General features: G+C 46.3%; 2 protein-coding genes and 1 pseudogene across 3 annotated transcripts; 1 reads left to right on the plus strand and 2 right to left on the minus strand.

Moving 5' to 3' along the window:
• Positions 1–10,064: 10,064 nt before the first annotated feature.
• LOC124962057 (ATP-binding cassette sub-family F member 2-like) lies at positions 10,065–12,124 on the minus strand (annotated as a pseudogene).
• Positions 12,125–13,735: 1,611 nt separating this feature from the next.
• Positions 13,736–39,360, minus strand: Mael (maelstrom spermatogenic transposon silencer). Of its 2 annotated transcripts, XM_047521548.1 has the most exons (12): positions 39,229–39,360; positions 38,895–38,987; positions 37,783–37,882; positions 36,480–36,635; positions 35,660–35,701; positions 28,518–28,642; positions 27,744–27,798; positions 27,494–27,635; positions 17,049–17,111; positions 16,202–16,334; positions 14,441–14,516; positions 13,736–13,923 (listed from the first exon to the last, which is right to left on the minus strand). In XM_047521548.1, the coding sequence occupies exons 1-12, from the start codon at positions 39,358–39,360 to the stop codon at positions 13,736–13,738; spliced, it is 1,305 nt and encodes a 434-aa protein (XP_047377504.1). The 2 variants fall into 2 exon arrangements, with proteins under 2 accessions (XP_047377504.1, XP_047377505.1); XM_047521549.1 differs by lacking the exon at positions 38,895–38,987.
• Positions 39,361–48,864: 9,504 nt separating this feature from the next.
• Positions 48,865–105,822, plus strand: Ildr2 (immunoglobulin like domain containing receptor 2). The gene is made up of 11 exons (XM_047519996.1): positions 48,865–48,936; positions 51,504–51,942; positions 64,311–64,643; positions 65,443–65,562; positions 82,082–82,138; positions 84,666–84,812; positions 85,820–85,996; positions 93,981–94,094; positions 97,734–97,950; positions 98,783–99,392; positions 100,437–105,822. The coding sequence occupies exons 1-11, from the start codon at positions 48,865–48,867 to the stop codon at positions 100,470–100,472; spliced, it is 2,322 nt and encodes a 773-aa protein (XP_047375952.1). The 3' UTR covers positions 100,473–105,822.
• The last annotated feature ends 16,090 nt before the right edge of the window (positions 105,823–121,912 follow it).

A 121,912-nucleotide genomic window follows, 5' to 3' on the forward strand; every position in this document is an offset into this window, starting at 1 on the left:
GCAGGCAGAAAAGATGGAGCAAGAGAGTGGGGTCGGGAGTGAGTCCAAAAAGTCTGCGCTCCTGAACCGGCCGTCGCTGTGGGCAAGGAGGGCCCAAGCCCACTCTGGGAAGCTGAGGAGACAGTCCTCAGGTTGTCCCACTGGAGGGTGAGCAGCTGGAGTGTTTGCCTACCAACGACGTCCGTGCAGATTCTACTGGTTAAGGGCCGTTAAGCTAAACGTGGCCTATTCTTCATGAGGAGCTTCAGCCTCAGTCAGAAGTGAACACACTGCAAGCCTAGCAACTCGGAATCTGCCGGTCTCGGCCAATCAGAACGGCCAGCGTTGGCCGGTTGAGCGCAGGTGTCCTCTGTCCAGGCCACATTCAAATAAGGCAAAGGCGTCTGCCTGGTACTTCTGTTTGCTGTGGATAGCTTCCTCTCTCTGGCTATAAATACAGCCTGCACCCGTGGTAGAGTGGAATCTTCTGAGTTGCTGCCAGATTCTAGAACTGCCAGCAAAAGCCAATTAAGATCTGCAAAACTGGGTTCCTTGTAACTGCCTTTTACAGGGTTGTTTCTGGGCTCCACTTCCCTGTGCTTCCCGGTGCCCCTGATGGGTGGGTGGCATCCTCCAGAGGCAAAAGAGAAGAGACTGCAGCGCGTGCTTGCACAGTGCACAGGCTGAGCGCTGACCGGCGCTTCCTGGCTGCACTGAAGTCAGGTCCCAGTGAAGGAGGCCTAGGTACCACATGTATTGGCCCAGGCTCTGGTCTCAGGCCAAGCCTCCAAGTGGCCCCGACTCAAGGAGCCCAGGCCTCAGGGGCCTCCTTAGGACTCCTGGTCAGTCAGGTCTCCAGGGTACAGCAGCAGCCCAGTCTGACCTCTCTGGTTGTTTTCTCTGCTGAGGCTTCAGTGCTGCAGCCAGTTCCAGAGGCCGTGGGCCTCCACAGCCCCTCGTTTCTCATGGTGGCTGAACGGACACGACTTGGCCGGGGCAACTGGGGAAGGGCTAAGGGCCCCGCTGCACTTCCCAGCTGGAGTCCTCCAGGTCAACCAGGGGCCAGGGCTGAGGATGCCCCTCTCTATCTCCTCTGGGAGTCCTCTGGCCCTCCACCCAGAGACTCCACCTGCTGCCGCGTCCCCTCCTCGGGTGGTTTCTTCTCACTGGTGGCCCTCCGGCCAGCTCCATGCATAACCAGACCGGGTGGCCTCTGCACAGGCAAGTGTTTACAAGAGGCGTTGCAGCCTCAGATAGGAAGCCAGTGGGGCCTCCCCTCAGCTGGCCTGCGAAGCCAGCGCATCTGACCTTGAACTCAAGGGAGAGTATCTGCACCCCAGAAGCCTCGACAGGTTCTAACTTTGGATTCACTGCTGAACAATATATTCCAAGACACCAACCGAAAGAAACAATACAGAGGATTGTACAAAGGTGGTGCCCCGGTTACCTCAGCCCGTCTCAGGCCACCCCTGCAGAGCCGTACACTTGGTTCGAGCCGTCTTGACACTGGGATTCTTTTATTCCACTGGATGCTGTTGTACGAAGTTGTTAAAAACAGTACTGTCCCTTTTGTGTTTATTGTCAGGATGTTGTTGAGGACACAGCTCACATTTGTTGAATCCACCAGAGAATTTTCTCAAGTCCTCCTACTAGGAAGGTCATGGTTACTCATGAACAACAAATTCGTTATGTGCATAGTTTCTGTTTAAGGACACCACGAAGCACGCGTGACTTGTGTTTTCCTCTTAAAATGGTTGCTAGGAAGCTCCAGGTCAAACTCACACACACCCAGGCCCTGGACAGGATGTTCCTAGGTGGAGCTGGTGAACGAGGGTCTCCGGGCAGCGTCTTCCCCTCGTTCTCATCTTCACACGGACCTCGCGTTACCTAGTTCTCATCTTCCCTGCGTTTGTGGAACTCACCTGAAGTCTTTCAAAAAGCAGATGGGAGTGGAGAGTGGGGAATGAGGACCCAGACGGCGGGGAGCAGCCCTGGAGCTCCGGGGGCTGTGGCTGTGGCTGTGGGAGGCCAGGAAGTGGCCGGGCCTTCTGAGGACACCTCGAGGGTCCCAACGGCAGGCTTACCCAGCAGGTGGCCTTCCACGCCCCTCTTCCCCAGTCCCTCGGGCTCCCACGGTCACGAGCTTTCCTGCTTGCACGTGGAAGTCGCTCCTCAGGTTCCCAGCAGCCTGGACAGACTCTGGCAGCCTGGCCTGCAGCCAGGGCGAGCACCCACTCCGAGGCGGGCCTCCGTGGGGGCCTCCAGGACGGGCAGTGCCCTCGCAGCGCATCCATCCGCACCTCCAGGGCGGCGAGGCAGAAGGGCTGTCTGCAGGAAGACACCTGGACAGCGCCCAGGCTGTTCCTCCCCTCCCCCACCCAGCAATCGGAGCCCAGGCAGCTTCCAATTTCTCCGTGCCGCCCGCCAGGATGGGCAGGGCCTCACTGTGCCAGCAGGGATTATCCCAAGTCGCTGGGAGGCGGGAGGCAGCAGCTGTCTGGAGGAGGCACTTTGCAAGGCATAAGCAGGTGTCCAGGAAGAGGCTTCAAACCTCTGAAACACTCACCACCAACTTTCCAGAAAAATCAGACTCAGCAAATCCCAATTAGCTGGTCTCCCTACCTAAATATCTTGTGGTATGTGAATGCATGCTGACAGTTGTCAAGGGGGGAGACCGTCCTTCAGAGGCTCAGGAAGCCGCTCAGGGGATGAAAGAAGTACTGGGCTTTATAAAGCAAAGTCACAGGCCCACCCCATTTTCATCTTCATGCCACTATCAGCCAGGCATTATTAATCTCAATTTATAGATGAAGAAACTGGGCCGGGGTTGTGGCTCAGTGGCGGAGTGCTTGCCTAGCCTGTATGAGGACCTGGGTTCCATCCTCAGCATCACATACAAATAAACAAACAAAATAAAGGTATCGTGCCCATCTACAAAAATATTTTTAAAAATAAAATAAAGGAAACTGAGGCTTGGAACATTGAAAAGGCACTTGTCAAGCTTGGATCGCGAAGCTGGTTATTGACAGAGACAGGACCCAGTCTCAGGTCTAACTACTCAAGTTCTAGGCTTCATTACTGAACTGTTTCTTTCAGAGAGTATGTTTGTCAGCTTTGTGTCACTGTAACAAAATACCTGAGAAAATTTTCTTAGAGGAGGAAAAGTTTATTTTGGCTCAGACTCAGTGGGCGAGCATCTCAGTGGGTTCAACCCTTGATGCCAAAACAAACCAAAACCAAAAGAACCATTGATACGTGTGACTACACTAAATTTAATAAACTCTATTCACTAAAACTAATCCCCCCCGCAAAAAAAAAAAAAAAAAAAAAAAAAACCTAGCTGGGTGCAGTGGCACATGCCTGTAATTCCAGTGACTGGGGAGGCTGAGGCAGGAGGATGGCAAGTTCAAGGCCAGCCTCATCAACTCAGGTCCTGTCTCAAAAAATAAAAAGTGCTGGGGATGTGGCTCAGTGGTCTGGCACTCCTGGGTTCAAGCCAGAGTAGAAACTGCAAGCCCTGAATTCATGACAGCACCGCTGCTGGAGGAGGGACCAGAAAGCAGAGGAATGAGCGCTGCCGGTGGCAGTGTGGTCACCAAAGAGGGTTGTCCCAGGCACGATCATTGCTGATTGGACACTTCCAATACCCCACCTGATAACCTGAAATGTAGTCAGCATGGGCAATTTTTGAGTCTCTACCAAGGCTGAATTAAGAAAGAAAAAGAGAGAGAGAGAGAGAAGGAAGGAGGGAGGGGAGGGAGGGAGGGAGGAGGCAAAGGAATTGAGGCAAAGAAATCGAGTTAAATAGTACATTTAAAGGACAGCAGAGAAAAGTTTTAATAGAAGCTTTTTGGTGATTCAGGCAATAAAAAAGAAAAATGCAGTTTTTTTCCCTCATATTATGGTGTCTTCATGGTTGTTTAAGGCAGTTTCTGCTAACTGATGTGGAAGAGGCTGGAGGTAGTGACTTACCTGAGACTTCCATTCCACTTGAGAAAATGAAGGTAGAGGGTCCTGTGTGCTCATCCAGTAAATTGTGAAATTTTATGTCCTTAACTTTTTGCAAGGGAAAAATTATTTTTAAAAAGCCCTGAAACATTCAATGCAGCCCCAGTTGGATGCCACCTTATGATTTTATTCACCCACCACCAGTTTGAAGAATCTAAAACGTCCATTTCACCATTTAAGATGACAGACAAGGATGACAATTTAAATAAATTTGGTTTCTGGAGAGCTGAGAGGCAAATCTCCCAGCAGAGTCCAAGGAGAAGCTATCATTTGTACTAGAACTTGCTAAAAATAGCGAGCATTTTCTGCATCCTGCTGGCCCACCGTGGTGTTCAGCACAGCTACTCAGATGTTGGAACAGGTCACAGAGGAGGCTGGCAAGCACGTAAGAGGCCTCTGACTAGTGACCTCAGACCCTGACTTCTACCAGGTGCTGTCTGACAGGTTGGTACACACCCTGGTTTCAGTTTTATCCCTTTGAACCTCACAAATGGCATAACAACTTTGGCACATATTTGGATTTAGGTGTTTGCTGTTTTACATCCCTGCCACATCACCTCACGTTCAACTGTCTTGGAATAATTTTCTCTTGAAAGTCCTTTACTGTAAAAGTCTAATGATGGCAAACTTCTGTTAAACCTACAAATGCATTTAGTTTATCACTCTTCTTCAAAGATATTATACTGGGTTCAAAAGTTTGGTTTGGTAATTATTCTCTCACAAGTTTTGAAGTACTTCTCCACATACCGAGGCTGCCGCAGCTGCTCTCCAGGTCTACTATGGTGTTCAAGTTTTCCCTTCATTTTCTCTAGGTTTATTTATTCACTTCTTAAAAATTTCAGTCATTATTTTTGCATAATACTGCTACGTATCCATTCTCCCTATTGTTTCTCAGCAAGGATCCCAATTAGACTTCATTTTTTCCCCTCTCTTTTGCTACATTCTAGGTAATTTCTTTAGAATCATCTTCCAATGCAGTAATTTTCTTCTCAGATATAATTTTTTATTGAGGGTCCTGTTTCTTCATTCTTGCTCATTTAAGTAGACACTGCTTCTCTTTTGCGCACATGAACTGTTTAGACACTTCACACCTGCCTGTCCCCCTCATCAACAGTCTCTTCGACGCACCTGCTGTCCCCCCTTCTGACAGTCCCAGCGTCTGCAGTCCTCATGGGAACTATTCTGGACACTGCTCTGGGAACCTCCACCTTCCTACACTTCACATGCTTAACGAGCTTACGGTTTCCATGTTGATTTATAGACATCCTGGAGACCAAAGGGGGAAATGTTCCTTGAGAGGACTGCCGCCTGTTCTGACCCTCCGAGCCGGCCCCCTCTGCAGTCCCTGAGTGGTCAGACGCAGGCTGCGGCTCCCCATTCTTGGTATGTCATATTTATCATTTAGATTAAATTCTTGGTATGTCATATTTCTCATTTAGATTTCTTTTTCGAGTTCTGGGGACTGGGTTCAGGGCTGTTGTACCACTGAGCAACATACACAGGCCCTTTTACATTTGAGATGGGGTTGCCCAGGCTGGCCTGGAACTTGCGACCCTCCTGACGCATCCTCCAGTCACTGGGATTACGGGCATGCACCAGTGTGCTCAACTTCTGTTCTTGTTTTGGGGTTCGGTGGGGTGGGTACTGGGGATTGAACCTAGGGCCTCGTACAGGCTGGGCAAATGATCTACCCCCGAGTTACCTCCCTGGCCCTAGAATGTTATTTTTAAATACACCTCAACACTACTCATTTAGACCAGGAGTTGAACGGGTCTAAACAGTAAAGGTCTAGATAGTAAATATTTCATTTCACAAGACATACAATCGTCATTACTAAAATCTGCTGTTATAGTGTAAAATGAATCATGGATTATAACTAGACAAATAGTGTGACTGTACCTCCATAAAACCATTGACAAAAAACAGGGCAGGCGAGCTTTGGCCAGAGGGTCATGGCTTGCCAATCTGTGATTTAGACAGCATGTTTTAACACTTTACTTGCTAAACAGAGCTTCTTGTATTTGTTTTATTCAACGTCATCTTTCTTCTTACTGGAGAACACCCTCTAGTCATTCTTTGAGAAAAGAGCCTGTAAGTGGTAAGCTTTGAATGTTCTAATGGTCATGTGCTGCGATATGGCATTCTGATCAGTGATGGACCATGCATATATATGAGATACGATGGTGGCCCCAGACTGTCTAGTGACACCATAGACAACTTTGTGTAAGTATACTCTACGATGTTTACACAGGCACAAAACTGCTGACACTTTTAAGTGAAAAGACAAGTCCCAAATGACAGGAAATATTCACAAATCATTTATCTGTCAAGAGTCATTACATACAGAAATCTCAACGTTTAAAGGAAACAGCAAGTACTGATCCACGTGGAAGTGGCACTGAGTTATCCATTAGGTCTAGCTACACTAACAACGGATTTTTAACAGATAGGAGCGCCATGTTTTAGAAGATGGCATATAGGATTTTCTTAGCTGGAGAGGGAGAATTCAAGGCCTGGTTTCAAAGTTTCAAAGAACAGACTGACTCTTTTGTTGGGAGATAATGTAGCTGGTGATGTGAAGTGGAAGCCAGTGCTCACTGAAAATCCCAGGGCCCTTAAGAATTGTACTAATCCTCCTTGGACTGTGCCCTATAAATGGGACAAAACGTGGGATGACCACACATCTGTTTACAACATGGTTTCACTGAATACTTTAAGATATGCTGGTGGGAGTGGATTCCTTTCAAAATTCCTGACAATGCACCTGGTCAGGCAAGACTTCTGAGAGGTGGCAAGATGAATGCTTCACACCTACTAACACTGCATCTGCTCTGTTGCCCATGATCAGAGAAGTGTTTACTCTCAAGTCTTAGGAATTCCCTTTTATAAGGTTATTGCTGCCATACCAAGTTATTCCTCTGATAGATCTGGGTGAAGTAAACCAAAAACTTTCTGGGAAGGATTCACCATTCTAGATGCCACAAAGAACATTTGTGACTCATGATAGGAAGTTAAAATACCAACATCCATGGAAGTTTGGAAGAAGGTGATTCCATCCCTCATGGTTGACTCTGAGGGTCTTAAGACTTCAGTGAGGAAGTAACCTGATGTGGCGGGAACAGCAAAAGAACTAGAATCAGAAGTGGAGCCTGAATATGTGACATAATTGCTACAATTTCAAGATAAAACTTCAATGAATGAGGAGGAGGGGATGCCTTTTATGGGCAAAGAAAGTGTTTTCTTGAGATGGAATCTACTCCCGAAGACACCGGGAAACACTGCTGAAACAACCACCAAAGACTAAGACCATTATATCAACTTAGTGATAAGGCAGTGGCAGTGTTTCAGAGGACCAACTGCAATTATGAAAGGAGTTCTACTGTTATGATTTGAATCTAAATGTCCCCCAAAAGCTGATGTGTTGAAGCCTTGATCCTCCAATGCAGCAGTGTTCAGAGGTGGGGTCTCTGGAGGTGACTTGATCACGAAGGCTCTGGCCTCATGAATACATTATTTCTACCTATAGCTTGATGGGCCACTGGGAGGTGCTATGAACCACAGGCGGGGCCTAGTTGGAGGCAAATCATTTGGGGCAGGCCTGTGAATGGTATATTCTGTCTCTGGCCCCCTTTTGCTCTCTTTTTGCTTCCTGGCTGCCATAAGATAAGCAGCTTTGCTCCAACACATGCTCCCTGCCACAATGTTCTTCCTCATCAGTCCCCAGAGAAAAATGGAGCCCAGCTGCTAGGGAATGAAATCTCTGAAACTATGATCCACAATAAATATTTCCTTCTTGAAGTTTATTTTATCAGATATTGTCACAGTAACAGAAAGCTAACACAGTGGGTAAAGGGGTATCATGGTAAGAGATCTATCATGTGGCAAAAACTGAAGAAACTGCCATATCCTTCAGCAGCCATCAGACTGATCACTCAGCAGCATCAATATCAAGGCAAGACCCTCCCCTAGCAAAAAAGACCGACTCCCTGAAGGCTCAGGTGATATTGGCATTTTTGAGTCATCAAGTACTTTTTAATTAAGGCGTGTAGTTTTCTTCACACCTAATGCTATTGCACATTTAGTAGAGTAAGCATAATATTTTTAAGTTTAAGTTTATATGGACTGGGACAAACCAAAAACTTCATGTGATTTGCAATATGGCCATATTTACTTTATGCAGTGATTTGGAATCAAACATACATCTCTAAGGTTTGCCTGTAGGCTTCTAAATTCCTTAGACATTTTGAAGATATTACTGCATTGTCTTCTTGCACCTGGCGTGGCTGACAAGAAAGAATCCCAAGGTCAATCTGATTTTCAGTTGTATTTTGTGGGTACCTTGCTCCTGTCTCTAACAATTTTCAAGGATCTTCTCCTGAAGATCTTTATCCTGAATAAGACAAAGCTACAGACAGCAATGCCACATGGCTCTCAGCAGGCCCTTTCTCCTGTAATTTCTCAATGTCTGATTTGCTTTGTTCCTCAGTGTGGGCTGTACTGTCATCTGTATTATTTTTAGTCATTTTGGGGGATAAAAGTAGACAGTGCGTGTGACTTTTTTCATTTTTAGAGGGTGGGGTGGGAAGGTTACTGGGAATTAAGCCCAGGGATGCTCCACCACTGAGCTTCGTCTCCAAACCTTTTTAAAATTTTTAAATTTTGAGACAATTCTCACTATGCTGCCCAGGTTGGACTGGAACTTGTGCCCCTCCTTCCTCAGTTTGCTGAAGTGCTGGGATTACAGGTGTGCACTGTAGCATCCAGCTTTAGTACTCTACCTTGAAACCTGTTTCTGGCTTTGTTTTGTCAGCACAAAAGCAAGCAGTTTGGCTTGATGGGCTATTTTCTTTCACCTCTCCTTCACAAGCATCCAGGTTTCAATCAGGGAAAAATTCTTAAAATCCCTCAAATGTACCCACTTCATTTCAAATATAAACTTTACAAAGTGCTATTCTTTAAATTCCCTTTCTCACATTATCTATTCTGAAATTTTCTCACTCTTTAGTTTCAGTATCTCAATAAAAGGGTTCCAGACTGTCCTGAGAACCTGCTCATCACAAAAAAATGAAGCATTCTCTATCCTACTACTCTAACTTGGATATAGCACCTTTTCTGAGAATTCACATACTTTAAAACTCACTAAGTATACAATTTAGTGGTTTTAGTATAATCACAAGGTTTTAAAACCATCACCATTAATTCCAGAATATTTCCATTAAACCCCAAAGAAACCTTGTATCCAGTCACTCCTTGTCACCCTCTGGCAACCATTAACCTAGTCTTTATGGATTTGTCCTTTCTGGAAAATCCACATGCAAACAGAATCATATAAATGTGGTCATTTGTGTCTGGCTTCTTTCATTGAGCATAATGTCTTCAAGGTTCACCTATGTTGTATATGTAGCACTCCATTTTTACAGTCGAATAATGATTCCACTTTATGACTATACCACCTTTTCCTTACCAATCTATCAGTTAATGGGCACTGGAGTCATACCCATTTTGGGGCCACGATGTCTAAGCTTCCGCAGGAAAACATTTTCAGTTCTCCTGGGTATAAACATAGAATGAACTTGCTGAATGATATGGTAACTGCAGGCTTAACTTTTTGAGGAACTGCCAAATTGGTTTCCATAGCAATAGTACCATTTTTTACGTTCCTATCAGCAATATTTGAGAATTCCAATTTCTCCACATTCTCGCTTATTTTCCTTTTTTGGGGGGGGAAGGAAGAGAGGGACCATGGGTTCCTCTTTCTTTATTGGACGCTTTGTAGATGTCACGCAGGTCTAAAAGTTACACTGTTAAATAGTTATTTAAAAATGGACCAGGACCAAAGCCCTGGTCCAGAGCTCCAAACCAGAAGCAAAAGGAACAGGGGCGGTGGGCTGGGGGTAATCCTCCAACATCACCAAAACCCAGAAAATGAGGCTCTTAAAACTCCTTCACACGCCAAACCCAGGGCGTGGTCCTTGGGCTAACCCTGGGGTACCCCTGGCTGCATATCTCTTAGGGCAATATTAACCAGCAACAGGCTGGAGGGAAGAGCCAGCGAAGTCCAGACACCGACAGATGTAACTGGAAGGAGGATGGGAAACGGACAGGTACTGTCCAGCTGTAGTAAGGTAACAGTGCAGCGAAGGCAGGCTGAGATGGGAAGAGGCTGGGGGCAGTATTGCAGCAATGCGGGAGTGCAGCCCCAGGGTCCTGTCCTGAGTGGCGGTCAGGTGACAGCTGGCAGTCCCCAAGTGGCGCTCCTGACCCAAGTGGGCCAAGGGCTCACACATTGTGGGTCCTCTTGGTGAGCTGGGGCTCCTTGTCTACCAGCTTGGACTTGAGGTGCTCCTTGTAGGCCAGGATGTCTCCAGGCCACTTGGTTATTGCCTAATTCTCACAGACCCAGATTTCCTGTGCGACCTGCTGAATGAGTCTGAAGTCATGGCTGACTAGCATCATACCACCCTCAAACTCGTTGATGGCATCTGCCAGGGCGTCAATGGTCTCAATGTCCAGGTGATTGGTGGGCTCGTCCAGGAAAAGCATGTGGGGGTTCTGCCAGGCCAGCCAAACTAGACACACTCGGCACTTTTGCCCATCTGACAGGTTCCAGATCGGGCTCACCTGCTGTTTTCCATATCACCCAATGATCTTCCTCATTTCCTCCTTGTCTTTGATCTCTGGGAAGCACTTCATCATATACTCCAAAGGGGAGAGATCTAAATCCAGTTGCTCCTGTAAATGCTGATGGTATCGCCCTATCTTGACATGAGAATGCTTCCGGATCATCCCATCTGTGGGTAGTAGCTCTCCAGTTAGCAGCTTCAAAAGAGTTGACTTCCCAGCTCCGTTGGGCCCTACCAGAGCCACTCGTGTGTCAAGGTCAATACCAAATTCTAGATTATTGTAGATGCAAGGCCCATCTTTTGTATACTTGAAGCTCACGTTCTGCACCATAATGACTGGTGGAGGGATCTTGCCACAGGGTGGGAAATAAAATGACAGTGTCTTATCGCTCACAATCCTTTCTGTCAGTCCTGATGCCATCATTTTCTGTAGTGTCTTCTCCTTGCTCTGGGCCTGTCGGGCCAGCTTGGCACTGCCATGACCAAACCTAGCAATGTAGTTCTTCATGTGTGCAATCTGATCTTGCTCCCAGTGAAACCTCTTCATCTGGTTCTCCTCCAGCTCCAGTCGTGTCTTCACATACTGATCATAATTACCCGTATAGTACTTCAGTTTCTTGTGCATATGGATGATATTGGTACAGACACCATTCAGGAAATCTTGGGAATGGGACACCAGGACCAGGATGCGCTTAAAAGTCTTCAGTTCTTCTTCCAACCAAACACAGGCGTCTAGGTCCAAGTGACTGGTGGGCTCATCCAGGAGTAGCATAAAGGGCCGAATATAGAGGGCTCTGGCAAGGGCAACCCTCATCCTCCAGCCCCCACTGAAGTCTTAGCTTCTTGCGCTGCATGGCAGGTGTAAAACCCAGTCCGTGCAAGATCCGTGAGGCCCGCATCTCTGCCTTGTCAGCATCCAGCTCCTCCAGGCGCTCATAGAGTTCCATGAGCTTCTCGCACTCCGCATCCTCATGAGCCAGTCGTTCAGCCTCCCTCTCCAGCATGGCCCGCTATGTGTTCACTTCCATCACACACTGCAAGGCTGTCTTATCACTAGGGGGCATCTCTCGAGTCAGATGGTAGATATCGATATGCTCAGGGATGGGCACTTCACGTTTCCCAATAGCAGAGAGCAGCATGGACTTTCCTATTCCATTTAAGCCGATGAGGCCATAACAACAGCCTGAGTTTAATTCCAGTTTGGTGTCACTGAGCAGCTCTTGACCATGAAAGGTAAGTGAGAGGTTGATAATGTGGACATCAGTACTATTGGGGTGAGAGGCCAGGACACCAGTGACGGCTCGAGCAGCAGCTTTCTTCATTTCAAAGTCCTCTAGCTCCTTGGTCAGTAAATCCACTTCTGTGGTCTCTGCCATTGGCCCCATTTTTCTCCTCTGCTGCCTGTGGTTCTGTCACAGCATCTCCATTTTCTTCATGTCCTTTCTGGGCCGCTGTTGAGCTTTGGCAGCTTCCTTCTTTTTGGCAGCCTTCTTCTTGGCCAGGTCAGAGGGCATGGTGCTGAACCAGAGGGGTAGGTTACTGTTCTTTCAGGGAGTTGGGCCTCGCCGCTCGGCCTATTTTCCATTTTTTGATGATACCATCCCAGTAGTACGTTTGTGACTTGTGTTAAGCGTATTTTAAAATTTTTTATTGGTACATAGTAACAACACATAATTGTGGGATTTGCAGATGTGCATATGGTTTGGTCAGTTTCACTCCCTAGTTCCTCCCCTCCTCACTCTTCAGAGCCCTTCCTCTACCCAACTGGTCTCCTTTCTGCTTTCATGAGACCCCTTTTATCCTTCTCTCTCTCCAAGTTCCACAAATGAGGAAACATACGCCAGAGGCTTGAATTATAATTTTAGACCTTCCCTCCTCTTCCTCAGGAAACCCAATTATTATTATTATGCTGATTTTTAAGATAGATAAAATAGTTCCAAAGCTTGAATATGAAGTTTTTAGAGAGAAAAAATCTATTATTAGAAAATACATTATCTAAACTTCCAGTCTACTGTTTCTTATTCAAACCTCTGGTATTGGGCACAGGAAAAAAAAAAAAAAAAAATGAAGCACAGGACAGTACGTCAGCAATGAGAACGCCGGGCCGGGAGTACCACTTTGCTACCTCAACGAGGGCTGGTTACAGTGCTCTGGTTTTGTGTCTCCTTCAGAGTGGTGGGTAAGGACTTCACAGGATGCTGTACACAAAATGTCCACTAAGCAGGTATTCAACAGTTAGTGAAGGAGAATAAGCTATAAAGAAAAACCTTTTCCCTTCAGAGTACCATGACAGACCTTAAGTGATTCTGTGTAATCAAAGGGACCAAGGTCAGGGGTTGGACTAAGAAAGAATGCTGTTTTTTGCCTCTGTCATGTATTATGGTCTTGGCTCTGGTTCCAAAGAAAAAATATCTGTTCCTCTCCTGGGATTACCTACTATTTCACACTAGGTTAAGAACATCAGTCAGTGCGGTCAGTCACCAACAGGGTAGACACCTGATGCAGTATGACATCTGTTTGAGTTCTGTGGCCCCAGGGACCTGGAATTCAGTCATTATCCACCCACGGGATTTGGGGTAACTTACATAATATCTTTTTCCTTTTGGATTCTCATCCTTCAAATGACTCCTTTTGCCAGAGTAAACTTATTTCAAAAACTTTTTAAAGTAGCAAAACTTTATTTTTTGTTAAAGGCTTAACTTTCTTATCTGCAATGCAAATAGCTGTGAGTTCTCTAGTATAAGGTTCTTATTTCATAATAGGAAGAAAAAGATTAATACTATTTTAGAAATTTTCACAATGGATACTCAATACCTTTATTATAGGGGAAAGAATTGCTAATTTATAACATTCCCTAAAGCACAGTTCTTAAAGAACACCAAACTTTAATGGCATGCCCATCATACCATCAGAAAACAGAATAAGCTTCAAAAGAAAAAAAGCAGGAATGCCAAGATCTTCTCCAACCACAATTATTTTTAATCTATGAAACAGTTTCCTTACAAATTACGTAGTATCTAGAGTAGTGACATTTATCATTGATGTGATCTGTTTGTTTAATACGACTGTAGTCAGAAGGGAAGTTGGGCCTGTTATTTTTCCAGAAATTGAAAAAAGTACCATCATTAAGAAAAAGAAGAGAAAGATTTGTACCCGTCTTTTTGGGACATGTAAGGTGAGAGTGAGGTCTCACAGTTGGAGAATTTGTGGATATTGCTGGAGGAATTGGAGATGCTTTCTAGTAAGCGGGTAATCCCTCTTCCTCGAACATTGCTGTTTTGGCCTGAAATTTTCACCCCAGATGGGTAATCACCTAGGATATTGAAAATAAAATAAAATAAATGTAGTGATTTTACTCTAAAGAGGTTCTTTAATTAGCTGACTCTCATTGTACTGTAAGCCTCTAAGCTTTGTTTAAATGGATCAGAAATAGGAGACATTCTTAAGTAAAGGCAAAAGTGGAACAAAAATTTTCCTTTTGTTTTTAGAGCAGGAAACCCTAATTGAAGTACTTCAGGCACTACTTGAAATTTCATGTTACTAGCTTTTTAAAGTTTCCTATCTCCCAAAAGATATATTACCACATCAAAATTATACAACTACAGAGGCTACAAAATTTTTTTTCTAATACCCTGAACAAAAGTCTGAGGAATAAGACTCCATCAAAATGACACAAAAATGTACACATCTAAATTATCTAAGGTGCTAATGCCAAATAAAACACCCAATTCAACAAACTTCCTATATCTTAAAGTTTATCTAGAAGCACATGATGCTTAGTAAGCTGGGGCCTCAATAAGGTACATTATTATAAAATTTAAGATGCTTACCAGTGGCTGTGTTTGACCTTTGTTCCTGATTAGAAGAGTTGAAATGAGAGAATCCTGGACTCTCAACCCTTAGCTTCTGTAAAATAACGGAAAAATACCCAGGTTGGGGGGAAATGTTTATTTCTTACCAAATATTGGATGGTCTACTTCAAATTACTCTTTACAAATACAAACTAAGACCCAAACAATTTTCCAGTGTCTATCAGCTTTTGCTGTAAAGGGGAGGAGAGAAATAGGGTACTCTGGAGGGAAATTAGGAATTACAAGGTCAATTCTTTTTTCATTGTTGTTTTTTTTTGTTACTGGGGATTGAACCCAGGGGTGCTTAACTACTGAGCCACATCGCCAACATCCCCACAGTGCCCCTGGTTTTTTTTTTTTTTTTTTGTAGTATTTTAATCTAGAGACAGGGTCTCACTAAGTTGCAGAGGCTGACTTTAACTTGCTGGATTACAGATGTGTACCATCGCACCTGGACTTTTTTTGTTTTTTAAAGATGAGGCTGTTGGCTGATAAGATTCAGAACAGAGGGAAACCCTCATGACACAAGAAAGAGGGATATGTTACTGTAGCTATGTCCTTGACTAGTAAAATAAAGAGATCTAATGTATAAATAGATCAGTTTTAGATAGGAACAGAGTCAATTCACTCAATACAGGAATAAAAGAGAGGACATGGCACATGCAGCTAAGAGGGGTGGTAGGAACAGGTGGAAAATCTCTCTGATTGCTTCTATTTTCTCAGAATTTAAGAGGAGGTATCAGGGTCAGCTAGAGAAGGGGTGAGGGAAGAGGTGATGGAAGGTGGAAGAGTGTCGAGGAGAGTGAGAGAGTTAATCAGACTAGAGACACAGATAACAGCCAGACAACATCAATGGCTCTTGAGGCTGGTGGTAATGGAAATGAAGAAAGACCAATCAGCAGGGTGGTTTATTTCCAGTATCAAGTATAGGGTGGTTTATTTCCAGTATCATCCATAAGGTAGGTGAAGAGTTAATCAGGGTTTGTATTTGTCAACCAAGAATGAAAAAGAAAAGAGGGTTAATGGAGATGACCATGTGTGCAAGGAAGAAGTGACAGACCAAAGAATCTAAGCTGGGATGGAAAGAGGTAACATGAGGCTGCACCTTCCCATGTGTGAGAGGTACCCTGGGGTTGTGCAATGCATGGTCCACAGGAGTGTAAAACAGTGGAGATAAAAATAAGCGTGTGGCCTACAGACATCAAAGAATCACTGGCGCCAGGTTACCAGAGGAAGATGGTCACAAAGAAGGATGTCTGAAATGGAGATAACGAAGACGGTACCTTTGGGGTCTAGAGTATGATCACAGCAATGAAAACTTCCATGGTGGAAGACAATGGAGGAGGGCAAGTCAAGAAATTGAGAGGTCAGGTAGCTGGAAAGATTACCTATGGGGAAACTGCAGAATTTTGACAGGAAAACAACTTCCAAGCCAGTATTGCTCTAAGAATGAGGACCAACTTAAGTGCGTACTGACTCCAAAAAGGGATGTCAGGTACTACTGCCTAGAGAGCATGAGAATCAAGCCTACAGGTTTTAGGGAGAAGGAATAACCTGGAGCTGAAGTCAAGGACAACTACTTCAAATGCAAGCCCAAGATGAAGGAAGAGGAGGAGGAGGTCATCGTTTGAGAAACAGTGTCCTGAGAGGAGAGCCAAAGTCTAGTTAGAACAAAAAGGCAAACAGACTCCCCCAGAAGCAGCTGGGGATCCAGGTTTTGCTGGTGCCAAGGCTCCTCACCTGGTAGCGCCCTGCGTCCAGCACGACCATCTTGGGTGTCACACTACTGCTGGCCTCATAATCCTGCAGTGGTACGTGAGCGCCTGTGAGCCGGATTCCAAAGAGAGTAGCCAGGGAATTGCTGATGCAGTACCTGTGAAAAGAAGGAAGACGAAGTCCACTATATTCCTCTCGTCCATTTCACTCTGAAAACATTCACATTTTAAAATTCTTAAAGCATCTGAGAGATACTGCTCTTAAATGAAGGGGAAAAAAAGAAAATTTAGAGATTTAGAAATAAGATGGGAATAGGCAGTAAAATTCGTATCATAAAAGTTCATTAATAGTAAGCAAACTCCTGATTGCCAGGTTATATTTTAGGTTTGTTTTAAAGAACAGGTGTGAGGGTAAAGATCCTCTAATGCTTAAGGATCCTCTAATGCTTAAGGAAATGAGAGGGCTGAAGCAGAAATAAAGCTACAAACATGAATAGTTAGTCCTCAGAATGCACCATTGCCTGTGAAGTGAAGAGACTACCAGAGCCCCCAGAGATCTGGGACTCCGGTGCTTTCACTAAAAGACAAAAAGCAAAGTCTATGCTTTTGGAGCACCTTCACAAAAAGTGTTGTCCTTTAGCCCTCGGGACTCCAAGGAGGAAAAGTTTCAGTGAAGATTTACTGAAACGTGTAGGTGAGTGGTAGCATGGACAAAAGTACAGAAGAACATGAACAACCACCTTTGCTTTTTAGCAGAATTACAGTAAGGTGGGTGAACAGACCCACCTCACCTGCCCAAGAGCAAGCAAAACAGGCACAGAAGAACTCAGTGTGAAGAGCAGCATTATGAAGAAACTCCTTCCCCAACTTACGCCATCCTCTTGCAAACAGCTAAAGCACAGAAGAGAATGTCATTTTCTTCATGCCACTTGCACCTGTACAAAAAAATGGACCTTAATATCCTCACTGAAGCAGCACTGCTGAAGGGTCTTCACATGCCAGACTTCTAGCTTGCCTAGCTGAAATAATTTAAGAAAAACTCACACTATTACTCAAAGATTAAGGTTTCTAAATTTAATACACACAAGATTTTTTTTTTAAACCCAGATTTTATGTTATCTCATTTGATGCAGTCATGATACTAAACAAAGTACACATAAACCTAACAGTTAAACTTTACTTGGAAATAAAATGGGTGTTCTAGAGGCACAGCCATGACTAAAGGTAACATGTAAACATTTAACATTTATTGAGTGCATACTGTTTGTCAGGCATTGTTCTAGGCACTAGGGATATAGTGTTGAAAGAATGAGATGATAACACAGTAAAACTGACTTTCTAGTGGGGAGACTGACCAAAATATGTGAGCATAATACATAGTAAATTAGACAATAAGTTATAATGACACATTCTAGGAAGAAAAAAATAAGGAATGATATAAATGTTAGGAAGGGGCTCACTGAGGTGGTGGTGTTTGAGTGGAGTTCTCAGGAGGTGATGCTGGAGAAGAACTGGCCAAAATGAGTTGTGTGATTCAACACAATGCTATACGACGAGTACCACTATAAACCTGTGGGTCTTTTCATTTGAGTTCACAGCCTATTAAGATTCAGAACGGCATTATTTGCATAATGCAAAGCTGGCATAAATGTAGCAAGAATCTTCATCTCAAATTGCAAACATGCTCTGCAGTAAGTATAAAAAGTCAGTGATGTGCATTCACACTAATGACAGTTATTTAACAGAATGGAAGACTATCTAAAGTTAAAACTCTCCCACTGTTTCCAAAGAAAAGTGATCCAGTAAATGTTCTTCATAAACCTTCAAAATGAAGCCTAAACTTAAGTTAAAAAAACTAAACCTAAGTTTGTACACAACCAAGCAACTGTTAGTTTCCACTTGGTTTTGCTCCTTGTCTAGAACTTGAGGCCCAAAGGTACCTACCTCATACACAAACTTTCCATTGGAGATCAAACTGAAGTGAAATTGAAAAACTGACAATATACTCAAGGATTAAAATCAATCAACCAAACTTACAAAATACTGATCCCAGGGAAAAACGACTTCAATCTACAATTATACTACTATTGAAAATAGTACCGATGTGATGTTTTCAATGATAGTTCTTGATTTCCTACTTCCAAATCATACCTATTTCCTAAAAATGAGTGCTCTTCTAATAAAGTTCATTCTGTAAATCTGTTGAAAATCAGATATTCTATGTACTTTGTTGAGCTATTAATATTCACTCTGCAGCCTCAAATCTAGTTCCAACTGTAACCTGTCTCAGATGTGTGTTTTTTATGAAAATCCACTCCAAAATTCTAACATCAGGTCGCAGAGTGTTACATTTTCTGGAGTTAAGTTCACAGCTTCTTCCCAAAGCTCCCAACACTGTTTCACTCCTCCAGAGCTGTGCAATATGAAGTCCCAGTGGTCTACCGCCCTCCTGTTTCAGGGTTATGATTCCTTCCTCTTTTCAAGGCTAACCCTGACTTTAGAACCACCCAACTACAGCTATGTAATGCTCTAGTCAAATGGATGCACTAGTTTTTCTTAAACAATGTCTGTGCTTCACTCTGAAGTCTGTCATTTCTGAACCTTGTAGAAAAATTCTCCTTTCAACTGAAATCTCTGCTCAAAGAAATTTTTATCCATCTTTCCATAAGAACCAAATCAAACATTAATTCCATAAAGCATTTCATAGTTTTTAAACTCTTACACTGATTTCTCTCTCATTTCTATCATCACCTTTTGATTCTCTCCTTACTAGAAATTAGTGCATTAGACTGGTTCTCACATGCCCAACTGCTCCTATGAGGCAGAGGGCAGAGGGCAAGGATGGTCATGTCACTTCTCCATACTTCACTCAGAACCTAGTTTAATGCCTTAAGTACAAGAGCTACCCAAATTTTTGTTAAGTATAAGAAGTTCAGTCTCTCTCTTCTCCTCACTCTCATGCATCTCTCTCTCCTCCTCGCTTTCATGCTATCTCCTCCATTTCACTCTCCTGCACACGCGCCCTTTCTCCTTTCCTCTCATTTTTCTCTCTTACCCTGCAGGGAGACACTGTTTGCTTAATAAACTCCCTTTTGTGAAAAAAAAAGTTCATTAAACTGGACTAAGAAAAAAATGTCAAAATATAAAACTACATCTCTGAATACTACTATTCCTGGGGCTTCTAGTTTAAAGTGGTGAATTAAATATATGTACAAAATCATTTCCTATTGTTCCTGAGACCCTCTGAAAATGACAAAAAAAAATACAAATAGTAAGCCAGGTGCAGTGGTACATGTCTGTAATCCCAGCTACTTGGAAGATTGAGGCAGGAGGATCACAAGTTCAAGGGTAGCTTGAACCATGTCTCAACATAAAAAGAACTGGGAATGTGGCTAAGTGGTAGAGCACTCCTAGGTTTAATCCCCAGCACCTACCTACCTAAATAAGGTAAAAAATAAATAAGACAAATAGAAACATAAATATATAAATATAATTTTAAAATAAGGGCTGGGAGTGTAGTTCAGCTGTAGAGCAGCCCTAGGTTCAAAAAAAAAAAAAAAAAGGTTCATGTCTACGAAAGAGATAAAGGTCTCCATGGAAGAGATGAAGAGATTTAACACATTCATGGAAAAAGAACAATAACTGATATGCTTCAGGGTTAACAGAAGTAGCAAGAGAAGATCTGCCTATCAGAACTCAAAAGAGGCACTGAACTCTCAAGAGGATGTGTCTCTACCCAGACAGAGAAGTGAGACCTGAGGCTAAACCTCTGTACAAAGAACAGTGGGCCTCTTCGACTCCATGCAAAGGAGTGAACTAACTATACTTGGAGAACCAGACAGCAAAACTGGTTGCTGGAACCCTGAAGCAAAGTCTCTATATTCTGGGAACTAGGATTCTGCTTCTAACTTATTATCAAGATCGCTTGTCTTATTTCCCTACAGCCAAATCTATTCAGTTGATAACCCCACTGAACAAGATGGATACTTATTTGGCTTTGAAGCCTCATTTCTAATATGAAAATAACTAAGAACATTCAGACTTGAAGGAAAGCCTGCAACATGAAAAAGTCCAGAACAGACCACAACTAAACACCAAAGGAAGAAATAATCCAGGGAATGAAAACAGAGGGCTCAGAGAGTAACTCAAGGAAATTTGCAGTCATTGTATCCAGGATCCCAGGTTTTCCCTCGTTAACACTGACAGTGGCTATGACAACTTCTTAATATCATAACTGTACATTGAGGGGTACTGAAGTCTCAGAAGTTCAGCCTCTGTCCACATTAGTATGTCAAAGCTTGTTAGGGATGTGCTGAGTTGTCTTCTCTTTCTGCCTAAGTGATCTTGTCTGCATACTGCAGGGTCCATCTTTACCAGTGTCTCTGAACATGTTAAATGTGCTCCTCTCTACCTAGTCGTCATCTTTCTATTCTTCTCCCCTGTGCCCAGTCTACCAGTAAGGCCTACTGATTTTTAAAACGTGAAATCGACCTATTCCTCCCCACCTCTGACTTCACTACCTAAGCCAAGTCACTGCTTGCCTGGTTATCTATCATAGGCTCCATACTTCATTTGTCTCCTTCCAATACAACCATTAAATACTCACATCTTTTAGAAACCTAACCTACCACACTTCACTACTTGACAAAATTCCTTCCTATGGCTAACAAGGCCTTGAGCCCCTCCTCATTTCATCTTTCTCCTGCTTCAGTTATTAGTTTTAATGTTATAACCCTCAAAAAAAAAGTTTTTTGACCATTTTATAAAGCCGTCTACCTTTCTTAACATCAAGGGTATCTTGTTCATTTCTTTCTTAGCACTTATCACAAGCTAAAATTCCTATTTTAAAACCACTAACCCATGTCCTTCCTCCCTCTTAACTGGTCGCTTCACAGAGGCAAGGATCACATTACTTTTTGTCTACACCTTTAGCACAGTGCTTAGCACAACTGCCTGGCACTGAGGAGATGCTCAATATGGTTAAATAAAGGCTGTACCTGTTTTCATCAGCAGGTGAGACTGAATTTAATCCAACGGGAATTACTATAGGAAGCATCAAGATAATGTGAGATCTATAAAAATTTTAAATATTCTACCTTTTGAAATAGCATAACAGTTAATAACAGTCAGCTTACTTATAAAATTTAATACTCTGGTTGCAATTATTTCACCAATATAAACTTACCATTTAGTCCTAGAATTGAGACACTTTATCAAAATTTTATTACAAACTTAAGTCTTAATAGATGTCTGAGAGAAGAGTTTGAAATGAGTCCTCTTACTTGTATTAGCATGTTTGAACCAGTTTGAGTTCAGGACAGCCCACACTCCCTTGTAAAATACTATGTGTCAGAATCTGACTGCACTGTGAAGCTCAGTGACAGGCAGCGCTTCCTAGCCAAAGCACTGCCTTACTAATGTGCCTGAAATACCACAGGAATAGTTTTCTCTTAACAAAACCCCAGCACAGGCCTTGAAGAATGCATCACACCAAAGCTAACCCCTGCTCTTGTTCCACCGTGTGCTTACTTTACTGAATTCTACTTCTTCAATTATGAATCATGTTTTTTTCACATCTTAACTGAATATGGAATCCACTGTGCACATAAAAATATTCTACAACTGCTGTTGGACAGTCAAGATAGTTACTATGGCCTAAGCAAACAAATTTGATGATTACTTTTTATGATAACCAGAAAACTGCAGTCCTTCAACATTTTTATCAATAAATTATTGAAAGATTATTGGAGGAAATGTTAATTTATTTCTGAAAAGTTTCTACTGACCTCTTCTGACAAAGTCAAGAAAGACCAGTATCAATACTTGCAGAAAGGGTGTCAGTAGCTAGGAAAAACATTCCAGAGACAATAGTGGGGTTCTCTTAAGCAATGTTGCCTTACCAGCACTCTTGACGCAGAGAATAACATATGAAAACATGGACACCACTTAATAATGAATGTGAAATCTTTTTTAAAAATATTTTGTTCAGTTGTGATGAACACAATCCTTCATTTTTATGCAGTGCTGAGGAGTGAATGCTGTGCCTCACACATGCTAGGCAAGCACTTCACCACTGAGCTACAAACCCAGCCCTGAATGTGAAGTCTTAGAAATAAGTGTGAAAGCTTAGAAATAATTTAGCCCATGGTTGCAGGAATGTACACAAATCCAAACATCTTAACAGATTACCTATAAACTTCAATGATTAATAAGAAAAAAAAAACAAAACAGTAGACAAAATCAATACCTACAACATAACAAGAAATCAGAACACTATAAAGCTCAATTTCCTATAAACAGAAAAAAAGAAAACTTTAAATTCCAATGGAACAATTCCTCAATCTCTCATTCCAAGCCTTTATGTGAAGAGCTGAATCCAGAAGAAAACTGGGGAAAGAGAGAAAGGAAACGGAGAGCCCGAGATTAAATTAAAATCACCCCATAAAGAGAAAATTCAATTTTTACATAACATTGAGACAGTCCTGGTAGACAGAGCACTGACTACAAGAAAGGGCCTGTGCTAAACGAAGAGGGGAAGAAGAACCCCTCACGAACTGGGTACAGAAAGCAAAGATTTAAGATCTTGTAGGACAAAACAAAACAAAATGAAGGACCCATAATCCCACCATCCTGGAAACCACTCATTAAGGAATGTGTATACTTCTACACTGACAGAAGAGGGAGCTCTTGAAGTCTCAAACCTCTCCAAATCACAGCACCTGCCACCTGGAAACCCTAAGGAACAGCACATCTTTTTCTACAGAAGGAAAGAAATACAAAGAAAACCAAAAATGAAAATCGAAACATTTCTCAGTGATAGCATCTCAACTACCATCCCCCCAAAACCCATGAGGGAGAAGAGAACATTCCACACTGAAGTATGTGCCCTCAAATGAGAATGTGAGGACATAGAAACAGTCTGAATAAGAAACCAAAACTACAACCAGTAATGAATAAAAATAAGTAAGTGCTGACTAAACTCAGAAAACAGGAAAACTTCAAAATCATAAGGGAAAAAAAGCACCTGACCAAGGAAGAACAGATTCATTTGCAAAGTTAATAAACTGAAAAAAGCAGAAAACTAGCATGAGAATAAACTATTAAAAAGAGTAAAAAGTGTCGAAGAAAGAAACCAAAATGTAAAAAGATTGAATCTACATACACTAGGCTCCCTTAAGAAGAAAAATTAAACAGTGGAAAAGAACTTACTAATAAACTACAATTTAAGAAAAGTCTTCAGAAATAGAGCCTGGCAGACGGAAATAGCTCAGCAGCAATGAACTCAGAGACATCCTAGCAAACTGACTCTACAGAAGAAAAACATTAAGGTCTCCAGGAAAAAAAACATCAGATAACTAAGACCAAGAGAATTAACAGACCAAATGTCACAAAAGGAAAACACAAAGTAATAGAGTAGTATGTAAGAATATAAAGTGTGAAACATTAGAAAAAGGCTTAAACTTGCATGAAAACAGGAAATACTATTCCTGTAAGCCTTTCATCAATCCGCTACACCAAAGTTGAACAAACTTTTTTTTTATGTACAGGCACCAAAAAACACAGCAACCAGCCAAAACTAGAAAAGATATAAGGAGATACAGAAACACAGTTGTTAGGTAAGACTAAAACACCACTCTCAATACAAGATAGAACAATAGGGTAAGTCAAACTAAAATAATAAGAAAATCCAAACAACATAATTGCTATAGTTTGGATCTGGACTATGCCCACAAAGGTCTATGTACTAATAAAACCTTGGTCCCCAGCTTGGTGCTATTGAGAGGTGGTAGACACTTTAAGAGGTGGGGTCTAGAGGGAGGTCAACAAGTCACTGGGGGTGTGACCTCCAAAGGGATTGAGGGCCAAGTTTCTTCGCCTTTTACTTCTCAGAGAAGTCAACAGTTCTGCTCCACTACATACTCCCACCATGATTCACTGTATCAACAGAGGCCCAAAAGCCATCATGGACTGGAGCCCCCAAAACTGTGAGCCAAAATGAAGTTTCAGGCATTTGTCACAGTAACAGAAAGCCAATAATCAATGCAGAACTTATGAACATACAGCCAAGTGCTACACCCTGAAAAATAACACATATTCTCATATTACAGAGCAGTCACAAAAACTGATTATATACTAAGCAAAAGCAAAACAAAACAAACCCCTACAACCTAAGGCCCAGTAATTCCATAAAGTTAATAATGTAACAGATAATACTCTTTGGTCACAATGCAAAAGTAACATAATTTGCTAGCAGAAACAAAAACCAGAATGGCCCATCTGGACATTTATAAGCTTTGTCAAGAAAATGAGAGAACTTGTTAAAAATGACCCATGAAAATATGGGATCCACAGAAAACAATGATGAAAAACCAAACAAGATGAGTGAATTAAATTTTGGCCCCCAAACTAGAAAAAGAACCACAAAGCACAGAGAATAAAAGCTGAAATGAGGAACAAAAACAAAACACAAAACAGATCTAGACAACACACATTGAATTGTTTAAGTAAAAACAGGACAGCACAGAAATACAAGAAATGAGATAACCACTTAAAACAGAAGAAATTTTTCAAATTTCAAAAGAATACCTTCTTTGCAGACCTGTAAACAAATACTGGAAATCTACATAAAATGCCAATTTCCTACAAAAACACAATTTATCAAAATTTATTCCATTAGAATTAGAAAGTCTAAACAAACCCATTTTCAGAGAAGAAATAAAGTCATCAAGAAACTGCCCCCCAAAATTTTCCAATTCCAAATATATGCAAACTGTGTGGGAAAAATTTTAAATGTATTTATAAGACACAAAAGTAGATTTGATCAATGGGAAGACATCCCTCGTCCTTGGATAGAACTCAACATTATAAGGGGTTCAGTTTTAAGTTATGGAGTGACGTGTCTGAATATACTTTGTCAGAACAATGGTAATACTTCACAATTTCAAACAATAACTAAATCAACAAATTTGGAAAAAAAACTGAATACAAACAAGAAAATGAACTTTACTGTTTTGAACACATAATTTAACTACACTGAAGGTGAAAAAGAAGAAATAATTCAAGTAACTTCTGAACAAATTACTTTGACTCCATAATCCTGATAAAAACAACTATAAACAAATCATAACTGCCATTTCCTTTGTTTTGTAACAGTAACTCTGAACCTACTTTCAAATGCACTTGAGAGGGGCTGGGGAGATAGCTCAGTCAGTAGAGTGCTTGCCTTGCAAGCACAAGGCCCTGGGTTCAATCCCCAGCACCAAAAAAAAAAAAAAAAAAAAAAAAAAAAAAATGCACTTGAGGATTGAACAAAGAAGTAAAAATTATTAAAATCCAAGTTTCTTACTCTCAAGAGAAAGGAAGCACAAAAGAAAATGCAAGACAACTCTATGGTACTGGATTGGAACTTAGGTTCAGTACAAATTCATGGCAAGATACAGAGATAAATAAGAGATACAGCTACATAAGAATATATATGGAGGGTGTGTATAAACACACATGTATTTCCTGGCTTTCTTCACTAAGACCTAGAATCCATGACACTCTAGTAAGGGATCAGCACACCTAGTGCAGATCCTATCTCCAAAACACCCTCCTCCACTATATGGAGCCAGAGGTGGTTGGAAACATAGCTAATTCAGGGTGGAGCAGAAAAAAGTACAAGGTGAGTCTGAAAAATAATGTGCCAGAAATCAAAGAAGCACCTGAAGAATGAGGAGCCAATGTCAGAAGGACACAGAAACCACTGCTTGAAGCTAGGCACAGTGGCACATGCCTGTAATTCCCAGTGGCAGGGGAGGCTGAGGGCAGGAGAATCCCAAAGACAGCTTCAGCAACTCAGTGAGACCTTGTCTCCAAAAAGAAAAACAGGGTAGTTGGGGATGTGACTTGGTGGTTAAGTGCCTCTGGGTTCAATCAAACAAAAACAACAAAAAAACCCACTGCTTGAAGGGACTTCCACTGGCCATATATATGGAACAATCTGAGTATACAAATAATCACTGTAGTAGTAACAGATTACACTGAATAAAATAGGAATCCATGAGTTATACTAACGTCAACAAATGAAAAAGAAATGGGTAAAAAGGAAAAGCTCTTTCTTACAAAATTCCAAAAATGCAAAAGAAACAATCAAATTAGAAAACCCACTATTTTACAAACATAGTAGTAAATGATTTAGACTAAATCAATGAATTCTAAAACTAGTGTATGAAAATTGGAGCAACAGAATAGAGATCCAATCTCACAGCATTTCCCCACAAGATATTTAAAAGGTATGAAAAAGTAACTTTTCAAAGAACTCTAACAGACACTGTCTTAAGCAAATAACTGTTAAGATCATCAGGAATGGGACAAACTGACATCATACCTCCAGATAATGGCACACTGAGAATACAGCACCATTTTTGTAGTATTCCTGGCTGAAATGCATAACCTTAAGCTAACAATGAGGAAAAACAAACCAACTCAAACTGAGAGACATACTATAAAACAACTGGACTAAACTCTCCAAAAAAAATGTCAAGATCATGTAAGTCAAAGACAAGACTGAGGAACTGTTACAGATTAAAGGAGCTGTTAAAGAGGCATAAATACAAAGTACAATTTGAGATCTTAGACTGGACTCTGGACTCGATTTTTTTTTTTTTTTTTTTTTGCTCTAGACAGTGCTGAAACCTAACACTCTGAAAACCGCTGAGAATATGAATATGGTCTTCAGATTAGGCAGCAGTATTGTGTAAATGGCAATATCCTGATTTTGTAACTGTATTATGGTAATATAAGAGAAATGTCCTTATTCTTAGGAAACACAAGGAAGTATTTAGATGAAAAGAGTCACAATGACAGCAACTTACTCTCAAGTGGTTAAGTGTGTAGAGACAAAATTATAAATAAAATGTACAAAAATGTTAACAACTAGGAAATCTGAAAGAATGGGGTACTATTCTTGCAACTTCTCAGTGAATCTGAGATTTCAAAATAAAAAATGCTTCAATGTATTCATTTTATATGTTCCTTTATCAGTAAGTATAAAAATGTTTCATGTAATAAATCTGTAACGAATCTAAAAACATTCTTTTCTTTATACAGAAATTCTAAGTTGATAAGAGAGAACAGTCAGTTTATTTGGCAGTTCCATTTGTTTTCAGTGGTACACAAAGTTGCAATCTTCTAACCAATGGAATCTTACATTCAAAGAAATGCTCAAAAAGGCAAAAACAACAGCCTACCACATTAAAAAAAAAAATCAATTCTAAGAAAATATAATTCAGTAAAGAAGTCAAAGTAATTATGTTATTAAAATCACTATTAATACCTTGTGTTGCTAGAATAATCCCACATGGCCACATCTAGGAGGCTTCGAACCCACGTCTTAGAGGGCTCCTTGAGAAATTTTTGCTGATAGATCCCCACTACAAGGTCCTCTACGGTGAGAAGTTCTAGATCTTGCCTGAATTCTTTCATAAGTAAACAGACAAAACACATACAATTAGTGAATGTGTGTATCAAAATGGAAACAGACAGGTATTATAACACATTTCTGCACTGACCCAGGTTTTACTTACCTAATGTCCGTGCCATTCGTTTCAAACACCAGTTGACTCTGGCTCTATCATCAGACTGGAGGGGAAAAAAAAAATTACTTGTATTGTATGCCTACCTTGAGTTGCTTTTAATTAATTAATGGGTTGTGGGGGTATAGGGAAAAGAGCCTGAAGAATCTGACAACTAAATGAGAACTATTTTAAAAAAGTGACATACATTAGAAAAAGCTAATGTTATTACTAACCTGTTACATTTAGCAATGTTAACAAAGTGAGACTTAGGATAGGCAAGTGAATAAAACTGTTAAGAAGAAAAATATATAACCTGCTCATGATTACACTACTAAGTATAAAAATTAAAACCCAATTTCTCTAACTCCTAGCTCAGAATAATTTAGAGAAAATAAATGTAGTTTTCTCTCAATATTACAAAAAAGGAGGTGAATGCTATGGAGAGTTTTCAATAAAAGGTAATCTTGTGTGGAATGACAGGTGTTCAGAATAGAGCATCCATTCTTCAGGGGGTAAAACAACACTGCAAATATTTCAGAAGGAAAACCTCAGAAAATATGTTATATATCCAAGTAAAAATACATTCGGCTTTGTAGTCTTCAAAATCCCTCCCAAATCAGAGGAATTTAAAAGAAAGGGAATTATATTAATCACTCTGAAAACCATTCAGAATTAATTTAACACACACAGTTAATACCCAGGCAAGAATTCTCTCTCTAGGTGCTTTCTGTGGATCCTCTGGTATCTAAATGGATACCTTAAGAGCTTTTAACTGGAAATTACCTTGCAGTAGATAGGTGGCCAGTTCCCTGGGTTTGGATGAATAAATCTATAAAGGTTTTGTAATACAGTTGCTTGGTCATGCCCCAATTCAAAGTTTGAAATAGGAATCTTGTGACTAGAATCACCTGAAGAAAATAAAAAGGAGGCAGAAGTTCAAACTTTGTGCAATATAAATATTACAGAGTAATCTAGAAGTAGGAGTATAAGAAGAGAGTAGTGGGCAGCTCATATTTAGGCACTTGTACCATGTGTGGGTATGGTTAGGTACTTAACATATTTTAACTCACAATCTTGTAGCCACTTTAGAAGACTGATGATACATACAAAAATAAAGACTACTAAGAATCCCAGAAATGAGTAGAGAAAGTTAACAGTTGGTGAACAGTAGGGTCAGGGTCCAAACACAGGGTTAGGTGAGCAAGCTGCAGTGTTTTCACTATTCCCATGCTGCCTCTCATGAATGTTTTGTTAATAGGACTGGGGAACAGAACAGTAATGACTACTTTTTAAGAGGCTGTATGATGAAGACTCTCCGGAAAAAAAAACAGACCAAATAATTTAAACCAACTTTCCAGGAAAAAGCAAAAGACCCTGAGGATATCAACAGCACACAACAGTAAGGAATAGGAATTACTAAGTCAAGGTACAGAAGAATATAGAAATCCAGAGGGGTAAGGCTAGTTCTTGGGGAATTTTCCCCTGGGTCATTTGCTGGTTCCACAAGAGGAAGCAATGGCTGAGTAATGTGCTTCTGCCATTTTGGAGGTCTGGGTTTCTAGATCTTCTAAGTGTCACAAAGAAGCACAGCTAACTCTTCTCTGGAGGAAGATAACAATATTACAGGTCCTCAATTACTCTGAAGTCTTTATTTTTTTCAAATACTCTATAATCAGGTACAAAAAGACAAGAATAACAAAGCTGATAATATCTACAGGTACTCCTGATAAATAATTATGTTTACATTTGACAAGTTCAAATTATGAATTTCAATATAAAATTAAGAACTGTAAGAGAATGCACGATGAATTCAGTCTGAAAATATAAACAAGATTGATAATCCCTTAGCCAAAGCAACCAAAAGAAAAAGATCCAAATTAATAAAATTAGAGATGAAAAAGGAGGAATCACCACAAACATTGCAGAAATCCTAAGGAGCTTTAGGGACTATTTTGAAGACTTATACTTCAATAAACTGGGAAGCCTAGAATAATTGGATATATTTATAGACATACAACCTGCCAAAATTGAATCAAGAAGACAGAAAACCTAAACAGACCAATAACTAACAAGAGATAGAAACAGTAGTAAAAGCCTTCCAACAAAGAAAGGTCCAAGACCAGATGGATTCTCAGCTGAATTCTACAAAATTTTGAAAAACTAAGGCCAATGAACCTCAAATCATTCCAGGAAACAGAAAGAGATGAACACTTTTGAGAGTCATTCCATGAAACTAGTATCACACTCATACCAAAACCAGGTAAGGACACATCAAGGAAAGAAAACTTCAGACCAGTATCCATGATGAAGTTAGATGCAAAAATCCTTAATAAAATATTAGCAAATCATTTTCAACAACATAGTAAGAAGAATGTACATCACAACCAACTTGGTTTTATCCCAGAGATGTTAAGTGTGGTTTAACATATGTGAATAATAAATGAATATAGACAAAATAATGAATAATGAATATGAACAAAAATCACTTATTCATCTTGACAGATGCATAGAAAGCCTTCAGTACCCATTCATAATTAAAAAAAAAAAACACTTAAACTAGGGATAGAAAGAAACTACCTCAATATCATAAAGGCTATACACAAAAAACCCAAAGCCAACACCACAATGAGTTGGGGAAAACTGAAAACATTTCCTTTAAAATCTGGAACACTACTGACGAGGATGTCCACTCTCACCACTCCTATTTAATACAGGACTATAAATTCTAGTCAGAGTAATTAAACAAGAAAATAAAAGGGATATAAATAGGAAAGGAAGAAGTTAAATTACTGCCGTCTGCAGATAATATAATCCTATATTCAGAAGATACAAAAAGCTCCAAGACTGTGAGAGTTAATAAATTCACCAAAAGAGCAGGTTACAGAATCAACATACAAAAGTGAATACCTTTCCTATATACCAATTTTGAATTTGGTGAAAGAAATCAGGAAAAAAATCCCATTCATAACAGCCTAAAAGAAAAAAGAAAAAGTATCTAGGAATAAATACTCAAGAACGTGAAAGACCTCTGATAAAAACTATAGAACACTGAAGAAAGAAATGGAAGACACAGAAGAAAGACTTCTCATGCTCACAGATAGGCAGAATATTGTTCAGAAAGGCCATATTACCAAAAGCAATATACAGATTCAATGCAATCTCCTCAAAATACCAATGACATTCTTCACAAAACTCAATAGTTCTAAAATCCATTCTGAAGAATAAAAGACCCAGCCGGGCACAGTGGCAAACGCCTTTAATCCCAGGGGCTTGGGAAGCTGAGACAGGCGGATTCCAAGTTCAAGATCAGCCTCAGCAACTTAGTGAGACCCTATCTCAAAATAAATAAAAAGGGTTGGGGATGTAGCTCAACGGTAAAGTACCCTGGGTTTAATCCCCCATTCTAAAAAAAAAAAAAAAAAAAAAAAAAAAAAAAAAAAAAAAAAAGGATTAAGAGACTCAGAATAGCTAAAACAATTCTAAGCCAAAAAAGCGATGCTGGAGGCATCCTAGTTGACTTCAAGTTATACTACAGAGCTACAGTAACAAGAGTTAATGGGGTCAGGCACAGTGGCACATGCCTGCAATCCCAGCAGCTCGGAAGACTTAGGAGAATGGCGAGTTCAAAGCCAGGCTCAGCAAAAGTAAGGCACTAAGGAACTCAGTGAGACCCTATTCCTAAATAAAATGCAAAACAGGGTTGGGGATGTGGCTCAGTGGTTGAGTGGCCCAGAGTTCAATCCCTGGCACACCCTTCCCTCCCCAAAATATAAAAAGTGTTAATGGGATGGCACCAAATTAAAAATTTAAAAACTTCTGCATAGCAAAGGAAACAATTAAGAATGTGACCTACGGAATGGAGAAAAATCTTTGCTAGCTACTTTTCTGACAGGATTAATATCCAGAATACACAACTCAAAAAAACTTAGAAACAACCCAATTAATAAGTGGGCAAATGAACTAAACAAACAATTCTCAAACAAAGAAATACAAATGGTCAATGTGGAAAAAATGTTCAACATCATTAGCAATTAGGGAAGTGCAAATCAAAACTACCCTGAGAGTTCATTTCACTCCAGTCACAGCACAGAGCTATCAAGAATACAAACAATATAAAGTGCTAGAGATGATGTGGATTAACTTTTTACACTGTTGGTGTAAATTAGTACAACTACTATCCAAATCAGCATGGAGGTTCCTCAAAACACTAGGAATGAATCCACCAAATGATCCAGAAGTAACACACTGTTTCTTTCAAAGTAAAACTTGTAGAAAGAAAGCCATTAACCAGTAAAATGAACAGAGGCAGCTAAAGTGAAGAGCAAAGATATGACTTAAGGAATTCACAAAAACCCAAAAGTTTAATGGTGGGTGGGGGAAAAAAATATAAACAATTAGAAAATGTAATTTCAAAAGATATCACTTAAAATACAACAAAAAAGGTAAGACAAAATATAAATTTAACAGAGGTATTAAGATAAGACTACCATAATTATAAAATTGAAAGATATTACAGATCTGAAAACGAAGAAGTGTCACATATGTTTAGATACTCAATATTATAAGGATAGCATTTTCCTCTAAAATGAACTAAAGATTTAAAGGTGATTCCAATTTGAATCCCAACAAGGCTTTTTGGTAAACACAAAAACCTGATTGTAAAGTTGTATGTGGAAGACTAAAGAGTCAAAAATAGCCATAATATTCCAGAAGAACAAGGTTGGGGACTGATCTAAGTATTATCAAACTATTATGTTTAAGAATATGACACTGGCACCAAAAACAAGCAGAACAATAGAACAAACAGAAGACACGTGTCAACAGAAGCCTGACAGTACACAGGCAGCACTGCCTACTGGTGAACTAACTGATTACTCAATAAATGATCCTGAAACTACTGATGATCCACATGGAGAAAAATGAAACAATCTGTACCTTAAACCATAAACAAGTCAATACAAATGGAATAAGGACTTGAATACAAAAACCAAAACTTTTTAATTTTTAGAGTAAGATGGAAACTGACTCTATAACTTCAGGTACAGAGAAATTATTAAATAGAACATAAAACTCACAATTGATAAGATCAGTACATTTGGTAAACTGAAAACAAAGACTTCTGTTTATTAGCAGACACCAAAGAGCATGAAATACACAAGGCATGAACTGAAAATAGGTATCTACACACAATCAAAAATCAGTAAGCAGGTAAAATACACACTAAACCTTAAAAATAAAGAAAAATAGTTCAATAGAAAAATGGGTAAAAGACAACATGTAATTAAACACAAGTACAGTTATATGCACATAATCTGTTCTACCTCTAAACTATACCCCAGCCAGTTTTAAAAATGTTATTCTGAGTCAGGGTTTTATTAAGTTGCCCAGGTTGGCCTGCAACTTGCAATCCTCCTGCCTCAGCCTCCTGAGGAGCTGGGATTACAGGCATCACCCACCATGCCTGGCTGCCCATTAATAATCTTTACCTTTTAAAAAGAGTGTTATATTTTTTGTGTGTGTTATGAAGCTTCATTTGAAAAGTAGATGGATTTTTAGTGTAGAAAGCTAACATCAGTATTCAAATTCAAGGCTCTACTTCTTTCAAAGTAAAACTTCTCAAAAGAAAGCCATTAACCAGTAAAATGAAAAGAAGCTGAGCTGGTCTGGCTGAAGAACCAAGACCCCACACTCATACAGACCCTGCAATACCTCTTCAGAGGAAAACAGCAGTGGGCAGTGAAGGGTTATGGAAAACATAGCCTCCAAAGAAAAAATGGAGAGGTGCGGTTTGGGAAGAGGAAGGAAAAACTGGCCAAGGAACAATGGGCGCTGGGGGAAATGGGCGGATACTGAATGCTGGGCCCTAAACCATGATCTTCCCCCACAGTTAATTAGTCCTAAATGGAAGCACAGCAAATACCAATGGGCAAGATTTGAGTACTCATCCCTGGGATCTGGACTCTTATCTCCCCAGACAATGATTTTTCAACCTTTTTACAACTACTTTCCTAAATTAAAGTTTTAACCCATTCAACAAGCCCGACTGTCAAAACTGCACCTACACAGCTCCCAATGATTACATCATCGTGCCCTATAAAACCAAAATCCCCTCTGTAACTGATGGCCATTTTCACCATTCGGAAAATGGGCCCCCATGGCGCCCAAGTCCACCAAGGAATAAAGGCTTCTCTGAATCCATAGAGGTCTGCCTCCTGTCCTTTTACCCTTACAGGTAAGGGAACTGGACTTCACATCAAAATCCCTCCAATCCTGAAATTCTTTGATTCTAAAGCCCAGGTAGCATTCACTTGCTGTTACTTACATATACTTCACAAAAGAGCTAGATGCATGGTATTTAGCTATTTGTAAATGGTCCACATACACATGTAAATTTGCTCCTGTGTGTCCTGTAGGAAACATGGTGGTCTCCCAATCAGCTCAATTACATTAACACAGGCATTTTAGTTATTATGTCGACATAGCTGTCACTCTAATAAGTCATTTATGGTATTTAATTGGCACATTTCCCAGGGTTATCAAATTCAAAATTTAAGACATGCTTAAATTGGTGAGCTCCAAACATTTTAAGATTCCCTCAATGAGAAACATTGTGCTCAGTTTCAACTGGATTGAATAATAAATTAAGAAAACATTCCTAGTCTTTAAAAGACTTTTTTTTTGAAAGTACACTTTGTTAACTTGGTTAAATTGAAAATGTTGTAAAAGTGGTCTTAAAATGGATTTTTTAAAAAGGGCTTATCAGAATCAAGATAGCACAGAACAGTAAACCAGTGACACTCTCAACAGCTGATTGGTACACAGTAGGGATTCCAATGTATTGAAGAGATGAACAAACCAGAAACAAAGCCTAAGTAAAAATGTAAATTAGTTTACTGGCTGAGTTTCTGTTTATTTATCTTTTTAACTACCATCTTCTTTGTTCAATAACCTCAGATGATATAACACTTGGGGAGATTAGCCATGTTTAAACTTCAAAGCAATTGCTGAATTTTTCTTCTATATTACAAACTATTTATCCATTAAAAACTATATAAGGGGACCTACTAAAAAACAATCTTAAATATATTCCACAACTTACAATACCGGTTCGAAGACAAATAAAAAATGAGTTAGTACATATTCTTCACAAGACCAGGAAAAAAAAAAAATCAAATACAGAAGTAAAAATGAGTCTAAAATATTGTCATTTATAGAAAAGACACCATTATAAGAATTACAATATAGCTGCTTTTATGGTAGACTTGAAAAATGTATTTTTAATTACAAACACTTCTACAGGTTACATTTGTAAGTTAAAAAAAACTTTAAATACAGAAATCTTTCAATGGGCCTTAACCAACCAATGATACTTTTTAATTAATCTAAATTTAAAAATACACATATTATGACTTTCAATCTAATTCAACTGGAAACTGCTTAAAACATGGTTTCTAGGAAAGAGCTTAGTTCGAAAGATTTGGTATATACAGTCATACCTTTGATTGCAAAATATTTAAAAACTTGCTTTCCTCATCTAAAAACTCAAACTATTTTCTTTTTTCAACTCCATTATTTTTGAAGCACAAACTTAGTTTTTTTTTTTTTTTTTTTTTTTTTCATATGGACTTTCCTTGTAAATGGCCCTAAATCTTGATAATGAGACCTTCTCAAAAGACTTTTCCAAGTATCTGGCCACTAAAAGCAGATCTTGAAATGCAAGAATAGAGAGCATATAATAAATAAAACCACCCTCTGAAAAGATAACATACTACAAGTTTATAAAAGTTTTAAAGTTTCCAAAGACTGTAGACACCATCTTCCAGTTCCATGAAGCTCACCTCCCCAGCTTGTCTTACGTGCTAAAGGAACAATCTAACCAGGCAGCACATATTAGCTCCTATATTCTCCCACTCCTCAATACTCACTTGCAGCCTGACAATGAAATCGAAATCCTCGTGGAATTTCTCCTGTAATACAAAATATTTTGAGAGAAGCAGAAATTTGGAAGTTCTTTACTTGTGCTACAGTGATACTGCAAGTGATAGCATGTGCAGGTTAATTTTTATTATGTGAAAATACAAAAAACAAACCTTCAGTATTTGTTTTTTAACCGAAGGCAATGATGACTATCCAAGAATTTGCCCACAAGTATGAGCAGGATGATTAGTTTTTTCATATAATAAAAAAATGAGATGTCCTAATTAATTTTAAAGCAATTGACAAAACTAAAGTCAAAGTTCTTTTCCCAAATTTCTCTTCTTACCTTCAAGGAGATGATGCTCTCTTAACTTCCACCTACCCTCCTGGGAACTGGTCCAAATCCTGTGTCTTCAGAACCACCTTGCTATTACTGGGGGTGGAGCCAGGGATATGGGAGACACTAATAAAATCTGAGTGCTAGCCTATTTCCTCGCTCTCATCTGCTTCCCCACCCAAAGAGCTAATGGTTTGGTAGTTTCCTCAAGGTTACAAACAGCAACTTATAAAACTAGTGATCCAAATGTAAGACTACAGAAAAGCATGTGGCAGGTTCCACCAATGCTGACTTACTTAAGTTTAAAAGCCTACACCAACAACCCCATGTTGATTGACATCTAATTCCTAACAGTTTTTCTTGTTACATTTTAAGAACTCAGTTGTATTGGAGCTTTTAAGAAAACAAATACCATTAATAAATGAAATTAAAAAAAATTTTTTTTAAAGTATGCTCTAGTGATCTAGCATCTACGCTCACTGGCCACTTACCAGGATTTATGAAACTGTGGAAATCAGCCATGATACCCTCCTGGAGGGAGTACTTAACACAGCCAATTTCACAGGGGAGGAAGCGCTGTTCACAATGAGGTGGCAGCTCGCCGTGGCTAAAAATGTTCAAAAAGTAGAAAATGCCTCCAAGGAGAGCTACAAGAAAAAAAATTGTAAGACAAAAAGAACAAATCAGTGTCTTAAATTTACCCTCCCAAAAAAGTCTCTTTAGTTCAAGGAGAAGAAAGTTCTGGAACCAATTTCCTTGTGTTCCTAAATTCCTGAGTGAGCTTGAAATGAGAAAATCATGTACTATACCAAATAAACAAGTCAAAAATTTTATAATTACATTTATCAAGAATTACTGTAGTAACCACTGTTTAAAGTGACAAAATTATTAAAACTACATAAATCAGCTACACATAGTCTAGACTCTCAGGACCCATATTCAACAAATAAAAAGGAAATAAAGTCAAGCAGAATGGATGTAGAAAAACTCTGTAAACTATGCAATATTTAGTTCATTCCTTCTAAGTTTTTTATCAATATATGTAAGACCGACTGTAAATGAGAAAGAAAAAAAATGAATGAATGTGTGAAGTTTTCTATTTACCAGGACTGACCACATTTAAGACAAATGTTAAACATTCATTAGGTGTTAAAGACAGACCACAATAAATAAAAAGTCAGAAGGAATAACAACAACCCTTTATTAGCGATTTCTCTGCTGTTAGTTCACCTTTACCCTTATACTCCTGCAGGATATTATTTAACTTTATTTTTAGTTGAAAAATAATAATTGTATGTCTTTATGGAATACAATGCATTTTGATATATGTATACACTGTAGATTAAATCAAGCTGATTAACATACCTGTATCCATCAACTCACATATTTTGTCATGCGAACATTTAAATTCTACTCTTAGCAACTTTGAAATACAAATTTTTATTAATTATAGTCATTAACGTGGTATAATAGATCTCAAAAATTTACTCCTCCTGTCCATCTTTATAACTTAAGTGTATTTAAGTATTTAGTTATAAACAAATATAAGTATCTTCGTCTAACCATGTTTGGAATGGCAGAAATCAAGAGACCATATTTGTTCAAAAAGCTCTCCAGTATATTTCAACAAATACAAATTATCTTTTATTAAAAGTTATATAAAGTTATAATATCTAAACATTTGTAGTCAATTACTTTTAAGTGGAGGGTCAAAGTAAAATATTTTTACTGATCAACACATCATTAGTGTTTTGGGTATTTAAATTCAAGCAAAATATTTTGGAAATACTTTACCTTGATCACTTTTTAGAGACAAACTTGACATATCTGGGGGTGAAACACTCTGCTTTGGTACAAGCATGCCTGGCCTCCTTAGTGGTGTGGAAATGAGTTTCTAAAGAGGAAGAGAATCACCATTCACACACTTCAAAATTTGATGGATGCTCTAGATCAAATATTTTAATTTAGCAAAATAATTTCAAAATAATCCATACATTATATCAGAAATTTCTCAGAACCAATAAAACCAATGAAAAATTATATACATTTGTCACTAACACCAACATTCAAAGGCAGCCAACAGTGCAAATCTATAAATATGCTAAATCAGAAGGTGAATGGTAAATAACAAACTCAACTTTTACTGAAGGACATTTGTCCACTAATGATTAAGCTCTTCTTCCTGAGCCACCTATTCCAGGCCAGTGGCCAACAGAACACCATTCCCCAAAGAATTCTAATACTTAAAAACCAGATTGTGCTGACTCCAAGTCCCATAAGAGGTATATATGCAACACACCTGAAGTTTTAAAGGGAAATAGAAGAAATTAGTTTAAAAAAAAAAATCAAAGGTCACAAATGTAAGTACAAATTCAACTGATTAGAGTTTCTACTCAAAACTAACAATAAAATTCCTCAAACCTAAAACATGCAAAACTCTCTTGAATTTTATTCAATAGCAGTTTAAGAATGGAAAGAACAGAGGGAAAGGGAAAAAAACCTTTATAATTACCTAGTACTTTCCTGATACAAATAAGCAAGACAAATTTTTAGTACTTCAACATTCAACTACTCAGAAATTTACCCTAACAAGCTCCATTAACAGCTAAGATAACAGTCACCAAAATATCCAAGTCCTGTTATTCCAAAATTTAAAACACAGCACCTGGCTTGGTTCTAGGTGATATTTTAAAATAATCCTCCAAACTACCTTTAAGCATCCAAAAATTAAAAAGCTTTTGTCACAAAAGAAATGAGAGGGAAATTTAGAGATCATCCAGTGCGACTCCTGAATACCAAAGCACTCCCAGTGCTGATCAAGGCTTAAGCCTGCAAGTTGCAGGCAGGGATTCCCCAGGCCTTTCACCACCACCATTATCCTTAATAAGGAGCCTTCCTTCCTTCACCTGCTTCTCTGAAGGCCCGGAGTCCTTTCCCTGGGCGGCTCTCCATTCCCGAGCCATTTCTGTGTATTTCTCCTTTTCTTCCTCCCTCAGAAGCTGAGAAGATTGGAGGGGGGACAAGAAGAGGCAGCGTGAGGACCTGGCCCAGCCCTCGCCCTCCCGTCCCCTTGCAGGCCCAGGTGGAGCCCTAACCCTCCTGTCCCCTCCCTGGCCTGGCCCGGCCTCGCCCGGCCTCGCCCTCCAGCCCCTTGCAGGCCCTGGCCTCGCCCTCCCGTCCTCACGTCCTCCCGCAGGCCCAAGCGCGGCCCAACTGCCCGGCCGCCGCCCTCGGCCTCACCGCCCAGTCCGCCGAGCAGTAGGGGATGGCGTCTGCCACACGGGCCACAGGCAGGCCTCGTCGGCGCAGTTCAGGAATCTTCTCCTGCACAAAGAAGTAGTAGGCATTGCGGCTGGCCCTGCGGTTCGGCATGGCGAGCGCCCAGGCGTCGTCGCGGGCCTGAGACGGAGAAAGCCGCCGGCGCCCTCGCTGGGCTCCCGCCCTTAGTAACCGAGCAGCGACTGCGCGCGCAGCCCACCAGCTCTTGGCCAATCAGAGCGCAGCGCGCAGCCGCACTGGCCCGCGGAGGGAAGAAAACCAGCCTGAAGCCGGAAGGTACCACCACGTGCGGCCTGGGATGGGAGGATAACGTCACACATGCGAACCGTTCTAATTGGCCAGGAGGGGTCGTGGGCGGAGCATTGTCTCGTGGAGGCGTTGGAGCATTTTCTGTACATTGTTGCGTCCGTGCATCAAGTAAATAGAGAAAACGCGCTAGCGGGCGTTTTAGGTTCCTCGGTGCTTTACGACTACAAGTGGACCTCGTGTGCTGAGCGTGGTGGGGGCATTAGGTGGGGAGAGTGAGCAATGCCACAAATAAGGACCTGCCCCTCGAGAAGTGTACAGGGAGACAAAACGGGAAGCAACAAAGAAACATTTTAACTGCTCTTAAAAACGGGAGGAGGAGGAAGCAGAAAGACACCGAGATTTAAAATTATGTCTTTGAATAAAGTTTTATAGATTCCCCATAAAGGTATGGCTCAATTTTTGTCAGTTTTATAATAGGTGACAATATTTTTGGAGCTGTTATGAAGGATTTCTTTTTTCTCTTAGTTTGACTGGTTACTGCTGAGTGTAGAGAAGGTATTGGGTTTCAGTGTTGGAACCGTGTACTTAGTCATACCGACCTGTCCGCATTGGTTCAAATACTGCCTGTTGGTGCTCTTGGATTTCCTAGTTAGAAATGTTCCCCAGGGTAAAAGCCTCTTTTATTCAGCTTGTGTGTGTATGTATGTGTGTGTATGGGTGGGTTTAATCTATGTGTATTTTAAAATAAACAATGGCAGCTGAAATTCATTAAGTGCTTTCTCTGCATTTTTAGATAAAGGTACCATTTTATCTTCTAGTTTGTTAATATAATGAATGGTATTGCTAGGTTTTTCTACTGTTGAAGCATCCTATCATTGTTAGCGTGAACTCTTCTCAAATATGAGACTTTGCTAAATTTTTACTTCCTTGACTGTAGAGTTACCAAATTACAGATTTTGTGATGTTGACCTTGACAAATATTGGTGATCAGGGTTGTGATGACCTCACAAAATGAACTGCCATTTGTTTCTCCTTTCAAATTTGAACAATGGATAATTACCTATCTCTTGACAATTTGGTAGAACTTCTTAGTAAAACTCTAATTGTGGAGCGTCTTTGGAGGGTGGGTTGGGGCTGCCCTTTGACTACCATCGCAGTATCTTATATAGGCTTAGTTTTTTCTAGTTTTTCTCATCCAGTTTTTGTAATTTTCTTAGAAAACTGTTGTGATAAATCAGCTTTTCATCACTGTGACCAAAATATCTGACAAGAAAAACTTAAAAGAAGAAAAGTTTATTTTGGGCTTAGGGTTTCACAGGGTCAACTGACCCCATTCCTCTGGGCCTGAGGAGAGGCAGAGTATAATGGCAGAAGGGCAGTTACAGAAAAGCTGCTCAGCTTATGGGAGCCATGAAGATGGGGTGGAGAGAGTTAGGAACAAGGTAAGAGTTCCCACAGAAAAGATCCCAGTGACCTACTTCCTCCAGCAATGCCCCATCGACCTATAGTTATTACCTGGTAGTCTATTCAAATTATTAACCCATAAAATGAATTAATCCACTGATGAGGTTATAATTCTCAAAATCTAACCATTTCCTAAAAACCCCATCTCTGAACCTGGCTGCATTGGGGATCATGTTTGGAATATGAGTTTTTGGAAAATATTCCAGATCCAACTGTAATAATTCTCTATTACATTTGGGTTTTCAAGTATTGATGTGAAATTTGGAGAGGGGGTGAAGCAACTGAAACTTCCATACAATATTGCTGGGACAGGTGCTCGATAGTTTCTTACATTTATCAGAGGAACCAGCAATTCCACTTTTTTTAGAAGGAATGAAACCATATCCATACAAAGCTTGTAGATGAATTTTCATAGCTGATGTACTCATAAGAACCCTAAGATGGAAAATCCAAATGTTCATCAACAGATGAATTATAATCAGTTACAGTATATCCATATAGTAGATGACTACTCGGGAATGAAAAGGGATGAACTAGTACTGATACTAATCAGCATGGATGAATTTTGAAATTTTGCTGAGTGAAATAAGGTATACATAAAAGTGTTCATACTATGTGATATAAAAACTTGAAAAAAGCCAGGTGGGGTGGCTCACACTTGTAATCCCAGCAACTGGAGAGGCCCAGGCAGAAGGATCCGAAGTTTAAGACCAGACTGGACAACTTACTGAGACCCTGTCTCAAGATAAAAAAATTAAGAAGGCTGGGGACATAGTTCAGTAGTAGATCCCTCCTGGATTCAATCCCCAGAATCATCATCACCACCATCATCATGCTCAAGAAAAGCTGAAACCATAATTATAGATATCATATTAGCAACAACCTGGATCCAGGAGGCCAGGAAAGAGATTGATTTGGAACTAACACTGGAAACCTAGGTTGGCAGAAATATCTCATGCTTTGTCATTGTAAGTAGTAATGTCAAAATTCATCCAACCATACACTGAAATGTGTGAATTTTATTGTATGTAAATTGTAGCTAGGTGAAGGTGATATTAAAAATGAGAAATATTGGCTTAAAATGAATGTAACCTTGCTTATAATTTAAAAAATGTCTATACTACTATTGTTCCTTTCCTTCTCATTCCTAATATTATTTATATCTTTCAAGTTTTTTCTTTTTACTGCCCAAACTTTATTTTTTAGAAAAAAAAATTTATACCTTTGTTTTATATTTATTTATTTTTATGTGGTGCTGAGGATCAAACCCAGGGCTTCACATGTGTCAGGCAAGTGCTCTACCACTGAGTTACAACCCTAACCCCCAATCTTTATTTTACCAATTATTTTAAAAATCTACATTTTTGGTTTTATTACTCAGCTTCACAGTTTTTCTTTCCACTTGTTTCTACTTTAAGTTTATTGCTCTCTCCTATCTGCTTACCTCAGGCTGTTTTCTAATTCTTTTTCTAGTTTCTTGAATAAAAAATATATCCCATTCTTTTCATTGTCTGTACTATGTTTGTGGGCTTATTTTCTCTCTTCTGCACTAGTTGGATCGATCAGTACTTTTTCTCTACTTTCCGTTCCACAGGTTTTGAAATTACACATCTTATTGTTCTTCATTCCATACTTACCCATAAAGTTTTAAGGTTCTTGTTGTAAAACATAAGTTTCTATCATACCTTCTCCAGGAATCCATACTCCCCCTTCCCAAGCAGGCAAGAAGTTTAGAAGGTTCATACTCCTCCCTCTCCACCTCCTGTGCCACCTCTCCACCATCCTGCTGTCCCTTTCATCTGAGAGTTTAGTTTCAGGGTTTATTTTATTTTATTTTTTTTAAATAATGCCAATATTGAGACATAATTGAAGTACAACAGACTGAGTGTATCGAAAGTGCACAGTTTGGCGAGTTCTGACACGTCTATACCTGTAACTGTGTCTGCCATCAAGATAATGAACGTATCCATTCCCCAAGTTTCCTCACCACCCCTGCGTTGCTGAGGCTGCCTACAGTCCCCGTACTGTTCATTTTCCTTTTTTTTTCTTGTTTATATACTTTCCTCATACTTTCTTCTATGTCTAATCTGCTGCGAACCCCAGCCAGTGTATTTGCTCATCAGATTGTTTAGTTTTCATCATAAGAAGTTAATGGGACCACATATATACATCTATACATACAATTATCATATCATACATTACAACTATGTTCCCTGTTAAAGAGGAAAGAGGAGAGATAGGCCATATTGAGTGTCGAGATGGAAGGTAGGTATAATAACTGTTAATTATCTTTACTCATTCTGGCATCTGAGTCATTTCTGGGCCTGTTTATTTCTACTGATTGACTTATTATGGGCTGCATTGTCTTGCTTCTTTGCGTGCTTGGTAGAATCTGATGGGATGCAACTCTTGTAAATTTTACCCTGTTGAATGCTGCATACTTCTGTATTCTTATATTCTTGTGCTTTGTTCTGGGACACAATTTGGTACTTGGAAACTGCTTAAGACTGTTTTGCTCTTTTTGAAACTTGCTTTTGTGGTCTGTTGTGTGGGGTCCGAGCAACCGCTAGGACTTATTTCTTCCTCTATTGCTACAGCACCCTTCTGAGGACGCCACCTGCCATCTCAGGAGTTTGGAGGTCTCTATTTTGGCTGATGGGAAACAAACTATTTCCAGCCCTGTGTGAATTCCAGAGACTGTTCCCCCTAATCCTTTCTCTTTGTACTTTCCCTGGCCCTGTGTGTTTCCTGCCCACGTGGGCGATGATCAGCATTCAGCTAAAGCTTCAAGGGATCCTCACCAGAACTCGTGTCTCCCTTTCTGCTGCTCCTTCTTTCTGATAGTCTGCCCATATACTCTTGCTACTGTGACCAACCAGGACACCTGAGCCCATTCCCTCAGCCCCAGAAGCCCCCTGGCTCTGCTCAGCCTGCCCTTCCTCATATCACATCCTAGAAGCTCTCTCCTGGCAGCAACCTGGGACAGTCACAGGGATCACCTTGTTTTCTTGTCTATCCCCTGATGTACCCCATCTGAAAATATTGTTTCCTATGTATTCAACCAGTCTTTTTAGTTTCAGACTGCTAGATAAACCTGTTCCCTGTTACTCCATCTTGATTAAGATGACTTTTTTCTTACTTTAACATTTTAAAACAGTATTTAGACTAAACTACTAAATTTTAGATAGGTGGGCAAGATAGACTTCCCTGCAGAGCAGGTGACTTTTAGAACAAGATAAGATGGAAAGGGGTTGAGAGGAGCATTCTGGACAGGGGAACAGTGTAGGTAAAGGCTCATATGACATAGCTGGGTGTGTCCTCCAAAGGTAGAAGACTGGTTGGTGTTCCTTTGGGTACCCACTCAGGTGGGGACTGGTGCATGCTGAGATTGGAGAAATCAACAGAGATTCAGGGTGGCTAATAAAAGTGGCTCGACTACAACTCTTAAATAAAATGGATGCCATGTAAGTGTTTTAGTTATCATTTATTGTTGATTGAGAAATAACCATATTTTTTTGTGTACACCATAGTTTGAAATATGTGTACACTGGAGAATGGCTAAATTGAGCTAATACATGCATTACATCATACACTTATTTTTTATGCTGAGAACACTTAAAATCTACTGTAAGGTTTTAAAAGACATGTCATAATGTGGCTTATAGTAAAGTTATCAGTGTTGTTATTGGGGAATGACTCACAGAGGAAGGATCTGCACAGTGAGACCCTTCAAGAGTCCACGTGGCAGACAATGGGACCTAGGATAGAGAGGCAGTGGCAGGTGTGGAGAGGCTAGGGAGGGCTCAAAGGGCATCTCAGGGAGAGAGAGAACTAGCTCATATGCTGGTGTGGAAGAGAGAGAAAGGCGGGATCCAGAGGTTTGGATTTCAGTAACTCAATGGTAAGTGATGCTTTTTATAAGACAGGACTCAGGGACAGAGGGGACAGCTAATGCCAAGGAGGATCCAAAGCTCCTCCATAATTTCTGATGTCTGCTTCTCTCCCTCTTTAATACAATTGATTATTTTTAATTTACTTAAGTAAAATTCTGCATAAACAGAACAGATTTCCCCACTTTCCAACAAATCCGTTTTCCTATTCAGAAATTGCTGGGTTGTGTGTGGGAGGCTGGGGATTCAGAATTCCCTGTGGTCATGTTGACTTCTAGATGCCTACTATGTATTCAAGTGGAGATGTCAAGTAGGCAGTCAGCCATGTAAGCTGAAGTTCTGGGCTTGAGATGGAGTTTGGAAGTAAGCCACATAAAGTTGGTATTTAAATTCATGGAAATGGATGAGATCACCTAAGGAGAGAGTGGAGAGGAGAAAAAAGATCCAGGATGGAGTCCTAAGGAACACTAGCATTTAAAAGTCAGAGAAGGAAGACCAGTAAAAGTGAGTAAGAAAGAACATTTTAACAAGTAAGAAGTGCAGGAAAACCAAGAAAAGAGAGTGATTCCAGCAGGAAGCAGCTCATTTTTTCATTATCTATTTAGTAGGAACCTACTGAGTACCAGGCTATTTTAGGCACAATAATAGTTTGGATAGAAGAAAGCTTCTAATGAGGAAAACAGGCAATAAAGAAAGAAACAGTTAGACATCTACCAAGATTTCAGGACATCTTACTGCACAAGTCCAGTAAGGAAAACGAATGCAGGATAAGAGAATAGCAACTGATGGAGTATGCGACTTTAGGGGGTCAGAAAAGATGCTCTGTGAAGAAAGTGAAATCTGAGCAAAGGCTGGCGGTGAGGAGGCAAGCTGTGAAGATATGGGAGGAAGCGCATTCTGGGCAGAGGGAACAGTAAGTCCTAAGCTTGAGGTGGAGCTCCCCAGGCATGTCCAGCAAGGCGAGTGACCGGGGTAAATGGGCAGGGGGAAGGTAGAGAGGACATTAGGGCGGGAGTTGGGGCCAAGTCCTGTAGTGTTTACATGGCCACCATGAGGGGTTAGAGTTCAGCCGACGTGGGGTGAAGCCACTGGGGACTTGGATGGTTCCCACCTTTTTTTTAGCATGAAGTGTAAGGTGTAATTTTTAGCTAAGTGTTATGAAAACACCAGTGTGTTCATGGGAAATATGTCTTGAGTTTTTTCCTGATGCTGGTTTAAGTTAAGGCCCTGACATTGTTCACTGTGGGTCCTCCATCCTGTGATGATGTGATGATAATGATGGGATACATTCATTAAAAGCTACTGTGTTGGACTCCACTATAAGCTCCTGGAGGGTCATTTCATTTCTCCTTCATGCAACCCTATGAAACAGATTCTGTGGATTTCCCAGTTTGCAAAGGGGAAACTGAGGCCACACCACCCATGAGTGACCTTGAGCTCTGAGCAATCCCATCTTCTCCTTACTGGTGCTCTGTTTTACCACTGGAGGATGTACCAAAGCAGAGAGAGATCTCCAACTACCTTCTAGACACCTCCTGAATGTATTGCTGTGCTCTTGAGTAGCTCAGTATCTTGGTGGATTCCTCTTGCTTGCTCAGGCTGTATACATGCACCTCTTGCCAGGCCATGTGGATTCTGCCTCCTGTGTCTCCCTGTAATGTCTCTTGATTCTTCTTTGTGCTGCTCCATAGTGTAGTTCCAATGCTTGGCCTTACTGGGAATCTGGTAATAACTTTCCCATGGGAATGACCTCTGCTTGTTTCTCTTTCAACTCATGCTACGCTCCGTGGCCAGAATAACTTTGTCAAAACAGGTCTGCTGTTCTGCTTAGAAGTTCTCATGGGGGTGTTCTTTGCCTGCCAGGTTAAGTCCAGACCTGGTGGCCTGATCTCCCCTGTCTGTCCAGCTCATTGCCTGGAGGGCTTGTTCTCAGGTGCCTGTTCCTTGCCTTCTGCAGGACCTCTTGGTCCATTTCTGCATTAGAGATTTGGTTAAGAACCAACTCAGGGTCACCTTTTCATAAAGATATGTCTGACCAGCACTATTAATAGATAATTGATCCTTTTCTACCTCCTTTGTTCCCACATCATATCTGGTACATGTCCTAACGTAAACCCTGCCACACATCATGTTTCAAGATCTCATGTTTGTCCCTCCTCATGCATATGGCCACAACTCGATTATAAACTCTTTGATGTAAGAGGCTGGAACTCATTCATCTTTGAATTCCTATCTTGAATTCCCATCTTGGATGAGCACTCAATAAATGTGTGTAGAAAATGGACGAACTTAGGCAAGAGAAAAAAATGAGGCAAAGGAAGAAGAACACCTGGAATAGTTTGTAAGGAATTCAGCTCATGAGGATTCTCTCCATGAGTAAGGCACCCAGAACTGGGGAGGGGTACTGCACCAACGGTGCGAGTGCCCCACTCCCAGTGCCGCACGGTCCCCGTTGGAGCTAGAGCCCTGCTGGCCCATTGTGGGGGCTGTTGATGCTTCTCAGGTCTCCAAAGGATGCTCGCATTGAAACAGAAACAGAAACAAAGGCAAAAACCAGAGATGGGGCTCATAAAAGAAGCAGCCTTACTTCATCTTGGGTTCAAATTACAAAGAAATTATGGTTTGAACTGTAAGTCATGAGGGCTCCCAGGGCTTCCACTGCTCCTAATTAACGTGATTAACTGAGCACAATTGAAACATCATGAGAGCAGGTGTACGTTGGGGGGCTTTTTTGCTGGCTGAAAATACAGACCTGACAAAACACCTGTCACCCCTTCTCCCTGCTTCTCTTCTTCCTCCCGGGATGGCCTAGAGATTGAATAAATTTTGGCAGGGGCATGTCTTCTGACCTGCAACTTTTTCTACATTGTAGAAATACTAGAGTACATAGAAATTATAAGAAAGAAAATGTAAATCAATGACAGTCTTACCCAGAGAGAGCTGTTGCGACTCTTTTGTCGTGTCCTCTGTCTCTTTTAAATGCATTTTCAACATTGGAGTCCACACTGTAAATATCCTATTATAGTCCACTCTTTTCTTCACTCTGTCCTTGGGTAGACCCCTTTTGGGGAAAGCACTGAGGGAGAATTGAGGCAGAAGAAGGCTGCTCCACTGCTGGGGGCTGGCTTGGGATGGAGCCCAGGAGCATCTAACCTAGCACCCAGCACCACTGCAGTTGGATTGCAGCCTGCGGCAGCCGGCTCTTGCATTAGAAATGCCGCAAGCAGACTTTTCAGCATGTTCTCTAGTCTTTTACTTATTATATACTCACCACTGTTCTTGCCAGTTCATATTTTGGGGATGGGGTGTCATCACGTGCTTTATGTTTGCTTTTTTAAAAATGAAACAATTTATTCCTCAATATAAAAGGGCTTCCAGATTAAAAATGTTTCCATTTTTAGCATAGAGTCTCCATTTTTTTAGCTCCTTTGTTTAATTTAGATTTTTTTTAAGCTTATAATTCATTGAGGACGGTTTTGAAAGTTTGGGGGATGGGGAAGATAGCAAACCTAATAGATAGTACAAGGAAGGAAAGAGGAACCCAACTTAGGTGGGAAACAGGGCGTCTGTTCTTCAGGCACGGCGCCTGTATTCCTCCTGGAACACAAGATCAGAGTGGAGCGGCAGAAATGCGGTGCTCTCTGTGTGCTTTATAAAGACCGCGATAGCGGGATTCGTGTGCATGCAGCCTGTGTGTCTGCGAAGAGACCGTGCTTTAAAGAGGGTTCAGCCACATTGTATTTATAACTGTGTGGTTGCTACCAGCTACCAGCATGTCTCCTTGCACTGGTTCACTTCTCCTTTCCTGTGTCCTAATTCTGTTCTAAAGTGTGCTGCTTCGATGGAATGGCCTGTTCGTCCACCGGCCTCCCCACCAAACACAACCCCAGCTTCCTGGGAATTCTGCCCTGGTTCCACATAGGACTTGTTCTGATGTGTTGTTTTCCAGTTGCAGGAGAAAGTGTGACATCCTGGAGGCCAGGACTTGGTCAAGATGAACCAATCTCTGCTTCGGGTCCTATCCTACTTGGCATGGACAAATGGACAACTGGAGCTTAATCAGAGAGTAGGTACATTTGCAAACATTAATGCCATGGCTTCCCAAGAGATCAAAAAGATGGTTAGGTATTGCTTCTTAAACATTAATGTGCATCAAAAGCACTTGGGGAAGGCTGTTAAAATGCAGATTTCCAGGCCCTGCCTGGCATATCAGATCTCATCAGTTTTAGTAAAGCCTGGGAATTTTATTTCTAAGCACACATGGTAATGTGATTCTGCAGTCGGAAATACAAAAACCATACTTGGAAGACTATTGGGATTCTGGGTGTCACACCCTGTCACCCTCCACCAATATGCAAAATATCATTGCCTCCCTCCTTCCAACTTCCTCCCTTAGGCTGCCTGCTTTAAATCAGTAGATGTACCCTTAAATACCTAAAGCTTCTGTTAACCCTCCATCACCCTGGTAATGTGCATTTGGCACACACTAATTTAGGGGATGAGCTGTGGCCCCAATCATGCAGGAAGTTCAGGAGAGACCTCCTGCACCTCCTTGGGTATGAAGTAGACTGCAGGGTGCTACGCAGACTCCCAGCTCCCTTGATGGTAGACAAGGTGCCCGCCTTCTGTCACTCCCTCTAGCTCAGCTCTTGGGCATGCCTCCTGACTACCCTGGAAGTGTGCAATGGCACATACTCTGAGCACACATGCAAAGCTCACTTCTGTGGGCATTCACTTTCCATTTCACAGGCACATCCTGGGTCTCTTCACTCAGTCCATCTCCCGTTTTCACCTGTAGAAACTTGGTTTTGTGTTCAAATTGTGTATAAAATGCCATTGTTAAGTGTCCTTGGATACTAAACATTATTCAAACTCCCTTGCACACTGAGTATGCCACACGTATAGCAGTAAATGGCAGAACCTAATACAAACACAGCATCATCTCGGCCCTCTGGTGTTGATACTCCCTTTTATGGTGCAGACTCAATCACTTTGGAGTTAGACAACCTGAGTTCAAATGCAAGTGTTGTCATTTACTAGCTACCTGACCTCAGAGGAGTTAGTGATACTCACTGGGTCTACATGTCCTTATTGGGATTAAATGAGAAAGCTTGTAGAACATGGAGAGCTATGCCTAGAATCTAACAAGAAACTCACAAATGTTAGGTGCCTCCTTTGTTTCGATATACTCTTTTTCATATATGAAAGGAAATTGTTCTCAAATTTCTCTCACACAGAATGTTATTCAGGTTTCTTAAAGGTGTACATCAAAAATTATCCTGGCAAAAATAAAGCAGAGAGGGAGAGAGTTCATGAAAGATATTGGGTGGCACCAGTCAAGAAAGTTGGAGATCCAGATGGAGAAGATAGGCCAGAACCCAGAGAGGCTAGCAGGACAGATGGTCACGTTGTCCTACCTCTTGATGACTCACTCCTGATTCAAAAAACTGTGACCCAGAGGGCCAGGCTTGCCATGTCTGGGGTCAGGGATCTGCACTTGACTAGAGTAGTCGGGAGCTGCTCTGGACTTTCAGCTCCTGGAGTTGGAATTGCTCAAAAATATGAAGGGAGCTCAAAAGCCAGGCAGCCATGGAAGACCCCCATCCAGGGTCTCCTCTTGGTTTCCCATGTGCTTAAATCACCCCTGCTTTCAGGTGTGATCATCCTCAGACATGGAGTTAGGAACTCTTCTCAAGCCTAGGGCCACTATTTCAGACCTTTCTGCATTCTCTCCTTCCTCTGCCCATAATGCCCCTGGCCTGATGTCTTCCCACTAGCAATCCCTGAACGTCCGCCGTCTTGCCCATACTGCACATGCCAATCCAGGTGTTTCCCTTACCCCTCCCAAGACCAACTAGCTCCTCCCTCCGTGTTCCCCAGGCAGTTTCCCTGTGTCTCTGACCATATTTGCTGGATTTTACAATGAGTATGTATTATGCCCCTAATGGTCTGAGTTTCTCCTCTCTTGGACCCAAGATGAGGTTCCCTAAGTGCAGAAGTCTGCCTTATCCTCGGATCGATCGTTGGTTCTCAGCACCTAGAAGAGACTTCACACATCTGTTAAGCCAAGCATACATTCCTCAACACCCTGTGCTCTCTCTCAACATCCTCTGCGGACAAAAGACAGATCCATTTTAGAGATGGGAATAATCCAAGTGAACATGGCCTGCAAAAACCGCTAGACAGATGCAAGTCATAAATGTTTATTTCATTCTAGTTTTGCGTATTTTCTGTTAAAAGGCCTATGCCCTTATTCTACCACATACCGTTTTAATAGGGAAAAGTTGTGAAGCGGGATTCCCGCCTACCATTTTCAATTCTGCGGAGAGCTAGACGCAGGGGCAGGGGGCCCAGCAAAAGCAAACCCCCTGCCTACCCGACTTCCAGTCTACTTTCTGTAAGTTCTACCAAGTCCTCACAGGTCCTCCACCCTCGTTGCCCACGCACTGACCCCCCACTGCTCGGGTCCCCAGCCCACGTTCCTGCGAGGGTTCCCGCTCGCTGTCTCAGCTGGGGAAAACCCGGGCGGCCCCTGCTTCCCAGCGCCTCCCCTTAGCGGGCTCTCTGGTGCGCTCTGCTGCTCGGCGCTGACCCCGGGCCGCGGGGGCGGCACGTGATCGGGAACTTTGGCAGCCGGGCGGCGGGCGCGGAGGCGCGGGCGGCGGCCGAGCTCCCCCACGCGGCAGCTCTGGCGGGCGGCGCCCCCGCGCTCGCGGCTGGGCTTGCAGGTCGCCGCGGCTGCAGGGAAGGCGCCGCCGAGCGCCGCGCACAGCCCGCCCGCGGCAGCGCCGTGTCCGCCGGGCTCTCCTGCGCCGCCAGCCCCACGGTGCGGCCGGCCCGGCTCTCCTGCGCGCCCAGCCGGCTCTCCGGCGCTCTCAGCCCCGCTCTCCTGCGCCGCCCGTTCTTCGGCGCGAACAGCCCAGCAGTCCAGGGACGCCCCCGCCGCCTGTGCCGCAGGTCGTCGGAACCCTCATTTGGCCGCTCCCTACTCTCCCCGCGCCTGATCTGCATGGGAAGTTGGGGGAAATGGACAGGGTCGTGCTGGGGTGGCTCGCTCTCTTCTGGTTAACAGGTAAGTGTCGTTTTCCGCGGAGACGGAACTTTACGCATATTCCACAGTGGTGCTGTTCTCACCCACCCTCGAGTCCCTCCTTAGTGACCGTGTCAAAGCTGCTTGGCGAGCTGGGGTTGGTGGGGGAGGGGGCCGTGTGTGTGTGTGTGTGTGTGTGTGTGTGTGTGTGTGTGAGAGAGAGAGAGAGAGAGAGAGAGAGAGAGAGAGAGAGAGAGAGAGAGATGGGGGAGGCGGGAGAGAAGCCCGACGTTTGACTCATTGGCTCTGGGCGACTGTTCTTTCTGCCTTTCCCCATCCATACCGCAGTTCTTCCTGGTCTTAGCCTGAGTTTGTAATGCCGAATCCTAGGGAAACCCTGGCTGAAAAAAGGAAAGCTCCTCGAGGGGGCTGATTCTTTAAGGGACTGGGTTTTTTTTTTTTTTTTTTTTTTTTTTTTTTTTTTTTTTGGTTTTTTGGTGGACTGGGGAGGTGGAGGCGAAGAGCCACCAATTCCTTCCTTAGAGAAGGAGGGAGACTCAGGGCATTCTTTGCGACTCCCTGGGCTTCAGGGTTCAGGTGAGGAGGATTGGGAAGGACGTGGGGACAGAGGCTTGATTGGTTGTGGAGTTTCGGGCCTGCCTCTGTGTCACTAGCATCATTTGGGAAGTGGTTGCATGGTAAAAGGAAAAGACCCTTTCTAATAGATGAACGCCCCTGGCCAGACACATGCATCCAGTGAAGACACTTTGCAGAGCCGTCCAGAAGTGGTAGGCTTCTCCCCATCGCAGGAGTCTGGTCTATCTGGGCCCTTGTGTCCTCTTCTCCTTTTTCTGAACTTTCTTCCCATTCTCCTGGGGCTAGGAAAGGCTTTTGTTGCCAGCTAACAGTATGTCCTGCCTCCACAAGTAGCCTTGGGGGTGACCGGCACTGAGAGATTGCCAAAACAGCCCTGCCCAGGGAGTGGGGCAGGTGAGGAAGGTTTGGGTGGCTTGGGCTGGGACAGAGGAACCCACTTCAAACCAGGTGGGGACAGAGTGATGGAGGAAACAGCAAGGTGTCAGAAGGGTAGTGAAGACAGGATGGGGCAAATGATGGGCAGAGAGGAAAGGACAAACAGAAAGAAGTTTTGCCTCTCTGGGGGTGCCCACTAGATCTGGAAAAAATCATGTCACTTGCAAAGGGGAACCAGGTTAAGATATGCCAGGTGAGGCTGAAAGAGGGTTAAATACATTCAAGAAGAAAGGCAAATGCTCATTTCCCTGCTGCAGAATAAGATTATTGGTTGCCTACATTTTTTTTCCCTATTTCAAATGAAAACCCCCTAACACTGCTCTTGTCCCCCTGCTGGGTTTCGGCTGGAGGGGCACCCTCAGCAGAGCTAGCATCTTATCTTGGCTGCTTGAGTTCGTCCCTCCCACGTTATTCAAATATGAACCATCTCTAATTTCAGGGTTTGGCTGATCCATGCCCCCCTCCCCCAGCCTCCCAGCATTCCCACTGCCACCCTCACGGATTCCGCTTCCTTAATTTGTCTCCTCTCAGTTATCTGTCATCTTCCAGGTGCACTTAGACCTGCAGCCTGTACAGCCAACTGCCTGAAGTCAGCCGGCATCTGGGGAAGGGTCCTGAACCAGAGGTGCTTTTCCAGACCCACCTACTAGACACACTCTGGGACTGAGCAGGGGATGGGAGCACATCTGGCCTCTAGATGGCTAGCTGGTTCTTGGGGAATGGAATCCTATCAGTGGAGGGGCCCCAGGAGATCTCGTTCAGCCCTCTTGGCTGGAGAAAAGGAGGCCCAGGGAAGCAGCTTGCACTCAGCACAGTGGTGATCAGAACCAGACCCCAGTTTTCCCAGCTGGAACCACGGCCAGTCCTGTTAGCACTCGCCCCTTGGGCCTCCCTGGGTTGCCGGAGGGTATTTCGTTTTATTTCTGCCTGAGGGAGGGGATGTCTGTGCCTTCCGCCCTCCACACGCACCTGGAGAGGCTGCTTCTACCTGAAGTAGGCCACAGGTTCCTCCCGGTCCACCTCAACTGTCGATGGCTGGAGCTGCCCTGCAGGGAGGGTTGCCTCTGCTCGGCCAGTGGTCACCCTGGGCATCCTCTCCTCCCAGCCCTGGTGTCAGAGGTGCCCAAGGACAAGCTGTCTCTCTGACAGCTCCTTGGCCTGAGCCAAGGAGAGGAGCTGACAATGGCAGCTGGGGAGGGGGTTGAGGAGAGAGGAGCAGTGGAGGATGAGATGGAGTCAGACTCATTCCTTACAGAGAAACCATGTGAGCAAAGGTAAAGAATCTTAGTCTAGCCCAATCAATGAATTCTCTCTTGAGGGGGTGGGAGAAAGGAGGGAGAAAGGGAAAGACAGATTAAAATAAGAGAGAGCCAAGAAAAGGCCACCTCGCTCTGGCTCTCCCTCCCTTTCCCACCCGCCCCTCTCCCTCCTCTCCCTCTCTATCTCGGCCCTCTCCCCTTGTTTCTCTTTCAATGCAGGCTGAGCAATTTCTAATCAACACTTCAGGTTTTCCCCTCAGGCTCTAGCAGCTCCTTCCTTCTCTGTCTTTGCTAAAATTCTGAATTTCTTCCTGCTACATATTTAGGCTCATGATTTCTTATTGTCATTGTGATACTGCTTCCTGCAGTAGATTGATTTTGTTGTTGTTGTTGTTTTGAAAAAACAGAATGCTTACCAGCTGCTATTTTAGCAACAGGTGCCATCTAGCAACCGGGCTTGAAGGCGGGCTCATTGGTCTTTGTTCCTGAAGATGGGTGGCAGGGGCTGGGGAAGAGCTGGGCTGTGCTCTGGGGGCCCACTCCACGTGTTTCCTGGAGACACTTCCGGTGTCTCTGAGATGAAGACTGCTTGCTCTGTCAGCATTTCTTTTGGCAGCCTGCGTCATTCATTCATGTATCCATCCACTCTGCAAGCTTGTATTAAATTCCTGTGGCTTCTAAGCACCGTGGTAGGTGCTGAGAATGAAGCACCAGAGGATATAGTCTGTGACCTCAAGGGTTGTAGCCTAGCGTTCAGGCTTTTTGTTATGGTGGTCCATGGTCCCTGAGGAGCACCACCTCAGTGCTGCAGAGCCAGCAAGGGGAGGCACAACCAGTCTGCACCAGGGGTTCCCACCTAGACCAGCTCTGATGTGAACTCCCAGAAGAGGTGAGGGCGAATGAGGACTTTTACTCGGTAGTTAGAGGGTTATTCCCACTTCCTGGGCATTGTGCTGGGGTTAATAAGATGGACAGGATACCGCCACTGACTTCCAGGAGCCCAGTGTGGTGCTGGAGACACAGGTTAGAGAATTGTGGACACACACTTATGGAGCGATAGTGTTGTACAAAAGCAGCAATAGAGACCTGCACTAAGGATTGTGGGCGCCTCAAAGGGGCTCCTAGCCAGCTGCAGGGGAAGGAGGTACTAGCTAATGGTTGTTTCCTGGTCCAGTTGTACTAGGCAGCCTGGAGACGGTGTGAGGACTGGTTTGGGCATGGAGACAGAGTGCCACGGAGTCGGAAGATTCGCTGTTGGAGACTGCGGACCCCAACTTCCGTGCTGTCCTCTCCTGTCTGCTTTCTTCCATGGAAGCAACCTGTGCATACCAGAACATCTTCCTGTGTTGCTCTTACCACAGCTGTCCTTATGCCCGCCGTCCCCCAGCTGATGTGACTCTCTGGGCTAGGAGGCAGTCACCTCATTGTCACACCCTGCAGTTTGGACACGTGCTTTTGAAGGGTGGCAACCTCATCCAGCTAGAGGACTACACTAGCAGTCTAGTGGGAGACTGCCGGACTGTGCTCAGAGTCTTAGTAGGTGCTCCACGCCTGGTTAGTGGGAAGATCCCTTGCCTGGGAGGTGCAGTGTAGATTCTAGTCCCAGCTCCTCCACAAGCCACGGCAGGTCTGTTTCTTGGTCTTGAAATCTGCAGAATGAGGGGTTTTTGAGATTACTTTTACCTCTAGGATTCTAGATTCTGAACTTTCCTCTGTTTAACTTTGATGAGCTGGAAATCAAAGCTTGAGTGGCAGGCCCACTCTTCCTTTCCAGTGCAGAGCCATGGGGGGGGGGGCTCGGCTTTCTTCCGCCTTTTCGGTCCAGTGAACAGCTGGAATGAAAACAGCAGCCAGGAAGGGAGCTGCTCGTTAGGCTTTTCAGAACGAGTGGAGAAGCTCCCGGTGCTTGGTGCTTGGGAGAGCGTCCTTGGAACAGTGGCACGTGGTCCTGTGGGGGCTAGTGAACTAAGACAGGTTCTTCGGCCCAGATAGAATGACTCCTCCCCTTGCCAGCACGGGCCTAGAATGTCCCATCTTGTTTCTTTGAGAAGGGTCTTGCTGTGTTGTCCTGGCTGGTTTTGAACTCGTGTGCTCAAGCAGTGCTCCTGCCTTGGCTTCCCAGGTGACTGCGACTATAGGTGTGCACCAGCAGGCCCAGCTCCAGTCTCAAATTTTTGCTCCAGGACTCACTTACCTCTTCACTCCCTCCGACTACTTTAGCTCCTTTCCTCGGAGCAGGAATATGAAGGAAGATGACGGGTGGTGGCGTTGTTCTTATTTGCCAGCTATGATGTGTCTCCGTGTCAGGTGGTGTTCTTGTGCATTATCCTATTTGAGCCTTCAGTGAGGCCGACCCTACCTACCAACACTATGAAGACACAGGCTCAGAGGAAATAAGTGACTCGTCCAATCCCATGGTGTCTTGTTGATTAAAAGGATAAGACATTGTCGCAGACTTAATATGACCTGGTGGTTTTTAGTGTTTGAATCCAAGAGAAAACTTGTTTTCTGGTGGAGGTCGATCAGACTAGAACTCTTGATTTAAGTGAACATATGTGACATCTATTATGGGACATGGGGTCCTGAGGCCTGAAGTTTGTAGAAACCAGGGTTGGGGTTAGAGTGAGGCAGAACGCCTGGCAGTTTCCCCCAGATGAGTGCTGAGTGCACGGGGAAGGAGTCGTGAACGTGCGGCGCTCCGGCAAGACACAGGAGGGCAGAGGCTATGCTCCCGCCACAGAGCAGGTGCTGCTGACCACCTGGGACCAGGGCTGGTGCCATGCACCCAGGAGCCACACCAGATGTGGCTGCCGCATATGTGCGCTTGAAATCATGGTCCCTGAGATAATTTTTGGCTCTCTGAAAATGAAAGAAGGTATTTTGGATGACAAGAGTTCTTTATGGGCCAAGAAACAAGGAAGAGCTCAGAAGAACATGCTGCTTCCTCTGTTCCCCTCCAGCGTCTGGAGCCCTGCAGGAAGCAGACTCTGATTTGGGGGCAGGACCCTCTTCCATGCCCCTGGTGCACCAGACAGCAGACTCAGAGGCAGGGAAGGGAGTCTAACTGACTTGGATTGAATGATACCTTCATATAATTTTCTTAGACATTAAAATAGAAAACTAACCTACTTCATTATGTTGTGGTAATTAAAATGAGATTGTGTAAAACTCATAGCACGATGTTTGGCACATAATAGGCCCTCAGTACTTATGAACCTAGATGAGGTGCATTAATCACCATTTTGATGCAGGATCTAGCAACTCCAAAATCTCAAAAGCTCTTGCTCATGTTACAGGAGAGCTGTAGTCCACTGTAGGCTGCTGTGGATTGGCGAGACTTGGTGGAGTTGGCTCAGTTCCAGTTGTCTTCTTGTTCTAAGACCCAGGATGAAGGAACAGCCACTACCTGGGCATGTCCCTCTCATGGTGGAGGGCAAATGCTTGGGGGTACCGGCAGGTGCAGAGCCAACCCACACAAGTGCCTTTAAAGCATCTGCCTGGGTGGATCTTATGGCTCTTCTGCTCCCATTCCACTGGGCAAAGCAAGTCATGTGACTGAGCACAGTCTGCGGAGTTGCAAGTGTATTCTGCCTCTGGAGACGGCACAAGCAAGGGAAGGGGACAGATAATACAGTCTGTCAACGGAGGTAATCGTTCAACAAACAGTCCAATACTTACTTTGCAGCAGTCTCTAGAAGCCTGCAGAACGGAGCTTGTTATTAATGGAGGACATAGGTGACTAAATAGAACAATCTCAGGCAATGGGACATGATTCTGTGGGGGTGCTGTGGTTTCAGTAAGAGCAACTCCTGAAGAGTAAGTAGGAGCAAGCTGGGAATGACCGGGATGGGGAAGGGAGATTTGTAGAGGGAACAGAATGCGCAGGAGCTGAGAGTAAAGCAAGGACTTGATGTCTTCTGAAAACTGCAAGTATTGAAGTAGGGTTGGAGCAGTCAGTGTGGCAGAGGAAAAGGCAGAGGCAGCCCCTTCGTGTCCTGAAGGCTAGAGGGTGACTTTTCAAAGAGTCAGAGCGAGGGAGTGCCAGGGGGCAGAGGTGCATTTCAGCAATGTCAGTGACCCTGGTGTAGAGAGTGGATGGCATGTGGGCAGGACTTGCAGCAGAAGCCAAGTAAGAGGCCCTTGCAGAACGCAAGGCAGGGCATGGTAGAATCCTGAGCCCCAGCAGTGCAGCGGGAAGAGAGGCGTGGATGGTGAAGAGATGGAGCAGGCAGGACTGACTGGTTATGTGGTGGCTGAAGGGGAAGGACAGTAGAAGATGCCTCCAGCTTCTGGCTGGGGATTTCTGGGGCAACCACTTATGGTCATGAGTTAACACAAGAGAACACCCCAGGGGGAGATGAAGGCCCTCCTCCCTGCTCATCTCCCACCCTCCTTTCCCGCCTTCTCTCTTCCTTTGTTTCCTTTCCTCTTCATTAGAGTAGATGTAGTCCAACCTGCTGGAGCAAAGAGACCCCACAGTATACAAATCACACCCAGGGCTGGATTTCCCTCTGGACTCAGATCCCGGGCTGAGCCCTGCGTTTCCACCGTGTGGTGCTCAGGGCCCCTCTGCTCAGGGACCCTTCCCAGCAGGACATGCCGGGGGGGGGGGGCACAGCTCGGGCAGCAGCTTGCCTTTGGAGAGGTGACCCGGAATTGGCACCCATCACTTCTACTCACAAACCTTTGTCCTAAACCTAGTCACATGGCCACGGTGAGCTTCAGGAGAGGCCAGGAAATGCAGTACTTGCTGGCAAGATTAAAACCTGGAATGTTCTGTGACTGACAGGGGGCAGGAGTTGGTTGTCTCCACTTTAAGTGGGATGAGTTTGAGGTACATCCGTGACAACCAGGTGGTCAGTGAATTTGTGTTATTTGGGTCTAGAGCTCAGAGGAGAGATCTAGTCAGGAAATACAGAGAAGCTGATAAAGGTTGATAGAAACCTTAGATGAGGTTGTTTTTTTTTTTTTTTTTTTTTTCCTGTTCAAATGACTGGTCCATCCCAAAAATCTGATCCACTGAATGAACCAGGACAGTTTTCCAAGTGCCTCTGCCCTTCAGGGTAAGGACTGCCCTCCTTTAGCACTGTGTTGGTAAAGCAAGGGAGACATCCCAGGAGCTCACTTCAGATCTGTGGTGGGCAGGGCAAACCACAGAGAGGATATGTTTCTGACTCACCTGCACAGTGGTGTCAGAGAATGAGGTGGCCTGGCTCAGCACCTGGATGAAGGTGCACACACACCAGAATTGTTGGCAGCACATGATAACCAGGCCGTGAGCAAAGCCCACCTGGGCCAGGGCAGCACTGGCACTTACCACGCCTTATGGGAAAGGGGGGCATGCAGCTGCCTCTCGGAGCTCGTCTGGGAATGGCCCATCCATCTGGTTACCCTGACCCTCACAGAGATCAAGGTTCAGGCACCGTGGCGGCAAACAAGAGAAACTGATTCTGGCCAGGGAAGGATGTCACTGGAAGGAAGATGATTAACTCAGAGAATCGATGCTGGAGAACTAGGCTCAAAAAATAGGCAGACATTAAGGCAGTACCCGCTATTCTTATTAAACCTTTTATTTTTTAACCCAAGTTTATGAAGAACATGGATGGTTCCTATTTCTGGAAGAAAACAAGATTCAAGCTTCACGTTCTTTGTCTTTACACCTTTAGCCTGTAGGTCAGCACTTGCCAGCATGCTTTGCCCGCATCTGGACAGGCATCGCCACTAAGGGATGCTCAGACCTTCTTCCTTTTCGGGACAGTGTCCTAGTCCTAGCAGAGATGCCGGCACACCCCATTCATTTCTTACACTTGGAAAAGCTGCCCATTAGTCGTTTCTAAAAGATGCTTTAGGAAATTGGGATAACATGTTAAAAGTGCAAAAACAAAAGATGAATTTCTTAAAGAAGTCTTAAAGGCAGGAAAGGAGGGATTGTATTGTCATACTGCATAAAGAAATGTCTTGGTCGTCTGAAGGTCAAGATATGCTGGGGAATGAGCAATTCTCAAATTCTGCTTTGGAAACTTGAGTTAAGGGATGGGCGAGCTTTATACAAAATTTCCAGAGATGCCTGTCTCTAACAATAATTTTCCATGACCTTTAGCAGCAGCCTTTGTTTCTCTAAAATGGGGCTGTGGTTATAGATCTGCCTCTCAAAGATGCTGGCAGGAATAGCTTACAACTAGTGGGAAAAGGAACTTGCTTTGAAAAAAATGAAAGTGCTAAAATAAGAACAGCCTTGCCTTCATGTCTGCTTTTGTTATTCCTGTGAGAACACAGTGCGTCATATATAGAATCCTCTGGAGAACTGGGGCAGGGAGCATTGTCTGCCCTTGGGGCCGACCTCCCCAGCCTGTTGATCGGCCACGCCTGGTGACTGGCAGCTCTCACTCCCCACTTTGCCTTCAGGCAGCTTCCTAGGGGTGGCCAGAAGCCCTCTCTGCCACTGGGTCCTCGGCTAAGAAAGGCCTCCCCGGTTCCTTTGTTCCTTCATTGAGTCATTCCAGTTTTTGAGCATCAGCTGTATTCTGTGGCTTCGCTACACACTGGGGATGGAGTCAGCCAAATCCTGGTCCCTGCACTCAGGGACTTTGTAGTTCAAAACCTAGTTCCTATTAAATTTCTCAAGATCAGGGACTGCTCTTATGTCTGTGTTGCCAGAACTTAGGATAATGTTTACAAATATGTTATCGATTGAACCAAAATTAGTCAAAGTCTTCCTGGGGATCAGTGCACAAGAAAAAAAATTTTTTTTTGAATGAGGACTCCTTCCTCACAAGCACAGAAAACCACTCATGCTCCTCAGGATGCCATTCAGGGCTGCCTTTGGTCAGGAATTCATTTAAAAAAAAAAAACAACTTAGTTTCGGAGGTCTAATTTTTACAGATGAGCTCTGTACACTATAATCCTGTACTTCACCTCTTCTGTCTTCTGCTCTCTAAACTGCCTCTGGTTTTCTGGAACTGCTGTGGTTTGCAGGATGAAGGACAGATTCTTTCTTCACCTCTGCAGATTTTGTAAGAGCTTTAAGACTCAAGTTCCTAGGCCGTTCAGTGGTGGGCCTCAGGGGGGCCGCCTTCCTGCTGTGTGGCCTGTGGGCCTGGGGGCCAGACCCCCGCCAGTGCCTCGCACCCACTCGCTCCCAGGAGCGTCTTCAGTCGCACCCTGACATTTCCCCAGGTGGAGGCATTAACATACCGACACACCTGCAGTCAGAGGACAGAGGTGTTTCAGCATGGCCGGAATCGCTGCCCATCCCGTCCTGCTCACAGGCCCCATCTCACCCCGGGCAGCCTGCTTGCCTAGCTCTGGGTTCACAGCTTCCTGGGAGTCAGGTTGTTCTTGACAGCCACAGCAACAACAGCAGCAACTAGATTTAATGAGTACTTAGGGTACACCAGGCCTCATTCTAAGTATTTAAGATAAAATGTCATTTAACCTCAGACAACTCCACAAGGCCATTGCTGTCATTCTGGTTTCACTTGTGAGCAAACGAACTCATGAGTTCACCAGTCTGCCTGAGGTTGATACTGGGAAGTGGTAAGGCCTGGGTTCTCGTCCAGGCGACTCCTGACTGTGGCTGTAGAAAGGCAGATGTTTCTGAGAAAGCAGTCCTTCTTGGGAGCGCAGGTTTGTCCAGCCATGAAGCTGAGGACTGACTAACCACTGTTAATAATTGGTGAAGAGAGTCCAGTGGCTTGCTTGCTCGAATGCCTGACCTCATTAACAGAGAACACAGCTAGGGAGGAGGCAGTTCTTCATGATCATCTAATGAACAAAATCCCAACTTCACTCTCGCTCTCAATATAAACAAAGGAATAATAAATAACATTTAAACCCTCCACGATGCTGTCGTGTGGCACCTGTCTCCCTTGCTGGTTTTATTTGTCCTGGGAAGCCTGAGAACTGTGCTTTACCCGTGGAACCTGGGTAGCCAGCAGAGCAGACGGGAGGTGTCCAAGTACAGTGTGTCCCGGGGACAGTGCCTGGGACTGGTCATCCAGCCCCAGCTGCTCTGACTGAAGTCACTTCACCTCCCTGTTCCTTTTTTATCATCTGAAAAATTGGGCTGTGGATAAAGATTTGAAGAAGAATCATGAGGTTAAGATCAGTATAAAATCAGTGCAATAGAATTGAAGGAGAGACTGTGAAGACATACGTTTTCCCAGCGCAGCCATGTGAGTCAGGGAGAGCAGAATCAGCCACCTCAACATCTGGGGGCGTGAGGGGAGTGTGGGCACTAGTTTCCAGGTGGAACCATCTGTTTAATGTGGCTGTGATCTAAGCTGGTGGAGGCGGGTGGTCCTTGGGATGCAGGAGCTTCGAATGGGACAGGGGCAGGGGGCTGGAAGGCAGAGTAGCACTCTGTCTCTGTCCCAGTGCCCCTCCATGGAGTCCCCTCTCTGAAGCCGCCCGATGAGGGGACATCTGCTATTGCTTGGGGTGGGCATTATGATGCCTTCGAGTCTCAGATTGCTCTGTGGACTTCACCAGGGCCTCAGAACCAGCACCCAGCCGGGAGACGCAAGCCCCGCCTCTGCCACCTGCGCTCCTCACTGTACTACGAGGTGACTCATTAACCAGTTTCCTGCAGTCCTGGATGTTCTCCTCTTAGGATCATCCATTTGCTCATCCGTCCCCCACGTAATCAGAGGTAGTTGTTGAGCACATGAGTGAGTGGTTTGGCAGGATGTCATCACGGGCAAGGACAGGAGGCACCCAGAGAAAGCAGACCTTGCTCCGTGCCCCAAGTCCATGCTGGAGGTCTAGGGCGAGGCTCTGCCCAGCTCCAGAAGCGCCCACGTTCACCTCCGAACCTCATCCCTCTGTCTTCAGACCCCTTTGTTCTGTCTCTCGTCATATTCCGATTTCTGCTTCTAACAGATGTTTCCAAGCTGGGAACTCCCCCATTCCACTGGGCACGTTCTGATCTTGTTGCTTGGGATGTCTGAATCTTACGGCCGAGTCCGTACTGGCCCTTCATCTCTCAGACACTTTGCTGGTTTCTCATTCACCGTCTTTCTTGGTCACCGAGCCTCAGGTTGAATCTTTTTGCCACTTAACTTCTCATCTGCTTTGTAGTTCTTCTTTTGGTTACCCTTCAAAGCTTTTGAACTTAGTCTACTGCTTTTGATCTGAAATAAAGACTTCTCTTCTCCTTTATCACTGTTCCCTTTACTTGGCCACCAGCAGGAAGGGAAGTCACTTCCTCTTCAAGTCATACTTCCTGGCTTCCTTGTCACTATTTATGGAATATATGTTGCGTACCTGTGGACTTCGTAAGCTGGGGCAGCAAGGTAATACACACTTCTTACCTGAAAAGGCGTGAAAGTAAATTCATAAATAAATAAAATAATAAATAAATAAATAATTGCAGAACCATCATGATAAATGTCTAGAAGAGAACGCTGGGTCTTCTGATGGCACAAAGGAGGATGTGACGTGAGCTGGTTAGTCAAGAAGCTTTGAGCTGGGTTTTGAAGGATGGAGAAGAGTTTCCCTAGGAAGTGGGGAGAGCATTCCAGAAGTGTGCAAAGCCCGGAGGTGTGAAATGGGAAATAGTGCAACCCATCTGGGGAAACTGTTAGGCTTCGATGGTTTTGGAGCCTGGTGCTGAAATAGAGGTGCTTCAAAGAACAGAGGCTGAAGGGGAAGAGGAAGCAGGTGGTGAGCACCTTAGCTGCTTTGCTGAGGGTCCTCAAGGTCATGGAGGATAGGCGAGGCATTTCTTAAAAAGAGAACCTAAACAATCAGATTCAGAGAGGTTACCTGAATTTTAGCATGGAGGATGGACTGAATGTCCACAGGTGGGATGCAGGGAGATCAGACAGGAGGTTATCATCTTTTAAGCAAGAAACAGAGGCCTACACAAAGGCACTGGGAGTGAGGTTAAAGAGGAGAGGGAGAATCTTAACAGTGTTAAAGAGATCACACTGGCGAGACTCAGCGACCCACTGGATATAGAGAGGGAAGCAGGTGTCTGGAAAAGACAACCGGGTGGACCTGGAAGCTGTCAGTTCCAACTGGGAAGACAGGCAGGAAAGGCTGGGGAAGCAAGGTGGGAAGGCGGTGGTGGGTGGCTGGAATGGGCCCTGCATCGACCTGTGTGTTCTGTTTTGCAGCCGGGGTCGAAGGCCTCCAGGTCACGGTGCCCGACAAGAGGAAGGTGGCCATGCTCTTCCAGCCGGCCTTGCTCCGCTGCCACTTCTCCACCTCCTCCCATCGGCCTGCTGTCGTGCAGTGGAAGTTCAAGTCCTACTGCCAGGATCGCATGGGGGAGTCCTTGGGCATGTCCTCCCCCCGGGCCCAGTCGCTCAGCAAGAGAAACCTGGAGTGGGACCCCTACTTGGACTGTTTAGACAGCAGGAGGACTGTCCGAGTGGTGGCTTCGAAACAGGGCTCAACCGTTACCCTGGGGGATTTCTACAGGGGCAGAGAGATCACCATCGTCCACGGTACGCATGCCCTTGTCCAGAATGTGGGGAGCGGAGGGGGGCAGTTCCGTTCTTCACTGACCCTAGGGGACGACAACGTCTCACTTTGTCCCTGAGACCCATTTTGTGGGATTGGGAGCATGAGGAGACCCGGCAAATGGCTCTAATGGAGTGTGGAAGGGAGGAAGCAGCGCATGTAGCATCCAGAGAGCGCAGAGTGGAGCTGTGGACAGAGCTGTGTTCAGAGCTCAGTCAGAGTGGGTCGCAGTGAAAGAACTTCAGGCAGACACCTAAGCCGTGACCTCACCTTCATGGCCCTTCCCAGCCTGCGAAGCAGCCTCTGCTAAGCACTTCCTCCTCAGGGAGAAGGGAGGTAGCATTCAAGCTGCAGAGTCAGGCAGACGGGTGGCCTGAGCACCCCTGGGGTCTGTGTGGATTCCGCCCTGTCTCCTGCTCCCTACATTTTTAGATAAGGAAAGACCCCAGGAGTCTGATATGACCTATTTGATTATTCAAATTGGGAAGAATTCCTGTAAAATCAGCTTGTTTCTAGGAGTGCAGAGTTATTCGGGAACCCGTCTGGCTCTCGGGGCCTCGCCTTCTAAGGCTGGAGCTAGAGGGTCCGTGCGGGGCTCAGTTCCCTCCTGAGGGAGGCCCGCTTCTGTTATGGTTTCCTTGGTTTTGTTTTAAATAAAGCGAGCATTTTCATTACCGTCCAGGCAGAGAAAGAGGACAGTGCAGGTGCCCCTTCCGACCCGGGGGTCAGTGCTTTCCCTTCTGAGGACAGTGTGAGAACGGGTCCTTCTTTCCGTGGTGACAGATGCAGACCTTCACATCGGAAAGCTGGTGTGGGGCGACAGCGGGCTTTACTACTGTGTCATCACCACCCCGGATGACCTGGAGGGCAAGAGCGAGGGCTCGGTGGAGCTGCTGGTGCTGGGTAAGTGACAGCCGGGGCACCAGGCTCCCTGTGCTCACACCCGCCCTGCGCTGGGGGTGCCGTGGCCTTTGGCATCTGCTCTAGGCTGCCTACGTTGGTCGCGCAGCCTGGAGCAGCAGCGTTGCGTGCTGCGCTTCCTGGAGGCCACAGCCCCGCTTAGTCTGGTCCCAGTGTTTCTGCTTCCTTACATCCCCCTCCTTTCCCTTCTGCCTTTAACCTGGACTTCTCCATTCTCTTCACTCGACCTTTTACATGTGAGTTGTTGAAGCAGGGTAGAGACCAAGGAGAGAGAAGGACTCCTCCATGTGTGAGTGTCTCTGGCGACCTCAGGATCTTGTCCCACTCACTCGCTCTCCTGAAGGCAATCACAGGCACGGTGGCTGTAAACCAGACAGTCCCCTAGCAGAGGGTGCACCTGCAAAGAGCTGTTTGGGAAATGTCCTAGCGTTTAAATGGAAGGCAAATTCTGGAAACCTAAAGATGTCTGAGTGACTCTAAAGCACATACATTAAATCCATAAATCCTAACGTCACTTTCTTCTTAACAGAAAGTGCCTCACATTTGGCTGTTCCTTTTCTTATGGGAGGAGGAATGCGCATGTTCCAGAAATGACCTCCTCTTTGAGATTGAAAATTGAGTGCATATTTTGTGTTGTATACACATTGGCTGAATAAGAAAATTAGAAGAAAACATACAGAAACTGCATCAAGTGCAGGAGAAAGCATAAGTGAGTAATTCAAGATATTCACTTGCAGCCATTTTTCAGAAGAAATTACATTTTTTTATAGCTTCCAAAATATCAAGTGAGAACAATTTGGAGACTGGGTAAGGGTGCTTTGTTTTAAAGGCAGACAAGGTTGAAGATTGATTTTTGCCCTGTGTGGGAAACTAAATTGCCAGGGATAAAGTGGCATCTTCTACTTAGAATGTCTAACTTTAGTTTTAAATTGCAAGACTTTAGCAAAATGATTGTCCTGATACCTTGTATTTAGTAAAATACATACTAAATGTAACATTGGTCACCTTGTTGAAGGCTGACTTAATCTTGGGGTCCAAAATATAAAGCATCGCTGCTGAGACTTGCAGAAGAATGGAAATATGACAGCTATTCAAAAGGAAATAAAACAGCGAAAGCTTTATATTAATGTTGCAAAAGAACACAGGGGGCTGAATTGAGATCTGCTCTGGCTCCATAAATCAGAAGGGAATAAAGAAGATTAATTTTTGCTTAATCACACAACTCTAATAGCCAAGTTTGGAGGAACAAGTGGCTCATTGAGCCTGCAATTAGCTAATTGTGAGCACAGTTATTTGGCCGGGCGGCCATTTGCAGAGAAGTAATGGTCTGTGAAGGAGAACGAGACCACAGGTGAAAACCACTTCAACGCAGTGGTCCCAGTTGTCCTGCACACAGGGGAAACAGAGGGAAAGCTCTCATCTGAGGTCATGCTGAAGGGTGTGGGGCATTCCTCTGGATCACAACCATGAAGCAACTGGGGTCAAGGACGCTGTTCTTAGGGCCAAAGGATCCAGCCACTCGTGGGTGAAAGGAAGGCTCAGATGACCGTGGTCACCAATGGCAGGAGGAAAGACAAAGGACAGAAACCTGTGCTACTCTAACCAGAATCGTGAGGGGAAATGAGGAAGCTGCCAGTCAAAGCTCACGGCAGGAAGAGCAGCACGTCTGGGCAGACCCTGGCGGGGGTTCCGAAGAAGGAGCCCCATGGGAAAGGCCGCGGTGGGATCCACTGGCCGCAGAAACTGGGGCAGCACCACTCGCGTTACTTATTTAGAGGGGTTAGTTGGAAATCTGTGAACATTTTCTGGGTGCAGGAAGTACTGAATGTGAAATTCTGAACCTCTTGGTCTTGATACTCCTTTGTAGAAATTTTCAAAACACTGTCCCAGTTTAAGCATCCTAGTTGTTTGGTCATTGTACCTGCAGGCCTCTTTGATAGGTGTTCTTTTGAGACTTGGAGAGTGACCTGATTTCTGAGGCCAGCCCCGAAGGAAATGGAAACATCAGTGGGAAGATAACTGGGATCCGTGGTTCACCGATGACCACGTCCCTCAGCCACTGTGTTTTGTGAGGAATGCTTGGAGGACCACAGTTTCTAACTCCCTGAGCCACCCTGGCTACCAGCTGAGAAGAAGACAGGTGGAAACGCAGGCTAAGGGGCAGGAGGATGGGCGGGGTTTGGGACACGTTGGCTGTAAGAAGCCATGGGACACTGTGGCGGAGGTGTCTCGCTGACACTTGGAAGGGTAGGTCTGGACCTCAGTGGAAAGGTAGAGATTAGAGTAACCAATTTGAGGACACGAGCAATGGGTGGGCAGAGCCTTGGAAGAAGAGACGAGTGAGCCAGACAGCTGACAGAGTGACCAGGCCCAGGACAGGACCTGCGGGTCTCCCTCCATGTGAGCGGGCCTTGGTTCTGTGTGTGTCTTGCCTGGGTTTCCCCCACGGAGCTGGGACTGTGGCTGCTTCCTGCCAGTACCGGTCCCTGAGTTTCCCCTGACCACAGTACCTAGCAAGGTGTCCAGGATGAAGACGCTGTGGGCCTGTGTCCGACATGGTGAATGGCAGGCTCCAGCGCTGGTGCTCACTTTAGCCTCCTATGGCACTGAGCATGTGTTTGAGGCTGGTGAAGTGACCGCACCCCAAACATCAGCAGTCTCAGGGAAGTTCTGTGGTTTGACCTCATTGGTCACAGTTCTTTGGTTGTTTGGGATGGTTTGTTCCCTGCTTTTCATATTGGGTGTGTGTCTCTCAATCTATCAGCACAGTTCTGACTTCTTCTTTGAAGTGAAGAACTATTTCCTGAGCTTCTTGAGGGCCCTAGGTTGGTGGATATCCAGATAATGATATTTTAATTCCGTGTGTACCTCTGCTGATCCCAATATCAGCACCACTTTAAGAGATACCACTGAGCCCTATTTACCGTAATCACTTCTGAGCCAAGCCTCTGTCCATCCAACCCTGTAAAAACAAAAACTTGTTACAGTTATTCTCTGTGGTCCCGCAAATTCAGGTATAAGCCTATAATAAAGGTCTAATTCTGCTTTTATTTGCTGCCTCCTTTCCTAGTTGTGAGCAGGCCGGGATTCACTGCCTAGCTCACTTCCACCATCTTCCTCCTGGCCCCCCATTTTGGAATTCTTTATTTGGAATTGGTTATTTAAATTTATTACTAGTGACATTTCATCAGGGCTATGCTTCAAAGCAGCAGAAATAGGCACTGACTAACTTAAGTAGGAAAGGAACTTGCTGGAAGGCTATTAGAGGCGAAGGAGAGCAGAGACTCCATCTCAGAAGTCAGACTGGTGCTCCTTGGCCTCTGCCTGAGACACCACGCCTCAGTGACTTGCCAGGTTCAGGGTCACTGCTTCTTCTTAGCCAGATGTGGACTAGGGGGGCCTGAGCAGCTTCCTTCCAAGTGGTGTGCAGGCTTCTAGACTTCCTCACTGTTTGGCTCTGCTGTGTTGGAGACCTTTGTCCCCAGCTGCGCACACACACACACACACACACACACACACACACTCAGGAAGGGAAAGAGAGGAAGGTCACGTGAAACTCTTTTGGGGCCAGACCTGGGAGTGCCAGGAATCCCACCTGCTGTCATTTTGATGTGCCCAGGAAGAAAATAAAATGGTTTGAACACAGCACAGGTTCTGCCCGGCTAGAGATGCTCCAGGATTCATGTAATAGGAATTTGTGGGTGATATCTTCAGGGCTCTGTGGCCAGAGCAGAACAGATTGAGATGTCATTTTCTGTTCTTGCATTTCCCACTGCAGAGTCAGTCTTAGGAGAGACAGCCCAGTCGTCCCACTTTGGTTAGTTGTCGACTACTCAGCCTTGGGAGATCAGGGGCTTTGGTGGTCGAGATACAGAGAAGTGAAACCCCAAAGTGAACTGGGGCACCGTTGCAAAGAAAGGAGGAATAGATGTGGGACCCAAGAAGCTGCAAAGGTTCACCAGTGGTGCCGCTGAGATAGGTGTCCACGGAGGGCAACTTGGAGTTTGCAAACTGCTCTGCAATAATTGTGCAAGAGAGGAGGGCAGACATTATTTTGCCATTTTCCAAATAAAGAAATTAATGTCCAGGTTTTATGACATTAAAAAAATACTATTGATAATCAAACCCATGTGTTCTGATTCCTAGCCTCATCTCCTTGCACAATGCCAGGCAACCTGTGTGTATGAAGAAGCCACAGAATGAGCTGTGTTTTAAAAATGTGGTTGCTGCTTGGGTCATGGGTCAGTTTCTACTTGCCCCAGGTTTGCTTCAGCATTTCACTTTGTTTCTTAGTGAAACTGCCTACAACCATTGACCTCGGCCCTCCCTTCACAGGCATGGCTGTTCCTGTCTAGATTGAATACCTTCCCACTGAGTGTGACTCACCCCTCTTTCCACCCCGTGCATCTGAACCATCTACAAACCACTGTGGATGCTTCTTTCAGAGATTTTAGAAATAGCCAAAGATATGAGTTTCACAGAAATGGGAGGACAACCACCGATTCAACATTAAACAGGAACACGATGCTGAACACCCTTCAATGTCTTTTTGATGATTCAGAAGGTAAAGTCATTCTGAAGCTGGAAATGCACACAGTGTTTTGGGTGCTTTGAGATGACAGTGACAGATACCTTAGAAATATTTAGACAGCCGTTTGGGATCCTAGGGTCAGACCAGTCACAGGAGGGAGGGGGAGCATCCAGAAACCTGCCACCTGAAACGAGAGGTCCAGGATCAGTGGCAAGGGCAGGCCGTTTATAATCAGGAACCATGCCACCGTTTGGATAGGAATCAAATTCCCTGGGGTAGCTCCAGCTGGCAGGAAAAGGATTCACCATTTCAGGAAGGCTCCTGCAGAGAAGTTATTATTGTAAAATTTAAAAGTATCCTGCTCTTACTTCTTTCCATGCGTAGTCTGAGGGCCTGACCACATCTTTCTGATGTCTCATCTGGTAGCTTGTTTAAGACCTTTAATCAGAAAAAGGGGGAATGGGTCCCTGCAGAACAGGGGCTGGATGGACATTCCTGTCTCTGGTTTGAGAATAGACTAAGAGGTCATTGGCAGTCGGTGTTTAGATTCAAGCTAAGAAAAACATTCCTAAGGACAAACAACACATTTTGGAAATGATGGATGGTTGAGGGAAATGATAGAAACTCCTTCTCTGAGGAGCTTTGACATGGAACAGGTTCTCTTGTCTGGGATATGTGGATAAGTGAACTGGCTTTTCAGAATCTGCAAAATAATTTTGACACCATTTTAAAGATTCACAGATTGCAGGGTTCATTCTCCTTAGAGAATGCCTCAGTATTGCCTTAAATACTGAGGCTTGGTTTTATTTTAATATTATTTCTGCTTCAGAAAAAAATGATACACGCTCATTATCGGTATTTCAAACAAAACACAAAAGAACAAAAGAAGAAAGCATCTCCTAAAATTTTGCTATCTATGGTCACCTGTTGTATTTTCTGGAACTAGTTTAGTTGCAAAGGATAGAGGCTCCCCCTGCTTAGGGCAAGTCTGTGATTTAGCTAACCAATGAGCCCAGGAGCTCTTGGCTGCAGGCCTGGCCAAGTATTGGATTAGGGGAATACATGTCGGGATCCCTGCCTCCACATCCCCATCTCCCCTCTGCTCCTTGGGACCAGGCAGGGCTTCCTCCAAGTGGGGCAGGATACCTCCATGGCCTTAGCACCTCCCGTCTCTCTTCCTCTTTCTCTGTGGTTTCTGTTGTGGGGTGCCTTATGCTGGGGAGGAGGCAGCACACGAGCAGCCCCAGACGAGCCCTAAGAACTGAAGGGATGAGGGAAAGGAGTCGCTTCCTAAAGGAAAGCAGGCAGTTGTTTCCAAATGAAGAAGCAGCATGTGCCAGGCAGGCAAAAACGCACACTGGTAACACGTTGTGGAATGCATCACCAGTTTCTGCTGCTTTAGGGCCAAATGCAGCACTAATCCCAGAGGCCAGAAATAGGTATGTTCTCAGCAGGTCCCCCTGAGTAGGCAGCGACTTGGGATTGATTCTGCCCTTCAAATGTGATGCTGCAGAATTACCTTTGCACTCCTGCCTCAGAAAAAATGATACATGCTTATTGTCAGTATGTCAAACGAAACAGGAAAGAACAAACAAAGAAAGTATCTCCTAAAATTTTGCTACCTATAGTCAACATGCTCCTATTTTTTTCTTCCACCTCCTCCTGAGACTTATTCAGGAGTACAGCGTGTATTACCTAGACAAGCAGTAAAGGAATGGGCGGGCATGGGGTTTTCTTTTTTTAATCAAGCTGTTCACAATTCTGTGCCTGAAATTGTTATTGTGGTAGAGTATAAACTTTTCTGCCCATTAGTGTAAAAAAGCTATTAAGAACCTAATGAGAAGTCAGTGAATTCTTGGGAGAGGGCATCTCTCAAGAGGTGACTGCAGGGGTGTCTGATGGGAGTGTTTGTGCGGCGTGCCGAGATGCCCTAGCACCCACCCCTGGACTACCACTGGCTGCCTCTTTTGAATCCTGTCCATTCCTCTCCGGTGACTAGTTCAGGCTGTTCAGAAAGGCTACTTGTTGCCAAGCTCCCACCCCCTCCCTCTTTGCCAGCCCAGCCCCGCGCTGCTAACCAGGGAGATTTGCCCATTAGAAGGGCCTCAGCTCCCAGAGTTCCCATGGCAACAGCCTCCTTGGAGGTCTTTGTTGCTTGCTAAAACTTTGATCTCCGAGAGTGGCTGCTGCTGTTTCTCTGGAAGATTTACAAACAGAGGAAGAGGGGGAAAGGATTGGGGAAGAAGAAAGAAAAAGTTTACTCCTGGCAGAAGGGAGAGAAAGAATTAATTACAGAGCCACACTCTAGCCATAAATCTGGAGACGGCTCCTTTGGAACATCTTGTGATTTGGGCTGTGCCACATTTTCATTTGTAGCCCTGCATAGAGGATTTCAGTGGGGCCGCTTCTCCTAGTAGGGCAGAACATCCTACTTCAGCAGACACCTGTTCCCTCTGTTTCCAGAGGAGCTGAGATAATCCCAGAGGCTCCATGGGAGGAGGGAGAAACAGCAGCTTTTCAAGCTCTGTCCTACCGCCCCCATGCCCTGCCTTGGCTTCTTCTGCCCTAAGCTTACCCAGGCACCTCTGTCAGTGTCATTTTTAGAAAGAACCAGAAAAAAATGTGTTGAAAGGATAGAGAAGGAGAAGCCAGAAACCAGGCATCAACTAGAATCTGATTCTGATTCATGACTGTGGTTAACAGCATTTTATTGAGGACTGGGGACAGGTGGTCATGGTGCCTCCAAAGTCAGGACCATGCCCTTTGCTCTTTTAAAATTTTTTGTATATATATTTTGTTGTCAATGGACCTTTATTTTACTCATTTATTTATATACAGTGCTGAGAATCGAACCCAGTGCCTCACACATGCTAGGCAAGTGCTCCATCACTGAACCACCACCCCAGCCCCTACTCTTTACTCTTCAGACTGCTCACCTACATAGTCTCAAGCTTGCTTTGATTTATATTTAAATTATACTTGAAATTTAATGAGTATTTTTGCATTCTATCTCCCTAGCACAGTCCAGCACAGTGAGGATAAGAAATAAATGAATAACATTGTCTTGTCCTTACAAAAATTTCTTTGTGAAGATTAAAGTTATAGTTTCGAAGTAGAAAACAATGCATGAAAAGACTACAATTGTGTTTGGTTATTAAATATCTAGGCCATCGATTCTCAAAAGGGGGCACTTTTGCCCACCAGGAGCTTTTGGCAATGTTTGAGGACATGTTTCAGTTGCCACAATTGTAGGATGCTGTGGCACCTACTGGGTAGGCCAGGGAACCTGCAATACGCAGGACAGCCCTCTCCACTCAGCAAATAATCATCTGGGCTCCAGATGTCAACAGTGCCAGGTGGTGAAAGTCTGTCTGCATGCTGGATAAGGTCTGCTGTGAACAGCAGAGGTTTGGGGTCAGGCAGCTTTGGACTTAGTGTAATACTGTGACCACAAACAAGTCAATATCTATGAGCCTCAGTTTCCTTATCTCTAAAAATAGGAGACGGGTCATAAAAGACACATGGAGGACCTACTCTGAAGATTCTATGGCACGTGGTAAGCACTCAGTGAAAGTGTCCTTCCCCACCCTTCCCATTCCACCATCCCTGGTCTAAGAGAGCAGTCCTTAGGGAAGTCTACATTGAGGGATTTCTGCTAAAGAGCAGATTTTCTTTCAGCGTGTTCCATAGGCAGAGGCTTTAATGGGCCATATGTGAATTGGCAATCCTATTACTAATAGATTCACATTTTCTCCGTGACATCTGCCCAGTGCTTTGCAGGTGGGACCCTGATCAGCCCTGCAGTATCTTCCTGCTAGTGGATTGGCGTTCATTCTGTCCAGCATGCTGATTTTGGTTGCTATTGGAAGCCTCCATGTTCTCAGTGCACAGCCCTTAATTAATTACAGGGTGTTTTCTGCCTAAGCTAAAAACAAGGATTAGGGCGCATGGGCCATTCCATGAAGCCTGGAGGAGTTTGGGGAAGACCTAGGACTTGGGTTAGGATCTAGGTGGGCCTGCGAAGACTTTAGATAGAATGCCTTTAGAATCTATCTTTCAAACTAGGATACCCTTAGAGGAAAAGGGGAGGAGAATTTTTAAATAACTTATGGCAAAACCACAGACATAAACTGGGACTGTCCAGACAAACTGGTATGATGGCCGCCCATCTTTAGAGGCTGGCCACCTCCCCGAGGATCGACAGACCATCCAGAGGACTGAGGTCGCATCCCGCCAGCCCGGGGCACCTGCCCAGCCAGCCCTGCTGCGGGCGGCGTTTTATTTCTGGCGACCTGCGAGGTGCACCCGCATCTCCATTTGTCTGCTTGCACAAGCTCGGGGCCAGGGAGAGGGTGATCTGACACGACTGGGCCCCGAGGCTGGAGGAAGGCGAGAGGCCCGGCCGCCGCCCGCGGTTCGCGCTCCGCCGGTTGCGGCCGCGCGGGGCGGGCCCGGCTGTCAATCAGCGCGCATTCCCGGGCCGTTGCCTGGCGACCCGGCGGCGGCGGCCGGGTCAGCCGCGCGCTCTTTGTGGTCGCGAGGCCGCGCGGGGGCGGGGACGGGCCGCCCGGGTGGGTGGCACCGAGAAATCGGCTCAGCCGGGGACAAGGCGGCAGCGCAGAGAGCCCCAGGAGACAGTTGATCCATTTTCCTCCCGAGCAGCTGCCGCTATTCAGCGCGGGGTCGCGTTCACACGGGGCTGTGCCTCCGACTTGGCCGAATTGCTTCTGGGGGAGGGCTCTGGGAAAGGCCCGCCTGCCCCAGGCCGCCGAAGTGAGGGGCTGGCCCCGAGGGAGGGTAGGGCCAGAACTCTGACCGTCCAGGTCCCGCGTACCCGCCTGCATGGGGCCAGACCCAGGGCCCTTTTGAGTAGCCATCCTGTCCTGCCTAGGAAGGAATCAGTGAGTGCAAGAACGCACACAGGCCCAGGAAACTTGACGTCCAGCTTCCGTTCCATCCCACCTTCCTGCATATCATATTTTAGTCAGGTCTGCCTTCTGCATTGCACCTCAGGCCAAGTAGAGCATGGCATATTACTAATAATATTTGCATCTGTTCACTCTTTGGGGGTAGGGGGCTGGATCACTATAGTGCTTTGCAAAGGCAGAGTACTTTGCCATCATTTTTACCCTTGTTTATTCGTTTCGTAGCAGTGCGGTGAATGCCTTTTAATTAGATCATACTGTGTTATGATATATTCAGTAATCATTTTCCAGTCGCAGCTTGAAAAGGTGCTGAGAATTTCAACAATCTCCAACATTTTCTATATCCAAAAATTATACTTTAATTATATAAGTAGAACAATAATGTCACGAACACAAATTTCACAGTCACTCCCTGCAAATTCTAGGAGACTAGAAAACATTGCTGCGCATTGCTAGAAGAAGGATAAGCAAAAGCTGAGGACATTGGGATATTGGAGGAAAAAATAGTGGAATGGGAATGGGTAGACCCAGGTTCTGTTGCCAGTGGATCCTTAGTCAACTCTGCCGCTTGGGGTGGGAGTCTAAACCTCTCCGAACTTCAGGTTCCTGCAAACATGGGATGGGGTATGGACTAGACCTCGGTGATCCTTTTTGGCTGTGAAATCTGATTCTAGAACTCTGTGTGAATAGAAGAAGTTAGTTCTTTAGGCTAACCTCATAAACACTGCCAAAAAGCCGGAAGCATTTATTAACAGTTAATTGCAGATGGTCCAGTACCTGTCATTTAATGGAGAGGATTCAGTCAGAATTATTCTCCTTTAAGACTGTAATTTACAGCGAACTAAAATATACAAGACACAAAAAGAAAAAGTAAACACATGAAATGCTTAAATACATATATAAGAGAAAGGAGGCTATACCCACATTTGTGATGGATAGTCATAAACTATATTTATTGAATGCATGGTTGCCATGGGAATATAGAATAAAATTGAGGATGTGTGTGCCCTTGGGAAATTTCCAATCTATTTGGGATTTTGAATAGCCATGGAAACAACACTTAAAGCATAGCCATAGAAACATCTTCACACTTAAAAGGGCCAGAGAAAGCATCTGCTCCCCTCAGAGACACAGGAGAGAAACATTTTGGAGGGCTCGAAGCTGAGAGAAGAGGGGGTGGATACAGTACATCCCTGAAGATGGATCCAGAGGAAAGCTTGGGAATGGATGCAGCTGAGATGTATGTTGAATAGAAGAGGTATTCCTCATCATCCTCATCTTTGAAACAGAAGGTTCACTTACAGTGTGTATTGGCAAACACTAGGAGGTCCTTAAGTTAATACTTCCAAAGAAATGAATGGAAACCAGGATGGTGTAGATACCTGAGGATGGGGAGGGGTGGTTATCCCACCTTTTTCATGAGTTCCAATGCATTGACAGCTTGTCTGCTATCAAGTGACTAAGTAGCCAGATTGAGGTTCTAAAAACAAGTTTGTCCCCAATCCAGAATTTCTGCACCATCCATTGCATTTTGAAGGTTTCAACTAAAAATCAGAAGTTGGATTGAAGTATTAAGAGAAAAGAAAAATCTTTTTATCTGAAATCTGTATGTATATCATATCTCTGTAATGACTTCTTTAGAAATACCCTACCCTGGTTGTCCTCAAATCTCAGGACGAGGGTTAGGCTGATTCCATTCTCTTAAATGGCAAGATAGCATGTACATGGTCCAGTATCTGGAAGGTGTGCTGGCATCAGACTCCTCTGGGAGTGCTGAGTGTCTGCAGTGCCCAAAATAGTGTGGAATGAGCGAACTGATGAATGAACGGTTGCTTCAACATTTTTAATCAAGAGCCTACTCCCTTCTGGAGTGGAGAGAGGGGACTGGGTCAGGGTCTTGCCATGAGCCAGTCTACCGAACAGTTGGGATTTGCTACTGAAAACTCTTGCAGGCCCCCAGAGGTGGCCGATGTGCCTCCTTATGCTGGGCTGCTGGGGATGTATGGTTAGGGCATAGCCCCTACCCTAAAGGGTTTCCTTGCTGCCACTGGAGGCACAGGTGGGGGACCACTGTAACTGAGAGATAAGTCTCTAAGGAAGGCATGTACAGCCCCTAGGGAGAATGGAGGGTAGCAGCTTCTCAAAGCAGCATTCTTACAGAGTCTTGTCAGAACACATTTCAGTCTTGAGAAATGCTTATCTTAGTAAAGAAGGAAAGTAAATTCTGACTTGGGGGCCCGGCCTACCATGATGTGAGTGTTAGGGGTTTGGAGGAAATGTCCCCAGGACATGGTTGTCATGAAAGGTGCAAAGATAACACTCTGAAGAGTAGGAAGCTAGGCAAGGACTGAGTCTCTGGGGAAAAGCCCTTGACCAGATGTGGTATCCAAAAGGCAGAGGAAGACAGATTTGCAGGAAGAAAATCCTTTGACTTTAGTGAGTCTTGTGACACAGAAGCAGGTAACTAAACCGAGTTCTGCTCATGCTGCTGGATGCCTTGTGGGTGTGGGCAAGACTGAGGCTCTTGGGCATTGCATGGGGCCACGTCCTGTTACTGTTTCTGTCTGCACCTGCTTTATAGTAAACACTTCTTTGTTGAATGAATGAGTGAGTGAAGGGGTTGGAGACATCAGAGAAGCAAGCTGGCTCCCAGGAATATGTACAAGCATGTCAGTTGGGATGACTTCAAGGTGGCAATAGCAGAAAACAGCTCAAGTAGGCAGTGCTATAGACAAGATATTAGGTGTTTTTACAGTGCCTGTTTCTACTGTGAACATTCAACCCCGGGTACCTGGACATGCTTGGTGGTGGAGTCTGTGACAGTACGGCCTGAGCTTGGCACCTGTGTGTGCTTGCAAGGCTATTAGCAGGCCTCATTCATTGCGTGTATTCATGTGGAAATTTCTTTCAAGTAATGGATTTTGCAAGGTTTGGAGAAAACTGAGTGCTTACATGAAAATTGTATTTTCTAGGGATAGTTTGAGCTTTGGTTTGAAAAGAGTAAATGTGGCCTTCTGTCTGCAGGGTGTGCTTTCCGTCCTCTCCTCAGACATCAAAGTGACTTGTAATTGCCACTCCTAAGCGAAGTCCTGGAAGTGGCTTATAAGAACCGGTGGAGTGCTGCTGAACTTGGGATGTGTTGGCTGCCCGGGAGGCAGATGCCCGTTGCACACGGAGAGGAGAGGGCACGACTGCACAGTAGCATTGCTCGGGGTGTCGGGCGGGGCGGGAGCTGAAATCAAAATGATCATCATACGTGGAATTCCAGCACAAATCCGAGTTTCAGAAGCCTTTCACTCCAGTAAAATGCAAGCCATGGTGTAAAAGCCAGAGCTTTGCACTCGCTCGGCTGTGGATACAGTGATGGCCTCTGCTCTCCCCAGCTCCCCTGTGCTCTGGACTCTGAAGACATTGACTGTCACCCCTTCACTGAAGAGTCCGTCACCACACCACCCAGGACCAGGGGTACTCAAGAGCTCTGTGGGAGGCCTCCACCTTCTGAAGCGCTGGCTGTGGACTGTGGCTTCATGGGGCTGCTGGATGTAGCAACAGCCTTTGGAAATTTCTGATTCATATTTCTAATGTACTCTCTGCTTCTTTTAATTTTTTTTTTTCTGTTTAAAAAGTAAAATGGCTTAGAGTAACAATGGAAAGCCCCTTCCTTGTTCTCCAGGATGCCCTTTCTGGCGCCCGGAAATAAGACAGACTAACATTTGGTGTGTAATATTATTTGAAGTTTTAATTTGAACCCAGATGCTAGAGCTTACGTGCCTGTCCTTCCAGTGGGGGAGCAGAGCTAGTACACCGTTACGGTGGCCTGCAGAGCCTGTGGGGAGAGCCTGCTTTTGGTTTTCGTGCTGTGACCCTTCGGAGGCAAGTCTGTGTTCTTGGGCTCTGGAGAGTCCACAGGCATACTCTCTTTGGCTTGTCTGATGTTTAAAAGTGTATTAATTCATTGTCCAATGCTTGAAAATCATGATATTTCACATAAAATCTGGGGAATCTTGAATAATATGTTTGCCTCCAACTCTCGGGACAACTTCTGGGGTGGGGGCAACAGTGGCCTTTGGTGAGACCTGCCGTCCTTCTGTGCTTCACACCCACGAGTCTTCCCTGGTGTCTTACATCTGGCTGGCTGCACTCACTTACTTCGCATTGCCTGCTGGTCCCTGTATACATTTCAGTTTGCAACTCCAATCCCTGAGTATTGAGTTTGAGATATAGATAGGGTGAGTAGGTAATCAATTGCCCACACTAGAATTCTGAGAGTAAAAAGGGGTTGAGTTAATAAATAAACCAGGGTCATAGGCATAAGCCAGACAAACCCAGACATAGGGTATCCTCATTTTTATACTGCTACATTCAACTCCTTCTTCTTACCAAGGAGGAAACCCAGACCTAGGAAGGAGAAGTAATTTGCCTCTAGTAGTTACCAAGTAAACTCATGACAAATCTGCCCTATCTTGACTCCCATTCACTGCTTTTTCTAACATAACACACTGAATATAATCCATCTCCTCCTGGAATGTAGGGGTTTTATTATTAATAATTAACACATAACTAATGTCCTGCCAGCACCTATAAAGTGAAGCTTGCATTACCAATGGCATTTCTTTTGTGAATCTAACTAATGATTTGGACCACAGCATCTGCAGAGGTGTTCAAAGCACTGGTAGGTCAGAGAACAAGAGAGTCCACACATTTAAGTAGGTACGACAAGAGATATACTTAGACATGCCAACTGTCCAGACTGGAAAGAAAAAAAAAAAACCCACAGCAAACGTCCCCCACTAAGTCAGTCTGTGTTGATTGATCTGCTAACAAACCCTGCCTATGGATGGCTTGATTGACTTTGCCTGACAGTGAGTGTGAATGTGTCTACAAGACTGTCTGAGATCCCAATTTCCCACGTCTCTGACCAGCTGACTATTGCCCCCTTGAGTTTCCCAGAGATTCCTGTGTAGAGAACACTCCAGACGAGACCATATTTGCTTTCATCCCCTGCTCAGACTTTGGTCCCAAGCCCGTTTCATCTCCTACCGTGGGAACCGCACAGACCTCTCTTTATGTTTCTAGAAGCTGCAGTGACGGCTGGCCAGGAAGTCTCCTTTAGGGTGCTTTCCCCAGTGCCCCGTTTGGCTTCTGCCCGTCCTACTCAGGGATCTTGTGAGCAGCAGCACCATCTCACCAGATCAGCTGTGTGAACTGGAGAACAGAAAGAAGGAAGCTCCTCTGGCTAAGGCCTAAAGCAGAGTTGGCCCAAGTGACCCGCTGCTGTTCCCTGAGGGACAGGTGTGGGACCCCTGCAGGAGGCGTGACCAGAGTGCATGTTGCCACCTTGCTTCCTGTAGTTGAGGCCAGCTGAGAGGAGGCCAAGTGAGCAAGGTTCTCTTCTGCCCCACTCACTGATATCTTGTCCCGGTCACCACGTCCTCCCTGGTGTCCCGGAGTGTCCTTTTTCCTTTGCCCCTGGTTAGAACTTCTTTCCTGTGGAGTGCCTTATAGAAGACGGAAGTAGTGACCAGCTGTGACTTTCAGACTCAAAATGTACACATGGGCAGACTTCTCTCAGGCTAACAGGAAAGAGTCGTCTTCTAAATGAGCCAAAACCATATGCACGAATTTTATTTTTATATAGAGATAGGACTGTGAATGGGTATAAGAAAATGTAGATTGTGGATTTCCGTTGTTGTTTTTCAATCTGGACGATTAGTGTGTCTACATATACTTCTTGGTGTACCTGGGGACATGAGAAGCCTTGTTAGTGTTGACTCTCCTATTCTCAAGCCCACCAGCATCTTAAACTTCTCTGCATGTGCTGTGGTCCAAGTCATTGATTAGATTCACAACAGAAAAGCCGTTGATGATAGAAGCTGCCAAGTTATAGGCCCCAGAGCTCTGCTGTCCAGTAGCTGCACGTGGTTACTGAGTTTTTGAAATGATTAGTTGTTGATACTAGTATAAGTAACAATAACAACGGTTTGAATTAATTTTGTTTCTTTTGACGTTTTAAATATAATTACTAGAAAAGCTGAAGTAGTGTGTGTTGCTAGCCCCACGCCTCTGTTGGATGGTGCTGCTCTGGAGATGGAGGTCATGCCCCTCAGTGAAACAGGGCTTAGTTGGTTGCTCAGGTGGCCTTCACGATCACTGGGAGGAGGGAGGTTTGCTCCTTGGTTCCTGATGCAACACATGAGTGTATCACCAGTGTAAAGGCAGGCTTCAGCGTGGCGGAGTTATCCTAACAGCCTTTTCATTTACCTTGATATGGGAATCTGGTGAAGGCAGAGCATAGCTTTCTAAAAGTCAGGCTGGTTTTAAAAAGAACTGATCTCCCTCACGTCTTCCAGCATCTTGTTTCCTGTACAGCTCTGCCTTCCAGAGCCCATGGGGCACCTGTTCTGACACCAGCCATATCACACAGAAGGCACGTGGACCTGCCGCCAGCTGTGGGTGCCACATGGAAAAGCCGTGCCATCTACATATGTGCAGAGTGTTTCTGAAGCCAGCAGCAGAGAGGAGTGTGTAACTGGTCTAGCTTTATCTTTTCCTTGCCTTTGAAATTTTTAATCATTGAAACATCTTTAGACCATAAATAGAATCATGTAGCAAGATAATCCTAAGTTAAAACCAAATATGTACTTCTGTTTCTATATGGATGTAGGACTGTACGGATGTACAGAAATGTCTACTGAACATTTGGATGCAGATGGTTTGACTTTGTGTGAGGACGGGAAGGGTGTGTGAGTGAGGAGAGGTGGCATGTCAGTCTGCCCAAGCAGAACCTTTCCTATGGAGGTAGAGACCTCCTCCTGTCCATGGTCGGAGAGAAAGTCTGTTTCTGGCTCAGGGCAGGCTTCACTTAGTGGCTGCCCAAGGCTGACAGAGAAGTTTGCTTCTGCTGACAGAGCCCCCAGCCTGTGATGTGCCTCTCACAGCACAGACCAGTGTCCCCATGTGGGGTTGGCCATCACGGGGCCAGGTTCAGCTGCATTTTCCTCTGGAGTAACCTCTTTCCTTCTTCTTTTCTTTCTACTCCTTCCAGGCAGGACAGGGCTGCTTGCTGATCTCTTGCCCGGTTTTGCTGTGGAGATCATGCCAGGTATTCGGTCATTTGACTCTTTATTTGCTTAACTTGCTGTCACTCCATCTGTCCTGCTTCTGCATCTGTCACTGACTACTTGTTTCATTATTTTCATATTTGTCTACGCATGTCTGTGATCTTTTCCAGGTGAGCTAAACCCATTAGAAGAGCCTTTAAATTCTATTCCTTCTGTTCCTAGTCCCTAAAATAATAATAGGTAAGAATAGGCTGAGATGGGGACCCAGGCCCCGAGCGTCCGGCACGCAGCATCGTTGATGATCTCCATGCCTGCCTCAGCGTTTCAGCTGCTCCCAGAGAGCTGCGTCCTACCCACCCTCGTTCCTTATCCCACCCCTCATTCCCTGCTGTGTCTGCGTGTCCATCATGACATCACTGCCTTTTGTAATGCTACCAAAGATCTTTTTCAAACCTCAGGAAAGCTATCTGCTCCTCCTGCCTTGAGAAACACCCATCCTCACACCTCTGTTACTTGGTGCTTGATTTCGTGGGCTTACTAGGCCCCTTGCGTCCCTAAAGGCCCACAGCCTCCTGCCGCAGCACACTCTAATGAGGTGGTTCAGTTCAGTGCCACAGCCTCTACCCGCCAGCTCCAGTTTGAGGCAGCGCTGTGTTTCGTGGTTGACAGAGGCTCAGGGAAGCAAGTGAAGGGCTGGGGTTGTGGCTCAGTGGTAGAGCACTTGCCTGGCATGTGTGAGGCCCCAGGTTCAACTCTCAGCACCACATGTAAATAAATAAATAAGATAAAGGTCCATCCAGAACTCAAAAAAAAAAAAAAAATATATATATATACATATAAAAGAAGCAAGTGAAGTATGGTGGGGAGGTACCCAAATCAAGGAGCAGGAAAAGGTGGGATTTAGTCTTGCTTTGGAGAGTTTCTGCCAGAATTTTAAGAGTTTCCTAAGAACAGCAGAGAGATACAAGTTTCAAGAAATATCTGGAGCCTTCATAGTTGAACTTCACTAATTATTCTTCCATGAATTCTTCTGTGCTTCCCACCCAGGTGTTCTTCTTATTGATGTTGCTCCCAAGGACACCAAGAGATAGCTCTTTATAATCCCCCTTGTCCAAAGTTCCTGCAGTTTGTAAGCATTTGTACACACACACACACACACACACACACACACACACAGAGCTATATAAGTGGGAATTACTGTTTTTCATCCAAAAAAGACATTTCCTATCCACCTGAATTTCCCTTCCTCTGGTTCCAAGAATCCTTTCATGGATAACATTCTTTGTTTCTCCAACGTAACCTGCCAGTCCATTATCTTTAACTGCCTGACCACAGTTGTGGTCCCTCCTCCACTCAGCTCATCCGAACAGTGGGCTCATATCCATCTCAGTGCTAAGGCCAAGGCCTCCTGCTGTCTATGGTCCTCAGTAGGCATGCTCCCCAGATCTCTGCCCCCGCCATGGGAGAGGGGCACCTGGGTGATCCGGAGGGTTTCAGGTGGGTAGGTGAGGAGTGACCTTCAGGAGACATAAGCTGTTCATTTTCTCTCTGGGGAAATAATGTTCTCATCAAAAGCCCCCTAACTTCATAGTCTCAGTCTCCCAACGACATGTCCATTTAATTGAAGGACTATTTAATAATTAAAATTTAAGAAAAAGAATGGGTACTTGAGGGGTTTGGGGTAAGAAAGCTGTCAACCAAAATGAACTGGTTTAGTCTTTTGGCTTTTAAGGGAAAGCATGACTCACTTCAGTCTGTCCAGGCTCCAGGGAGGGTTGGGTCCTGTTGCCCAACTCAGTCAAGTCATGTAGGGTCACGGCCATTTTTATCTAAGCCAGATAGAATTTGCTTCCTTTCTCTTCATCTTTGAGATGGCACCTGTTCACGCTTGGCTTGGCCCAGCCTGCACCTCGGCCTTGACCCTCGCCAGACCCTGAGCATGAGTCCTGGGCGACTGTCCAGCTTGAGTGTAATCCCCAGACCCATTCTCAGGGATAGGCACAGTGCCTTCTCTGCTGGATAGTTGTCCAGCTGTAAGCCAAAGGTTTGGGTCTCAGCCCTGGCGCTGAGTACAGGACAGTGTTCTAGGGTGGTCTGCAGGGAAAGCAGATGAGTGTGTCCAGGCCTAAACCTGAAGATGGTCTACCCCAGGGCCACATAGACACAGAGGACTGTGTTCGGGGCCTGTACTTTTATACACAAGATTAATTTGACTCTAAAGAGGAGTTGGCCCAGCCCCCCCCTTCCTCGTCCAGCAGGTGAGGCTCCCTCCCCAGCCAGGACTCCTGCTCTTGTCCCTCCTGATTCTGAGGCTGCAGTCAGCTTGGTGGGCCTGTCCCCAACCCCAGCACTGCACTGCCCACCCAGGATAGCTCTCCTCACTGCCTTCCGCTCCTCCAGAGCCCGGCGCTCACTCTCAGAGTCCTGCTGAGTTGGGGCTCCCTCCCTGGAGGATGTGCCTTCCCCAGGTCCCTTCCCCCACCTCCTTTCACAGGGACACACCCTTTGGTGCGCCCTGTCCTGAAGGTGGGCTGCCTTGAGTGTGGGTTTCTCTGTGCGTCCTTCCAGAGTGGGTGTTTGTGGGCCTGGTGATCCTGGGAGTCTTCCTCTTCTTCGTCCTGGTGGGGATCTGCTGGTGCCAGTGCTGCCCCCATAGCTGCTGCTGCTACGTCCGCTGCCCGTGCTGCCCAGACTCCTGCTGCTGCCCTCAGGCCTGTGAGTAAAGAGCCCTGGGGAGGTGTGGGGCGGTCAGAAGGTGCGTCACCTCTCCATCCAATAGCCGTGCACCCGAGTCCTCCTCCACCTCCTTTCCTTCCACCCGGAATGTTGGTCATCCCAGACCCCATCTTCTGCTGGAGCCCCGGCTTCAGGGATCCTCCTCAGCCCCTGCATGCCTGCCTCCGTGTTCTCATCCACACCTTCACATGCGCTTGGAGTCCATGGACATTACCAATGAAAGGCCGGCAGCTGGCCATGTCGTGGAGAAGCTCTACCCTCTCCTCAGCCATTCAAACCAGAGGAACCTTTGGTCATTCTCTTCCCATGTAGAGAACCTCCTCTTTTTACATGCAGTGTGCAAACCGTGGCCTTTGGGGACCACCCAGCAGCCCCTGATGAGTGTCCTTTACTCCCATGATGAACAAGACCCAACAGGGACTAGTCCCGCGGGGATTCAATTGTACCTTACTAGCCAAGCCCACATAGGCACTGAGTTTGGCATCCCTACCACAAGCCAGACACGCACTGGAAGAGAGAGGCACACTGTGCGTCTGTGGTATCTGTAGGGGTAGCAGTGTTAGGAGGCCTCAGGTCATTTGCTTGACTTTTGAAGTCACCCAGCCAGGGCCACATGGCAACCCACTGCTCTCTTCCCCTCTCCAGAAGAGGTTCTGGGCCTCCTGGAAGCAGCCCTGTGCCAGGTCTCCTCAGAGGCCTGAGGCAGTCTGCAGACAGTGGGCTGCTGAACCTGGGGACGCTGCTGTGACAGCTTCCAGGACCACATATTTACCTATGTCAGGTACTGAGCACGGAAATCCCTTGTATTTTTGCTCTTCGGTGGAGCTGAGTGGTCCTGTGCAGAGTGGCCCTGCTGGGTCAGTTTGGTCCTAGGAGAAGACACACATGTCCACGAGCTCCCTTGAGAGTGTCCTCAGGGATTTCTGGTGTGAGGGTTGTGGAGGGTGGGACAATGTAATCTCTCTTGCTCTTCATCTCCTCCACAGTGTACGAAGCAGGGAAAGCGGCCAAGGCCGGGTACCCTCCCTCTGTCTCCGGTGTCCCTGGCCCTTTCTCCATCCCCTCTGTCCCTTTGGGAGGAACCCCCTCATCTGGCATGCTGATGGACAAGCCGCATCCACCTCCCTTGGCACCAAGTGACTCCACAGGAGGAAGCCACAGTGGTAATCGTAGTTCCAGACTGCCCTGCCCGGGGCTTGTCCTTGGCCCCTGCCCAGTTCCTGGCTGATAAGTACAGTCTGTTCAGTGATGTATCTTTTGGAAAGTTATCTGCATTCCAGAAGTGGGGTCCTTCTGGCCACGTCCGGTATCCTTTGGAGTGCATCTTGGGCTTTCCCAGGCTGGAGGACCCTGCTGACCCTGCTTCCTTCCTAGGTGCCCGGTAAGGAGGACTAGGAGAAAGAGCTGAGGCACTCCTTGAATGCTGATCTTGCTGTTAGATAGTTATTCCACCCCTGCCTGGTGTTCGGGACTGTCCATGGCACGCTGAAGGACAGTGTGATACACGGGACGTGGCTGCTCTAACAAGCAGCGTGGTCTTGCAGGGACAGAGGTGGGCCCTGATTATGACATTCAGATGCTGGTGTGCACTCGGTTCAACCATGAAAGAGCTGGAGTTGTTATGGAACCTTTAGGAGGAGGCCTGGTTTGTGCTGGGCCTGGAGGAATGAGCAGATTGGGAAGTGAGCGGGTTGCTGAGCAGGACGGCCAGTGTGGTGAAGCCCAGAGCTGGGAGGACAGGTGTGAGTGCTGGACAGCCTGGAAGGAGATGGAGGGGCCATGCAGCCCCTCTAGAGGGCTGGGCTTGGCGTGTGAGCCAGCAGGAGTGCGGCGAGCAGATTCCTGCGTGGGGTGGCAAGGTGGCAAGCGACAGGGCAGGGGGCGAGAGCGGGACCAGAGACCATGAGCCAAGGTCTGACCCAGTGGTTGGTGGGGTTACGATGGAGACATTGGGGGTTGAACAGCAGGGGTGAGCCTGAGAGGAACTCGAAAGAAGTGGGAAGACTTTGGAGAATGAGGGACAGGGGTCTCAAGACACCCCGAGTTGTCTCGTAGTCCAGGCCACTGCCAAAATGACGCACTGGCCAGGAGAGTCAAGCTGGGTGACAATCAGCTCCTTTGGGGCCTGATGAATCTGTGCAGAGGTAGAAGTGTGGGCACGGGCAGGGGAGGGTGGAGAGGTAGAGGCGTCAAGGTGCAGCTTTCCTGGAGGCACCTGAACAGGATCACAGGGTGGAGGAGGTTGAGACTCTGTGTCTGGTAGCTTCAGAAGGTGATTTTTAAATTCCTAGATTCCATGAGCCACCAGGGTTGGCGAATCAGACATCTCGTGCTGCGGGCCTCTGGGCGGGTGTGCAGCCCACCGCCTGCCTGGAAGGGGCGCGTGTCCTCGGTGAGGGATCAGTGTTTGTGTTTTTCCCTCCCTGGAACTATTAGTGGAATCCTGACGTCTGAGACAGGGAATGAGTCACACACTGAGGGGTGAAAGTTAATGAGCAAGGACACACAGAAAATGAGAGAGGTAAACCGTGCTCTTTGTGTCCCCAGAGGATGGAGTGGGCAGAAGAGCTACTGCGGGGACTGTCCCCTCTTCATCTGCTGCTTCCCTGTGTCCCTAGTCTCTTCTCCCCCTTCCCGCTGGCACTTGCCCTTTCTTCCCTTTAATGCTCATCATCCTAAGTGATGCCACTCGTCGAGGCAGATCATTGTCCTCTCCTGGCTTCAGCCTTTCCTGAGTGCCTGGTTGTTGCAGTTTAGTCATTTGGTCCCACCCTGCCACATTAACTGCAATTAGAAGTGGCTTTTAAAATAGAAAAGTGTATCATTGCACATAATGAGACATCCCAAAGTAAGGTGGTTAGCTCCAGGAGTGGCTGGCCGCACAGTTTGGAGCGTCCCCGAAAGAACTAGCTCTCTCACCATCGGTGCTCTCATCTGAGCACATCCCCTGGCCTCCACGGCTGGCTGCCCTCGTGATCCATCGGTGGTAGCAGTAGTTCAGGTATGAAGTGCATTCAGAGAGAGAGGAAGGTTGCTTCATCCTTGTGCCTCATTTCCCAAGAGTGAGAGAAAATTCCCAAGAGCTCCTCCCTACCTAGCAGCTTTATTGGCCAGAGTCGTTCCCCATGCCCATTCCTGCAGAGGCCTACATAACTATTGACCTTGAAAAGGAACACAGTTCGAGTCTGTTGGCCCAGAAACAGAGCAAAGATGGCCACCAGTCAGTCAGAGCCGGTCTGGCCCATGCCATCATCGTGTCCTGGAGTCAGGATTTAGTTTGTCACGGTCCCCATGGACACATCTCATGCTCATGGTCCCAAGGTAGCATTAGTGTTGGCCTTTGACTAATTCTCCGTTTAAAGAGGTGGCTTAAGCCAATGTAGATTGTTCCATAGAGAACAGTACAATGTTAAGAAATGTTCATTTGTAAAAATGTAAGTTTAGCTTTATTTATATTTGCATGCTACCTCAATTCCAGGGTAATCGGCTAGCACAGCAATTTTTCAGATTACCTGTGTATATGCTACTCTTCGGAACACTGCAGGGTGAAGGCTTCTTCGGGGAGCCGTGTAGAGGCCGTTCCGTTGGTTCCTGTGTGGGTGGGGGAGAAGGGACCAGATTCCCTCTCTTGAGCTTCCTGGCAGTTACCGGAGATCTTCTCCCATACAAGGAAGGGAGCTGGCCTCCTCCTGTCCAGGACCCCGCCTGCAGCTTCCTGAGGGTCCTTTCTATTGGCCTCCGCCCCACACCTGTTCCCAGCCCTCCGCTCCCTCCTCCCTCCCTCAGTACCTTTCCCGTGAGCAGTCAGGGTGCATCGAACCTCACCCGTTGAAGAACGAACCGGCCCCTTCCTCTTCACGGAGCTCTTAGCGAGCTTTGACTACTAGTGCCCGTTTCCCTGCTGGCCCTCAACTCACTCCATCTCGCCGTGCTCTCCACCTCTCCGCGGCCCGGCCCTGCCAGGTGCCCGACTGCTCTGTCGGCTGGATGCTCCTGCGTCCGCACACCCTGCCCACACACCTTCCTGCCCTTCTGAACACGGGCAGCTCTCCCTCCCGTCCCTGGGTGCTGGCTCTTCTTCCTCTGTGTCTTCCAGACGTGGGTGTCCCTGTGCCCGCTGGTGTCTCCTGGGAAGTCCTTTCTACTCCCCGCCATCATGCTGGTGACGCCCACTCGTTACTCCAGCCTCTCTTCAGTCCCATCCCAGCTGCCCTGGGCCTCTCCACCTGACATCTTGCAGGCCCATGAACCCCAGTCTCTGTGAAATGGGGTCCACCTGCTGCTTGTCCACCTCATTGTCTCAGGGATGGCATCTTCACCCAGTCACCAAGCTACAGGGACGCTCGCCTACCCCTGCCTTCCTCCTCAGTCCCCACCCCGTGGTCACCAGGTCCTCCAGATTGTACTCGAATGGCCTTGGCCTGCTTCGTTCTCCTGTCTGTACTGCAGCTGGTCCTCCATGCCATCACCTCTACCTGCTTAGTGCTCCGTCTCCTTCCTGGCCTCCACATCCCCTCCTGTCCTGCTCTAACCCACTTGATTTCAGTCTCCCGGGCCTCCACTCATCCTTTGTGGAAAAGAATTGAGTAGGGTTTTGAAATGTCATTTTCAAAATTAATAAGGATGTGTCTCTATATATACACACATCTATATATGCATACATGCCTGCTGTATGTATACAGAGATATGCAAATTTTAAGAATCACTTCTCCCACAGTTGAGCTGCTCTCACCCTGGGGGTGGAATCTGGCAGCTGCTCCACCATCCATAACCAGCCTTGCTAAGCTCGTTAAGACAGGACAGGAAGAACAGGGCTACGTGCATGGAAGTCTAGGACAGAGACTTCTTTCTCAAGTTTTATATGTTGGATTTTGACTGCAAAGCAGAAATTAGCTGAAAAATAGTTGATCCTTAATTGGGTCAAAAGCATCCAATCCCTTAAGAGTTTTTGAAATCGTGGTTTGACATCAGAGGGACTATCCCTGCCTCCCCTCTCCAGCAAAGTCCACGCTGGCAAGGCTGATAACTGAGAAGTATAAAGTGCCACCCCAAGCAAAGGCTGGGCCAGACCTGACTTGAAAACAGGAATAAAGCAGCCATTGACCTAAACTGAAACATCACCAGGAAAAGAGCCATTTCCCAGATCTGTTGGCTTTGGCCAACAGTCTGTGACATTTCTTATTAAAATATCAGAGTTCTATGATCTTCAAGTTACAGGTGAAAATCAGTCTGATCCCATTCTCTGTTTTCAAATCAAGAAATGTTTCATGAGTGCCTACAAGTCTTCCCTGCCCTCAAGGGCTGCAGAGCCTAGCAAAGAGGTGACTGGGAACTGTGATGGAAATAAAGTGAGTAAGAGTTACGAGGCCACAAATGGAAAAACCTGTGATGTGGGGTCAGAAAGGAGACTCCTCTCTGAGGAGAGGAGGAGCTGGGGAGGTCTTCTCTCTTGGGCACGTGGGCAACACAGAGCCAGTTTCTCTGGGATGAGAGAATGATTTAGTGTGCCATCCAGCCCAGTTTGTAGCTTACCATTAAAGAAGACAGCACAACCACCAACAAAATCCTACACCTTTTAAAGGGAGAATTGTCTAGAATTTTAGGTTACCAAAACCAAATGGAGGATGCCCATAAAGTCTAAAGATCAATACTTTGCCCCTGTCTTCTTTTGACCAATTAGAGGAATTCCTAATTGCGACTGAGAAGTCAAAGCTGGAAGGATCTGGCACTGTGGAATCTCTATCACGCCAGTATGGAGAGACAAAACTGTTGTCTTAAGGCAGCTGTTTTGCTACTGTGACTAAATGACCCGATCAGCCCAGCTGTAGAGAAGGAAAGGTTTATTAGGGCTCACAGTTTCAGAGGCCTTAGTCCACAGAAGGCCAGCTCCATTCCTCGGGGCTCAAGTCGAGGCTGAACATCATGGTGGAAGAAGGTGGCAGAGGGAAGCAGCTCACACATGGTGATGAGCAAGCAGAGAGACTCCACTTGCAAGTTACAAATGTACACCCCAGAGCCAGGCCCCAATTCCCGCCTCCTCCAGCCACACCCACCACTTCAGTGACCACTCGGTTAATCCCTGTCAGGGGGTTAATTCACTGATGGTGTTAAGATTCTCACAACCCAATCTTTCCTCCTCTGAACCTTCCTGCAGTGTCTCACACGTGAGCTTTTAGGGGACACTTCACATCCAAACCCTAATAACTGCCCTCTTTGTTTGAGGCTGTAATCACTGTGACTTTTCAGAACCTGACCACCTATGCACAGATGCTCGAATCTGTATCATGATGAGGAGTGCAATTTTTATAATGACACAGAAAACAATCTAAGCTGCAGCCCACGTTGCAATTAACCGAAGCTCCTCCAGCTGCTGCTCGGCATGACTGCCTCTCTGCTGGGGACAGCTGGTTCCATGTGGCGACGGCCCCCCATGTGACCTCATCCCAGTGCCACTGAATGCTTACCATATCAGTGTCTCACCGCTGAGAACTCCTGGATGGGCCCCGGCTGCAGGTGGAGCAGCGCCTTCCCTCGGTCCTGCAAACACGCTGGAGTTCTTTACTTGGAAATAATCGCTAGAATTGATAACCACAAAACATCCCAACCTTACTGCTCCCTCAGGCTACCATTCAAGCCTTTCCCTTCCTGATCAAAATTCTCCAATACACCACCTACCCACATGGCTGCTGATGCCATAGCTTGTGATCCATGAACTACGCTTTCTGCTCTCAGTTTTTCTTCATTCATGCTTTCGTTCGTTCATTCATTCATTCATTCATGCATGCATTCTCTGAACACCCGGGCTTTTGAGTGTCTGTGATGTGCCGGCTCTGTGCCAAGTGGTAGGGACGTGGAGGTGAACAGAGGCCCCTTGTACTTTTCTCCAGACAGTTTGTAGTTTATGGATGGACACTGTACTGGAAGTGCTCTTTCCTAAGGACCCACATCCCCACCCATTCCCAGGCTGGCAGGGACCCAGCACACACTCAGGGAGGCGCGGGAAGACTGAATGATAAGGATTCTTTTCCTTCAGGAATCTTTGAGAAGATGAGGCAATTATATAAACGACTTGAAACAAACTAGAATGTATTGAGGCCACAATAAAAGTTCCAGCTAAATGACTCGTAAATTAGCAAGAATGTCAAAGCAGAAAAAGAGAGAGAACTTTTCCAGCCCTGAGAATCAAAGAAAGCCCTTTGGGTGAGGTGACATCTGAGCCGCCCCTCGTGCGTGATAACAGAGCCGCTGGTGCTCCTCTGATTGGGCCTCAGTTGTCCCCTCTTCTTTCAGCGATGATTGGAAGTGTGGAAAGTGTCCTTTGCACTTTGTGGACATGGAAACCGAGTCCTGCAGGCCTGCGTTTGTTCAAGGCCCCTCCGAGAACCAGCAGCGGCCTGCCTCCAGCATGCCCCTTCCCCGATTCCAGCCTCATCATCAGACGGAGCTGCCTGGTACAGACGAAGCACTCCGTGGGATAATTGCATTTTAATTGAACTGTCTGTACTACTCTGCTAACGCCTCTGCAGAGATGGGAGAATGTATAGCTTGATAAATAAAACACATTTCTGCTAATAATTGCTTCCACATAAGGATTATGGATCTAACCCCTGGAGAAACCACTGAAAATCACGTGCTGAGACTCCTAACTTTTTTCTCTTTTTTCCCTTCTATTTCACAATTTGAGGTGGCTGTGGACTGCCCAGCATGTTCTCATGTAGAAAATCAGTGCACCTGCAAATGGGTGTGTGGGCGGCTTCTCTGCCTTCAGTGCCTGGCTTGGGATTAGGGGGCTGTGGAATTCTCTATTTTAATCTTCCATGGAGAGAGCTTCGTCTATAGTCAGCGTAGCGTGTCCAGAGACTGTCAAGCCGATTTCCTCTGGAGGCCAATGCACTCTTGTGCTTTCCCCATGGTGTTGCCCCAATTTGGGAACAGGGTCCCTGGGGCTTGGCTTGCTCCTTTCATCTGCCGTATGGTCCTACTGACCAGAAGACAGGACCAAGCTGCCGACTGTACAACCCATAGCTCACCTGAAAGCAGCCCTGCTCTGGGTTTTACCTGTCTTCTTCCTCTGCCTCTCCTCCTTAGACTCTCAGAGGCAGGATGCCCTGGGTCAGTCCAGGTCATTCCTGGAGAAGAGGTGAAATCCCTGAGCTCCTAGGTTCCCAACCACACGATGAGGATAATAGCAGTGCGGCCTCGGGCAGTGCGAGGCAGGAGTACCTAGCAGACACTTAGCACAGCACCAGCACATGTTCAGTGGCTTGTGCATCTCCTTCCAATTGCTGTTCTGTCCCCATTCCGTCGTTCCTGCCTCTTTTACCCCCTGCTTCTCCTGTCTGTGCAGTAGGCTGCTGATGTCTGACCACACTTGGGACTGTCCTTGGTGGGACTGGAGTGGTCCAGGGCTTACGCAGTCCTGGCGATGCCTCATGGAGAGGCAGGAGATGGTGCATCTCTCCTGCTTTAGTTGTGTATTTATTGAGCCCTGAAAACAGCATCTGTTTGTAACCACATAGCTGCAGGTTGAATTAATCGTGTCTAAAACATGGTGTTCCTTTTCCTAGAAGGAAAATGCTAAGGAATGAAGTGGAGCCATGGTTGGAAACCATGTGTGTCACATTTGTCGTGCACAACTGTGCGTGGAGTCTAGAATCTAATCTTAGCTTTTAGGCGCCCCTCCGCCCAATTTAGGGAGGGCCTGTGCCATCTCCCAGATGGCTAGAGGTGATGTTTGGGTACCTGTGCTCCTCCCACCAAGGGGAGGTGCGAGCCTCAGGCTGTGGGGCGACAAGTGTCCTGAATCTAGAAATCTAGGTCTGTGTAGACCTCCCCTCCCCCATGGAACTCACACGTGTACAGCAGACGAGCCTTAAGTGGAGCTGTAGGATCTCAGAAGACGGGAAGCACCAGCGGAAATGATGATACTATGCTGCCTGGGAGTTTGTCGTCGACCTGTAGGTCTGCGTTCCAGTGCACCCCCCACTAGAGGGGGTCCCAGGTCTGGGCCCGTGTGTGCCGATCGTGATCTCTGGGTGATTTGAAAGGAGTTGTTATCATGGGGAACCAAGTCTGCCTGGTGAGACGGCTGCTTCCTTCACCTCATGTCTTCCTTTTTTAGCTCACCTTCTTGTGCTTTCTCAACAGTTCGCAAAGGTTACCGGATCCAAGCAGACAAGGAGAGAGACTCCATGAAGGTCCTGTACTATGTGGAGAAGGAGCTGGCTCAGTTTGACCCAGCCAGAAGGATGAGAGGCAGATGTGAGCATCTGTTGGTTTTATGTGCTCCGTGTGATGCAGGACTGAGTAGCTGCTCGGGCAGCGACGGGGCTGCAGAGCCAGAGCCTTTGGGGTGCTGGCAGCTCTGGTTCACCAAAGGGAGTGAAGGGGCTTCTGGGGCAAAGAGTAGGGCAGTCCCACACCCTTGGTTTATGTTGGGTGTCTCCAGGGTACAGCCAGAATACTCAATAGAGCGCTGTGGCTTCTTAGTCCTAGGGCTAGAAAGGGTTATTAGAACACATCCCCCTGCCCCCTTTAAGGACGTGCACAACAATGACTTAACATCTGGAGCTCAGCAGCAGTTCTTTTCCAGCATGAAGGGCCCAGTCTTGAAGTGAGCTTCCCACTCGACTCCGTGAGAGTAAAAGAAGAGCCTAGCAAAGTGACTCTGGGAAAGAGAGCTGCCTTTCCTCCCAGATGCCCAACCATAGCAATGAGGGCTGGGCAAGAGGCTGCTCCTCTCTTCAAAGGACTTTTAATTACCAAGTCTGGAGGTGGTAGGGCCCCAACCCCAACTTACGCACAGCCCTTGCAGACTCTGCAGCTGACGGAGCTGATTCTTTGGGGTAGATTCCAAATTACTGTCTGTCATGGGATGCAGAACAGAGCAGGTCTGCGGGGATGGCTGACTACCAGAGGGTGCTGGCAGGCTTGGCGGTGAGGTCAGGACATGCTTCCTTTGAACCCTCCTCTTCTTGGAACCGAAGAGAGACTTGATGGAATTGTTGGGGAAACAGTCCCAGACTACAGGAGCTTTATTCAGATGAAGGACAACATATTCCACCCAGTTTGCGATTCTAAATCCAGCCCGTCTGCTGCAGCCATTGCTGCATCCTCCCACCTCGCTGACTATAAAAAGACCATCTCCAGATTGGAGCGTCAGGGATGCAGATGTCACTGCACTTGACGAACGAGTTGTAGCAGTGTTGTCATGGATCCTGGAGGGCCAGACACAGAGTCAGGGATCAAGGAGAAGCCCAGGCGGGAACTCCGTGAATCTCACAGCTCAGAGAGAAAGTCAACAACTAACATGAAAACTGAAGAACGGATTCTTGTCCAGGTGGTGCCTAACTGGCTTGATTAAAATGGTCTCCAGGGCTCAGCTGGTCAGAAGGTGGTAGATCTCAGAGTCACTTAGGGACTGCCTGGTCAACTTTTGTAGTTATAGATGAGGAAACAGAAGGCCATAGGGGGACAGTGACAGAAGCAGGAGTAGAACCGAGGTCTTCTGATTCCCAGTCTTACGATATTTACAAGTTTTTGAGCTAATGGTGGGTAGCTCTCTATGGTAGTCTCTTTTGAGACCACAGACTCCTCATTCCTAGGACTCCCGACTGATGGAACTGGAAAGGACTCTGAGGTTGTAGAATCCAGAGGAGGACAGTGATGCAGAGAGGAAAAGTGGCCAGCATCAGTACTCAGGGCCAGTGCTGGGATGAAGCCCAGATCATTGGAATCCGCAGGTTAACATTATAACAAATGCATGGAGGTGAAGTGGAATAGGTGAACCTTACTTTGAAAGGTTGGTTTTGTTCCTGAAGAGCAAAGTAAACCTGAGGGTGGGTCACAGAATGGGCAATCTTGGAAGTCTTATTATAACATGGATCTCATGGTTTCAGAGTAAGCCGGGAGTCATAGATTCTGTAAGAATTGGGAGTTTGAGGGCAGGCTCATGAATTTGCCAGGCAGTCTGGCCCTTATTTGCCTTGCCCTTGTAAGTGGTGGGTTGCCCTTGGGATGTTTTAAGCCTGAACATTCTAGAGCAGGGGTCAGCAAACAATATCCCCCGCTCCAAAGATGTTCCAATTTCTATTTTTATAAGTAGAATTTTATTGGAACACAGGCATCCCCTGAGTCCCTTACGTATAATCTCTGACTGCTTCATGTTCAGCAGTAGAATTGAGTGGTTGTAACGGTGGTGGCTCACAAAGCCCAGTGGCTTTCCAGTTTGCCTAATCCTGTCCTAGTACCTCACTGGCTGCCTCTGAACTGGGGATGTTGATGTCTCTGTTCAGTTGGCAGCAATTTTAGTGTAATTCATATCCCGGAAAGTTTGTTCTAGGAGTGGTGAAACAGAGATAGCTCTCATTACCTGAGGGATGAAAGAAGTCATGTTTTCTGAAATTTAAGGAAAGTCCTGAGCCAACAACATTATTTTACAATGGTCTCACTTTGGTGCATTTAAATTTTTATTCTATATGGTTCCTAGGAAATTGGAATTCACAGGACTCACAAGAGGGAACAGTCTAGATTTGATTAATCAAAAGTATCTCAGTTATTTTCCTTTAACATAAGCAGAAACTACTCCATTCTCCTTGAGAGGAAGAAACATTTTAAAAATCAGATTATAATTCAAAACCAACTGATCACATGATTGAACCTAATGGCAGTCACGGTAAAGGCTGTGTCCCTGGTGAGACAAGGCTAGGAGGTGTGGCATGGGGGGTGCCTGTCTCACTGCTGTGCAAAATTCTGTGTTCTTCCCAGGACTTTGGAGCTCAGAGAGGAAAACCAGAGGGGACAGGAGACACGTTTGTGCTTCCCACATCTTATCTTGGCTTACATCTTGCTCAATAGCCAGACTTTAAGCCTAGTAAATATTGTTTTTAATAATATTTTCAAAGTCCTAATAACAAGATCTTAGAAAACAAATGGATTCTGTTACATTACAAATAGGCTCGCTCAATTTATTTTTTAAATAAAATGAAATTCAATATATCTCAAAGCTCTCTGACAGCATCCCGTCCCCCTTTAATTTCCAGACTGTGGTTTTGATCCTTTTTTCACAAGTGCTTTGCAAAAAGCTACTTAGGAGATGAGGAAGCTGTGACTAGACACACCCTCGCATATTAGCTGGGACGGGAGCACAGAGTCCATGGACCCTCAGGCAGCCCACGTCCCTGTCCTTCCCACACCTCCAAACAGTGGCTGGCCCATCATGGCCACACACTGGCATGCTCGCTGGCCAGGGGAAGAAGTCTCTCCAGGCCTGGGGAGTGGACCTGGTGCCATTTGGAGAAGATGCCTTGGGTGAGTGTGAACTAAGGCTGGCATGAGATGCTAGCATGCACTCCCCCTGACCTTGCGGGCTTCTTGCTGTGTGGGGAAGGGCTCCATGGAAGGAAGGCAGAACGGTAGTCCTCTAAGGCCTGGGGCAGTACTGGCTCTGAAGGCCCCATCTTGGCAGTGGCCAAAGTAGGGAAGATCCTGTCACATGTGGCTTTTCTCTCTCCTGTTGTCTCTTTTGGTCCAACATACTGGGATTATCACAGCTCATCACAGAATTATACTGGATAAAGAAAAACACATGAACCAGGATGATGATGTACCAGGCCAGCTGCAGGGAGCCTGAGTTCTGGGAAGTCAGCCTTAGGTGGAACAAAAACAATTGTTCTCCTGTTCCAAGAAGAGGCAGGAATCCTCCCTCTCAGTAAGCAGGTAGGCTTCCAACTGGAGCCAGTTCCTGCTGCCCAGAATACCCCACCCACAGGTCTACAGCCCACCCTGGACAGGACTGAGGCCCCCAGCCAGGAGTTTCTTGAGCCTCTGGTCTCAGCACTTGGCAGAATTCCCTTCTATCTAACATGGAGAAATCTGTCATGCCTGGTTTTGTCCCTGCAGATAACAACACCATCTCAGAACTTAGCTCCCTGCACGAAGAGGACAGCAGCTTCCGCCAGTCTTACCATCAGATGCGGAACAAGCAGTTCCCTGTGTCTGGGGACTTGGAGAGCAATCCTGACTACTGGTCGGGTGTCATGGGAGGCAGCAGTGGGGCCAGCCGCGGACCCTCAGCCGTGGAGTACAACAAAGAAGATCGGGAGAGCTTCCGGCACAGGTGATGGCCGCCAGGGGGCAGAACAGAAGCAGGTAGACCTGAAACTTGTCTAACAGCATTGTCGCTGCTTCTGGGTCTCTTTCTACTCTGCGCGGGGAATTCCCTTCTCACATTTATTAACCTTGGTTCTCCATGTGTATAGGTGATTATCCGGGGCCTTTTGAAATGTGAGCTCTGGGCCCCTTAATGAACCCTCACGTAGCTCTGCCCTGATACATTTTATCCTACAACCTCTAAAAACTCCCAGCGATCATCTCCATCGGTTTTGATCATTTGTTGCGTGAGGGTAAAATGCCAACACTGTATAAAGTTGCACTTGATTCTCATGACTGGAAGGCAGCCGCCAGTAATATCCCCATTTGAGGTTGGGGAGGCAAACTTCCAGATGCTAAGGCGCTTACCAGGGTGAGAAGACCAAGCACACCGAGGCTGAGTTTACCCAGTTCGTGGGGCGCGCCCCCCTAAATGGTATCTACTGCCCTTTACCTTGAAGGACAGTCCACTGCCTCTCACTCTCATCAACTGCAGGGGGTTCCTTTGCCCAAGAGGTAACCTGGACCTTGGCTCGATGGAGAAACAGGCTGCGGCGAACGCCAGGAAACAATGCAGAGGCTCCTGGGGCCTCAGCCGTGTGCGCTGCGCATGCAGGGGTGTTGAGCCGGGGGCATGGGACGCGTGGCCGTGGACCAGGGCACACCCTAACGGTCAGGAGGCGTGTTTGGGCCCTCGCTGGACGCCGGGAGGCGCCCAGGAGCCGGCGCGCTTCCAGGCCAGCCCGAGCCCCGCACGCGCAGGGTTTCGGCCCACTGACCCCCGACTCCTCTGTCCGCAGCCAGCAGCGCTCCAAGTCCGAGATGCTGTCGCGGAAGAACTTCGCCCCCGGGGTGCCGGCAGTCTCCATGGACGAGCTGGCGGCCTTCGCCGACTCCTACGGCCCGCGGCGCCGCGCCGACGGCAACGGCCTGGAGCCGCGGCCCGGGGGCCGCTTCGAGCGGGCGCGCACAGGCCTCCTCCAGGACGGGCCGCTGGAGGACCTGTACGGGCGCGGCCGCAGCCGCGAGCCGCTGGACCCCGAGCGCGGCTGGCCGGAGGACGCGCCCCTGCCGCGCCTGGTGAGCCGCACGCCGGGCACCGCGCGCAAGTACGAGCACGCGTACCTGGGCGGCGCGCCCGAGCGGCCCGAGGGCGCGGGCCGCGGCGGCAGCCTGGAGACGCCCGCCCGGCGCGGCGCGCAGCTCGGCCCGCGCAGCGCCTCCTACTACGCCTGGTCGCCGCCCGCCGCCTACGAGCCCCGGCCCGGCGACGCGGAGCTGGAGCCCGACGACACGCTGCCGCCCTACAGCGAGCGCGAGCTGAGCCGCGGCCCGTCCTGGCGCAGCCGCGACCTGCCGCACCACGGCGGCTCGGAGAAGCGCAGGAAGAAGGAGCCCGCCAAGAAAACGGTGGGCCGCGGCGGGCGCGGGGCGGGCCGCGGGGCAGGTCGACCGGGCGAGGGAGGAGCACGTGGCCCTGCAGCGTTAGGAAGGGCAGAAAGCGAAGGCGGGCCGTTTAAGGAGCGTCTAGCGCCTCCGCAGGCCCGTCGGGGGCTTGTGCGTCAGGGGCAGCGAGTTGTCAGGGACCTGTAAGTGCGGGGCTCCGCATCGCCCGGCCCACTCTGGGAGGGGAAGAGAAGAGGGTAAGTTCCTGAAAGAGCCCATCCAGAGAAGGGCAGGAGCCCCTGCTCTTTACCAAGGACAGGTCGCTTTGTCTTTCCACCTTTGACATTTTATCGAGTGTAAACTGTGCACTGTGCCTCGTGTGTGTAAAGGAAGTCCTTGGTCCCTGCCCAGCTGCCCAGTTCTTTATTTCCTTTTCTACTGCGAAGTGCAGAGACAGCCCACTCTATCCCTCAGCCGCTGAATTGAGACCTCAAACACTGGGGGACAGTTCCAGTTGTCCACAGTGGGGTCCCACCCTTGCCTTTGGAGACAGCTCTCCATGCCCAGGTGCCCCATCTCCCCGCCATGTTGTTTATCTGGAGTCCTAGTTGGAGATTTTCTTTAGGGTGGAGTATGGGGAGAAGGGATAGCAGCAGACAAGAGGCTTGAGACATCATTAATCCCTCCAAACAATTGTCTTTTGTTCTTTAAATAGAAGAATGCTATGACCAAAGTACTGTGAGTAGGAAGGAAGCTTTCAGGGATTCAAGTCCGTGGTACCCTGTCCTCACTTGCTGTTGGGGGCATGCTGTAAGCACAGTAGCTATTGTTAAGGGGGTGGTAAATTATTCTGCAGCCATGGAACAAAGTTCTGTCTGATGTGTGTTGGCTTCAGCCCCCCCCCTTGAGGCTTGGGAACATCAACACAAGTCTGTTGAAGTGTCCTAAGAGTCAAGATGTGGCTGGCTCTGAATGGGTTCTGGACTCTGCCCAGTGAACCAATCCTGTATAGTTGCTTTCTTCAAATATCTTCTGGTTTAATGTTGGACTCTTTCTGTTTTTCCCCAGAGTGAGTTTCCAACCAGGATGTCCCTTGTGGTTTGATGTTTTCAAGACATCTCTGGATGACCAGAAGTCAGACACAGACTACAGGAACAAGACACAAGCCAGCAGGCCAGGACCTTCTCTGGCCACCACCTTGGAAGATCTGCTGATCTCTGCTTCAGCAGGGGACAGGAGGCAGCCTTTCAGGAGGCTGATTCCAAACCTCAGTGCCCCTCCAGCTAGTTTGAGAAGCTCATCAAGAAGACAAAACATGAAAAACATCGCACACCGAGTTTCTCCCCCAGTTTCTCCTGCCCAGTCTCCTTCCTTAGTGGAGCCAGGACTTCATTTCCAAGTCTGAAAGAGTTAACCCTGGAGTGCTAATCTCCAGAAATTTCCTGTGCCTACAGAATGCTTTTCTGTACCTCCCGAGCTATGCCTGGCAACTGAAGAATTTACTATCATTAGAAGGCCTGCTTGGGGGAGGGGGGAGATAATTTCAAGGCAAAATATGCCTTGTACCCGGATGCTTCCCGGTCACTACACTAAAATCAGAAAGCCTTTGGTGATCTCAGTGACAGTGACCTCCCAGACTATCATAGAAGTGGCTGTTCTGGATCAATTCTTGAGTGACAAAACAGTGTACCATTCTGAAAACCTGTCTAAGTGGTATTTCTTTGTTCATTCTGAGGACATAAACTGCTCTTTCTTTTTCTGCTGCACCTGTCGACATCTAAGTCTGGGACCCTAAGGGCTCTTCTCTTCCTCTGCTCTCCTGGACTTGCCACAGGTTGGTGCCATACACAGAGCCCCACCTGTCTGCACTCTGATTAGAGTTGTCATCAGGTGCCTTTGGTAGATGTTTAATTTGCACACGTGAAAGAGAAGAGAGAGAAAAGGAGAAATAAGTTGTGCAAGATGGAAAAGAATAAATGACCTCCTTACGTTTTACATGTGGGTCTTCTTCCCCACAAATGCCGCTAGTCCCTCCTGGGTCTCGTTTGCCATAAATTGTTTCTCCATCCTGGTTCTGCCATTGTGGGGTTGAGCCTGCATCACTTGGCATCACTGGGCTGCCGCTGAGGATGCTTTAGGAGGTAAAGGGTATTGTTTTATCAGGAGGGAGACCTTCCTGTTCCTACTCTTGCCTAGATGATAGGTTCTGTCTAAATCCCAAAGTGAGACCCTTTGGATTTAGTAATTTGTGTTGCAAAAATGGCCACGAACTCTTCCCTTCTGACTGAGAGGTGGCAGTCTTTTTACCCACCCCTGAATTTGGAGTTGGCCTTGTGGTTTGGTTTGACCAATGGCCTGGTAACAAATGTGACATAAGCAGAGACTGAAAAGTCCTCATGCATTGACTTTGTCCTCTCTTGCTGCTCTTGGGAACCTTGCAGCCACCGCCAGGAGAAGGAGCCTAGACTATCCTGCTGCATGATGAGAGAAAGGCCTAGTGACCCCTGTCCCCCCGTGTGACAGCTTGTCTACACAATCATGTCTGATTGCAGACATGAGAGTTCAACCAAAACTGACAGAAGAATGGCCAGGCTGAGCCGGGTCCCACCTGCTGATCCCTTCTCGAAGCATGAGAAGTTGGTGCACCCTAGGTGTTCATTTTCTTCAAAGACAAAGCTGACTCTTGTTGGCATGTTCTGCTCTGAATCCATCACTCCATCCAAATTTGTATGTCTCTCAGCCTCCACTTACTTTCATCACAGCCTCTCACCCTGCGGTGATGGAACACGGGATTGGCTGAGTCACTGCAGGAGGAGAAGGCTTGACCTCATTGTCTGCCGACCCAGCAGTGGTCCATTTCCTGTGCGTGGGTCCATGGACAACCTCTGAAGAAGGTTGCTCAGCCCCTTCTTGGTCTGCAGAGCCATCTGCCAGGACCTCCAGAGTACCACTCCACTAGCTCCTGTTCTTCATGGCTTTTCCACAAAGTCCTACATGTACAATGTTACAAAGAAGCCCCCCAGGGAGGGTCAGAAGGATGAGCTGTTACCACTGCACAGAGGAGAAACGGCCTACCAAAGGACTTCAGATCGCTTGGCCTGTCCTACAGGAACCCAGAGGACAGTTCAGCCCAGTGCTGGCACTTCCAAGGGCTGGAAGACACAAGCCATAACCCTGGTGCTGAGTTTTAGACTTGCCAATGTCCCTGACCTCAGCAAGCCTCAGTCTGGTCTGTCTGGGCTCCAGCTCAGGTGGAGAATGTCACCAACCTTGGATTTCAACTTGCTCAGGCCGTTTTGCAGAGCACTGGGTAGCTGGCTGCAGTGGCTGCTGTGTCTTTATAACTGAGCACTGTGCCCGGCTTCTCACCACCAAAGAGCCCCATAGCACCAGCTGCAGAGACCAGATGTGTTGCTTTGTGAAGCCAGGGGCACGTGTGATGTTGTTGACAGTTGAGGGGAGCCGTGGGAAGAAGTTATTAAAATTGGAAGCCTGCAATTCAAAGACAATAAAACTAAAGACAGAAAATAAAAAATGCAAAGGCAGAGACCTGTGGAAATAACCTGGCGGGTGGTGGAGTGCTGGGATTTGGGGCCAGGTTGTTCTCTGTAGGGCTGCAGGAATCACTCATCAGAGAGAAAAGGCAGTTGTCTCTGGGTTTGTGAACAGGAGGTGAGGAGAATAAAGGAGGCAAAGCCTGCTCTTCTGGATACCAGGCTTTTCTCTCACCTCCTTTTTTCATCTCCCCAAAGACTGCATCCTGCATAGGAAGTGCCTGTATGCTAGCTTCCTCCCTCAGCTTTATTGGAGTTTAAAGTCCTGTGTAAGACATGTCTCCATTGGGACCATACAGTTTAATAGGGGAAATGAGACAGGCCCAAGAACGAACTGGAGTTCATGCACATGATAGGAAATAGTGCTATGGATAAATAACTTTCAACCCAGAGATTCAAAAGTTTCTTTAAATGGGACTATTTTGATATCTAAATGTATGTGTTTGTCCGTCATCCCATGAAAAGACATGCTCAGTCAGTGATCTGGAAAGCCAGTCCTCAAAAGTCTAAACTGGAGAGAGGTGAACCGGGCTGGTGGCAGGAGGAGTGGCAGGGCCCAGGCCTGCTGGAGCTGCGCCTGCCTGTGAGTCACAGCTGAGTCAGGAATGAGCTGGAGGAGCCGTGGGGGCTGGTGGCGGGAGGTGCGGGTGAGTTGCTTCGCTAGGTCAGCCTGGTTGGCAGCGGGGAACAGTGGCCAAGGCCTAGCAGCAGGTGATCACTCCTGCTCCCATGTACGCTGGTGTGAGCTCATGTCCAGCTCTCCAGGCCCAGCCCTGCTCCGGGGTGTTGCTGCCCACCTTCCCTGGGGCGGGCAGGTGTCTCCATGGCCCCTCGTCTCCCTTCTCAGAGTGTACATGTTCAGCACTTGGCATGGGACTGGGCACACTAGGATTGGAAGGGGCGGCCACCCAAACCTGAGGCACATCTATATGTATTTCTAATAGTCTGCAAAACGTCATGTGAATGATCCCATCAGATCTCAGGCAGCCTTCAAGAGAAGCTGAGGAAACAGGTCTGGTTAGCATTCACCACACCTTTCTAATAGAGGGAGAAACATCAGCCCGCTGGTGAAATCACAGACCCTTCCCATCCTTAGACTCCCCAGCCGTAGGTCTTTCCTGTTGGATCAGTGTTTCACACATTGCCTCACCCTAAGAATGACTTGACTTCCATTGGTTAAAAGGTATCGCTGGGGCCTGCCTTGATGGATTGGGGGGTCTGGAGCCAAGGTGTGACCTTGGACTTGGGTTTCAAGAGAGTCCTTTGATGGGATGCCTTTGGGAGGTGCTGCCCTGGGTCAGTCTTGCCCCTGTCAAGGCTGGCCTGAGGTGTCCTTGGGCAGTGGGTGGGTTCTTCCAGAGTCTGGTGAGGGCCCTCCCACTTCCCTGGGGCTGACCGCGGTGAGGCACCCACATCCTGACGGTGACTTGGACTGGCTTACCAGAGTGGAGTGGAGGGACGACTGAGGGGGAGAGAGGGTTAGGAGCCCCCAGGAGCTTCCCTCCCTTTTCAGAATGGTGATCTGTTGTGACACAGCCTCAGCTCAGACGACAAGAATAGCAGGTGACTTTCTCATTCCCTCCATGCCATTCTGAGCAAAACTTAGATCATGACTGGAGAGAAAGGAGGCCATTGGGGAAATGGCAGATGTAGATCATTTTTCAAAGCACACAGATTATTAGCCTTGCTAGTCAGCACCACGCCCCCCTCAGGATCCAGAGCAGAGTGGGCAAGAGTAGTAAAATCTACATCATATCTCCTCCCAAGATTGGATTTAAGAGCCGCCAGAATCCAAAGGGAGTTTGAAATTGACTTACAGTCGTAGAAATTTAAATTCAATGAAATAGCAGCCCAGATACTTAAAGCCCTAGAAGAAAAAGTGCCTAGTCTTTCCCTGTCTACCTCCCAGTCACCTGGGAGGCTGGCGCGTGAAGCTGGAGGTTCGGGGGGCTTTGCAGGAGAGTGGAGCACTAGGAAGCCTGCCCTGACCGGTCCCTTACTTCACTAGACGTTACCGTTCACGACTGACCTGGCACATCATCTCATGCCCCTGGGATGGAGGCAGGGCCAATGTCAGAACTTGAAGCTGAGGTTGGAAAGCTCTGAGGTCTGCCTCCAGAGGTCTGCCTCCAGGAGTCTGCCCCTAAGGGGGTGGCTTTTAGAATCTGACGGCCAGGTCTCGGACTTCACAACGGCTGTGGTCCTCGGGCTTGGAATCTGGCCCGTTCTCTCTCCAGAAGAGCCCTGAACTGCCAGCTCCTCCTTGTCGCTGTGGGGAGCGGCTGTGCAGACAGGCCCTGTTGCTGCTCCATCCTGCTCTCAGAGGGGTCCAGGTGCAGCAGCCATGAGTGAGGGGAAGGGCTTTGGGGAATAGGTGCTTCCGCCTTGGAATCCCTGAAGAGGAATTTCTGAGCCAAACTTTCATCTGGACACAAACTCCCTGGGCCAGGGAGTGGGATCCGCTTAGGAAGAGACAGCCTGGCATCTCTTCTGGCAAAATTCGTGTTTGAGTGAAAACAAAAGGCAGCTCTAGTGTGAGGAGGGGAAAAGGGAGAAGTTCAGCTAATGCTTCCTTGGAGCTTTTTGGTGGGGCTGGCTGGGGGCGAGGTAAATGCACCCCCCATTTCTTCTGAGGAACTAGAAGAGACACATGGCTTCTCCCTTATGCTGCTTGAAGAAAAGCCAAGGTGTTAGACACTGCCCACGAGAAATGTCCTCGTGGAAATAAAGAGCGAGGGCACAGAAGAAACTATGGGCAGAGAGGGGCAGACGTGCCCAGGAAGAGCCCAGCGGAGGCTGCCCTGCCTGTGACATCGGCCCTGAGCTGTTCCTGTCGCTGGTTGCTCACCAATCTGTATCAGACAGACAAAGTGGATTTGGTTGTGATGTTTTAAACTAAATAAAGCATTCTGGTCTATGTTTGCTCTCAAGAACTCATGATTGACCTAACCAGGGCTGGTCCTGATCTGACAGCAGCTGGCCTCCGCAGGACCAGCACGCACCCTCCTCCGAAAGTTGAAGAGCAAACGCTGTGGGACGATAAGGGAGGCCGGCACTGAGGGAGCATAATGTGTGTGTGTGTGTGTGTGTGTGTGTGTGTATGTGTGTGTATGCCGTGGTGCTGGGGATCCAGCCCACGGTGCTGGGAAAGCACTCCCTAAGTTGCCCAGGCTGGCCTTGAACTCAGGTGCCCTGCCTCCGCCTCCCGAGGCCCTGGCTGCAATGTGTTTCTGCAGATTTTCACGTTCTGCAGTGGGTGACTTGTTGGCACTCAGTCAGCTCACCGCTCGGGGAGAGAGAGGGTGGGCGGGAGAGGTGGTTGGACAATGTGCAGGACCTGGCTGCTTTTCAAGAAGGGAACTAGCATTTGCCTGGTGGAAATTACACTTGGGGAAGGTAGGAAAGAAGCTGTTGGTGGGAGGACATTTAGGTTCTGAAGAGATCTGAGAAATTCCACAGCACTGTAATTAAGAGAAGGCAATTAAAAATCTTTGTTAGCACAAGAAGTGATAAATAGCTCAGGAACCATTAATCCTCTCTTGATGGCCAGGCCCTGTCAAGGGAGTTCCAGATTCCAGGGCTCTGTTGGAATGGAAAATCTGTACTTGCTTGAAGCATCTGGGTATAATTTTCTTCTTTTAGAAATTAACTTAAAAACATTAATGTATAGATTTAACTTGAAAATAGACGGAAACAGTTTAACTCAGAATGCCTCCTCTGGACTTTCTGCCATTTTCTCTAATGATTTAATTCCATCTTGCTTTTTCAGTCCTGCAATATATAATATATTACACATATTTTACATATAATACCTTACATATTACATATACATATGTAGTGCATATATGATAAATATGTTATCTATATATAGTTTGTTTAGAATCATTCCTGTTTTTCCTATACTTCTTTTCTTCCCCCATTTTAGATCTTCCTTTTGAAATCTTTCTGAAGGAAAATTTCTTCAGTACTGATCTGTTGGTAGGATACTCTTGTCAGTTTATGTTGATCTAGAACAAAATCTTTATTTCATTCTTGTTCTTGAAAGATAATTTCCCTGGTTATTCAATTCTTGATTGATGGTTATTTTCTCAGCACATTGAAATTTTTATTTTACTTTCTCCTGACCTTCATTGTTGCTTTCCTGAATTCAGTCACCAACTAATTATCCTTCTTTCATAGGTGACCTGTCCTATCTCTAGCTGTTTTTGTTTTTGTCTCTACTGTTCTTTGGTTTTAATTAACATGTGACCAGGTGTTGATTTTTTTAAAAATTTATCTCAGTTGGGATTTGTTGTGCTTCTTCAATCTGTGGGTTAGATTTTCATCAAATATGGAAAATCCTCAGCTATTAAAACATCAAACATTGCATTTCCTCTAAACTCTCTTCCAAGAAAGCCAATTAAGTGTATGTTAGATCCCATTCTACCTCCACATTGCTTCTATCTTCTGAATATTCCATCTTTGTCTTCTGTTCCCTACTTGGGGTCATTTATTCAAGTTTATCTTGTAATTCACTAATTTTCTCTTCAGCTGGCTCTATTCATCCTTTCAATTTTAGTACTTTTTTTTATTTCAAGAAGTTCCACTTAACACTTTTTCAAATCTTGGTCCTTGTTGACAATGTCATGGACCTTATGTATATGCAATATCCTGTTATTTCTTAAACTCTATTAAAATTCTAAGTAATTTAAAATTAAAATTTCAGATGCAGTAATTCAAATGTTGATAGTCTTCATGGATTTAATTTTGGTGTTTGTTACTTCTACTCTCACTCATGGTTTCTCTTATCGTTATGTATATTTTATTTTTTGATTGTGAATTCATGTTTGGTGTCAGGAAAGACCTTTCCTGATTTTTATGTATTGCCTTCTTCAAAACAGTTCCACATATAGCCAGCAATCTGGAGGGTCCAAGAGGAATGAGTGAGTGAAGAAGTAGTAGAAGTGCTGGCGGGGAGGTCCGGAAGGCACATGTTCTGCTCTCTAAAGCAAACTTCTAGACTGAACCCCAGATAGGAGATGGCAGGAAGTTTCACCTTTGCGTGCTATTCAGAACCTGATCTCTGTAAGAGAAGGACTATTTTAATTACAGACATAAAACTATTTTAGGGGTTAACTGGTAAGAGAAACCTAAGAAATTATGGATTTAGATTCCATTCAAGAAGGAAGGAAAGAGTAGACTCACAGGAGGGAACAGGATTAGGCAAGATGAATTAATTTATTTCCCCACACTTTGACTACTGCTAATCCAAATTTTTATATACTTTCAATTTAAGAAATATGTAGGCTGGTTTAAGATTCTCCTGGAAAATCTTGGCAGAGACATTCTAATAATACTCATCACACCATTTAGGTGGAAGCTACATCTTCTGCTGAATTGGATTTAAGCATTTCCTGAATGTTTATCAGGTGGCCTGAGATGACTCACCAAACATGGCGGGAGGTGCAGAGGCGGCTAAGGTCCCGGTGAGCCAGTGAGCCTGACACGCCATCTAGTGGCCAGAGCCCGCGGCAGCGCCTGGGGCCAACTTGCTGGGACCCAAGGACTGGCAAGAGGCCCTTGTGCCTAGGGCTACCGAAGAGTCGTGTTCCTGGGAACTGTATAAAAATTAACTTCTGGAAAATCAAAGTAAGTGCACTAGAAGGTCTTTACGTGGGAGGGGTGTATTCTGCGTGTTTTTTGAGTTTTTCTGGGCGGACTTCTGCAGGTCCACGTGAAGAAAGCCCTAGCATCTGCCCGCCTTCTAAATCAGCTCAGGACTCTCCTGCAGACTCACAGTGAGGCGAAGTGATGTGGTCCAAGTGTACAGAGCTCCTAGACGGCCCGTTCTCTGGCCTTGGGCTGTAAAAGATGAACATGTCTCTCTTGTTCTCACTGTCTCCAAGAATCAAACGCGGAGACACAGCCTCATGTTAAAGCACTTTATTCTTTACCAATCCTTGCTCCTTGGAGATGTCCTTTTATATTTTGTTACATATCTGTGCAGTAGCCTGCCACCAATGTATTCTTCCTGGATTTTTCCCCTCTTGACAGGTGGGGCCTCACTAGAACGAAGTCCGAAGGGTATATATGCCAACTTCTGTCTAGCACTGTTCTTAGGAAAGCCCTTTGTTGTCGGGCACAATGGTGCACACCCATCATCCCAGTGACTCTGGAGGCTGAGGTAGGAGGACCTAGAGTTCAAAGCCAGCCAGCAACTTAGCAAGGCCCTAAGCAACTTTCGTGAGACCCTGTCTCAAAATAAAAAATAAAAAGGGCTGAGGATGTGGATCATGGGTTAAGTACACCTGGTTTCAACCTATGGTTTAAAAGAAAAGAAAAGAAAAGCCTTTGTTTGGGTTGGGGTGTGTGGCCCCATGGTAGAGCACTTTCTTAGCACGCACAATGTCCTGGGTTCCATCCTTAGCAAATGAAAAAGGAAAAGACAAGAAAATCCCTTTGTTCGCTGAGCAGGGTTCATGCAGAGTAACACTAACACCTGCTCCCCGCCCTCTGCCTCGGGCCATGGTTCAGACCAGAGCCTGACTTTCCTCTTCCCTTCCAGCCTTTTCTTTGGCAACTGCATCAGTCAAAACTCTTTGGTTGTAAATGACAGAAAGCCAACTCAGAGTAACTCAAGGAAACCAACCAACCAACCCAGGAGGGAATGAAGACCCTGAAGATCTTGGAGTGGCCCTGGAATGAAGAAGGCTGCAGAGGCTGAGGACAGTCTTGATGCTCTGTCTGTCCATCACCCATGTCGACTTGTCCCTTTACATTCCTATTTTTCCCAAGGAGGATAGTCTTTCTGTACAAGGGAGGAATATAGCCATTAGCAGTCACATGAGTCAAGTTTCCCAGCTATTTGATCAGACAGGCAAAGGGATTTACTCATGAGAAGAATCCCAGAGAAGAACTGTGACTGACCCACATTGAGCCCTGTGCTCATATTTGACCAGAGAGACAGTGCTAAGGCTTGAAGCTCCTGCGTTAGTGCGGGGTACTCAAAGTGAAATGGCTGGACTGTGGGAGCTGTCACCTGTCAGTCCCTCCTAGTGTGAATGGACTAACTGGGTGGTAACTGTGGGCAGGCAGGTTGTGCTCTAGTTTGAATAAGTGTTCCCCAAAAGTCCATGCGTTTAAGGCTTGGTCCTCGGGTGGTGCACCTGGGAGGCTCTGGAACTTTGTGGGGACAATCTTGTAAGAAATCCTCCTGAAACTGGAGTTCTGAGATGAAACCCCATTCACTACTTCTGCCGGCAGGTGGGGTCCGCACAGGCTGCAGGTCTGTGGCTGAGAAGGGTCGAGACTCCTGATGGTGGGGAGTGCCGCCCAGTGCTGTAGCAGAGCCCAGCCGCTCTTCTCAACTTCTGCTTCTCTGGGGCTCTTGTCTCTTGAATTTGAAGAATGCAATCCACTGAGCAGGATGAGTGGGTTTAACAGTAGGATTTATTGAAGACCAGGAACAGCACTATTGCAGCACAAGAGGAGACCCGTAACAGGTTTTCCCCCCAGTGCGCTCGTCTAGGGTTTGTACAGCACTTGTTTCATTGCTATTGGTCCAAATTAATGCCAGTTAGTGCTCGGACACATACCAATGCTATGGGCCAGTGCTGAAGTCCCAGCTTCCATTCAAATCTGCAGGTCAGAAGCAGGCGGCTCAAGTGCTGAGTGGGCTGCGGTGCTACATGGAGATGCTTCTGCAGCTGGCCTCCCCACGTGCTGGCCGTGCTGCTGTGGGTGGCAGTGGCACACCTTGGTAGCTCGCTCAGGCCTGCCGTTGCCTATATGGCGGGCACCACGCGGCCCAAAGCTCCAACACATTTGGCCCGCCGCTCCGCGGCACTACGGCTTCTCAGCAGAGAGCAGTAAGCTGGCTGTGCGCTTGGCAGTCAGCGAGCCGTGTGTGTCACCTAGATAACTGTGTCCTTGAAGGGAGCTGTAGGACCCTGGAGCTTCCAGTAGCTCTTTGCTTCCAGGTTCATGAAGTGGCTTTGCCCGGTCACAGGCTCCTGCAGTGACATGTGCCTTGCCACACGTCCAAAACCATCAGGCCAGTTGCTCAGGGACTGGAATTTCCAAACTGTGAGCCTGAATAAACCACCTCTTTTTAATCTTCCCAGATATTGTTGGGATAATGATGGAAAACTGACTAACACAGTGGAACAGAAACATTTCTCCACAGGAAAGAAGTGTTACTAAAACTTAAGTTCAGAGAAGAAACTTGATTCTCTCCTTTTGCCTGCAGGTGAGGCTGCATAAGGCATGGAGCTCCGCAACCAGAAGCACTGGGCTCTTAATGGTGGGCTGTGCCTCTGCGGTGGCAGCCGGTCCCTGAGGCTAGCACCTTTTAATCTTGTGAATTTGAAGAACAGATTCCACAGACCAAGTGGTGGGAATATCAGTAGAATTTGTTAAAGAACAGGAATGGAACTATTGCCCCACAAGAGAGAACCCCCCAGGAGGCTTTCTCCACCCAGGTGTGGTGGTTTAGGGATTTATACAGCACTTGGTTCACTGGTATTGCTCCAAACTCGTGCTAATCACAAACTATTAACATGTTCACGCTGTTGGTTAATTTTGCGCCCCCACTCGCCTTCAGGTCTGCCCCACCTCCATTGTCTGGTGGCGGGTCAGGAAGCTTGTGGGGTGGGGCCCAGCCGAGCAGGATTCTGCAGCAGGGGTCAGAACCGCGCCCAGGCCTGGCCAGGACTGCCCTCTTCGGCTGGCCTCGGCCGTGGGCCTGGGCCCGGGCAGCCCGCCTGCACGGTGGGCTTTGGCTGTGCTTGCCCAACCCACCTGGGCCACCACTCACCACTCCACTGCCACTTCTCGACAGACCAGTAGGCTGGCGTGTGCCGCTGGGGAGCTCCGCCACCATCAACAGAAGAAAAGGTAGGTAGGGTAGAAAAGCACAGGGCTGCATCCAGAGTGACTTTCCTGTAGTCACAGATTCCTGGAGGACCAGCCCTTCTGGCTGCCTTCTGTTGCCAAACGCCTCAGACAGCGTGTGCCCAGGTGGGGTTTCAGGGAGACTTTCCTCTGCAGTTCAGGGACGAACCGCAAAGAAGACTGCACACCCCTGCTCTCTTCCTGGCTACTTGGCTCGTTCTGAATTCAGAAGCTCATCTCTACGTCACTGTCTTAGTTAGGACCTTTTGTCTCTTTCCAGAGATTCTGATGCCCTCTTTTCCTCTCTCCTACCTCCAGTGTTGTCTCTTAATTATTCAGCTGCTATTTTGTTGCCAGAGGTTCTAGGTGATTTTAAGAAAAATACTTGATGCTGGGCAGGAAGAGGGGATGTTTCCTTCTCTATTGCTATGAAGGAAATGTTTCTGTCTCCCCTGAACTCATGTTGGGATCCTAACCCCCAATGTCATGACTATGGTTCTTGGGGAGAGGGAGACCAGTGGGAGGTGAAACCAGGAGGTAACCAGGGTCACCTCAGTAGGTAGATCTTCTAGGTAACTAAGGCTTACCTTATGGGTGGGCCTCTGGGAGGTAATGGAGCCATGAGGGTGGAGACAGGAGAGGGCGGGTCACTTGAGCATCCCTGCCACACGAGCGTCCATCTGGAAGAGGTCCCTCACCAGGAACTGACTGTTCAGACACCTTGATCTTGTGCTTCCCAGATTCCAGGATTGAAAGAAATGAATGTATGTTGCTTAAGCCACTGAGTCCATGACAGGTTTGTCATAGCAGCTCAGAATGGCCAAGACGCCCCTGCACCTTCTAACCTTTTCTGTAGAAACAGGAGAGTCACCAGCTTTGTGAGCTGCGAGGTTCGCTGCGCCACGTCCCCGCGTGCAGGCGGGGCTCATGCACCCACGCTCCTTCATGGTCCCGTGCCCCCTACCGTTTCCTGTTCTCGGTATGGCCAGCACCTCGTGCTTCCTTGGTGTGGAGGGCAGAGTCCTGTTTGCCTCTCAGCTTCAGACCAGTGCCACATTCTCTGACATGGTGGCTGGAAGCCCTGCACTGGGGACTTATTTGTCCCTTGGTGCACGTCCCTTTAATCTCTTTATATGTATGCGGTATGGTTCAGGGGAGAACAGGACTGTGCCTACTAGGAAACACACACACACACACGTACACATGATACACACTGATATGTGTGTGTGTTTACATTCATTTATGTGGATTTTCAAATAGATGATGGGAATTTTAAATTTAAAAAAAAATCAACGATTGCTTCCAAGCAACCACACCTCAGCCTCACCGTCACCGGATCTATGATCACCCATGGCAGCACACTTCCTTTCCATCCCAGCACTTGACCCAGGAATTCAAACCAAATAATGGACAGGTTTTAACAAATCCAGAGTGGCAAATTCTGGTGGAAAGAGTGCATTTGCTAAGAGAGATCCCCCAAGAGAAGTGAACTCCACACCAAGGTGTCTCCATGTGGGAGCGTGGAGAGGGCTTGTTTCCCATGGTGACTCTTCTGATTTCATTTACACAAAGGTGGATTCTCCTAATGAGCCCACTGAAGCCATTCCCTGCGGGCCATGGTGGTTTCGAAGGCTACCTCTACTCAGACATGCCCGGCTCTTGTCACACTTGCGGTGCTTCAGAGGAGAGTCTTTGGAACTGGGAAGTGGCTCTTCATCATTGCAAATGTGTCTGTCATTTCAAGAAACTTACATTTTTTCCTCTTGCTATAAAGAGGAGACTGACCAGCATAGCGAGAATGGCGGCTCACAGTGCTAAACGGCACAGTGGATGGAGCCTTTGTTAGCGCACTAGGAAGGGGAGGAGGGGCTCTGGGGAACTGAGGGACAAGATGCTGTAAGCCATGAGTGCTACAGGAAGAGGGCAGACTTCCAGAATCTGTCCTCCTTTTCTTCCTTGGCAAATGCTTTTATCTGGACCATAGCCAGACACTAAATTTCCCAGCCTCCTTTGGGGTGGGGTGCAGCCACGTGCTAGTCACTGCCAAAGGAACGTGGCGTGAGGGGTGTGCCGAACCCACCTCACCTGGTGAAGGGGGTTGCTTGTCTTTAGCTTCACCTCCCTCCCTCCCCCGAGTGACCAGCCATCCCAGTGCAGACAGGGCGCCCGCAGCAGAGGCGGTGGGGCAACATGACAGGAGGAGCCTGGTGCCCAGGCGCCTTTCGGGAGCTGTCTGCTCAGGGTAGACTGCTCTGTGAGGGAGGGTGGACTCCCGTCTACAAGGCACTGCATTTTGAGGTCTTGGTTACAGCGATGCAGTCTTTACCGTTGGAAAGCCAACGAGGAATGTGTGCTTCTTGAAGCTGGAAACCCTGGAACATTTCGAGCAGGGGAGTGCCTTGGCCTGCTTCTCCCGGTCATCCTGACTTTCCTGGAGAGCAGTGCACAGGGAGGCAAGGGGCAAGGGGGCACAGTCAGGAGCTTTGCGGATTTTATGTGAGACAGTGGCATCAACTCCACGGAGAGAGAAGGTGATGCAGCCCAGGCTGTGAATACATTCTGAAGTAGAGCAAGTAGGCTTGTGACTTATTAAATTTTGGAGGGAGTGGAGGAAAAGCAAATATGATTTTTAGGTGCCTGACCTGAATAACTAATGAAACTGGTGGGATTTTCTGGGGTGGAGAAGATCGACGTGGGATGAGGTTCTTTGAATATAAAATCCCCCATAAACTGGTAAAAACAATAAGGAAATTTATTAGCCTACAAAATGTGGAACAGTCTGCAATGATCAGCTGTTCCAACAGCTTAAGCGTATCATCAATACCTTCTTTGCAGCTTCCTCTTTGCCATTGAGTTTAAGCTTCCACCCGAAGCTGGCTTCCTGGTGGTTGGGCTAGGGCGACATGTTTCTTTGCTCACACCTGAGGCAGGAGGGAGGAGACATTCCTCTGAGCATGTGCCCCCAGCCCCGCCAGTCTGGTGTCCTTGTTAGCCTGCCATGCTCTGCGGGCTCAGGTGAGGAGGGACTAGGCTTGAGGTCACTGTCTGCTAGGTCTCGGGGACATGGAGAAGGCACACCACATCCCTGGGCAGAGTTGGGTCCTCCTGGGAAGGAAGGGGGCTGATTAGAGTTTGCGTTTATGTGCCTCAGCCTCTTGTTTCTTCTTTTAATCTGGGAAAAGCTATATGCTCAGCCTTCGCCTACAGAGGAGGACCAGGATCTCACAGAAAGAGAGGTTTAGTGTCTGTCAGAAGAAAGAAACTAAGAACCTCAAACCAATGTCTTTCTGGCACAAGGAGGAAGGTTGCTCCCAGTGTCCCAAGGACTCCCTGCAGAAGTGCTGTAGGGATGGGTGCGCTCATGTCACTGACCGTCCTTAGTGACAGGGATGGGCTGTCTGTGGCTGATGAGGCCCAGCAGCCGTGTAGGGGAACCAGGGCAGAGGCGGCAAAACAAAGTCCTTGCTGGTCCTGCTTTCTGTGCTGTAGAACTCTGGTCTTTTGGTTTGCTAGAGAAGGATCTCAAAGGATACTAAAAGTGTCTCCCTTTTATCCGTCAGGTCTAGGACATTTTGAGAAACCAGGGTTTGAAATAAAAAACAAATTGGGACAGTACCATCGAGGGCAAACAGAGCCTCAGCCCAGGATGAGGGAGGTGAGTGGCCAGAACCAGCAGGAAGGGTGTGGTGCTGTGGAAAACTTCGCCTGCTCTCCAGGGAGACGGGTTCTCTGGGTAGGAAGCTTTCTTGCTTCTCATTCCACGAGTGAGAAACTTTTTCAAAAGTTGCTTATGGCTGGAGCCATGGGGAGGATCTCTTAGTCTCTAACCTCTGTGATAACCCTGGAGCAGCCCAGCGATCAAGGTTGAAGTGGGTCAGGCTCTTTTCCCTAGGAGGAAGGAAGCAGGGTTATTTCCAGTCACAGGTGTTTCTGCCAAGAACCTGGGCTGCTTAGGGCACACGGAGCCTGATCGGTCTGCATCAGGTAGGTGGAGTCCCAATGCCCTGACCTGACTGCTCCGCCATCAGCTCTGACCGCCGAAGCTGGGAGGCGGCCAGAGACCTGGCAGAGCTGTGGAGCCATCGCTGCTGTTCTGCTTGAGCACTTGGCATCTGCTCATCTTGTGTTCCCTCAGGAAGAGTTTAGGGTATTGAGTTCCAAGTATCAGTGTTGAGGGTTCAGCACCGTCTCTCAGGCCATTGCAAGAATCTGTTGTGGTGGCCCCTGTACCTATCCCTATATGTTCCTTTCCATCACTGTGACCAAAATACCTGGCAAGTACAGCTTAGAGGAAGAAAAGCCTAATGGCTCATGGTTTCAGAGGTTCAGTCCGTGGTCAGCATACTCCAATTGCTCTGGGCCCAAGGGGAGGTGGAGCATTAACACGGCTCTCCAGCCACTGAGCCGAGCCGTGCAGCCAGCCTGCTGGTCCCTGCTGAGAAGCAGCAAAGAGTGCTCAGCGGGCCGAAGCACAGGCAGCAGGCACCAGCTGCCACGGTGACGGTGACGGAGGCCTGAGGCGTCACCAGGCACCCGTGGCAGCCCAGCCTGCTCACAGTGGGGATGCTCGCTGCAGGAGGAGCGCACTCTGTGCCCCAGGCACCTCACAGAACATGCACAATTCAATGACTTCAACCCCCTGCTTCCCAAAGGTGGGGGCGGGGGAGTAAGGCAAACCCAAACGGGCCTCGTATTACTTTTCCAAACCCTGATTAGCATGATTTTGAACCGACAGCATTAGCACTTTTCAAAAGCTAATTAGCATGGGTTTGGACCAATAGCAGTGACCAAGTGCTGTCTAAACCTCTAACCAGCGCACGCCGAAAACCTTCTGTCAGGTCCCCTACACTGCAAGCGTCCTGTCCTGTTCCTATGCTGCCATCAAGCCTGCTCTTACCCTCACTCATGAGGAGCTCAGGAGATAAGAACCCAGAGAGGAGAGGAAACCCGGTGAGCTGCTGGGTTCCTGGCAGCCCTGGAGGGCATGGCCCACCACTCAGGGCCGCCTACTTCCCGGCTGCAGAGGCTGCAACTTGTGCAGACGCCCTGCCCACAGAAGCAGTGCATGGAGTTTGATCTCAAAACCTGGGTTTTAGCATCATGGTGGAGGGAGTGGCAGAGAAAAGCTGCTCAACTCCCAGGGCAGCCAGAAAGCAGAGACACTCCAGGGACAAAGTGCAAACCCCAAAGGCACACCCCCAGCGGCCCCCTCCCCCAGTCTCACCCCACCTGCAATTACCACCCCGTTAGCCCAGTCAAAGCATTAATCCATTCAGTGGGTTAACCATTCAGCGAGTTCATTGATAGGGTCACAGCTGATAATCTCATCATTTCCCTCTGGCTATTCCTGCATAGTCTCACACATGAGCTTCCAGGGGTCACTTCCTACCCTGACCATGACACTCATGGTTCCCTCCGAAGAAAGTCTACCTTATCCTCTTAAAATGATAAAATTCAAATAAAAATCAGAGCTAATAGTTACAAGAGGACAATGGAGAATAGAAAACAAGTAACTTTCACAAATAATCTTAGAAATAAATGAAGTTTTACCATAATAACTTGGAAGTAGCCACACCAGCCCTAAACAGGAGGGCTGCCCCTTCACCTACTCCTGCTGCCCCTGAGAGGCCCAGCTGGTCAGTCAGTGGAGTCCTAGGAATCACCCTCACTACCCGCCGCAGGAGTGTCAGGTGTCCCATCTCCAGTCATACTTCCTGTGTTCAAGTGCCACTTTACAGCTCTGAATGTAGACAAGTTACGGACCCTTTCTGAGCCTTGGTTTCCCCATCTTTGAATGAGGATAAGAACCTGCTGTTTCATCTGGTAGCCAGGCCCTGACACCATGTTAGTGGGAATTACTGTTAGATGACCAATTCCTGAGTCCTGTGGACCTTTTTCCACTTTTTCAGCACCTGCTGTTTGTTCTCTGTGGTCATCTTAAAAGTGTGTACAGTGAAGTCAAAGGCTCGTTGGTGGAGGATAGACCGCTTTTTCTCAGATGAAAATCAAAGGGAAGCAGACTCACCAGCAGGAAACCGGGAAGGTGCAGGCACATTTGCTCAGGCTCTTGGAGGAAGTGATGGGTGAGGCAGCTCTGGGCAAGGGTCCAAAAAGAGCAAACAGCAGGAGGCCGACCTGCGAGCAGCTCTGGAGTGGAATAATCTGCAGAGCTTGTTAAAATTGCGCATCCTGACTCAGTAGGTCTGGTGAGCCTGAGATTCTGCATCTAACAGCCTCTCAGTGACGGGGATCCTACCAGGTTTCCATGGTCCAAAGCGGGAAGGGAACAGTCGTGTCAGCACTCTTTGACTCAGGCAGCAGCCTGTGGAACACTCACAGGCGTTTGCCCTCTACGCTCCGGGACTTGTCCCGGATAATTCTTCATGGTCTAGAAACTTGTCCACACTCATGAGCGCCCAGAGCAAGAGAAAAGGGCTTATGTACAGATGAAACCGTTTTCCTCACTCGCTGGTGAGGGGGCTCAGGTTGCAGGCCTCAGTGGCTGAGAAATGTCGCGGCTTTTAATGGTGGATCGTGACTTTCAGGGTTGCCAGGGACACCAGCCAGCTCACCATCAATTTTTTTCTTTCTGGGTTCTTGCCTCCCAAATTGGAGAAACAAAATCCATAGACCAGAATAGGTAAAAGTAAACAGAATTTATAGAAGAGAAACTGAAAAAAACTTGAAAGGCAAGAAAAAAAATCTGGCATCAGATTTCCTCCGCTGGAGTGCAGATACAGCACTTGGGTCACGGTGATTGGTCCACACTTATGCCAGTTGAGGCTTAGAAAAGTACTCACGCTATTGGGCAACTCCACTGACCAACTTCCTAACCTCCATTCAGGTCTGCCCGCTGCCATTGTCTTGGCCAGTCAGGAACCGGAGGTTGAGGTCTTTGGATGTTCTGTGCTCAGGGTTCTAGGATGCAGCGCTGCCTGTACAGCAGGCGTCCATAGGGTCCCAGGCCTGGCCACCAAAGGATGGCAGGTGGGCATCTTGACTCACAGTGCCTCAGGACCACCATGCCTGCATGATGGGCCGTGGGCTATGCTTGCCACCTGCACCCACCCGGCTGCCACTCCGCTGCTCTGCTGCCGCTTCTCGGCAGGGACCAGTGGGCTGGCTGCATGGCTTTGCAGTTGGGGAGCTGCGTCCACAAGGAAGAATTGTAAGGGGACTGCAGAGGGAAGAGGAGCACATAAACATAAGAAGGCCTGAAACATGCTCTGAAAAAGCAGAGCTTTTTATCAGTGTCCACTGATAAGCTATAAACATAAAGAAATATCCGATTTTTTGAAGTCTAACTTCTATGTGCAAATTCTTAAGAAAACAGTAACAGGGTCCATACCTCATCTTGAATCTACTAGTCCCAGTGCATGAGATGAATTTCAGGTTAGATTACCTCTTTGATTACAAGTTTGTACATAATTCTGTGATCAAAATAATCTGGTTAGCATGTAATATGTTTCCATTCCCTCAGACTGTGTTATGGTTTGAATATGAGGTGTCCCCCAAAAGTTCCTGTTAATGAAAGAATGTACAGATGTGAAATGATTAGATTATGAGAACTGTAACATAATCAGTCCCTTCTAGTTTGAATAGACTGGATGATAACTTGGGCAGCTGTAGCTTCCTGTTTATCACAGGTCACAAGAGGAAGCTGTCAATACAATGTGCAGATTCCTCCCAACTTACAACAGACTTATGTCCAAATAAACCATTGTAAATTGAAAATAAGTAAACACTGCATTTATTACACCTGAGCCATTGAACCTCCTGTTTAGCAACACAGCTCACTGAAAGTATTGACCACTGGATTGCTGGGGCTCCCAGTCTCAGTCCCTCACCTCAGGGTCCAACCACTAGAAAAAGCAAAATTCAAAATCTGGGTTAAGAGTTCTACTGAACACGCCTCACTTCTGCACGATCATGCAGCTGAAAATCATAAGCTGAACTGCTGTAAGTCCGAGCCACCTGTACTGTGTTATAGCTATAGTGCTGGGAAGTTAGGTGGAGTCACCAAGAACAAACCTCACGTGAGTACTTGCCACAAGATTAAGTCATTTAAAAAGTGCACCACAACACACTGGAAGACAGCTCGGCATCTTCTCCAAGACTGAGCATGCTCTCACGGGCCCATCGATCCAGCAGTCCCGCTGCTTGGTATTGACCCACACCTGCTGAAGACATTCACATAGGAACGGGCACGTGGGTGTTCCCAGCAGCTTTCTTCATAACTGCCCAACTTGGAAGTGGCCGGGATGGCCGTCGGCAGGTGCATGGACCAACACACTGTGCCACGTTTAGACAATGGAATGCTACTCAGTGCTAAAACCGATGCGTCCTGCAGCCGTGAGGAAGCAGGAGGAAGTGTGGACGCTGTGGGGAAGGCAGCCAGTCTGAAACCTCCTGCAGCACGAGTCCAGCTGCCGTGTGACATTCTGGAAGAAGCGACGCTACAGAGAATAAATTATCAGTGATTTCCCAGTGGGGACAGAGGGACGGATAGGCAGAGCACAGGGTTTCAGAGCAGTTAGTCTTCTGTAAGACACTGGCCTAGGGACACATGCGTTGCACATTTGTCCATACCCAAAGGACGTAGGGACACCAAGGGTGAACCCTGGGTTGACTGTGGGCCTTGACATGCGTCCCTACAGCTTCAGCGTACCAAGTGTTACAATGGTGGGGGAGGGGGAGGTCTACGTCAGGGCGAGGGGACCGGTGGGAGCTCTCCGAACTTTCTGCTCTGTGTTGCTGTGAACCTGAAACTGCTCCAAAAATAGTCTACTGAAAATAGGACGAGACATCTCAGGGCGGGGAAACCGTGTCCATGAGGGTCTGTGGTCCCTGGGGAAAGCGGCCTTCCATGCTGGGAACCTAGGGAGGTACCGGCTGCCCCACCATCCCACCCGCATCCATCTCCTCTGCTGCTCTGCAGCCCTCAAGGGCCAAGGCGGTATGCGGGGATGCTGGTCAGCTGCCCCGAGACCTGCGTGGCCTCTCCAGCTCTGCTGTCACCATGAGGGATGTGGAGCAGGACAGCCACTGTGCCCAGGTGTGTCAGCTCTGCGGGAGATGCCACCTTTAAAGGACAGCTTCTCTTCTGAAAGTGGCATGAGACCAGAGGAAGGGGGAGTACCAGGACAGGGCTCTTGGCCAGTGGAGATCTTCCTAGAGGAGGGAAATGGCAGATGCTCACTGTAAAGGGCACTGGCCAGTGGGAGTGAGTGTTAGGGCTGTGGACAGGACACAGACAGCATCTGCTGAAGGAATTGATGCCCTTAACCGAAAGATAAGGCTAAAACTGCAGATCCCCTTAGGACGGCAGACTGGGTTGGACGGGGTCGCACGACCCTGAGCCTTCCTTCCTTCCCTGTCCTTGCTGGGGCTGAAGGTGGAGAGCGATCCCACCCTGTGGGCTTGTATTCTCCGTGTGACTGTGTTTTTCAGTGCAAGCTCAAAAGGTGTCATAAGAGTTACTTTAGATTAGGTAGAGGGGAGTGAAGGAAGGGGAGGGGATAAGGGATAGGAAGGATGGTAGAATGAAACAAATTAATTCCTCATGTACAGGTATGACTGCATGACCAATGTGAATCCACAGCATGTACAATCAAAAAAAGGAGAAATTATTCTCCACTTATGTATGATATATCAAAGTGCATACATACATTCTACTGTCAGGTATAACTAATTAGAACAAATTTTTAAAATTTTAAAAATATGTCCTAAGAGCAAGTTTTAAGTCACCTGCTTGAGTTGGGTTGATCTCCAGTGATTCTGTCCTGTTTTTATTTAGAGTGCCACTGGGGAAATCGACCCACAGAAATACACAGACACACAGATAAATTATGCAAAACGTGGCCATTGTAGAATTGAAGGCAAAGGCAAACTTTTGGGGGGGGAAAAAAAAAACAAAAAAAAAAACAACAGAAGAAAGGGTAAATAAGTTGTGGCCTATTTTTACTATGGAATTTCATCTAGTGTGCCTTTACATGGAAAGATGTGAATGATATGTAAACTAAGAAAAGAAAATTGCAGAACTATGTATATATATAGTCATGCATATTCAAAGACACATATTTGCATCTTTCCTGTATATGTAGAGAAAAAACTAAAAAG

The sequence above is a fragment of the Sciurus carolinensis genome, chromosome 12, assembly GCF_902686445.1.
Source record: "Sciurus carolinensis chromosome 12, mSciCar1.2, whole genome shotgun sequence".
NCBI lineage: Eukaryota > Metazoa > Chordata > Mammalia > Rodentia > Sciuridae > Sciurus > Sciurus carolinensis.

Excerpts from the sequence above, each read along its gene's own strand:
- Ildr2 (XM_047519996.1), top strand. The coding sequence starts at position 48,865 with ATGAACCAATCTCTGCTTCGGGTCCTATCCTACTTGGCATGGACAAAT. Across the intron at positions 82,139-84,665 it reads TGCTGTGGAGATCATGCCAG|AGTGGGTGTTTGTGGGCCTG; the intron begins GTATTCGGTCAT and ends GCGTCCTTCCAG. Across the intron at positions 84,813-85,819 it reads CTGCTGCTGCCCTCAGGCCT|TGTACGAAGCAGGGAAAGCG; the intron begins GTGAGTAAAGAG and ends TCTCCTCCACAG.
- Mael (XM_047521548.1), bottom strand. The coding sequence starts at position 39,360 with ATGCCGAACCGCAGGGCCAGCCGCAATGCCTACTACTTCTTTGTGCAG. Across the intron at positions 27,636-27,743 it reads ACGAATGGCACGGACATTAG|AATTCAGGCAAGATCTAGAA; the intron begins GTAAGTAAAACC and ends TACTTATGAAAG. Across the intron at positions 17,112-27,493 it reads GATTATTCTAGCAACACAAG|GTGCAAGTGGCATGAAGAAA; the intron begins GTATTAATAGTG and ends TTTTTTGTACAG.